Source organism: Ascaphus truei, chromosome 16 (genome assembly GCF_040206685.1).
Source record: "Ascaphus truei isolate aAscTru1 chromosome 16, aAscTru1.hap1, whole genome shotgun sequence".
Classification (NCBI taxonomy): domain Eukaryota; kingdom Metazoa; phylum Chordata; class Amphibia; order Anura; family Ascaphidae; genus Ascaphus; species Ascaphus truei.
The window spans coordinates 24,213,318-24,357,496 of record NC_134498.1 but is presented as its reverse complement, the minus strand read 5'-3'; positions in this window follow the sequence as shown (position 1 = coordinate 24,357,496).

The window sequence follows — 144,179 nt, the reverse complement described above, 5'->3', positions numbered from 1 at the left end:
AGCATCAAAACATGATTGGCTGGTCCTGACAGAAAAAAATTACTTAAATAATCGTTACGATTGTATTCTTCATAATCTAAACCTACTGTATGTGCGGTAATGGCAGAATAGTTTATTTACAGCTATACATCTCATAACACTTTAATTTAACATGTAATTTGTTAGGCAGCTTAAATGTGTACATTAAAAAATATAAACACAGAGTATGCATCATAAACTTGGAATAGATAATCGTGCAATTCCGAGTAAGGAAAAGGTAAAATAAATTATTAAGACTCACAGTTTTTTTGTGTTTAATTAACTAATATAATTGTATTTTTCGTTTCATGTACAGTAATCCCGTGTGCATTTACAATGTTCCGTATGAAAATCAGACTTAATCCTACCGAGTTTGGCTGTTAAGCAATGAATAGAGTACAATTGGCCTTTAAATTAATGTGAGAATAACAGCAGATACATTTCATATTAACAGCTGCTCAATGGGTTTCAGGAGATACGTTTAAAAGTTTTACTTGGAAACTGTAACCAATGACATTTGCAATATTAGAATATTTCCTCCTTTCAGCTTTTCTTAGTTCCGTGTGTGATGCTGATAAATCACATTCAAGTTTCAAAGAAAATAAGGGACAAGGGTTAATGTGTGAAAGCTGTATTTACGTATGTGATGCCCGAACGTACGGGCTGCCCACTTCCCACTACAGCCACTGTTTCAGTGGCATCCCTGGCACATGGATCTTTAAAATGCAACAACACCTGTAACAATTTTTTGCGCGTAACCCTCAAAGTCCATTAACTAAAAAGGGGCCAAATCATTCATCTTATCAGATTTCACAGGTTCTTTATGCTCTAAGATGAAAGTAAGTAAAGATATCTTGTTTTTCCCCTTTTCAAATACACTTCTTTACAGAAGGGATACGATTCAACTGAAACTGGCTAGTGATAAAATATGGCAAGCATTTTGCTTAAGTTTGCGAACCGGGTGAGATGTGCACTTTTTGGTTCACGGAAAATGATTGCAAAATTATCCATGTTTGCAGGGTACTAATCAACCAGATTTGCCCTCATCCAGAAATGTGAAGAGAGCGTGAGAAAGAATGCTAAATATATTCAAATGGAGTAACTCCCAAAAATCTGAGATGTGTTTAAATGCATCTCTGTGTTTCTCTCTCTCCGTTCATCTTTTTCTCCCCCCTCCTCAACACCTTTGCTTTCCTCCACCTCAGTAGTGTATAATCACCTGGGGTAATCATGGAATGCTGGAGTTTGGAGTGCAGATGCAACTGGGAACAGAGAGTTTCCGGGAGGAGTAGTGAAAACAGGTAGTCAGGCCAGCTGGGGTGAAGGTGGACAGCAAGCAGGAGAAACGTTGGATGAACCGGGGTCAGAGCAGACAGCAAACGGAAAAATCATCAGATGGATCAGGGTCAGGGCAACAGCAGGCAGAGGATAATAAGAGGGAGGCCTAGATAAGGGACCAGGGAGTCAAAGTATGGGTAAAGCAAGGGAGGAACATAACCTCAATCCAGCAAGCAAACATGCTGTGAAGCAAGGTGTTTTAGGAAAAATGCTTTCTTATAGGCCATGGAGGTTATGTGTTGCAGACAGCACAGCTAATTGCAAAGAGCTTCTTGGAAGGAAACAGTCCGGGCATGTAGGGTTTGAGATCTCTTCTCCCCCTCCACTGAAAGCCATATACCAGACTCTGGATGGGTGCTCATTTTCGAAAATACATTCTCAAAAACTCCTTAGCCGCAATAGCGATAATTTCACCCAAATGTTTTAGGCTTAAAAGTAATTCTGAAACTTAAAAAAAAAAAATGTTTAAGCTTTTAGAAATGTGAAAACGAATTGTGAATCTTACTTCAGCCGGTTTGTACATATATACTTGTAATGCAAAGGTAAGCAACCCGAAAGCTAGCGTTTGTTACCTTATCTGCCGACACTGCAGTTCCACTATCATTAACCCCCCCTTCGAGCTCCAAGTTGCTGCTGCAGCTACTGTCCATCTATCAACCCTGGATCTTGACCTTTTCTCAGAAGGCATGACCTCTAACTTACAAAGATCACTGTCCATAGGCATGAGGATACCCCATGACTTGGGAAGCCTCCCACTATTGAAAGACATGCTGAAGGTTTGTCACTCCCAGTGTCTTGTCTATTAACACTCAGGCAACATCCTAACTCTAAACTCCTTTAAAGATTCCACAACCCTGCAGATGGTTCACCAGGGATTGAGCCACCTGTGCTAAAGCAGGGACTGATTGTGCCACCTGTACTGAAGCAGGGCATGACAGCCACCTGTGCTGAAGCTGGAATATCCTGAAAACCTTACCTGCTGAAGGTAATTGAGGATTGGGGTTGAGAACCCAGGTGTACTGTATTCTGATGTGAAAGTACTGTACCATTTATGGCAACATTGTTTCTCCTGTATGGTGTTAAGAACTATTTAATTGCCTTTAAAATATATAACTAAATAAACCATTATACTGTATTTTATTTATTTCCTTTGAACGTGCTTGGATATCTCTTTATGGGAACAGTTTCCTTGAGTGAGTGAGGTCCTGGACGTATAGTATATATTTTTTTATTATTTACTTAAAATCCTTTTTATAGAACTCTGAGTTGGGCATCGTTTCTTTTCACTGCTGACACAGATCTCTTCCCCACTTTCATGGAATTTAATATTTATTTCCCTGTACAGTATATATTATATTGACCTGGATACTTTCCCCACGACAGGTACATTTACTTAAAGGACAGAGAGGATCACATAATAATGTCTCAGTCAGGACGTGCCATTTTATCATTGTAATGGTAGGAAGTGCTGTCAAAATACTTTAATGTTTATAGGAAATTAAATGATCTACTTTGTCTTCACATAACTAAGTATCACACATTTATTGCAAAGTATGCCAATAAAACAAAAGGTTGTACATAAATTGATACAGGACAAAGTAGTATAGTGTGTGATTTTTATCCTTAATTTTCTAGCTGATATTACACCACACCAACAGAATCTTTGCTTTTCCTGTGGAACCTTGTTGCCTTGGCAGTGTTATACAGATCTTTGGGGAGACTTTAGGAAGAGGTACGAGTGCTGATACAGTATGGCATAGCTGTCTAACTCATCAGAGTAAATGAGTTTCTTTGTTTTAGAACTAATCATAAATGAACCGCCAGATGTCGGCATCTTTTGTATGAAAAAAAAAAGCCGACTCAAGTGTAGATTAAATAATTTCCCTTCCTTTGGGGAGTCATTTAGATTTTGCAAAAGGGTAAATTATGCTTTTGAAAAGCTAATTTTGTATTTGTGAACACTGTGGAGGGTGTTAGTTCTACACACATTTTAAGATAATGTATAGAAAATGGCAAAAAGTTTTTTATTTAAGTGACTATAAATTCCAGTATAAGGCATTAGACAAATTCATATTTTCAGCTGGAGAAAAACACAGAGTAATTGTCAGCATTTGTCACTTCTTGAAAGCGAACATCAAAGGATATTCATATATTTAATTGATTTTGAAAGGCAATGACTTCAAGTACATATGATAGAATATTGTGTTGTGTTCATTTTTATTAAATAAAGCCCAGTTTTGAATGTCTACAATAATCATACTTTACCTCTGCATGTTAACTTTCCGAAATTGAAGGGATGACACTGAAAAATGTGGGTTATACTTATCTGTTTTATGCAACTGTGACTCCTTTACAGGAGAAGACAAGTGTTTTTTTAAACCCTTTTTTGGATAAGGAACCCTATAATTATATTGTGAACTTCTGAGAAACCCCAACCCTCAGTAATAGCGTGTCTGTGATCAGATGCATTGTAAGGAACCCCAACCCTCACTAATAGCAAATCTGATGTCAGATGCATTGTAAGGCACTTCAACCCTCTCTAATAGCGCATCTGAGATCAGATCCATTGTAAATTCCTTCTGTATTTGGTAGAATTTTCAAATTACCTGAAAATTGCAGGGAACCCTTAAGGGATTTCCAAGGACCCCTGTTAAAAAACACTGCAGTAGACACAAGTCTTTTAACTGAGGCTAGTGAATCACAAAATCCTAAACAAAGACTATAACAGGTATATCCCATGATAGACATTGTTCCATTGCTATAGCAATCCATTTGAAACTACAGTACTTAGGGTTACAATCAAAAAAGTATGCAAAACACTGTGGGTGACCCTACTACAATTAGTGGAGGCTCTAACTATGTCTTCACAGTCGCAGAATTACAAAAAACTCAAGGACTTCTCTGGGATGACCCCATCCCTGTGGGGGAAGAAGGGGTCACAGTCTGGCAGGAACACACTCTAAAGGTCCTGGGAGAATGGTTCTGCTTGGTGACGTTGAGATGGCAGCGGATAATGGAATGCCTGCGACCTCCCGCCTACACCATCGTGAGTATGCATCAGGAGGAAAACCCTGAGGTAACGGCACAGATGCTGGTGGACTTTCCACATGAGGCCTATGGCGTAGAAGACAATGAGAGTTAGCTCTGGGCCAAATATTATGACCTCCACCAGAAGGAAGGTGAGGAGCTATCAGCCTTCATACATCACCTACAACTAGTATTATGGCCGCTACTTACCCATAAACTCATCCCCGCCTCTGATGTGTAGGACGAGGTCTGACGGAAACCATTTCTGCGAGGGTCCAGCCCAAGCCACCCTATTGCAAACATGCTTCGGAGTTACCTCATGGAAGGGGATCCACCTACCTTCATGGGACTACTGAATCAGATGAAGGTACACAAAGTCCACACTTGCTTGCATACTCCCAAGTAGGCCAAAAAGTCCCTTAAGGCTAAATCCAAGGGGGCGTCAGCTCATAAGGTCAAAGAGTCCTCCCAAGTCACCTATAGTCAAGGCCCAAACGTCTGGAGAACATCCCCTAACTACAGGACCCAAGGGGCATCATCTTCTTTAGCTGTGGCCTGAAGGGTCACTTCTAGCTAGACTTTCCGGAAAAAAAACCTCAAACTAAAATGTTCCGTCCCAAGTCTAAGATTTGCAAAGTTCAGACAGCATAAACAACCTCCCTGCTCTCAGAGAGCTCACCAGCGACAAGCCCTGATGAAGCATCTCCATCGGACGCTTACCATCGCTTAGGTCCACCAACATCATCCTGTAACACTTGTGCTCACCACGAACAAAGTGGGACCACGGTACTGAGGTGGGAAAGTATAGAACTGCGCACCCACAGCAGCGGAGGCACGTCTAGAGGTGGATAGTCAAGATTGACCCGGGCGCCAGAGGCTACCGGCGGCTCCCCTTGCAGGGTGCCGCCATCTTGGCTGTGATCACGCATGCGTGAGATGCCGTGCATGTGCAATGTAGGCGTGTGAGGCGGCCATAGTAGTGAAGGGCTCCACGGGAACTACAAGCCCCATCATGTATAGGGGCTACAGCAGCACATGAGCAGGCTTAGCAATAAGGGTTGTCAGAATCCCCTTCAACTATATTGTTATATTTGGCGCACTGGGACAGCTACGCCAGTGGGATCTGGGACAAGGATAGGTTAGGTTGTGTGCGCAGAGTGTCTGTGAACCCTGCACTAGGCCAGAGACTCCCTTAGGCCACAGCTAGGCCCCGATTCCCTTCAGCTTGTGGTCGTTGAAGGGACAGGCCCAGTAGTTAGGGACACTGCCCAGAAGCAGCAGTGTGAGGGACACAGCCAGGACGTGGCGGCAAACTGGTGATCCGGTGATCTGGGATCAGATCACTCTACAGATCAGAGACCATCTTCAATGGTGATACTAACCACGCGGGAGGTCACCCCAAGTGGAGGCGGACGTCGTCGCTGACAATAATCATCGCTGGATGAGTGGATCCTATCCTTCCATTGTGGAGCTACCGGGTGCTGGAGTACTTGGCAGGTATCAACAAGTGCACCAACTTTACACACGTTAGTTGTGGCAGCGCTGTATCACATATTAGTTGGGTTGCTTCTTGTGGACACCAGGGTGGTTGGGTACCCAAGGGCCCCTCAGTATTTTTGGGAGATATCCCATCAGGTGTGGACATTGGTTGGAGGATGCTGTGGGGTTCCGGCCCTGCGAGGCCTAGTTGGTGGGTACGTGGTCGTATTGTCCGTTTTCTTATGCTTACAGTAAACTGTTATTCTTATCAGTGTGTGTATTATTGTATTGTGTATTACTTTTATATGGGTCCTGTGGTGGGGTTATCCAACATAGTAGAATCCCGCGCAGGTGGAGGCGCTGTCACCAGACGGATCAGACGCACCCCAGGCTCCCAGCAGCGGAGGCTCAGCCCTGCTGTGAGCCACAGGTAACGCACCACACACACCGTAACCGCCATATCTCCCATGGGGTGGGGGAAGTGCGCTACATGTGATTACAATTAAAATGTGCAAAGGCACCCGACAGCATGTCTATGTTTTGGCTGTATGGGCGAAATATTTGCAAATGTTACGGGATTATAGATGCACAGTACTATAAATGGACAAACATGATTGCCATCAAATTGAACATTTAGAAATGTTAACCCTTGAATTCTTATCTTGCTGGAAAAGCTGTCAGGTTGGGCAATTTTCAAATTAACAGTCACTGGTAGAGACGAAAATGTCAGTGTTATTTATGTCAAATTGAATGACTGTATTCTGCTTGAAATGCAGCAGATAAAAAATGGTTTGAAAAAGAGGCAGTGGATTTGAATGACTTGTGTAATGAGGAACCTCTGGGCACACACTTGTGCTTATGTAAGGCCTAGATCTGTGACTCAACTTTGCCTACAGAGCAACATCACAAAGGTTCTTTGTAGCTATTAAATTTGCATGTATCTGGCATTGTTTGGATGTCGCTTCTAGATTTGCATGTCTGGCACAAGCTCAACTCTAGGGATAGCTGTTGGTTCTGTGTCTGCAAATGAGTTTATTTTGTTTCAAATAAACATGCTAATTACAAAAGAATTTGAATCCACAGAAACAGAAATCTAGATACATACACCAGCAGTTTATGAATGTACACATACCTAAAACCTATAGTTAGTAACGTATTAATTGAATTATTGTAGCTACAATGGTTGTCTAGAGCAAAATGTGACATAATTCCTAATTTGCTGACATTATTTTCCTCATTGAGCAGCAGGAACCCAATACATTGCATAATTTATAACATAAAACAGGAGTTGAAACAAACAGGCTTCTGCCAATTCTTGGGTTGTCTACAAATAATGTAACCAACAGGGGCAACCTTCTTCCCAGAATATATAAGAAAATGGAATTTGTGTTTTAACACCTTGTTGGGCTGCACTTTAGTGCTGGTGTCGGTCGACAGTGATGCAACGTCGCGTCAAAACAAATGTATTTACCCCGTTGCTGGCGCTTATAGTAGGCACGACGCAACGAAGCGACTACGCGCCGGCTTAGTCGCGATCGCTGGAAGTTGTCAATTTGATTTTTTCAGCGACCGCAGTGTGACGTCACTGTCGGCACTATAAGCGCAGCCTAAAACTTCAAGGACATTTTTATAGATACAGTATCACTCTACTTATTGCACTACAAAAATATAATGTAATCATTTTTGAGATGTGAATCTCCCTTTAATGGATTTCAATTGAAAATATGAATTAAGCAGAAATAGCCATGCTAGTCCTGTTGTGATAGTGCATAGTAAATGAGTACTTCTTTATTAGTGATACCTTTTTAATTTGGACTAACAATAGATATTTTAAGACAAGCTTTCAAGAGTTCTCCTCTCTTCCTCAGGTCAGCACTACTGATTTACAGAGATTCAAGGAGTTTAACACAGCCGAAAAAAAATATGTACAACCATTCCCACTTGGTGAGATCTGGAATCAAGGAACTGTGAATAAACCACAACATCACCATCAAACCAGCAGATAAAGAGGTGCAGTGGTGGTTATGGGCACACAATTCACCAACCAGGAAAACCCGGCAGACCAATTATAACAGGTATGGATACACTCATACGGATCTACTCCTTCCTGCTGCTGGGGATCTCCCCTAAGCCTGAAGCCAGACATACACACCTGATTTCACCCAAGCCTCCCTGCCTTCTCTTCCCCTGTAAAGTGTGTTAACCTTAAGTTATTTGACTAACCTTAAAACTTGCCCCACAAATCAAGCATCCCAATAGTCTGCACTCATGGTTACTGTCCCACTCTCAGTCACGCCTACCACTCATTGTGACCAAGCACTGCCATCTACAGAACTTATTCCCTCACCTGCTGTCTCTGTAAGTTCCCCATCAAAATGCTTAGATTGTAAGCTCTTCGGGCAGGGATTTCCTTTCTTATTGTCTGATTTTGCTGCACTTGTATTATTATAATTCCCTGTACTGTATTATTTTTGAAGCGCTGAGTACACTTTTGGCGCTATATAAATAAAGACATACAATACAATACTCAATGAACACATTGCGTGGCTTAGTTGAAAATATTCTAAAATCACTAGTCACAAACACCAATAGCTGCATACAAAATACCAGACATTCTCAATAAACTACCCAACATCAAACAACTAGTTACCATATATGTACAGTAGAATCCTGCAAAGTAACATCCCCACAAGGATGCACCAAAGCATGTTTGCAATTCCTTGCAACATCTCAGCTGGATCAGAATTACAGCGCTGAAGTAATTATCAAAATGATAGAACACATCTTCACACACAACTACTTCCGCTTCAACTAGGAAATGTATCTATCTGTAAAAATTTAGGAGTCCTTGAATTCATTCCACCCATCAAATAAGCTCAAAATCAATTATTCAGCAATCTTAGTGAACTCTCTACAGTAGATACCACAGTACCACTGAAGAATGGCAAACTACACACATCTGTATACAAGAAACCCACAAACAGATGTAGTTACCTCCATAACTCCAGCTTCCCTCCCAGTCATCCAAAACGAGCCATCATACACAGCCAGGCTATAAGATATCACTTAAGTTGGATGGTAGTTGTTTGCTGTTGTTTAGTTTATTGATAAAGTGTGGTATCTTGTATGAAGATGTTGGTTTGTGACTAGTGGATTTAGGATATTTTCAGATTTGAGGAAATTTTACTCTGTACTATCCTACTGAAAAATCAGAGGTTACAGGGCAATCAGACATTGGCAGGGCTAAATGTATGTGTTCTCATGCATATTTTCATATAAAGTGGTTCACATGTACATTTTTTTTTCCTGCTACCTCCTTTGTGAACATCTTTTGGTATCCCAAGGGTATTTTACATATGTTAAGAAAGCTCCCCCCCCACCCCCTCCACCCACCAAAAAAGAGTCGAATAGAAGTAGAAAAAAGATGCCAAATTAAAATTAATCTTAATTATAAAGATGTTCTCCGTCTTTTTAATTTTGGAAAAAGAAGTATACAGGCATACCCCACATTAACGTACGCAATGGGACCAGAGCATGTATGTAAAGCGAAAATGTACTTAAAGTGAAGCACTACCTTTTTCCCACTTATCGATGCATGTACTGTACTGCAATCGTCATATACGTGCATAACTGATGGAAATAATGTATTTGTAACAGGCTCTATAGTCTCCCCGCTTGCGCACAGCTCTGGTACAGGTAGGGAGCCGGTATTGCTGTTCAGGATGTGCTGACAGGCGCATGCGTGAGCTGCTGTTTGCCTATTGAGCGAGATGTACTTACTCGAGAGTGTACTTAAAGTGAGTGTACTTAAACCGGGGTATGCCTGTACTTGGATAGCTAGGACGAATCATAACATTATTACTTTTAGTGTTAATTGAACATGGCTTATTAGAGGGAAAGAGTTTTTACATGTGAGCTAAGGAGACATCTGAGGTCTGATAGGTGAAGAAAACCCTTCACTTGTACAAATCCCAGAGCAGTCTCCTCTGGTAGAGATAAGTCTCGTCGAGCACTGAAACCAACACCAGGAATATGTGTAAGGCAGTGGTTTCCAACCTTTTTTTGGTTAAGGAACCCTATGTGAAATTATGCGGAATCCCAACCCTCTCTAATAGCGTTTCTGAGATCAGAAGCATTGTAAGGAAACCCAACCCTTTCTAATAGCGCGTCTTAGATCAGATGCATTGTACGGAGCCCCAACCTTCTCTAATAGTTTCTGAGATCAGAAGCATTGTAAGGAATCCCAAACCTCTATAATAGCGCGTCTAAGATCAGATGCATTGTAAATTCTTCTGTATTTGGTACAATTTTCTAATGACCTGAAAATTGCATGGAACCCTTTAAGAATGCCCATGGAGCCAGGGGTTCCTAGGAACCGCGGTTGAAAAACACTGTAGTAAGGGGATACATTGGTGTTGATTAAATTGGGAAACCTTCAGCATTTGAGTAATATTTTAATGTAAACCTGAAACTTGGGAGGTCTTTCAATGCCTTCAGCTCCTGTCTTATGTCCTCCTTTTCCACTATTGCCCGTTGGCAGATTTTTTTAGGTACATTTTACTCCTGTATTGCATTAGCCTTTTTATAAGTGCAAAATTCTCACTGCATCCATTAAACATAAACATACAATTTTCGTTTAACACGTCACAAAAAGTCCAAACAGTATTCTGTGGAAAGAAGTCAGTAATTCTATTTGTTCGCCATTAAACTCTTTGTTTTTTAAAGCATGTGTTCAGAGTGACTGTTTTCCGAAGAGCATCAATGTCACAAATGAATGCATCGTTTGTAAGAACAATACGGGATAAAAGAGGCATTCTTCATAGTTTAGGACAATGTTATCTTCATACATGCAGTGCAGAAGCTGAAGGTTCCTTTGCATAAACAAAAGCGAACTGTTTAATACGTTTTACTTTGAACTATTCATTTTGCTCAAGGTTATTTTATAAAACAACAAAGTCTTAAATAAATGGGCATATTGCTGCACTAGATTGATTGCACATCTCAGTCCAAATTCTTGACTTCCAAATGGAGCTCTTAAGGCTTTCACCAAAGCTGGAAAGTGGAAACCATGCGTTACAAATGTGGCAAGTTTTATTTTACCTACAGTACTGATAATACAGAATATCACTTTATAACAGAGAATATCACAGCTTTCATAGGATTGAATGGCAGTGGTAATGCATGATTGATCACAGAATAGCCCACCATAATACACTCGTGGGACCCCTAAATCTTGCTACATCTGCATATAAAGTGTATATTGTTGTACTCCACAGATGTAGTAAGACTGTTGTCAGCACCGGGGCAAGATGCCGTCATGTGACCACGGCAACTCCGGCACTGGAGGGTTAACACTGCGGGGATCTAATCCGGAAGCATCAACCCCCCATAGCGTGATGGCGGCAGGCAGTCTCCGGCGCCGCTAACTTTTGCTTTTTTAGCCACGGCTACGTACAACGTAAGTCTCGCTACATCTGTATGAAGGGTCACAAAGTTACTCTTCCATTTAATGAAAATCTTAATATACACTGAAATTAAAGTTATTCTTATCACTAACATGTACAATATCAGCACTTGAGCCTTTATCCCTATGTTTATGTTTACATGAAAAAAATTCCACTGCAGCCATGGATTCTGGGTAATAACATGCAAATGAGCACACAGTGTCATCTTTTGCTTCTTGTCCATTTTAACATGGACAAGAGAGAGGTAAGCAGGAAGAGATAAACAGAGGTAAGCAGTAAACATATATAAAAAACACTCAAGACACACACACCTGATCTTACCCACGCCTCCCTGCCATCTCTTCCCCTCTAAATGGCGTTAGCCTTTTCATTTAACACTGACTAACCTTAAAACTTGCCCCACAAATCAAGCATCCCAATAGCCTGCACTCATGGCTACTGTCCCACAGTCACTTATACCACCCATTGTGGCCAAGCACACCCATCTACAGCACGTATTCCCTCACCTGCTCTCTCTGTAAGTTTACCCACAAACCTTTTAGATTGTAAGCTCTTCGGGGCAGGGATTTCCTTTCCTATTGTATGATTTTTGCTGCACTTATTGTATAATTATAATTCCCTGTAGTGTATTCTTTGTGAAGCACTGAGTACACTTTTGGCGCTATATAAATAAAGACATACAATACAATACTCAAGTTTCATCAAAGCACTTACACTGGAAAATAGTATCTAAGTCATAGTACAGAAGGATATATATTTTCAAAGGAAGAAATTATTCTCTGAGTCTACATACATTTGAAAATGTAGTGTACTGTACTTCAATTATATAGCTCGAATGAAAAAACTATATATAATACTGTGTTACTGAGTGCTATGAGGGAAACAGTCAATTGCAGAACTTTGTCACACAAGAAATACCTTCAGGCTCTAAACTCACCCTCTGAGTTTACATGACAGTAATTAATGATGTCCATTAACAGATTACACTTTTTAAAATATTAATTGCTCCACTGTGTGTTATAATAAATGTAGGAAACATTGCTCACGATTTGAAAGGCTCACACAGGTTAAGTTCCCATTTTATTCCAAAAACTTGAAATCACCTTGCCTGTCCCTATTTCTTCGTTTACAATAATACAAACAGGAGGAAGATAAAGACCGTGAACCCCCCACCCCCGTGTAGATATGTACTAAGATTTCCTTAGTCAAAAACCGTCAGAGCCCTACTAACTAATCATGTCTTTCATTGGTGAGAAGTGAGAATAGTCAGACTGAACGGCATGATTAGTGAGTACAGGCATACCCCGCATTAACGTACGCAATGGGACCGGAGCATGTATGTAAAGCGAAAATGTACTTAAAGTGAAGCACTACCTTTTCCCCACTTATCGATGCATGTACTGTACTGCAATCTTCATATACGTGCATAACTGATGTAAATAACACATTTGTAATAGGCTCTATAGTCTCCCTGCTTGCGCACAGCTTCGATACAGGTAGGGAGCCAGTATTGCTGTTCAGGCAACCCCCCCCTGACAGGCGCATGCGTGAGCTGCCGTTTTCCTATTGAGTGATATGTACTTACTCGCGAGTGTACTTAAAGTGAGTGTCCTTAAACCGGGGTATGCCTGTACTGTAGGCCAAGCATGTCAAACCAAAGGCTAACACGGGCCAAATATACAAGGTTTAAGTTTATGTGGGCCGCAAAAAAACAAAACCTTCAATTTTCATAGAAACATAGGTTTATTTCGAAAAGTACAGTGTGTGTGTGTGAGTGTGAGTGTGAGTGTGAGTGTGTGTGTGTGTCGGATGACCTCACTAACCGAACCAAACAAAAAAAAGCCAGATGTGAATGACTTCTGAACCCATTAACCAGTGTCAGGATGCCCCCACTTAACAATTTCCAAAGCAGCAATCCCGCCTGGGATCTTACCTGATCCGCAGTCCCTCAAGGTACTGTACTGGAGGGGAGGTGTTCCCTACCTGTCTTCCGATGTCCCCCGTGTGAAACTTGAGTCAGATCTGGAAGAAAGCAGTATAGGTTATTTTGGTGTAGGTATAGGGCAGTTAAGATAAAACAGAGAGAGTGGGTGAGGGTGACAGACAGAGAGAGACAGGGAGAGATGGAGAGAGAGGGTGGGAGAGAGGGTGGGAGAGTGAGAGGGTGGGAGAGTGAGAGGGTGAGAGAGAAAGGGAGAGAGAGGGAGAGAGGGAGAGAGGGAAAGAGGGAGAGAGGGAAAGGGTGGTGGGTGACTGACTCACCCGGCCCGGGATGCCAACCCCGGCAGACCCCCCTGTTGGCGGCCCTGTCCCCCATTCTCTCTACTTCCCCCCCATTTTCTCTCCCCCTCCCCCATTCTCTTCCCCCCATTCTCTCAATCCCCTCTATTCTCTCTCTACTTCCCCCCATTTTCTCTCCCCCTCCCCCATTCTCTCCACACCATTCTCTCAATCCCCTATATTCTCTCTCTACTTCCCCCCCATGTTCTCTCCCCCTCCCCCATTCTCTCTCTCTTCCCTCCCCACCCCATTCTTTCAATCCCCTCTTCTCTCTCTCCCCACCCATCTCCCTCTTCCCACCTCCATTCTCTCTCCCCCCATTCTCTTTCTGACCTGCACAGATGCACACAGCCACTGACCTACAGACACTCACACAGACAGACCAACACAGACACTGACCACGCACAGACTCCCACACAGTCACTGCTGGCTTGCACAGACACACATACACAGCCACTGATACACACACAGCCACTGATACACACACACAGCCACTGATACACACACAGCCACTGATACACACACAAACACACAGCCACTGATACACACACGCACACACACAGCCACTGATACACACACAGACACAGCCACTGATACACACACAGCCACTGATACACAAACACATAGCCACTGATACACACACACACTCAACCACTGATACACACACACACACAGCCACTGATACACACACACACACAGCCATTTATATACACACACAGCCATTGATACACACACACACTCTCCCCCCCCCCAACACACACACTCTCCCCCCCCACACACACATGCCGGGGGGGGGGCAAAGTGAGCACCAGGGGGGGGGGGGCAAAGGAGCGCCAGGGGGGGGGGCAAAGGAGCACCAGGGGGGCAAAGGGAGCACCAGGGGGAGGCAAAGAGAGGCACCGGGGGGGGGGGAAAGGGAGGCGCCAGGGGGGCAACCCCCCCCGACTGGGTCCCTGTGGCTGCCCGCCCAGCTGGGGACACCACGCAGCAGGCAGAGGAGCGGGAAGACAGACACACACACTCACCGTGTGCTCTGCACAAAGCGGAAGCCCCACCCCGGCTTCCTCTGACCTGCCTGCGATCAATCCCCTGTGTCCCGGCCGGCATTCTAAGCCCCACCTCCTTCATTCAAACCCATGCGGCCCTTCATCCAATCCCCCCGGCAGCATACACTCATTCTACGGAACATAGAGAATACTTACCAGCTGCCGCATCCTCCTCACCGCCGCCGTAACCGGGACACATTGGCTGGGCCGCAAAGATATTAGTTATATGAGTTTGACATGCTTGTTGTAGGCTCTGTGACGTTTTGACTATGGAAGTCATTGCACATATCTACACAAGGGGGGTTTAACGTTCTTTGTTCATGATTGCACATGTGTTGGTCACACTCTTTAGTTTCTTTTTGCCCCACAAAACAATGAAATGCCCATTTTATTCTATATAGGAAGAGAGACAAAGGTGGGTATTCACTAAAGATCCCCCTAATCCCAGCCCCCCTCCTACTAACAGCCCTCTCATCCTCCTCACAGATCCTTCTTCCTCACAGGCCCCCATCCTCCTCATAGTCCCTCCTCACAATCACCCCTCCTCCTCCCCCTCCTTCTCACAGCTCCTCCTCCTTCACACACTCCCCTCTTCCTCCCCCTCCTCCTCCTCCTCACAGCCCCCCCTCCTCCTCACAGCCCCCCCTCCTCCTCACAGCCACCCCCCTCCTCCTCACAGCCCCCCCTCTTCCTCACAGCCTTCTCTCCTCCTCACAGCCCCCTCTCTTCTCCTTCTCCTCCTCCTCACAGCCCTGCCTCCTTCTCACAGCCCCCCTCCTCTTCAGCCTCCTCACAGCCATCCCTCCTCCTCACAGCCTTCCCCCACCACCCTTATGTAAGCTAAATAACTGTTTTCTTAAGGGCTTTTTGTGTTCATTCTAATTTACTGTAGGGGCCTATTTACTGAGTGAAGGTCATCAGGATGCAATACTGCAGTACTGTTATTCAAGTACAAAAGAAACAGAATTAACATAGAAAATGAATCCTACTGAAAGCAATTGGATTATTTGCTTAGAAATGCCGGTGATATTTTTGCCACTGGTTTTGACCCACTTTTGCCGCCGAGAGACCTTGGTAAATATGTTTCTCTGTCTCCCTTAATTGCCTTCCACTAGGTCTGTCAAAATATTTTTGGCAAACCGGAGATGCTTGTGCAACAAAAACATTTTCTCATCCCCTAAATACTTCATGCTATCCCATGCTCCTGAATTATTTCCTTTCCCTGTTACAATATACATGGGGGGAACATTTTGTGATATCTTGTTTTTGGCCAGCAATGGCCTAAATAACATAATAATTTGATGTACTGTGTGACAGTTGCCAACATGTAAAGAGTATTTTGTAGGAAATCTAAAAACAAGCAGGCTGTTTTCTGTTTACTGAACACATGTTGTCCTTTAAACATTTCAGTTAGGATTGTATAGAGAAAAGAAATAAATAAATTCTTAGATAACGAATATTTATGATTTCTTTGTGTCTTGCAAAATCTGATCATTTTCTTTGCAACTATCTATTCATAATTAATAAATATTATCAGTATTATTTTTTTTTTTTAATATTATGTATTAATTAAATAATAATTATGCTAATAAATGTAGCCATGCCACCTTTGGCTACTAACCTGCCCTACTCCTGGCTGCCAGTAGTCAACATGGGGTTTTCCCCCTCCTTGGTGCTGCACTAGAGTGACAGTGTGAGGCGGTGACATCAGGCCTGAGAATGTCCAATCATGGGACAGACCTGATACCCTCCATGTAGCGGTACTTAAGGGTAGTGCCACCCCAAATTTAGTAGTGCCTCTTCCCTATTGAGGGAGTAGGGGGATAAGATGATGATGATGGGGGCCAGCCTGTGGAGATGAAATGATGATGATGGGGGTGGGGGTTAAGATGATGATGATGGGGGCGGGGATAAGATTATGATGATGGGGTGGAGGGGGATAAGATGATGATGGGAGCCGGCCTGTGGAGATTAGATGAGATCATGATGATCGGGGGGGATGTAAGAGGATGATGGGAGACAGCCTGGGGAGATGAGATCATGATGATGGGGGCCAGGGGGAGATTAGGTGAGGATGGGGCGAGGTGGGGTATATTTTTTTATGTATTGGGGAGATGGGGGTATATTTTATATGTATTGGGGAGATGGGGGAATATTTTATATGTATTGGGGAGGTGGGGTATATTTTATATGTATTGGGGAAGTGGGGGTATTTTTATATGTATTGGGGAGGTGGGGGTATATTTTATATGTATTCGGGGGGTGTGGGGGTATTTTGTATATGTATTTGGGGGGCGTGGGGGTCGCATCTTTTACCATTGTGTCCAGTATTTTTGGACAAGCTACCTGGCAACCCTATGAGGGAGGCAGGGATAACACAGGATTGCCTGGAGCGGCCTACCCTGTTTCTCTTCTCCTTGGAGGAGAGTGAGTGATACCCTATATCTCTGGTCCTGCTAGAGAGCCATGGAAGAGCCAGGACAGCTGCAGGGGCCCTGACCTGTAGTGGCAGTCCAGGGACCATCCTCAAGATGAAAATCCCAGAGACTGCAGCAGGCAGAGATCTGCCTTGTTCCTGTACTGTCAGACCAAAAGAATAAACCGTTCCTGTTATACTCCCACCTAGTGTGTGATCTTACCGAGGGGAGCAGTGATAGTTCTACTGTAAGAGATCATCTTCACCTTTCTGGAGCCTACAGCAGATGGAGGTACTGCACTTCTAGAGAACCATGTGGGTAATGTACCCCAGAAACATGATCCTGTGTCCCTACTACCACCGGCGGACAGCTCGGCCCTCCTGTTATCAGCAGGTATCATGCACCACACGACCAGTAATGGCAGAATCTCCCAGAGGGTGGGGGAAGCACTGTTACATAAATTTGACAAGAAGAGGGACATTCAGTGTTTGAATCCAATGCTGTTGTCTGGTCTCTGCTACTGTAATAGTTATATAGCATATAACTTCTCTGCCAAAGTGACGGTAGGGGGTAACCAGGCTCTCAAATAAAGGTTATGCCCTTTTGGATACCCCTAATCCGTGTAAAAGGGTCCAAGAGAGTTAGTTCTTGGACCCACTAATATTGTACCATTCTGTTGTACTGTACTGGGTGCAATTAAAGTATTTTTTGTGTTTTGTCCTTTTCCGGGCATGCCAGAAAGCAGGGATTGCTATGGTATGAGTTTCAAGGGTGGTTTTGTGGAGGAACCTTTGGGACAATGTGCCTAGGAGGATGGAGTCCGGAGTTGTCGGTCCCCCCATAAATGTACCCGGGAATCATGCCTGATTCTCAGATACATGTAGTCACATTGTCCCGGCATTATCTCCCCTTGAAAATTCAAGTGTGACCCACCACTAGGATACCTTGCTTCAGCACAGCACAGAAAAGAGAATGGGGCACAGGGATAAAACATCTATTCCTATAGCTGAGGGAATCCCTGGTTAAGAGGGGTAACCCAGCTAGTGCCCAGGTAACCTACAATCAGTATTGGGTTTGTGGGTACCCCAACCATATTTAAGGTTGAGGGGGACTCAGCGTCCAGACTGAGTCCAAAAGATAGTGTGTGGGGAGTAAGGCAGATAGAAATAAAACTACAACATATTTCCCTGTCTGTTCTCTGTTCCCCAAGACTCAGGAGTATAGTAAAAATATACTTTATTAAATGTAATGTGTTCTTTATATTCGGAACTGATGTCCAAACAGGTTGCTCGAGCTAACCTATAGGCGCCGGGAAGTCGGCTGGACATCAAAGTTGAAAGAAGCCAGAGGATGCCAGAGGTAAGAATAGCATTTGGTCATCGGGGAAAGGCAGAGTGCCAGGTCCGGAGATCAATGGCAGTCGTCCGGCTGCCTCTTTCTCTGCCAGACCTGGTGGAGGCTGTTCCAGCAGGTGGCATTAAGATAGCCAGAGAGAAAGGTGGCAAGCGTGCGCATGTCCCTTGGCTATTTCAGATTTCCCGCTGACCCGACATTTCTAGTCGGCTTGTCTCCGATTGGTTGCTTGGGAATTTTTCCACGCGTTGATTGGCTGCTGAGTTTTGTGAATGGAACTCAGAATACTATAAGAATCTGTGAGCCAATCAGATTGTAGTCCTTCAGTAGCAAGAGCGCGGACGGGCTTTTCAAAGTTACTTCATTGCGAATAGCAGAGCAGATTTGATGAAAAGCCAGAAAAGCCTGCCAGGGTCTAAGTCCCGACTTCTGCGCCCAAGTTCTTAGAAACAATCGTTGCGGACGTGGCTGGGATTTTATGTCGATTTGGGTTCAAGGAGATTCCGGGCTTAGTCCGGGTCAGGGTAAAACTCGCCCGAAGAGTTCCCTGCACCTAGAAAACTCTAGTTTTCAACCCCAGTCCCAAAGTAAGTGTGTCTTTTTGTCTGTATTTTGTGTATCATTGTGTGTAAGCAAATTTATGCAAATAAACAACAATTTATTTAATTACCTTGTTTTGCTCAATCTATGATCCAGGTAAAGAGGTGTAAATAGTCTGGTCTCCCGTGACAGCCAATAAGTAATATTTAAGGAAAATATGTGAACTTATTGTACACTGTTTTGGTCATTTCATTATTCTACAAGCAAAATATATATTTGATGGGGTTTTAGTCTGCATCTATATACTGAGATGTACAATTGGAATAATTTGTAACATAATTCATGTATGAATTATAGATTAATATTTAATACCTCTGCACTGTATATGATCAAATAGATAATGTGAAACATGGTAGCACATACAGTAGAGAAAGTTCTTTATGTATTTGTCTTGTCTGACATCTTTATGTAATACCCAATTGACACTGAGAAAGACTGCTATGGGAATTGGTGACAGTAAAAACATACATAAAAAAGACCCATAAGAAATCAAACACTTTTCAGCACTTTAATTATTGTGAAAACTTTCCTTTAAAGCTGCAGACAAAGCAATATCCTACATGTTATGGTGAGTAAATAAAGTGACAAAAACCCTCCACAGGAAAGCAAATATGCAAATATAGCTGTATGCCCATCTGCATGTCTTAGGCAGGTCTGCAACCCCACCTTTCCCCATTATCACCCAGCATACAGCACTTCCACTGCAGCAAGGGATTCTGGGAAATGACATGCAAATGAGCACACAGTGTCACTTTTTGCCTCAATAACCATGGTTATAACCATGGCTGCAGTGGAAGTGCTGTATGCTGGGTGATAATGGGGAAAGGTGGGGTTGCAGACCTGCCTAAGACATGCAGATGAGCATACAGCTATATTTGCATATATATATATATATATATATATTTGTATATATACAGTATATATAAATCAGTTCTGTACTATGAGAAAAAAAAAACAGTGAACGACATTTTTAATGTATTATAATGTAACAAGCATTTTTTTGTTTCTATAGCGACCATTAACAAAGTCACATCCCCTTCCTCTTCTAAAACAGGCTCTGGCACACCCCTTTTTGAGCCCCGCCCTCTCTCTCTAGCAGTGCACCAATTGTATCTAGTGACTGCCTGGTCACATGATCTTCCCCACAGAACTTTGCATCTTTGGTTCCCTTCTGCTGCACTGACAGCCATTTAGTGAACCCCCAAGCCGAATCTTCGCCGATCGATCACAGGAGAATGGAATGATCGACAATTTAGCTAATTACTTATAATTGTGTGGATTGTATTGATGCACATATAAGGGGAAGGGGGGAAGCTGCTTTAAAGGATCAATCCAAGCCAGTATTTTTTATTTTTTTTTCCAAAGTTTTTTTTTTTAAGAGGATTTGGAGCTGAACCCTATTATTTGGGCTTCGGAGACCCCCTGCTTCCAGAGATACTTACCTCCAAAGGGGCTAGCGGTATCTCTCTGCTTTTTAAAATGTGGGCCAATTGGAAACCACACCAATGATGTCACGGCTTCCTTTTGGCCCGCAGAGCACTGGAGCATTCAAAAGCGGCCATTATATGATCCCTGTTAGCGAAGCTGCTACATATCCCTAATGTGGTATAGCGTAAAATGTAAATAACAAGTCTCAGTAGAAGGCATAAAGAAATATGTTTAAAAGGCATCAACACAAGTTTATTTCCCATAACTCAGTCTTTCAACAAAAGTGCCTCTTCCATACAGTAGCTCCTTGCTTTTCCAATAAAGTCTGTTTTAAGGCAATTCTCCTACCAAAGAGAACTATATCCTAAATGTCAATAGCACCAAATGACTGGCCATGTGTTGGCGGTATTGAATACATCATGAAATACTTCTGGGATTTTTCGGTTTATGTTGCATGATGGAATCAATAATTCCTAATTGGAATAAATGTCACAAAATACTTTTTTCTGTCAACCTCACTTTAACACACGACATATAACCTTATAAATTAGTCCGTTTTTCCAGACGTTCTAGAAATCATCTGAGGTGGCGAGGGAAAGGGATCAATACCATTCCCCTCATCAAATGGCCTTCATTTGTTTCAGAAAAACAACTGTGAGTCTATAAAAGGCAAAGTGGAGAAATAAATCTCCAAGAAAGTGAATTTTATGGGCTCGTTTGAAAGCTCAGGAATGTTCCATCCATGTAAATGTTTCCAGGTTACTGTACCCACAGGGCAATGTATGTGAGACATTGGTGCAACCACAGTTTTATAGTTTATAGGTGGGGAGGTGAAACCAGCACAGCTGTCACCACCAAGTGCAATAATGGAGCCTCATTCCCTGTGCAGAAGCGACACCAAATCTTGTAGCAAGTTACCACTCTGTTTTCCTGTTATTCTTTAGGCTGAAAGGGCTAGAAGAGCTTGTCAAAATGCACACAGTTATTTTTACACTCCTATGACTAAAGAAAATAAAATGTATTTGTTAAGGGTACAACTGAACCTTCATTCCAAGGTTGGATGGGACGTAAGGACATTTATTCAAGTTAACAAGGCAGCTTTAACATTGCAGTTCTACTTCACCTTAAGATAATTATAACATTTCATTATAAAAGAAAAAATATTTTCACACACACACACACACACAAACAAACACACACACACACACACACACACACACACACACACACACACACACACACACACACACACACACACACACACACACACACACACACACACTCTAACATCACAAACATTCAGGGACCATTTAACATCTTAAGTCATAAATCGCATACTGCACAGGGGGGCGGTGTTGCAGGGTACATGCAACTACACACGCAGGTTTCTTGACAAGGCTTTTTTATTTAGCCTTAAAAGATATACAACACACAATAACAAAAATAGCTTTTCATCAGCAAACAAAAGAAAAAATGGCTTTTCTTCAGCAGACCAAACAAAACAGTTTCTCTTTAGCAGACAGTCTAAAAATAAGGCAGCTACCCTTTCTATGCAGGGGACAGACAGTTCATAATTTATCTACTTTGCTAACAGACCTTGTTTCAGTAATCTCTTCAGTAGCTTACTCCTCTCTCCTCAACAGCCAGCACCCATGTGTCTACAACCTGGGTTTTAACACACCTTTATTAGGCAGCTAGGATCCAACTAATTGTCCTGAGGTTTCCAGCTGAAGTTAACCTAGTCACTGCTGCACTGCAGACTAGACATAGGTTTTCCAGGCATATAGCTGGTGGCTTTATTTACCCTGTCACATTCCTCCCTTGTTAGTGTATAGCTGGGGCTACGCACGGCTGAAGCCCGACTACCCACCCCTTCTCTAGAAAAGAAGTCATCATTTGCGTTCTCTATTCCCGGCCTGTGCTGAATCTCAAATGAGAAGGGTTGGAGGGCCAAATACCACCTAGTCAATCTAGCATTGGAATCCTTTATACTATTTAATCACTTCAGTGGAGCATGATCCATCACCAAAGTAAAATGGACTCCTGCCAGGTAATGCCTCAAAGCCTCGATTGCCCACTTTACTGCGAGGCACTCTTTCTTAATTACTGAGTAGTTTTTTTTCCCTTGGGAACAATTTCCTACTCAGGAAAAGGATAGGGTGTTCAACTCCCTCAAACTGTTGTGACAATACTGCCCCTAGCCCTATCTCTGATGCATCTGTTTGCACTATAAAAGGGCTGTTGAAGTCCGGGCTTCTAAGGATGGGACCCTCTGATAGACACCTTTTTATGTCCTCAAAGGCTCTCTGACAATCCCTTGACCATACCACTTGTGTAGGGGCACACTTTTTGTTTGGGGGGTCGGAATTTCTTTCAGGGCAACTACCTTGTTGACTAGTGGCCTTACTTTTCCACCTCCCACTGCATACCCTAAGTATTTTGTTTCCGCCTTACCCAGGGCACATTTCTTAGGGTTGGCTGTGAGCCCTGCCTCTCTTATAGATTTGAGAACTGCTTTCAGCCTATTTAGATGGGCCCGCCAGTGTTTACTATAAATGACAATGTCATCTAGGTAGGCTGCGGCATAATTCCTATGGGACCTCAGTACCTTATCCATGAGTCTCTGAAATGTGGCTGGGGCTCCATGCAGTCCAAATGGCATTGTCACAAACTGGTATAAACCCATGGGAGTGGCAAAGGCTGTTTTGCATTTGGACTTTTCCTCTAAGGGTATTTGCCAGTATTCTTCTGTCAAGTCCAGCGTGGATATATATTCCGCGTTACCAAGGGCGTCAATTAATTCATCCACCCTTGGCATCGGATATGCGTCAAACTTGGATACCGCATTGACCTTTCGGAGGTCCACACAAAATCTTACCTTCTCATCGGGTTTAGGGACCATAATTAGTGGACTACACCACTCACTGCATGATTCCTCAATCACTCCTAAGTGTAACATTTCTTGTACCTCCTTCTCTACCAGAGCCCTATGACTTTCAGGCAACCTATAAGGACGGGAACGTACTTTTACCCCAGGTCCTGTCTCGATTGCATGGGAAATTAAGTTAGTTTGTCCTGATAAGTCAGAAAAAACATCATGGAATTGTGTAATTATTGCTAACAAGTCCCCTTTTTGTTCAGAGGACAACTGTTTACCCATTGGGATTTTATCGTCACTCATGATGTTCTTCCGTGGATGCTGAGGACCCAAGTCCGTTTCCTCCTCCACCGGGTGGATGAATAGAGACCGCTGCATCTTCCAGGGTTTCAGCAAGTTCACATGGTAAATTTGTTTACCCTTCCTGGACCCTGGTTGAGCGATCTCGTAATCCCCATCACCCGAACGGCGGAGTACTTCGATTGGGCCCTGCCATTTGGCCAGGAGTTTACTCTCGCAATTGGGTAACAATAACATCACCTGGTCTCCTGGGTTAAACACTCTCATGCGAACATTCTGATTGTAATGTCTCTCCTTACTGTCCTGGGCTGATCTAAGATTCTCCCTGGCAAAATGGCCGACCACATCTAGGCGCTTCCTAAGGTCTAGTACATATTGCAGGGTATTCTTAGAAGGGGACCACTGTTCCTCCCAGGACTCCATTAGGAGGTCTAGGATACCCTGGGGTTGGCGGCCATAGAGCAATACAAATGGAGAGAATCCCGTGGAGGCCTGGGGAACTTCCTGCACTGCAAACAGCAGGAAAAGGGAGAAGTTCATCCCAGGCTCTCTTCTCTGAATCTACAAATTTTCTCAGCATCCCTTTTAGAGTTCGGTTAAATCTTTCCACCAATCCGTCAGTCTGTGGATGGTAGACCGATGTCTGAACAGACTTGACCTCTAGTAACTTGAAGACATCCTGCATCAGTTTAGCCATGAAATTTGTACCTTGGTCTGTCAACATAAACTGGGGAAGTCCAACCCGTGAGAACAGTTCCAACAACTTGTTGGCTACTTGCTTCGCCGTTGCTGTTCTCAGGGGAAAACGCCTCAGGATATCTTGTTGCATAATCAACTATTAATAGGATAAACCTGTGTCCTTTCGCAGAAGTTCTAGAGATCCTACCAAGTCTACCCCAATCCTCTCAAAGGGAACTGACACCAAGGGTAGAGGAACCAAAGGGGCTGGTTTTTGTCCTTTTGGACTAGTTAGCTAGCACTCCGGACATGCCGCACATAGCTTAGCAATATCACCATGCATCCCTGGCCAATAGAATCGGGATGAAATACGGTCCAATGTGTTATCCCTGCCCAGGTGACCACCCCAAGGGACAGTATGGGCTAGAGTGAACACAGATTTAACAAACGCCTTGGGAACCAATATCCGTCTGGTGACCTCCCCTGTTTGTGTCTGCTTATTCACCCTATATAGGATATCATTTGATAGCTCAAAATGGGGGAACACTATCACCCCCTGTGCATCTACAATCTGCTCATCAATTTTCACCACCTTGTCATACTTTCTAGCAAGGACTGGGTCTTCCCTTTACTTCTGGTGAAAGTCAGGGAGGTACAGGTCTGGTAAATCTCCAGGACCCATATTCCCCTCCCTCTGGCCATCCCCAGCCATCACTTGTGACCTCTGACTACTAGAATGGTCACCTTGAGACCCAGATTTCTGCAAACAGTCCTGTTTGTCCGAGCGTCTTTGCTTCCGAGTCTTTTGAACCCGGTGTCTACTGGGAAAAAGGTCTGCCGAGAAGGGGAACAGTTTGCCAGAGTTCTCCTGAGCCCTAGAAAGAGGCTCCTCGTGAAAGACTGGGGCCATTAGGTCTGAAAAGAAAGGCCAGTCCCGACCGAGCACAACGGGGGCAGGGAGCCAAAGAGCAACTCCTACTTCGAGGTAAGCCTCCTGACCTTTTACCTGTAGCCGGATTTTGGCCGTCAGATAGCGTTTTACATCGCCGTGTACACATTCTATGCTCCATGGGGAGTCAAAAGAACACACGTTAGGCGGTAACAGTTCCTGGAGGACCAGATTTTTCCCAGAGCCCGAATTTACAAGGGCCTGGACGTTTTTTCCCCCAATCAGGGCTGGAAGTAGCCAGGGCTTGTAATTTTCCCCAGTAAAGGCCGAGGCGACGGTTCTGCTGAATGAACAATCCATCTGTGGACAGTCCACATACCGGTGGCCTTATTCTCCGCAGGCAGAACATGGAGAGTGTTCCCTCGCAGGAGGGGGCTGTGGATAGCGCTCCGCTGGACCGGTTACTGAAGACCAGGCATCTGGTGGGTCCTGTGGGCAATATCCTCGGAAGTTCCTCTCATTTTGCGATGAGCCGACATCAGGAAAGAGATGAGGATCTCGGCGGGGACCAGCCTTTGGACTCCATCCTTGCTGGAACGACTGCTCTTTCCGTTGGACTTGGCGGTTGCGTATGGACGGGCCGTAGGTTCCCCATTCATCCGCCCTCCCTCTTTGGGCGTCCGCAAGTGCCGGTGGAGTCGGGTGCAGGATACTCGCCTGCTGCTCAGCCCCAAGGAATTTCTCCACGACTCGGACCGCAAAAGCTAGGGTTTCAGCAGCGTGGCATTTTACTCACGAGCGTGTGGAAGGGGGTATTATTTGTAGAAATTGTTCCAAAACCACCTGCTCCAGAATTGCCTCCTTACTGCACTCCTCGGGTTGTATCCAGCGCGTACACAAGTCCAATAATCGCTGAGCGAGGACCCGTGGTCTCATCTTAGCGGTGTACTTCATGTTCCGGAACTGCTGCCGGTAGGTCTCTGGGGTCAGACCTAAGCAATCCAGTATGACGGCTTTTACTTGTCGGTAGTCCATTGCCTGATCTGCTGGGAGACCTGATATGAGGCCTGGGGTTCTCCTATGAGGAGCGGGGCCAAAGCAGTTGCCCAGCGATCTGTAGCCCAGCCCTGAGCTTCGGCAACTCTTTCAAATGTCAGTAAAAAAGCCTCTGGATCTTCGTTCGGCGCCATTTTCCTCAGGAGTATCAGGGGGTCTGTTTGCAAGTTCTGGACTGACAGACCCTTGGAAATGGGTCAGCAGCTTGGCAATCCGCTCATCTTGTGCTGCCTGTAGTCTTTCATCTCTCTCTGCTTGCATCCGGGCCTGCTCCTGCATTAACTGTCCCTGCTGTCTGGTCTGCTCGCACAGAAACTCTTTCAACATTTCTTCCATTCTTGTGTGTGTGTGTGTGGCCCTTTAACTGCAGGAGCCCTTTGAAAATCTCACTTCTGAACACCATATGTTGCAGGGTACATGCAACTACACACGCGGGTTTCTTGACAAGGCTTATTTATTTAGCCTTAAAAGATATACAGCACACAAAAACAAAAATAGCTTTTCATCAGCAAACAAAAGAAAAATGGCTTTTCTTCAGCAGACCAAACAAAACAGTTTCTCTTTAGCAGACAGTCTAAAAATAAGGCAGCTACCCTTTCTATGCAGGGGACAGGCAGTTCATAATTTATCTACTTTGCTAATAGACCTTGTTTCAGTAATCTCTTCAGTAGCTTACTCCTCTCTCCTCAACAGCCAGCACCCATGTGTCTACAACCTGGGGTTTTAACACACCTTGATTAGGCAGCTGGGATCCAACTAATTGTCCTGAGGTTCCCAGCTGAAGTTAACCTAGTCACTGCTGCACTGCAGACTAGACATAGGTTTTCCAGGCATATAGCTGGTGGCTTTTATTTACCCTGTCACACGCGGGTTAGGCCTGGGTTCCGCTGCTTCCGATGGCGCGAGCGGCCGCGTGCGCGTCACTCACCGGACATGAGTTTCTCCCGAGCCGGACACAGTCCCTCCTCCCTGCAGGGTTCGCTACACGCTGTGACGCGTCAGCCGCCAGTGGATGCAAGAGAATTGTAATCCCGAGCGGTTATGCGTCACGTGGTGTGGCTGTGAGCCAATGAGGAGGGGAGGCATCGGGGAGCAGGGAGGAGAGCAGCAATTTATCTTCTGACTGCAGCACCAAGGGAGCCCCCCTGCTCCCTCCCACAGACTCTCTCTCCTGTGTGACACACTCTCCTGACACACACTCCAGCACAGTGTGATGGTCTCGCCCCCCACCCCCATCCCCCCCCCACAGACTCTCTCCTCAGGCTTCAGGGAGTGGGGAAAGCAGCTGCAGCTGCAGCACCAAGGGAGCCCCCCTGCTCCTTCCCACAGACTCTCTCCTCAAGCTTCGGGTAGCGGGGATAGCAGCTGCAGCTGCAGCACCAAGGGAGCCCCCCTTCTCCTTCCCACAGACTCTCTCCTCAAGCTTCGGGTAGCGGGGATAGCAGCTGCAGCTGCAGCACCAAGGGAGCCCCCCTGCTCCTTCCCACAGACTCTCTCCACAGGCTTCGGGGAGCGGAGAGTGGGGAGCGGGTAGGCGGGGGAGGGAACCCCCTGACACACAGTGTGATGGCCCCGCCTCCCCGACGTCATTGCCGTGCCCCCCCCCCAACCCGTTTTGGCCACGCCCCCCAGCTCCAGCTCCTGCTCCCTACAGACCGCAGATAGCGGTCAAGTGCCTCTCCACGTGCCACCTGTCTGCAGTGCGGGCGCGTGGTCTGAGGTAGCGGGGCCTTAGGCTTCACCCACAAAGATAACATTCCTAGCTGTCCTGTTTGAAAGTACATTTTTTGGCTTAAACAATTGAAACACCGCCCGAAGAAGAGATCAGTGTATCTCGAAAGCTCGCACAAATAAAAGCATTTAGTTAGCCACAGAACGGTATTGACCATTTGTGTATGTGTATATACATACATACATACATACATACATATACACATACACACCTCAGCATGATTCATATAGGGCATGTGCATGTATCATACAAAATAAAATATAAAGAAATATTTCACCAAAGCCCTGTATGATGTACAGCAATACAGGAAATGTGATCAAAATAGATGTAGGGCCTCATGCAGAGAGCAGCGCTAACAGGGAAAGCGGCATGTATTGGCGAAATCTGCCTTTAGAAAGGCAGAAAATGGGGAGTTTTTAAAAAAGCGCCATTTTTTTTTTTCTCAGAATCTCGCCGCGCGGCTGGAGAGAACAGAAATCTCTCCAATCTTGAAAACGGCCGTATGCAGAGAGCAGCGAACGCCATCTAGTGGCTGTTCGCGGCAAAAAAATGGCGCGATTTTCAAAATTTTTCCTCTCCACCAAGCAGCTGGCGCTCCGCGGCCGGTGGAGGAGAAAAAAAAAAAATTGATTTCTTTCCCACTAGTTTCAACAGCGCTCATAGCGCTGTTTGAAACTCTCCATATGCAGAAAGGATTGTAAATGCAGTTTTATGCCCTTTCTGCATATGGAGAAAAAAACTCTCCAATAAAGCTAAATTTTTTCCCCCTCTCCAATTCTAAATAGCGCTGCTCTCTGCATGAGGCCCATAGTGTATAAAAACAACGTTTTGGTTCACTATGGGACCTTCATCAGGACTTAACCGAAACGTTGGTTTTGTTTAATACACAGTATATCTATTTTGGTCCCATTTCTTGCGGGGCTGTGTATTCTTCATTGTACCTGGCTTTGGGTCAAGTATTTCTATGCACACACATGCAAAATGATTTAAGGGACATATTTACAAAGCAGTCTCCTGCCACAAGACACCTTCCCGGCACTTGATAGCATCTTGCAGCCCACTGGCTTGAATGGAATGTAAGTTGCCTTTAATCACTGGCATGTATCCTGTGACAGAAGAATGCTTGTGAATGTGGTATTAAATCTCTTGCCTACAGTATGACTGTGTTTGTTAAAGTACTGTATATACAGTATAATGGAGTATGGAGAAAATAAAGAGTAACCAGGATAATCTGAAGGGAAAGGCCAACACAGAAGCACAGGCATAGTCCAAATAAATTTTTTTCAATTTGTGTACTATATAGTGATCTAGTCAAAGTGGAATAGATCCTACACATAGGTAAATTCCTATTTGGCTCACTTTGTGGGATAGCAAGCAACATATGGGAAGTTAGCAGACTCAATTGACCATATGTGCCTTCTGGCTTCGATTCAGAAAGCTATAGAAAACAAAGTATAGCTCCTTTAAAAACATGTGTTTTACCATCAAGAACTCCGCAATGGGAGTGTAGCTCCTACTGACAAGCCAAGCTACATGCTCCAGCAGCAATTCTACTCATACAGTAACAACATCATCATTCCCCTTGGATTATGACCAAGCTCCAGTAACTAAAAAGCACAGCCACTGCATGCTTGCCTCAGAGATAATAAAAAAACACATCATGTGCTGATGGTTAAATGTTCCATACTGTATGCCGAGAACTACATCCAACTTGTTTTGGACAGAATCTCAACTTGAATGAAAAAATGACATACTAGACACTCCAGAAACTTTAGTTTTAGAAACTGTTCAAAATCATCTTGGAAACATTTTCTTGTATGCAAATCACATGAATTACTTTCCCTGTGCTGCTCTAAACCTGTTCATATCTGTCCGGCATAAAACTTACTTTGGACAGCAGTACTTGGTGAAAGAAACAGAATGGTGCATCTAATGGGATTGGTCTTCTTTCAATAACAATCTGTTAGACGTGTGTAACGGCTGGACCCCCCTTGTCTGACCCACCCAATCTCACATTGGCCCGTGTGGTCCCCATTACAAGGTCGTGTGTGGTGGTGCACCTGCAAGTAACAGGACTCCTGAGTCTCCCGCTTGATGGTATTAGGGGATGTCATCAGGACAGGTAGCTGAGGTAGTGGGTGCGAGTCCAACTTACTTCATGTGCAGCGCCTCCACCTCATCAGGATCTGTGCTTCCGCAGGGAGATGGTCCTGGCGAGGAACTCCTTCTTGGTGGTGCCATCCACTGCTGAGTAACTTCACACTCACACAGTGGAGGTATATTCGAACAGGGCATCTTTATTGATGGTGGTATGGGCAAGCTGCCCCTCACAGATGACAGCTCAGCCGCTCATCTCTTTGCAGCACTTCATTAGGAAGGTCCCTTTTCACTAATAGAGCTGCTTTCCACCTTTACTCTCAAAGAGATTCCCCAGCTTCTCTGGCTGCTGTAATCTCCTCTCCTGAGCTGCTTTGTCTCTCTCAGCTCCTCTCTTGAGCTGCTCTGTCTGTCAGCTCCTCTAACTCTGTTCACTGTCTGCGTATGCTCACTGACTCACAGCTAGCAGGAGACACTGCAACATTGTTGCAGACCTTCACGTGCCTCTCAGTGAACAGAGCAGCACAACAACAGGAAACTGAACTTCTAACTTTAGGCAGTGCTGTGTCTTATATCACCCCCCAGAGAACAAACCTGCTCTGTACCACTAAGTGTGGGCACAATGCATGTTGTCACTTCCTTTGGGGACATATGACACCTCACCAGGGTTTGAGGGCAAACCTCCATTGATTGTTGCTGGCAATCCTGCATACTTACCAGGTTTACTGCCAGCATGAGAAAAAGATATGTACACCAATCTTACACATGGCTACACATGATTTAACTACAATTTCTAAATCCCTTACTAACCGTGGGAAAAGTTTACTTGTTTTGTTACTGAATTAACTTATTTTTTCTGGTTGTATATTGTCAGTATTCTCCAAGACAGGGGAGTGCAAAATGGTATCGAGCCTAAAAGAGAATTGGCACACAATAGTGTAATATGTACCCAAAAGAAATAAAGGGTGTGGCCATGCTTCTCCCATATTCCCAGCTTTATGAAGCCCATATTCCAAATCATGGTCAAATCTTCAACAGTGGTCCATTCAAAAACCTCAGGGACACAGAGATAAAAGAGATAAAAGACGAGAGGAGACTGTCTTAATGATCTTGTTATAATTCAAATAAAACAATAAAATTTGCACACACAGTTTGAGCATTCTTTAAAACATTTAGGGGCCTATTCTATAAGCCATAAAAAAAAAAATCACTGGGCCATTTACGTCGCCAGTTTTTTTAGCGTTGCTATCACGGTATTCAGAAAGCCTCGATTACCTGTGATAGCAAAAGTCCCAAAATGGGTGAGTAGCCAGCGGCGTGATGATCGCGCCTCTCAAAAGGGCTTACCCGGAGATTTGTTCCAGCTGCTGAGAGAGCTGCACAGAGAGAGCTGCCTTTCCCTGCGCATATCTCATCAGCGATCAAAATATTTTAATATACATTTTAATACTAGTGTAGATGAGCAGGGGGTCTCCGGAGAAGAACCGTGTTGATTTTAGGTCCGGGGATCCCCTGCTTCCTGAGATACAGGCCCTGTTCCTGCCAAGGGAGGTATGTCACATCCATAAAACCAAGTCTCATATCACATGGTATTACAGCCAATGGGATTGAAGACAATCCCATTGGTTCCTGTACCATGTGATGTTACATTAGTTTAAGGGATGTGACATCACTTTAAGGGATGATGTCACATCCTTTAAACTAATTTAACATATCACATGGTACATGAACCAATGAGATTGTCTTCAATCCCATTGACTGTAATACTATGTGATATGAGACATGTGGTTTTAAGGATGTGACGTTCCTCCTTTAGAGATGTCACATCCTTAAAAAAAGGAATAGGCGGGTACATGATACAGCATCCAATCGGATTGAGCCATTGTAAGGAATCCGCTCCGCGGTTTACTGGTTGCCTTACCTTGCAGACGTGTGCAGTCCTGGAGCACCTCTCCTGATGTTTGCTGCAGCCTGGATTCACTCACCAAAGCAATACACACTCCCTCTGGTATCTATTGCAGCTGTGCAGCCTATCACTGCAACCTAGACTTGCATTCACTCATTGGAGCAGTACCTTCACACCCCCGCTGGGGATTGGCCCGCTGGCCTTTAAGTATTGCTTTCCCATAATGCTCCTTGCCGAGCATAGTCCTTCCTGGATGTCACTATCTGTTCTGCCACAAGCCCTCGCTTGTTCCTGTCTCTCATGCTGAAGCAGAGTATTCTCCTTGTTGTCTGCAGCTCCAGGTTTCCTAAGGCCGGCTGCTATATTCACGCAGCGGTCTGCTCCAGTCTCCTGTGTTGTAGCTGAGTACTCTTCTTGTTTACTTCAGCTCCTTGTTTCCTGTGACCGGCTGCTATATTCACGCAGCGGTCCACTCCTGTTCTCCTGTGCTGAAGCAGAGGTTTCGTCCCTGCGTCCTTCAGCCTCCTGGATTCCTGCACTGAAGCGGAGGTTTCATCCCTGTGTCCTTCAGTCTCCTGGATTCCTGCACTGAAGCGGAGGTTTCCCTGTGTATCTTCAGCTTCCTGGTTCCTGGGGCCTACTCTTTCCCTAATCTAGAGAGGCCGTGTCCTGGTTCCTGCGCTGAGACAGAGGATTCCCTAGCCCGCTCAGGACTCTTGCGCTGTAGCACTGGTGCACCCGTGCAGCAAAGCGGTGTGCTACTCTGGTCTGCCTACCATCTCCTGTGACCAGTACCATGGGCCATGGTCGCCGCTCGCGCAGAGGCCAACCCCGCGCTCCTAAGCTGAAGCGGGGCTCTCCTGACTACCTGTTGCCGAACTCTTGCCTGAACAATGTTTATCCTGATGTCTCCTGTCCTGACCCTGGCTTCTACAACGACGACGCTGTCTTCTCCAATCCTGATCCTGCGACATATGACTACGAACTGCGCAATCCGGATCAGCCTGCGTGGTCTCAGGTCGGTGCTTTTACAACCCCACCTCAGCCTCGCGGTCCGACCCTGGTTTGTGGCGAGCAGAACCCTGACAGTATGCTCGGCCGCACAAACTCGGACCGCCCTGTGGTGAGGGTTGGTAAGTTTCTGTCTGAAAGCCTGTCCCAGCCTGTAAACCAGTCCCAGTGTGAATACCAGTTTCTATGTGAGATAATACCCCTGATTGAAGATCTGATTGTGTTTGTATGTTTAACCCCTTTGCAAAACAAATGCCGCAATGATCTCATGATGAAGGTTTACTGCCTCCGGGACTTAAAACAATCGCTGGCCGCTTGTATTTGCTTTCCTGGTTACCCTTTAACTTGGGAAAATGTGTACCCTTTAGAATTGGACGACGCCCAAAAAGAACTCTCTTCCCTGGCCTTGTCTTTAGACATTTATATAGCAAAAGAGGACCCTCTCCTCATGTTGGCTGATGCCCAAAATACACTCCATATCCTTTCCATGACATTGGACATTTGCATAAAGGAACAGGATCCTCCCCTCGCCAGCTTCGCTGCCGCTTGGCTGTATCCCTGGTCTACCACGGATCCTTGCCCTGAGTGTATGGCCGGGTTCCCTGACACCAATGATATGTTTTCGTTAACCCCTGCCGATCAGTCCTGTGAGGTCCCCCTGGAGAATACATATGTTGCTCTACCCAGCACTAATGTTCTTGTATCAGAGAATAAGTTCATTAGTTCTCCTATTTCTAGCTCAGAAGTCCTTTCTCTAGGTCTTGAGGGTTTTCCAGCTTTAACCCCTGCCGAGCAGTCCTGTGAGGTTCCCCTGGAGAATACATATGTTTCACTAGCCAACACTAAGGTTCTACTATCAGAGAATAAGTCCCTTTGTTCCCCTATTTCTAACTCCGAATCTGTCACTCCAGCTCTTGAGGGTTTTCCAGCTTTAAACTCTGCTAGGCAGTCCTGTGCGCTTTCCCCGTCAGAGAAAGAATCCCTAAGTTCTGTTCCCAGGGTTATTTCTGTATTAACCCCTGTGGGGCAGCTCTCTGAGTTTCCTTTGGTAAATCCCTGTTCTCTGTCAGCCATGGTCACGCCCCTAGCTTCAGAGAGAAGATTACCTATGTTTTACTCTCAGGCATTGTCTACATTAACCCCTGTAAATTCTTGCTGCCTCCAAGTTAATGCCTTCGTTTTAGCCTCAGAGAATGAGTCCACAAGTCAGACAGCAGAGGTTGCATTGAGGGATTCCCATAACCGTACGGAGTCTCTAGATATTCTTTGCTATAAATCCCCTGCTTCAGCTCAAGTTTCCGCAGTTTCGTCTCCGGAGACTTCGGCTAAAGTTCTGGTTCCTGATAAATGTATTCAGGAGTCAGGTTTTTCCCTAAGCTTGCTCGCAGAGTTCCTTCTCCCGGGTGTTTCGCTGAACCAGCCTGTCGCCCACATAGCGGTGATCCCTGCTTCAGCGCATAGTTCCCACATTATGGAGTCTGCAGTAATTTCTGGTTTCCCAGACATTCCTTACCAAATACCTACTTTAGAGACCAGTACGGTTATGATTCACTCCCGTGTACTGTCTGAGTTCTCCTCCTCTTTAAGCTTAGGGTTAAAAGCATACAGTAGTCTGTATGTTCCTCCTGGGGTTCATATTATGTTCCCAGGAATGTTTGTTGACGCACGGTTTTCTCCCAAAAGTGACGCTTTTTCATATAGATTAGTAAAAAGCTTGCACACTGTTTCCCTTTTCGCTGAATTGTGTCTTACTAGTTTTGAGACTCTGAGAGGTAATGATTCTCCTTCTGATTCTGAAGCTCTTCCTACAAGGAGTATACTGATTGGGGGTTCCCCTGTTTTCTCTGTCCAGGCTAATTCTCCAGGGATCAGCATATCTGTGGTCACTCCCTTAGTACTGTCTGAGGTCACCATGCATATATTACAAGTCCTGGGGTTTAAATCTGAGCTGTTTAGCTGTCCTGCCTTTGCTGAAACCCAGTCCCTCAGTACTGTGTCTAAATATGCCCCAGCAAACATGGGGTTACTCTGGGAAGAAATTAAAACTCCTGTCTTAAAGGGTATTTTTTCTCACATGTCCAGCAAATCTAGAACCTCAGTAATTGTTTCTAAGTCACTTACTGCACCGACACACTTTATTCGAGCAAATACCCGGTATGTACCTGGCAGATACCTGGAATGTGCCGCTCCTCACCTCTGACAAGCCCCGTTGCATTTGCCTTCCCAGCCTGGGTTCATGTCTGGCTGATGGGCGGCTGATCTGTTAAATGATAATGATTAGGATTTAATAGGCTGCAATGCTTGGCGTGTCTACCAGATGGCATAAATTCATGAATTGTAATGCAGTATATATATATATATACTGTGCAGTATTGCAGCCAGAGGGAATAAAATGCTTCAATCCCTGCCTGGAAAATAACTCAATGCACTCGGGCAGAAAACAGTCACAAACCTCAATACACCCGGGTATACCCGAATTCGTGGGACTAGCCGAGCTCGAATAAAGTGTGTCGCCAGTGTATCAATACATCTGATTTTTTCTCTAATCAAACCCAGACACCCTCACTATCGGTTAGGAGTCCTGTGATCAGAGATTTTGCACTAGAAAACACACCAATTCATGTTTTTGTCAGGATAGGTACCCCTGTGGTTAGGGCCATTGCAGTTTCGGAAAAGACTCCTTGTACTCCTAAGGTGCCTGTCATTAAGAGTTTTCATAGTTCATACTTGCTGCTTGTTGATTCTCAGGGCCCTGTCACTGAGGTACAGACTTCAGCTTCTGATGTTAGCTTCCCTCCCACCACTACCCTGGCTCTGCCTTTTTCTCAAACTACTGATTTGAAGATCCCAAGGACTATTCCTGATTCACTGACAATATTAGCTCCCAATGAAGATTTCCCAGTATTGGAGTGCTCTACTGTTTGCTTCTCTGCTCCTGCTAAACCATGGTTTTGTCCCTCGGAATTTTCGGTTGCCCCTGTTATTTCCTCTCAGTTGGAAATACTCTGTACGTATCCCAAGATTTCGGTCCCTATGCCTGGTTTACTGCTTGCCTTGTCGCCTTCCATACCAATACCGGGAGATGCTTCCAACCAGCCTATACCCTTACTAACCATTACCTGGGAGCCTTCTAGAGGAAAAATTCCTCGCAAATTCCAACATGCAGTGGTCAGCCAAGACTTTTTCTGTTACAATGTTCCTCCTGGTGTATTCGATCAACTATCAGGGCCGCTGATCCTAGATTCAGGTTCCTTTATTAAAGACTGGGCTTTCAGTGGGGGTTCTTCTACCGTTTCTGCTCTGGAACTCTCTGGTTCTTCACAGTCCTGGATTTCCAAGTCATTTTGCGGGGCGAGCCATGTACCAAGGATGTTTCTTCTACCACTCTCATTTCCTAGAACTGTACTCACCAAGGAACTGCTCGTTTATGGATCCCCTTTCCACCTAAAGAACTTTAGGAACAACTCGATGTCCCCGAGACCCATGGATGGTCCTGTCTGGCCGCAGTTTTCATCGTGGGGTGGGGGTACACTAAGGAGTAACCACGAGTCTCTGGACCACGACTCTACCCCCAATCCTAGACGGTTCAGCAACAATTCCCGGTCCCCCAACTCTATGTGTGCTCATGTTCGCCCGGAGGTCTCGCGTGAAGGGGGGGGGGGTACTGTAAGGAATCCGCTCCGCAGTTTACTGGTTGCCTTACCTTGCAGACGTGTGCAGTCCTGGAGCACCTCTCCTGATGTTTGCTGCAGCCTGGATTCACTCACCAAAGCAATACACACTCCCTCTGGTATCTATTGCAGCTGTGCAGCCTATCACTGCAACCTAGACTTGCATTCACTCATTGGAGCAGTACCTTCACACCCCCGCTGGGGATTGGCCCGCTGGCCTTTAAGTATTGCTTTCCCATAATGCTCCTTGCCGAGCATAGTCCTTCCTGGATGTCACTATCTGTTCTGCCACAAGCCCTCGCTTGTTCCTGTCTCTCATGCTGAAGCGGAGTATTCTCCTTGTTGTCTGCAGCTCCAGGTTTCCTAAGGCCGGCTGCTATATTCACGCAGCGGTCTGCTCCAGTCTCCTGTGTTGTAGCTGAGTACTCTTCTTGTTCACTTCAGCTCCTTGTTTCCTGTGACCGGCTGCTATATTCACGCAGCGGTCCACTCCTGTTCTCCTGTGCTGAAGCAGAGGTTTCGTCCCTGCGTCCTTCAGCCTCCTGGATTCCTGCACTGAAGCGGAGGTTTCGTCCCTGTGTCCTTCAGTCTCCTGGATTCCTGCACTGAAGCGGAGGTTTCCCTGTGTATCTTCAGCTTCCTGGTTCCTGGGGCCTACTCTTTCCCTAATCTAGAGAGGCCGTGTCCTGGTTCCTGCGCTGAGACAGAGGATTCCCTAGCCCGCTCAGGACTCTTGCGCTGTAGCACTGGTGCACCCGTGCAGCAAAGCGGTGTGCTACTCTGGTCTGCCTACCATCTCCTTTGACCAGTACCATGGGCCATGGTCGCCGCTCGCGCAGAGGCCAAACCCGCGCTCCTAAGCTGAAGCGGGGCTCTCCTGACTACCTGTTGCCGAACTCTTGCCTGAACAATGTTTATCCTGATGTCTCCTGTCCTGACCCTGGCTTCTACAACGACGACGCTGTCTTCTCCAATCCTGATCCTGCGACATATGACTACGAACTGCGCAATCCGGATCAGCCTGCGCGGTCTCAGGTCGGTGCTTTTACAACCCCACCTCAGCCTCGCGGTCCGACCCTGGTTTGTGGCGAGCAGAACCCTGACAGCCATCTGGCCCTAAAATGTGACATCACAGGCCCTATATAAGGTCTGTTCCATCTAATTTTAGCTCAAGAAGATGATGAGACAATTCCGATGTTGATTTACCATTGGGCTCTATTGGATTGAAAGAAAGAAGATAGAAGATTAAAGAAAAGTATAACAGATGAAGATAGACGAAGATGGAAGAAAGAAGATTTTTGTACCTGATGCTGTTCTTCAAGGAGGATGGAGTCGGATTGCAGTGGATGATGTCGTGGGTCGAGAGCTTCCGGAAACGCCGAGATTCGGTGGGTGCAGACTTCTAAAGGTATGAAAAATATTGAATGTATGTAAATGTCTTTTTATTGTATTTATTTATTTTTATGTTTTTCAGTGCCCATTGAATGCCAATGCATTAATCTGTGCCCCTTTAGGGTAAGGAAAAGTACAGTGGCAGGCAATGCTTTTTTTGGCAAATGCTTGTTGTATTGTATTGATTGGTATGGTTTCTATTTCTGTTTATTGGTTAGATAAAAATGTTTGGAATTTAGCTGACTTGTTTTTAGTACATTTTAAGATTGGTTAGCGTTTTCATTTAGTTAATTGTTTTGTTAGCAAATGCTTTTATTTATTTAATTGGTTGGTTGGCTAGTGGTTTTTTTATTTAATTGATTTGTTGGCTAGTGCTTTTATTTCTTGAAATGGTTGGATAGGTGTTTATTACATTTTATTCTTATGTTTTGAAATAATATAATTGTTATTCTTTTCCGGTTTTGGTGATAGATAAATGTTATTCATGTGTACTATTAGGCTTTTTAATTCTTTAATTTTTGGGGTGTTTAGGTGCTTGTGTATTTCTTTTATTATTGTGTATTTTTGACCTTATTTTTATTAGGTTGACCATTGATGCTATTGTGGCTTATCATGCCGGTATTATATAGGTATGATGAACCACTGTGCCAATCAATGGGTAGAGGGTGGGTATAGTGGGTCCGGGGTGAGTGGTTAGGGCTCCGGGGTGGGAAGTGGGGGACGAGGGTTAGCCTCTTAATTACTATAGCGGTTATTAATCGATACAGTGATTAAGGGATTAGGGGCCATTAGATTGTATTTTTTATGTACTCTTGCTGGCTAAGGAGGAGATGGACCTGCAGTATGCTGATAAGGACGCCCTTCATGATGGCAGGGGTAAATAGAACGTTTTTTATTTACTTTATTTATGCTGGTTGGCTAATGTTTGATTTTGAATGGGCAAATGAGCTATTATTCATATCTGGATAATAGTAATTTTGCCCATTACTGTACTGTATGTGTTGGGGGTGGAGAGGTTGTTTGGATTAGAAGAGGTGGGTAGTAGTGTTGTTGTGTTTTTTAATGTTTATTGTGGGTAGCGGGGGTGGGTGAAGTCTGCATTTGGCCCTTGTTGGGTGTTTATACCTACCAGGTGGGTAACGTGAGGGGTTAACCCCCTTCATTACCTTAGTTGTATTAACTACTAAGGTAATTAAAGGGTTAACTCCACTGCAACCCCTCTGCAAGGCCTAAACACCCAAGGGCCAAATACCACCTTCACCCACCCCCGCTACCCACAATATACATGGCACTGGTGGTTAACCCCTTCATTGCCTTAGCAGTTAGCTGCTAAGGTAATGAAGTTGCCTGTAAATGCATTTTTATTGCATGTGATCCATACCCGGGGCCTCCGGTGCTGATATTAATGGGTATCAGCTCCGGAGACTTCCGGCATCAATTTGATGCAGGAAAAATGCATTTTGTTTCTAAGTCACCTCTCGCTGCCTTCTCTGCAGGTTCTTCCCAGCCTCACGCCTTTCCTGGCATGAGGATTTTGGGAGCAACTCGCCATTCAGAGCCGTGATTAGCCTTGATAAACTATTCGAGGCTACTAGAATTGCACGAGTTTCAGAACATGCCGAAAAGTGGCTTTTCGCCGCTCACCCAGCTATTTGTTTTTGACGGCTGCAAAAATGGGCGATTTATGGCTTTATCGCCCACTTATCGAGGCTTACATAATAGCTGTAGGCATTTTGCGCAAAAAGGCCTCGATAAGTGGGTTATGAAAGCTTATTGAATAGGCCCCATAGTCTCAAAGTCGGGATCTCCCAAGCTGCTCTGACCGCTCCGGCTTCTGTCGGCGTCCCACGTGACACGTCTCGTTGACGCATCCGATAACCGGATGGAGGGTGGAAAAACGTGTCTCACTCAATTCCCAGACTCAACTCCACGTGTTTCACCTTCAAGGCTTCCTCAGGTGTCAACCGATTGTTTAAATTGACATATAACAAATGCAGACAGCACCCCCTATGTGAGAAATCTTATAAAGGATATAATGTATCAAAAGGATTAAGCAATGGTGCTAGGGAGACAGGGAATTCCCACACAAGTGTTAGATAAACCAAAGTGTATCCCGCACTCATAAAAAAGGTGCACAAATGTCATAATGCTTATAAAAAACAAAGAACAATTCCTGCGCTCCTACCAATTGGGCTAAAATATACTAGTGACATGTTTACATTTAGAACACAAATCTATGTGACAAAGGAGTCTTTTGGTTGCATCTTTTGATCAAAACATGATTCAACCCTGCCAACCTCGTCAAGGTAACCTCCGTTTAGCAGATATCTACACTGCATATATGTGATTTCTTATTGTCCTATGGACTAAACTTTGTGAAATGTGAAAGTACCCTGAAGGGGTTAAATAAAACATATGCTTTTGTGATTTAGTGCAATTAAAAGCTGGACAAAGCCAGTATCAGAATTCCCTTATTATAAAGGTGAACTGTGGATGAACATATACCCATGAGTGAAATATCAAAACTTACACATATGTCTTTGTTCTGTCAGCCTTAGGCTGCGTCCAGGGTTGCAGCAGCCATACGGAGGCACGCTGAAGCTGAGGGAAAGCGGGTGCTTTCCCTGGCCTTGGTCCGTGCGCCATTCGGGGGCGTGTCGGGGGGGGGGTGGGGCTGTGAAGTCACGGAGCTGGCTCGCCCCCATTGGGCGTCCCTGCGCTCCCTTGAGCACTTGAATTAAAAATTTTGCTAAGACTTACACTTACGCACGCTTGCGTAAGCGTAAGCGAGCCCCTGCTGAAGCCGCTCTCATTGCGGCTGCAGGGGATCACTGGTAAGCACCAGCGCACCTTAGCACGGGTCAGCGCCTTAGCGCTGACCATGCCCGAGGCCTTAGGCTACGGCCCCAGTGAGCACGCACTTGCGAGCACTTGTGGCCTTCACCCGAGCGATCTGAGCACTTTAGATCACTCGCGTTGGGGAGGCGTGGTGGGGGCATGGCCATGACGTCACGCGACCATCACGCTTTGTGCATTCGGGTGCACGGACTGACTGCGTCCGGCCCCATAGAGGGCCATCTCTTGTTTGCGCTGCGCACGGTCTCGATCACTGGGACCGAGGCCTTAGATACTCTCCGTCTCTTCAGTGGAGGGTGATGTGTAGACAGACAATGTATACCTTTTGCTAATTGGAGAATTTGTAAGGAGCACTATCCTGAAGGAAGGAGTCACACACCTCCAAGGAACAGTTTAGTAAAACAGAAACCAGGCGAGCCAAAACCTATCCAAATGGCGCTATAAATTAACACTAATTAAATTCCCTTATGGAATATGCAGTAAGGAAAAGAATTGGCCTAACATTTATGGAAAACCAATATTTGTTTTGTTAAAAGTTAGATAAACCAAAGTCTACCCCGCACTTATAAAAAGTACACAAATGTCATAATGCTTAGTACACATACCACATTCTGGTTTATGATAGATACAACATTGAAACTAAATACACAGAGTTAAATATACATCCAAAAAAACGTAAAAATCAATAAGATAAGGGGGCTTATTTGATTGATTTTGACTTTTTTGGATGTATATCCCCCCCCCCCCATATTTGCGTGCACTTCCCTGTTTCTCTCCCCTTTTGTTGGATAAGGTGTGCCTGCCCCATCTCTTATCTCTGATCTCAGCACTTTACAGCTGGGGTTGAGACACACCTATATCTATTAGTGTCATTTTTGTACTATGTGAGGTTACTCTTTTTATCTATCAGTAAACATACTGTACCACAATCTGGTTTATAAGCATTATGCCATTTGCATACTTTTTATGAGTGCAGGGTAGACTTTGGTTTAGCTAACAATGGTTTAAATTGGTCATAATGATTTGAGACTATTTCACTGTATATTTGATTTCAATACATATATATTTTTATATTTGGGAGTAGCGATTAGGAAAATGTTTGTGTTTTTGCCTATATATTGTCAGGCCTGCTCTCAGTGAGCTAAACCAGCTGCCATGGTACACTTTAATCTCTACCTACTTACTGCTCACACCTGTTGCCACTCAGTCTCATGGACACCCGCTGTCATCCTTTATAAGCAGAACACAGCTCCTGGTTGCCAGATCAAGGTCGTTTTCCAATTGCATCCAGACTTGTTCTCTGAGACCATCTAATTAATCTGACCGGCTTCCTGCCTTTACATCTCTTGGCCTGACTGGCTATGCTCTTGACCCCAGCCTACCTGACTAATTTCTGTCCACCCTGATCCCAGCCTGTTTAAACCTTTATCCTGCCGACCGCTTTCCTTGACCTCTCAGCCTGTCTGTCCTTCATTTCTACCTTGTCCATTGTACTATGTTTGCCTGTCGATTCTGCACAACACCTGCCCTTCACCAACTCTGTGACACACGGTCCAGCCCCTACAGCCAAGCTCTGGGCAGCTCATGCCTGTTCCCATTATCAGGAACCACTCCCTGTCATTGAACCCACCATCATCTGTGCCTTAAATACTATAAGACCGCTATGGAAACGGATTGTAGGGATGACTCACCCAACATGACTGGATCTCAACACGGCCAAGGAAAACACATCTTCCTAGGATATAATGCCTACAACAGTCACATGGGATAACCTAGAATTCTCAAAGTCATGCTACATACATCATGATAGACAACCTCATTTATGTATGCACCTTATAGTCTACATCAGGGGTGGCCAACTCAAGGACTACCATCAGGTCAAGTTTTCAGGATATCCCTGCTTCAGGACAGGTGGCTCAATCAGTGGCTAAGGCCGCGCTTATAGTGCCGGCGACAGCAACGCGATGTCGCGTCCGAACAAATGCAATGCCGCTGTCGCATGCGCTTACAGTAAGCACGATGCGACGGTGCAATGGAGCGACGGGTTGGTCGCGATCACTGGAAGTCATCTCAATTTGATTTTTCCAGCGACCGCAGCCTGACGTCACCGTCGCCGGCACTATAAGCGTAGCCTTAGTCTTTGACTAAACCACTGGATTGAGCCATCTGTCCTGAAGCAGGGATATCCTGAAAACCTGACCTGTTGGTGGCCCTTGAGAACTGGAGATGGCCATTTCTGCTCTACATCCTGTTCTGGAAGGTTTAAATATTTCCATGTGTATTATTCATTTCTCAAAGAAATATATATATTTTCTGTTCAATAAACACTGTTCCATGCTGAAATAATGCTCAGCAGACTCCAATGGGTAAAGAACTTTTCAAGTAGGCAACAGACATATTGATTTTCAGTTGAATTGCCTGAATGGAGATTACAGCCGCACAAAAAAAGAATATAATGGGAAAAAGATTTCCCAAGAATATTTTTTTTCCTGCTGGCATTTTCAATTGTTGACCCAGAACATGACAGGAATATGGTGTATTTTCCATAAAATAAGAGAACTAATCAATTACTTTCAAACTACAAACACAAATATTATTATATCATATTGTGCTGTACTTGGATGGATACAGCTTTTATTAAATCAAATGCAACCTTTGTATGCATTATATTTGTCATGACATATTATATTCAATATTTGTAATACCCTCGCTAACCAACTGCAATGCCAATCTAAAAAAATTAATAAAACAGTTTTCTGCACATATTAATCTTGTAAGCAAAACCCCCCACATTGGTAAAAAAAAAAAACACGAGACATTAAATGGAAAATTATATTGTTTCTTCCAATGTACAGTACTGTACGTAGTTATCACAAAGATACAAAATGCTATTAGGTACTGAATATGAGTATACAGTATAAAGAATGTCTAATAATTCATTATTTTTCCCCCTCCAAGGCACAGCTTGCCCCCAGTTATGCTAATCTATGCTAGGGAGTATGTGATAAGTTATCAATAGATGTCACTTGTGTCTAGAATTAGTAGCATTTTATTAAGTATGAAAAGACCATTAGCCTATCAGTGATTGATAGACAAATTTGTGTTTATTTCTTTAGCCTCTGTAGGTACACTTTCTAATGCAGACACTATTAATATATTTTCTTCATTTAAATATGTCTGTGACACTTGGAGAAGTAAAGCACTGCATCATTCATAATTATACTTACTTAGACTAGAATATTTGAACATGAAGGACCATAGCCCAAGTTTAGCCAGTTATCGAGCGGGTATTCTAACTGGACATTATCATTTTGGTATTCCATATTTCTTACTGGGAGAAAAAAATATGGTGTTGCATTTATACTTAGGGACATTTTGTAAGCACGCAACCGAAAGTTTTATTGCACTCGTTTCTGCCTTATTTCTCTTTATAACGTTCTCCTTTCCTATCTGACCTTTTGATATAAGCCCTTACTAAATATGTTGCGACAAACCCCATTCAAATGAATGGGACTCATTAGGGCCATGCAAGAGGTATCTAGAAATGAGATTATTTTATCACTTTGCTGGAGCAAACAAGATTATCGGTGGTGTTCGGAGACCTCGTTTAACTCAAAACAAAAACAGTGTCCTACTGTACACTCCTATACTTGTCTGAAGGTAACAAACTTCATCTATTACTGCAAACCAATTACAAAATGGGACTGTACAGTGAAAATATCAACTGAAAATAACAAATATTAATTGTGTCTATAAAAACTTTAAAATAATGTTGTCATTATATCTCTGCCATGTATCTTAGTGAAAAAGCTTAATGTAAAAGTGAAGGCTATTTCATAACCAGATATTGTTCTTCCACTGTGCTATTAAACCTTTTATGGTTTCTTTTCACTAACTTCAGTTGATCTTTGCAACAAACCTTTCCTGCGTCACCTAGAATAAGATATCAGGTGTGATAAGCAGCCATTTAGCAAATGTACAGTGAAAATGAAAATATTAACAGCTAAAGTCGAATGAACTGAAACAGCGACATTTCCCCTGCACCCTGCTGGAACGGAACTTGTGCGTTTCAAGGTTACAGCCGTGATGTTAAAATAAATTGAACACCTGGGAAGACCTTTGTCATAAGTCCTGTTATATTACACAAGATATATACAGTATAAAACAATACTTTGTAAATAAGTAAAAAGACATTAACATTTTAAAGCATAGAAGACTTGGAAAATTGTTATATCTTCTCTCGCTGGACCTTTTCCGTGCAGTCCCAGGTAAGACTGACTTGAGGTAATGACTGCAAGAGGTATACAAGTTTAAAGTTAAGTAACACATTTGTACACTATTTAACCTCGATGACATTCTCAGTCAGGGCTAAAAGGCACGTTTGCTTGTTTATTGGGAAGATAAAGTAGCAATAACAGCTGTAAAGTTACTAGGAACTGGAGCTAACGTAAGCAGAATAGAAGACTTCCTCTTCTAAATACACACACACAACTCCACTTTAAAAAAAACAAAAACTAAAATGTGATTGACGTTTCATTTTACATAAATCAGAAAGGGAGGAAGGAAAAGTAAAATACTGTAAAATAAGAAACCCTTAGCATCCAAAACATTTACACTTCTTATAAACAGTTTAACAGCTGCCAGATCCACATTGGTGGCTTTTTGGAAGAAACCTGGTGCTCCTCCCCTAAATTATTTATTTATTTATAAAAATGTTTTACCAGGAAGTAATACATTGAGAGTCACCTCCCGTTTTCTTGTATGTCCTGGGCACAGAGTTAAGATGACAAATAATACATGGTTACAATACATAGTTACATAAGTGAGCAGGGTAAACATTATTTACAAGACATTGCATGCACAGTTAGATTTAATATATGTTATAGGCGTATGTCGCCATTATAGACCAGATTAAAATGTGAGACAGCTTTAGTTTTGAATAAACTTAGACTGGTGGCGACTGTGAGAGTCTCTGGTAGATTGTTTCAATTTTGGGGTGCACGTAAGAGAGGAGAAGTGGCCGGATACTTTGCTGAACCTTGGGACCATGAGCAGTCTTTTGGAGTCTGATCTCAGATGAAAAGTGATGATGATAAGATGATAAGTGCTGCATGTGGTAGGGGGGAGGAGCTTGTTTAGGTAGACGGGTAGCTTGCCCAAAAAGTATTTGATGTCAAGACAGGAGAGGACTTTGCGCCTAGAGTCGAGTGATGACCTATCTAGTTCTTTGAGCATTTCGCAGTGATGTGTGTTGTAGTTGCATTGGAGAACAAAACAACATATTGAATTCTAGAGGGTATCATGTTTGCTAAGGTGGGTTTGAGGTGCCGAGCCGTATACTATGACCCCATAGTCGATAATTGGCATAAGCATCTGCTGAGCGGTACGCTTTCTGACCAGCAGGCTTAGGGAGGATTTGTTCCTGTAAGGTACACCTAGTTTGGCATAGGTTTTGGTTGTCAGGGCTTCAATGTGTATCCCAAATGTTAAATAGGAGTCAAACCATATGCCCAAGTATTTAAAACTAGTAACAGGATTTAGGGGGGTGTTAGCATTGGTGCTCATCTGGAGCTCAGTCATTGGAAACTTACTAAATGTAGCTTTGGTCCCAAATACCATTGTTAGTCTTATCAGTGTTTAAAAACAGTTTGTTTTGTGAAATCCAATTTTTACGTCGCAAAAAGTCAGATTGAAGTATGTGTTCAATGTCGGAGAGGCTATGGCTGTGTGCATATAAGATTGTGTAATCTACATGAATGTGTATTGAAGCTTCCTTACAAGCTGCAGGAAGATCATTGATGAACACTAAGAAGAGTAGGGGCCCCAGAACAGAGCCTTGTGGGACACCACAGGTGATATCAAAGTGGTTGGCGTTGGAGCCCAAGATAGGCATATGTTGGGGTCTACCTGATAGGTAGGACAGAAACCAGTTTAAAGCATGCTTCCGTATTCCAGAGCACTGGAGTTTGTTAAGCAAGATAACATGATCAACAGTATCAAAAGCCTTTGCAAAATCTAGGAATATTGCACCAGTAAGTTGTCCAAATTCCATTCCAAACTGGATTTCATTGCAAACTTTTAGCAGGGTATTTGCCGTGGAGTGTACACTAGGCGCACCAGGGATAAGTGTGTTAGCTCACAAATGGAGTATGATCATAAAATCCAATATGTAAAAACATGGAAGTTTAAAACAGTTTATTTAAGAGGTCAAATGACCACATATAGAACAACAAACCACTAGGTAGGTATAGCAGCCTCTCTACCAAGTAGAGACTCCCTCCCAGTGATAAACCAAATACAACACAGTATAACACAAATATCAAGTGTACCCATGCACAGACATGACAGTCACAATTAGTCAGTCCCACAAAAAAGCACCTAGGTACAATGCAATGTAGCGACTTGACATAAAACTTCACTGAGGGGAACAGACAGAAATCAGGTAGAACAGGTTTTGAAGATTGGGACAACTCTAGAGTTGACTATGGAAGCAATTGGTTTGGCAAAGGCTGGGGCACAAAGTCTTAGGTCCACATTGGCTGCTTAGTTTTAATTTGAGGAGCGCTTAAGTAATCTTTTCTTAGGATACTGGGAGAAATTGAAAATTGTAAGCAGTGTTGGGAGAGGGTGGGGCTATATGGGTAGGATGACCAGTTGTCCCGGTTTAGCCGGGACAGTCCCATTTTTTTAATACCTGTCCCGGCTGCCCCGCATTCTTTAAAATGTCCCTTTTTTGTGGCTGTTCCGGTTTTGGCCATCAGAGCAGGGGAGGCAGCAGATAGCAGAGAATGCAGGAACAGAGCAGAGGCCGGTCTGACAGTAGCTGCAGAGGGTGGGGGCAGGGTTAGAGGCAGAGGAGTCTGCTGCCAGGGCTCAAGATGGTTTCCCCCCCAATGTTCCACAGAGGCAGGTAGGGACCAGAACGGACACAGATGCGACATGGGGGGGGGAGAGAGAGACATGGGGGGGGAGAGAGAGACATGGGGGGGAGAGAGAGAGACATGGGGAGAGAGAGACATGGGGAGGGGGGGAGAGACATGGGGGGGAGAGAGAGACATGGGGGGGGAGAGAGAGACATGGGGGGGGAGAGAGAGACATGGGGGGAGAGAGAGACATGGGGGGGAGAGAGAGACATGGGGGGGAGAGAGAGACATGGGGGGGAGAGAGAGACATGGGGGGAGAGAGGCAGCATGAGAGGGGGAGAGAGGCAGCATGAGAGGGGGAGAGAGAGGCAGACATGGGGGGCGAGAGAGACATGGGGGGGGAGAGAGAGGCAGTATGAGAGCGGGAGAGAGAGAGAGACATGGGGGGAGGGAGAGAGATGGGGGAGAGAGAGACATGGGGGGAGAAAGAGACATGGGGGGAGAGAGGCAGCATGAGAGGGGGAGAGAGAGGCAGCATGGGGGGGAGAGAGAGGCAGCATGGGGGGGGAGAGAGAGGCAGCATGGGGGGGAGAGAGAGGCAACATGGGGGGAGGAGAGAGGCAGCATGTGGGGGAGAAAGGCATGGGGGGAGGGAGAGAGGCAGCATGGGGGGGAGAGAGAGGCACCATGGGGGGAGGAGAGAGGCAGCATGGGGGGGAGATAGAGAGGCAGCATGGGGGGGAGAGAGAGGCAGCATGGGGGGAGGAGAGAGGCATGGGGGGGGAGGAGAGAGGCAACATGGGGGGGAGAGAGAGGCAGCATGGGGGGAGAAGAGAGGCAGCATGGGGGGAGAAGAGAGGCAGCATGGGGGGAGGAGAGAGGCAGCATGGGGGGAGGAGAGAGGCAGCATGGGGGGAAGGAGAGAGGCAGCATTGGGGGAGAAGAGAGGCAGCATGGGGGGAGGATAGAGGCAGCATGGGGGGGAGAAGAGAGGCAGCACACAGAGAATGGGGGAGAGAGATGCACACACACAGAATGGGGGAGAGAGAGACACACACACAGAATGGGGGAGGGAGACACAAACACACAGAATGGGGGAGAGAGAGACACACAGAATGGGGGAGAGAGAGACACACACACACAGAGAATGGGGGAGAGAGAGAGACACACACACACACAGAAGGGGGAGAAACACACAGAGAATGGGGGAGAGAGACTCACACACAGAGAATGGGGGAGAGAGACGCACACACAGAATGGGGGAGAGAGAGACACAGAGAATGGGGTAGAGAGACACACATACAGAAGGGGGGGAGACACACAGAGAATGTGGAAGAGAGACACACACAGAGAATGGGGGAGAGAGACGCACACACAGAATGGGGGAGAGACGCACACACAGAGAATGGGGGAGAGAGACGCACACACAGAATGGGGGAGAGACGCACACACAGAGAATGGGGGAGAGAGACATACACAGAGAATGGGGGAGAGAGAGAGACTCACACACAGAATGGGGGAGTGAGAAAGACACACACAGAATGGGGGGGGGAGAGACACACAGAATGGGGGGGGAAGACGTACACACAGAGAATGGGGAGAGAGACACAGAGAATGGGGGGAGAGAGGGAGACAGAGAATGGGGGAGAGAGAGACACAAACACACACACAGAATGGAGGAGAGAGATGCACACACAGAGAATGGGGAAGAGCGAGACACCGAGAATGGGGGAGAGAGACACACAGAGAATGGGAGAGAGACACAGAGAATGGGGGAGAGACACAGAGAATGGGGGAGAGAGATGCACACACAGAGAATGGGGGAGAGAGAGACACACACAGAATGGGGGAGAGAGAGACACTGACTTCAGTCTCTGGTGCAAGGTGATGCCACAGCAAACAGATTCCCAGATAACCTTAGGGTAGGAAGACACTGGACATAGCGTAGACTGTAGGGCATTTAATAAAAGAGGTAGACAAAATCCAATCTACTCACATATTGATAGGTTAAAAACAGCATTTAGATCACAATGATCTCAGCAGTTCACGCTCTGTTGTTTCCACCGGATGGGGCCTCTCTCTCAGGTCTCCCTCCTTCCTTTCTGTGCGGGTCACGGATGCGTTCCGGCGACCGGAAGTGACGTCATCCGTATCCGAAGGTTCCGGTGGGTAGAGGCAACGTCACTCTACTGACGTTGCCTCTACCCACCGGAACCTTCGGATACGGATGACGTCACTTCCGGTCGCCGGAACGCATCCGTGACCCGCACAGAAAGGAAGGAGGGAGACCTGAGAGAGAGGCCCCATCCGGTGGAAACAACAGAGCGTGAACTGCTGAGATCATTGTGATCTAAATGCTGTTTTTAACCTATCAATATGTGAGTAGATTGGATTTTGTCTACCTCTTTTATTAAATGCCCTACAGTCTACGCTATGTCCAGTGTCTTCCTACCCTAAGGTTATCTGGGAATCTGTTTGCTGTGGCATCACCTTGCACCAGAGACTGAAGTCAGTCCATAAAGATACCTTTATGTGCCTATACTCCACCTCACGTTTGTGAGTATCCTGTGTATACATTCTGTGCTAGCAACTTTCCACAACACTGTTTGCACAATATTGCACAAAAAGCACTTTTTCTTTTTTATTTTCCCACATGGTATGCGCTTCCTGATGATCCATTCTCCATGTTCAATGAGGATTGAGAAAGCAATCCTACACCAGGTTACAGCTGCAATCGACCATTGTGTTTGTATAAGTATCATTTTATCACTATTGTATTGATTATATCACTGTCATTATAAATGTATATGAGCGCCACTTTTGGTTAGTCACTTCACATATATAGCTATATGTAAGTCCCCGCGGCGCTCGTGCCCGGGCACACACGCTCACCCGTGCTCGGCGCTTAAGTAAACAAAAAAACTATACTTACCCGCGTACTCAACTACCCGCAATGCCCCCTCCTCCCCCACGCGTGCATACATGTAGGACACCTGGCGCTCTCCAAGCATGAGCGCCCTCAGCGCCAGCGGGGACTCAGCATAAGAAGGGGGGACAGAGAGCGGCGGAGAGACATAAAGGAGTCATGCAGCGCAGTTGGTGATGTCATTTGTTTTATAAATATATATTTTTAATGTGTCCCGGTTTTTACTTTTGTAAATCTGGTCACCCTATATATGGGTAGTCTCAGAATGGAGGTTCACGTTTGTGGTTTGGGTTCCGTTTTGCAATTAAGTTAGTAGCACACCCCACAATGTAATCATTGAATGCATTTGCAATGCCAGTGGGATTTGTCAGAGTAATCCCCTCCTTAGTGATATTGCTTAGTTGTTGATGGCTAGAAGGCTGGAATATATTGTTGAAATCTTCCAGAAGTTATCTGGGTTTGATGTATTCTGGTGAAGATTGTCAGGGTAATATTGTGCTTTTGTGTGTCTTGTTTGCCTTGTGCACACGTTCCGCAGGCATCTGTAGTTATTAAGATCCTTGGTAATGCCAGTTACTTTGTAGCTTTTCCACAAGGCATCCCTGAAATGGTAGAGTGCTATAAGGTCAGTTGTAACACACGGAAGGTGGGTCCCCTGTATTCTTATTCTGCGTAGTGGAGCATGGGTATCACAGTGTCGTGGAACAGGATTTTACATTTCTCTGTTTCCCTTTGCAGCTCATAGGTTTCATGTCTCCCTAGTTTAGCTGCCTGCTATTTTTGCTGTCCCAGCAACTAGCTGCATGTGAAAAGGCAACATTATTGCCCTAGTCAGTGTTGGTTGCCTGCAATCTCCTATTCTCCTAGCTGAGAGTGGGCTATTCCTACCCCCCCGTCCTTGCTGACAGTTAGTATAGTCTTACTTCACTTCTAGTGTGACCCTTGCCCCTCACTTCCTTTTCACCCTGGACTCTGAGTGAGTACCTGCCTGCTATTTGCCCCAGCAAGGCCTTTCTGTTTTTACACTGCCTTATCTTGATACACTGCACTTCAGAGAGAGAAGCACTCTCTACCCACACTACATCTGCAAGTACCTTTCTTCCTGTGATTTTCCCTCAATAAAACTAAGAAAGACAAAAGGACTTGTCGTGCTTTGGAAGAGGGAAGGCATGAGTTAAGCTAACTGGAATTATTCATACATCATTCGTGACCCTGGTTCCAGGATACACAGAGTTTTATGAACTCAGATTGAAAATATTCGAGCACAGAATCAGGGTCGGGAATTAAGTTGATCCTGTACAAAGGGCAGTTGGTAAGGTCAGCCAGAAACTGTTGTGGGTTGAAGTTTCTAAACGTTCTAGTGAGGAGAACTTTAGGGCTTGATTGGGGTGGTTTAATGTTCCTTACACAGTACACTATTGCATGGTCACTGAAAATGTCAGGAAGGATGTCAGAAGATTGTATTCTGCTAGGATGTGAGGAGAGGATCCAGTCTAGCAAGGAATGGTTGTGAGATTTTAGGTTTGTCCGTGTGGGTTGGGAAATGAGTTGCGTTAGATTAAGGGACTTGAGTTGTATCTGTATTTTGTGGTTTTTAGGGTCGAGCCAATTGTAGTTGAAATCCCCAAGAACTACCAGCTCACTCTTCTCATTCAGAGAGGAAATGGAGCGAATAAACTGGGTGATATGAGTCAGGATTGTAGAGGGGCTTTAGGGGGGCAGTAGATGCCAGCAATCAAGATGGGCTAAAAAAAAGGGGAGGCAGATTTTGCCAAGGATTTCAAAAGAGGGTGGGTTTGGGGGGCAATTTAACAGTGTAAATTGTAAGGTGTCTGCAAGATAAAATAACACCCCTCCTCCTCTCTTGGAACTATCTTTCCTAGAAATTGAGTATCCCTGAATGGCGATTTTTGCATCGAGGGATTTAGGGGTTAGCCATGTTTCTGTTTGAACGATGGCTTTGGGTTTATGCATAAGGCACCATTCCCTTAGTTCATCCTGTTTGGCAGCAGGCTCCGGATATTTTTATGGGTGACAGATAGACCTTTTTGGAATTTGAAGGGGGTATTCTCAGGGCTATGGGACAGAGTTGAAAAGGGAGGGCCTGGGTTAAGTTCAATATCACCTGCTAAAGAGAGTAATAGTATGAGTAGAAATTTGAGTAGTTTTTTGCAAGTTGTAAATTTGTGATGTTTGCCATAAGAGTGAGCGGTGGTTGGTGTTCTGGATTTCACAGTTCTCCACCAACATTCAGTAGATAGTGCAAGGCTTTTGTATAATCCAAGGTGTATGGTGATGTTGGGTGTGGGCCAGGAGGGTGGAGTTTGTAGTGGATAAAGAGAGTAACATTTCCATGAAGCCACAAGAAAGAACAAAGTTGAGATACATTGCAGGTTCATTATCACAGAGGAAGGTAATGTTGCATGAAGCTGTTGTGAGCCAAGTGAGTGTGTGCAGACTAAACAGCAGAAGTGTGCCTTTTCCTTGTCAAAATGTTTTGCTGCATTGCAATACTAGGGTCTATTCAGGGTTTGCAGAGGGAGTTGGTTGAGGGGTGGGGTGGGGCAGTTGTGTGCAGTCTCCTTGAGAAAGGGCTGCTGTAGCCTGAAACGCGTAGGAGGTGTTTTTTTTGTATTTGTTTGTCACTTTTTTTCGTTTTTATGTAGTCCAATAAATAGTTTTTATTTTTTCCTACCCTGGTGAGCTGCGGTTGCTTTATTCTGGGACGCGGCAGTCTCATACCCATCATCTTTGCCTGTATGTTGGGAGAGGGAGCAGTAAATAAGGTGTACAGGGGGGGGGGGGGTTAAAAGTACAAGCTGACAAGCATGGGATCATATTGTGGACAGATAAGCTCACTGTTTGCTGTCTTGTTTGGACGAGTTTGCAGTAGATCCAGTCCCCCCTCTAGTCAAACTATAGTCTAACTATATATTTTCACTTAAAGATGATCACTTAAGGTGCAGCACTCTTAAGATGCCAATGCTACCCTGCTAATGCTTTCCCTTAAACTGGTGTTACATTTATACATCTAAGCAGTCACATGACCCTCCCCCCAATAAATCTCCCTGTTACAAGTTGGACGATTAGCAGCACACCATTTAAAAAAAAAAAAACACTTTTGCTATTCTAAACATAACAGAGATCAATGATAAAGACAGGTGGTGTATTTCTTTTAAAACAGGGGGTTGCAGATCAATCAGTGGGTTAAAACATACCAGAGATCAATAATAAAGGCTATGGATATGGGACCTGATGGAAAAGATAACACATTCAATTAATAATTCAATGGGATAACATATTCTAATCTGGACACCCTGGATCGATTTTCAGAAAACTAAACACACTTCTTTGCTATAAAAGATAAATTAATGTTTACTCTTTTGCTTGGGCTCTGGCCCCTCTGGAACAAGGTAAGGTTTTGCTAAGTTTGTCATTTTTCGGTTTATTTTTGTATTTCTGTTTCTTTTTCTCTTCTCTCCAAAGGTATTTCTCCAGGTGACTACTCTATATGTATTCTATTCTGCTTATGTATTCAATGCATCTGAGTGCTCTGCCTCGATCTTATCACATAATAACGTGTGTTTGGAAAAGTTTCATTTTTTTTCCCATTGAAAATCAATAAAAACATTTTTTCAGAACAAAATAACAAAACAGAAGAAGAACAATCATGGCATAATAAATGTATATATGGAAGATCCAAATAAAATCCACTCATAAAGAGTTAATACCACTTGCCCATGGGGTAGCCAACTCCAGTCCTCAAGGGCTAACAACAGCGCAGGTTTAAAGGATATCCCTTCGTCACAGGAGGTCCAATCGAAGACAGGAGTTGGCTACCCCATGCACTAGCCTAACTGCCGAACTAGGAGGCAAGTATCATATTGCTCGCAAATGTCTTACTAACCGCTATAGAAAACAGATGCTTCACCCTCCCCTCCCTTCCCTCTATGCAAATACATTTACCAATCCCAACCTATATATTCGCCTGCCAATGTGGAAAATGACTTAGTAGCAACCAAACTTCAACACGTTGTGCATTATTAAAATAAATAAAGCCACCTTTAGCTCTTAAAAAGCTTCTGCAAAGCTACACGAGGAACATCATTAAGATTGTATGCAAATTGTACCACTAAGATGTGTCAAGGATGAAGGGTTGATGTAGAGTATTCTAGTGTTCAGTGTTGTAGTCATGAAAAAAAGATTAGGTAACCAACGGTTGATAACAAATATATGTTAATTTCTTTGAAATGTACTCTCGTCATATGATGCATGTTGCCTTTACCTAGGCCTATTGCATGATTGGTTAGTGTGATCAGCTATTACGGCTGCATTAATGGTGTCTATTATTTCTTAGGAATATTCTTTTCCTGTTGAATTAATCTTTCAGTAAAATAGTACGAGAACTATTTCAGTACATCACTGCCACTTTTACATTAGTGCTGCTGCTATGAGCACTTACGCCAATTTGGTACAAGTGCAAAAGTTATTACTGGTAGCTTCTGAGCTGAGAATAAAACCTCGTAAAGTCAGCTAACTGTGTAGAATATTTTACAATATCACTGTCTCTGAATTTTAAAGACCATAGCCCCTCTGTGCTTTGATTATCTTGAGAAACAGGGAAGTATTTTATTTACATAATGCCTGAAATAAAAAAGTAGTTATGGTGTACACCTACGGTGCACTTAAGCTCTTCAATCACAATGCACACCATTTTTTTTCATAGATGGCTGCTTTCCTTGTGCACAGCAGGTGAGATACATTATATACAACACATGTTCTCAATGACAAAAGGGACATATTATGGTCCTGGGAAAAATGTGAGACATCTGTAATGCTTTAAAGCCAAAATGATGAGGGCAACAGAGGAGAATATGTAGCAGAGTGGTAATGTTTTATAAACCAAGCCAAAAGTGACCTTTTCATGGAAGTGAGGTGTCTTGGACATAAATATGTGCCGATTTGGTTGCTCTATCTTAATTCCAGAAATAGATCTTACATTGCATATAAGTGCCCTATAAGACCCATTGCTAATCAACTAAAAAGTCACTTCCCATAGAAAGGGGCTACGTAATGGTGAACCTGGGAGGTGAAATCTTAGTATTGGTCAATAGTCATGATATATGCAGAAGTGTAGGAAGTCTTTGGGCCATTATTATCTAATTAGAAGAGAATGTAGATTGTATGTTGCACTACACTACAGTATGTAATAATTTACTGTTTTAAATGTTACTTTTCAGAAGAGTTGCAAACTTTTACCCCAAACCAGCGATGCTCCTTTACTAACTGTCGCTGTGTATTATTGGGATTCAGTGGTGATGGGCTACAATTGCGTTTAGCAGCCGGACCTTTTCAGCTTACTCACACGCAGTTGTTTAGACAGCAAACCCATTTAATGAGGAGAATTATTTCAATCCAAAACATATCAGACAAATCAAAACAGGATATGATAGTCGCGATAAAGCTTATTGTGAACACATTTTTCCAGGGTGAATGAGTGGTGTCCAAATCACTAGATACACTTGGAATTTGATACCTCCCATCCTTAGGATTGCAGGGTATGAATCAACTGGACCACGATTTACATGCATCCTTTGCTGGACCATAATGGGACGTATTCACAAGTCAGCACTAGATACACGGAGTTAACCCTTTCACTTCAATGCATCAACACAATTTCCACTGTGTTATCGTTATAAATGATACTATTTGAAGTATGGGAGGAGAAAGAGAGAGATCTGTTCCCCAATCACTAAATCTCAGTAGTGTGCCGCGCACTAAAAGAATTGAAGTGATTGATGCTACAGAGAAGTGCGACCACGGCTGACTGAATGATGCCTTAAGTCCATTTCCAGTTAACATAGCAAGCTGAACAAAAATGTGTGTATACCATGCAACGTCTTTATTTGTTGCATTTATGTTGTGTTTCCAATATATAAACACGTATATATTTCTTAGCATGTCTGCTCACAGAGATTACACACTGCAATGCAGGCGTTACATGTATTTGATGATATTTGTTACTAATCTTACTTATCAATGACATTGTTATCAAGTGAGTTCAAATGTACATGTCAATTGTACAGAGAATCAAGTAGCATGAATTTGGAAGGGTCATGACGAAGAGTGGGAACAAAAAGATCATGTAAGGTACTTACAGATCTAACATATGTTATTGCATTGTGTTAACACAGGGGTGGACAACTCCAGTCCTCAAGGGACACAAACAGGTCAGGTTTTAAGGCTACCCCTGATTCAGCACAGGTGGCTCAGTCAAAGACTTGTTGGTGGTCCTTGGGTCTGAGGATCTCTGCTGTTACCATATGATTAGCATATGAGTAAGAAAGACGTCCGTTAAAATGTATCAATCCACTACTTTTCTGGTGAAAGTGAAGACATCGTATTGCTAAGCCCCTTTGGGAAAATGCGATTCCGGATATCGATACATCAAGTGGAGATAACATTACGCTAAAAATGTTACGCACTTTTGTGGATTTACCACATTCTTTCCCCTTTCCTAGTATAATCCCTCGTTATTTTACCCAGACTGATTGTAGCTATGCTAGGGCAGATGTCCAAGTCTTTCTCCCCTGTGCACATGATATGCGAGGCCGCTAGCAGAGAGATTGGCGGAGGTCAGACAATGTGACAGAACACGTATCTTTGAATAACATGGGCTGAGGAACAGATAACAGACAACACAGTATATACACGATACACAACATGTGAGTCGGTGTGCGTTAGTCTCTCAATGTTTCTCCTTAAGTCCCAACGATCTCATGTCAATAACGGGCCGCTTGTGGGTGCAGGAATAGCCATGAAGCTCTTAGGCAGTTTGGGTTAAATGTTGTAGGCCTGTTTCTCCGCAAAGACTTTTAGAACAGGGGTGTGCAAATTTTTCTCCCTGCACCCCCCTGCCGGATCTTCCCTCCCCCCTCCTTGCTCGGCTCTGGGTTGTCATGGTGACGCGTCGCTGGAAGCCAAGGTAAGTGAAGTTACAGAGGCCTCGCGCTCTCCCTGGAATTTAATTAAATGCCTTCTGAGAAGTGCAGGGCCTCTGCAATTACCGCACCACCCCCCCAAATCTCATGCCTCCAGCCCCCCAGTTTGCGCACCCTTGTTATAGAGAAACCGGTATGTGTAATTAGCGGTACTGTGGGGGTTACAAGTGGGATACCCTTGGGGGTTAATTGTGACTCCAGGAACATGAGCAGCTGTGGCATGGGTTGACCACTCCGTCTCAGCAGAACTGGAGTAGTTCTGCTCACGCTCTGATCTTAGTCTCCAACCTCACAAAGATAGGGATGCGATTCTTCTCTTGCTCTGCTGATGACTCTTACACTCTCTCCTCAAAGTCCCTCCCCTACAGGTAACCAATCATATGAAACATCCCTTGGATTCTCAGTCATTGGCTCAAGAGCCTGCCTATCAAAATCAGGTATCCTTTCAATTAGGTTACACTAGTTTGGCTGATGTCTGCACAATAATTTATAGAAAAACACTCAGAAAAATTGTGCGGATTTACCATTTTCCTGTGCATTCAGTCTTATAACAAAAGGGATTTGATAAAAATCATAACATTTCTCCAAAGCATTTGGCTACGATGGAAACCATGAAATAAAATATTGACCTAATTATTGATAAATAATTAACAGTACTTATGTGATTTAAGCCAAATCATATACAACAAACCTATTAAACATGACACTGCCATTAGTTCCCTTTTGTTCTAGCAGGGCCTGCTTCTATAAAACTTAAATGAAGTAGAAAGGGAATTCTTTTCAAACCACATATTATCCAGTTAACGATTTTTCTTCTAATAATCTTCAACTCTCAATTTCCCAAAACAACCTTACAGAGAATTTCCCTTCATTATCTTTAACTTATTGTTCTTGAGTTTGAAAAGCCATATAGTACCTTAAAGCTGCTGTTTGTGGCTTCCCACAAAACTCTTGCAATGAATCTAAAGCTAATTGTACTGCAGTCAAAAGCAATCTGTATGACTGTCTCGTGAAACCACTGGGCAGCTAATTATACCCATTGAATGATTTTCCTTAAGCTTTAAAGCAGAAGCCCATGTTAAAGAATTTATGCATGTCCATATCGGGTAAATACACTTATTAGAAAAGGTTGCCTATCATAATCTTATTATATATGATAATATAAGTTAAAAAAATAATTAGCGATGTACACGTTATAACTAAATAAATAAAAGAAAGCCCAGTTGTGGGCACTCTGCCTCTCTGCTGGATGGTAATTGATATTAGTTATAAAAAAAACTTGATTGCCAATATAATCAACAACATAGAGATGGTATCTGGGCTACAATAAAGCCCTGATGCTCTCAAGCAAGTGTGCAAGACATTAAGGTGTTGTCCCTAAATGAATATAAAGGGAAATTGGGGAAGAATAGTAGCTACAGCTGCAGCGGCCGTTATTCAAACCCTTCACGCGTTGTGTACATCGGAATACCAATGCCATGACGCGGGATGTCTTCCAACCGTACCGCCTTAAGACGCGAGTGCGGCACGTGCAGAAAATGGCATTTTAGTGTTCTGGTTTTAAAACACCTTAAATTGACACAGTAGCACAGTACTGTGCACATTGCAATTCATTCATTTCATTGCACACAAAGAAACAGATTCCATGAAATTCAACAAAGCAACCGCGATAAACACGTGTGCCTGGGGCGATTGGCCGCGTTCATGCTGCGTGGAGTACAGCAGCGCACACGAAAACGGCACCGTGATTTTATTGAATACATGCTGCTGCAGCTGTATATGCAAGTGCACCTTGATGTAAATGACCTTCTAGAGTAATGAGAAATACCTGAGAGTCACAATATTGTTCTCCCTCTCCGCTATCTAGGGAGAACAATGTTGTGACTCTGAGGTATTTCTCATTACCCTAGAAGGTTATTTACATCAAGGAGCACTTGCATATAGCTACTAATCTTAACCCCTAATTTATTTAGTTATTTATAAGATGTTTTATCAGGAAGTAATACATTGAGAGTTACCTCTCGTTTTCAAGTATTTCCTGGGCATAGGTTAAGATGACAAATAATACATGGTTACAAATACAGTTACATAAGTGAACAGGGTATACATTATATACAAGACATTGCATGCACAGTTAGAGATAATATATATTATAGGCGTATGTAACAGTTACAGACCAGATTAAAATGTGAGACAGCCTTAGTTTTGAAAGAACTTAGACTGGTGGTGGCTGTGAGAGTCTCTGGTAGATTGTTCCAGTTTTGGGGTGCACGGTAAGAGGAGGAGGAGGAGCGGCCGAATACTTTGCTAGTAATGCTAGCCCCATACCTTAAAAAGCTTAACCCCTTACCCTAAAATCTCTTACCCTAAAAATCTGTTTTCTTAACCCCTAATAGTAATGCTAGACTCTACCCTAAGAACCTTAAACCCTTACCCTAAAACTCCTTACCTTAAGCTATGACCCTAAAACCTCTTGCCCTAAAAACCTAACCCCTATCCTTAACCCCCTACCCTAACAGCTAAAACCTTTAAATGAACTTACCTTATTAGAGACGGGTCATTGTCAGCGTGTCCAGAGGCAGAGTGGCGGTGGTGTAGGGTCCTTCAGTGGTAAAACGCCAGCGGAGGCTTTGTCACGCCGAGACTTTTGTGACCAAATGTAGGATTCTGCCTGCATTCATATTTGGGGGCTTTATTGCTGGGAAAACTTTTACGTTGGTGAATGAAATACACAAACTTTTGCATAAAGTACAAAACGGTTTGCATACTGTGCATTTAAAAAAAATGTCCCGTCTATATTCATTTTTTTCGAAATCCAAAACCAGTCGAGACCCAGCAAAACAAAAAATGTTTAGAAAGTCCAAACCAAAACACCAGTGAAGGTCACCGTTATCAATTTGTGGTACTGTCTCACTACTTTAAATGCTTTCCTTTCTGCTGAAAAGGATTGGTTGTTATTATGCTAAATGTGTTATCACGGCATGTTTAAATCCCCATTCACAAATACGGTATCAGCACATAGAAAGGAGAAGGGGAAAATACAGACTTCCCTATTTTTATTGTGCGACTCTGCAGGAGGGCCAACTGCAATCAATTTCTTTCATCGATGCTGAATATTTGAGAATTAGAAGCACATATAGGGAGAAAATACAATTTAACAGATGCAGAAAAAAGGCAAAAAGAAAATAGATGTTTTAATCAGATTAGGTAAAAGCAAGAGCACGGTTAGACCTCACATTTGGGTTTACACAAAGGCATTCGGGGATGGAAGAGAGCACATTAAATTGAGCTCATGTGTGCCCCCTGAGTAGGAATGAAATGCTGGTGCAGGGATGGTCAACTCCAGTCTTCAAAAGTCACCAACAGGACAGTTATTTGGGATATCTCAGCTTCAGCAAAGGTGGCTCAATCTCTCAAGTCTCCAACTGAGCCACCTGTGCTGAAGCAGGAATATCCTTCACACCTGACCTGTTGGTGGCCATTGAGGACTGGAGTTGGCCACCCCTGCACTGGTAAGTACACCCAGTTATATAATTGATCATAAGATGGAGTGCCCTCTTCAATCCTTATCCTTATATGTATTGGATGCCCACCTTACTGCCAGGAAAAGCTACTGTACTGTGATTTGTCGCTGTATTCTCAGGATTAAATGGCACGTGTTTCGACAGACAGACCAGTAGTGAATACATGGTACAAGTAGAACAGTTGTTTGGTGGTACTGTACATCATGAGATAAGAAGTGACGTCTATAAAGTTCTGGCATTTGCTATTATTTTCTCTCAATATCCAAGCTTTTATATGAATGAATACTTACTCTTTTCATGTACTTTTTGTTTGGATTTATTATTACTGTGGGGAGATAAACATTGTTATTGGACTACACTTAAAATAAACTCTTATAAAATTTCTAAAAAATAAATAAATAAGATTGAGAAAAATAAACCAATACATGCATGTTTTACCGAAATCGGACATTGTGTTTGTGGCCAATTTACTGGGACGGTGTCAGATCCAACATTTGGTGGCCGAGTGACCCTCCACTGCAACCGCTCCGCCGCTGGACAATCAGCCGCCCGCCGCTTTCGCCAATAACGTAAGTTAATTTTAAGGGGCTTTAGCAGTTAGGTAGGGGTTAAGGATAGGTGTTTTAGGGTATGGTGTTGGGTTTTTGGGGTAGGGGATTAGGGTAGAGGGTTATTGTTTTTAGGTTAGGGGTAGTGTTTGTATTAGGGGTTATGATTATGGATTTTTAGGGTAAAGTGTAAGATTAGGGGTTTAACTTTGGCGGCGAAGTGGCCCGGTGGAGAAATGTCCTGGTGGCCTGGCGAGTGGTGGTTAAAGGCCTGAGACAATTTGGGCGCAGCAGCAAAAACGACCATGACCAAATGTCCCAGTCAGTGTTATACAGCATGTCCAAACCAAATGATGTCATGAAAAAGGAACACGTAATATATGACTAGCCATGAACATTGTAATTATACCATGAATGTCACATACTGGTTTCAAGTTTCTGCTCTTATGCCAAATGCATCCTGTGTAGACGCAGGTTATTGCTTTGACCAATATTTGATCACGGAACCCCATGCCTGTCACTGGGATCTGCAAGGACAGAGGAAAACTGGTTTCTTGGCCATAAGCCACTAAAATAAAACAGTTAAACAGAAAAGCACCTAACTATTTTTTTAATGCAAATGTAATGGGATTGGAGCGTTCTATAAGAAAGGTCAGCACACTTTACCTTGGCTTTTTTTTGTCATTCCAACATACCATGTAATAAGTTTATGTCAACAAAATAAGAAAGATAGCACATTAACTTCTACAGCCTTCTCGTATCGAATGTTAAGGAGAAAAATGCCTGTGCCTTGAGATATATCATTATTTTACTGAATGGAATATAATTGTACTCTCCCCTTATCCTTAAAGGAGCAAATCAAGTGGACCTTTTTGTTTTTATTTATTTTACATTTGATTACATAGGATTGAAGCAGGGGGTCTCCTGAACTGAACCCTCTTAATTTCAGCTCTGGGGACCCCATACTTTCCGAGACTGTTGCAGGGTACATGCAACCACACGTGGGTTTCTTGCAAAGGCTTGTTTATTGAGCCTTAAAAAAATACAGCACACAAAAACAAAACAGCTTCTTTTCAGCATAAAAACAGAAATTAAGTCCTGAGCAGGGCTTGCCCTTTTCCAACAAGGGCTGTTAGAATCCAGCGTAACAGTACACAAACAGTTCATCAAAATTGTATTTTGAAGACAGACCTTATAGCAGTAATCTTACTTCAGCATTTCAGTACTCTCTCTGGTTCAGACAGCCGGCATGTGTGTACAGCCTGGGGGTTTTAAAGCTCCTTGATGAGGCAGCTGGGATCAGACTGATTAACCAGACCTCTCAGCTGAAAGTTAACCTCGTCATTGCTGCACTGCAGACCTTACACATAGGTCTGCCAGACATAGGGCTGGTGACGTTTATTCACCCTGTCACAGAGACACTTACCTCTGAAGGGACTGCTGGTATCTTGTCAAAGTTTAAAGTTCCCATGTCACGTGGGCCAATAGGAAGCCGACGCACCGGATGATGTCATGGCTTTCTACTGCGGGAGTTTTGAAAAGCGGCCATTACATGAACCCTGTGAAAATAGTGATATCAAAAAAGGAGAGTGTATGTCTGCAGGCGCCTGACACAAGGCTTTATCTAGGCTGTTTAACACAGTATACCAGTGGGAGGACATCTACATCTTTGGTTCCCTATTGTAGGGGCAACACTGTGTATATATATGTGCATGTTATATGGCAATTTTGGATCATCATGTGTGAATACCTACCTAGGTACACTCCTGTCATCAGCCAGGGACTCTAACAGTTTGGATAATTATCTTGTATAGTAGATCATCCCCCTGTACCTTACCTGTTTGCTAGCTGCTACTAAGGTACATTCTCTACTCCCCTGGCCAGTTAAGTCTCTTATCAGTCAGAACTTCCAGCGTCATATATACTGGAAATACACATGTACCTCCAGTACACCTGATATATGAGACTTAGTTTCTACCCTGGTCATTTACCCACCTCAGGTTTTAACGCACTTTTCTTTACCCATTTACCCTACACCCCCGGATGTTCCTTTCCCTTGTATATATATATTTAATAAATCTTTTTTGTTTTTGCGTTGCGTAGCTTAGGGCTATTGGCCCGGGACATATTGTGTGTTCCCTTCTATACTCTCTCTCGTGAGTGCAGCCCTGGGTTTCTTGCTCCACTGGGGGCTTAAAAACCCCCCTCTGGATTTATGTATATCAAAAAAGGCGCAATTTAAACCAAGTGAAAATTTCTTAAATAAGAAAAATCAGCGAAGTGAATAATTCAATTAGTGTAATATATAAGCCAATGACTTCGCGATTCAGATGAAAAAAATTAAAAAATAACGTTATCGTAAATTTCAGCTCAAACCCTTTTAGTGATTACTTTTTTTCAATCCAGTAGTAGTCGTAGTCCAAGTTATGGGGAGCGCAAATATACAGAAAAAATATTGAAAACATAAAAAAAGTGCAATATGTCCATCAAATGTGTAACTCAACTTCTGAGAATCCTACAGAGTGTACTCACATACTCCTAATTCTTTTAAGCATATCCAATACAGTGGCAAAAGTAGTATCATCAGGCGTCTTGGGGTGTGGGAACCTTTATAGTAAAATTAAAACCACATAGCATAGAATGATAAAATAATTTTATCGATAGATAGGGAAAAATATTGAACATATATGATGCTAATAAATAACAAGCATAGAACAGATACAAGAAAAATGTGGGCATCAGTTGGGATGTTTAGTGTGCGCACCGCTCCTCACCACAGCTACACTGCGTCTCCTGTCTCCCCTCTGTGGCTGGCTCCTGCACTTCCTGGCTTGGAGTACCCGGATGATTCATCGGTTCAGCAGAGATCTCAGCAGCACCGCAGTCAGCGTCTCGCACGGCGGCAGCAGAAGTCACTTAGCGCGTTTCACCGGATCCCCGGTTTCCTCAGAAGTTTACTCCTGAGGAAGAAAGAGCCCTCCTTCGAAACGCGTAAGGTGATGGAGAAACGAATACGGTGTGGCACCCAAGACCCGGAAGTGACGTCGGACGCCGGCTGGAACGGCGTGGAGAATCTTGGTAACCGGGGGGGAAGAAGCACACACGGACTGTATCTCTTTTTAGCTACAGTATGTATACTCTGTATACTTGTGAGAATATACCTTTCTAAAAGTGATATTTTAAGAAGGAGCTCCATTTGCCAGTCAGTTTTCCTGTCTATTGCTGTAGAGGAGAAGTGAGAAGGAGCAAAGATACCTTTAAATGCCTGAACACAGGCACTTGCTTGTAAGTGCATATCTCACCCATGGCATTTGCTTGGAAGCTTTTTTGAACGTGCTTCACTATTTTTCTTTTCTTCTTTTTTTCTTTTTTCCTTTGTCTTGTTTACTTGAGGTGAGCTGAATCTTTTTCCTGACTACAATTACATGAACCCTGCAAGCAGAGCGGCTGCCAGCATCACCTATGGAGGTAAGTATCTCCGAAAGCAGGGGTCCCCTTAGCTGATATGTACAGAGTTTAGCTCCAGAGACAGCCACTTCAATCCAAGGTAAAATTTAAAAAAAACTCTTGAATTGCTCCTGTAATATCTTTTAAAGTAATATTATAGTCAAAAAACAGATTTGCACTTTTTTTTATGTTAACTGACATAATATTTTCGTCATAGACACATGAATTGAAAATGCAAAGAAAAAGTAGCTGTAAAATAGGAAAAAAAAACAAAAATGTAAGCCTTGCGTTACCAAATGAAATGGAGCTTGCAGAATACACAAGAAATATGAAAGTGGTGAGATAACTCCACAATGTCTATCATAATAGTTCTAACTGTATTCAAAAGGAGAGAAGAACTACTTAGTAGAAAATTGCATTATTAAAACGGCTTATCTTGCATCAGAATGGAGACACAGTAATAGCCTAATTGTTCAACAGACTCACCAGGTTTAATGCAGCCAGTCAGAACATTATTTTGATTTTGAAAGACATCTTTATGTCTGTCTGCACATGTAAGTGATCCAATAACATCAGAGATATATTGCAACTTATGCAGATCACATTTAGAGATGGTGTAATCAACAGAACATTATTTCCAGAGGAGACAGTCATTTTTGGAATATGGTGGGAAAGAGAAAATAAAACATAAGGTTTGATAAGGCAGTCAGGCTTAGAAATATTGATGTAGTAGAATGATGTAAAGGCCCTGAGCCATGTTATTATTGCCCTTTATTAGGAGGTGCCCACATGTACCACAGCTCAGTACAATGAGCGACATTCAGCAACATAGGAAATATTGCAACATTAACATATACTGTTGCAATGGGTAAAGGGAAACCTGCTCTAAGAAGTTCACAGGCTGAAGTACAAACACAAATGGTGGGGTGGAGAGCTTATTGTCCTACTAAAGCAAGGGTGGCCAACTATTTTCCTCAAGGGCCAACAGGTAAGATTGTAAGGATATCCCTGCATCAGCACAGGTGACAATCAGTGACTCAGTCGCTGACTGCACCTGTGCTGAACCAGGGATATCCTTAACACCGGACCTGGTGGTGGCCCTTGAGGACTGCAGTGTGCCACCACTACTGTTCGTTAGAATTCTCACATCTAGTCGAGTCAAGGGTTAATCAAGTACAGCAACAAATGGACCGCATTCATTTCCATTGGCAGCTGCCTTGTGTCAAAAGAGATGTTAAAACATTGAGAGAATCTGTGGATGAGAGCAGTGAAGGTAGCTTTTGAAAATACACACTCAAACCCCTATGTATCAAGGCAAAATAAGTTCAATTCCAGGGCAAAGTTTTCAAAGTATATCAAATAAAAAAATCCTCTTGCCCTTGCTAGTTTTATGTCCTTTGATACATGGCGACAGATTATGTATTGGATGTTAATCAGCTCAAGACTAATTCGGTAAAGAATGTTTCAGCAGTTGCATAGTTGTAGTGGACAATTGCAGATGTAGCCAGATTCCCCATCCTTGGAGCCATGGCATTTTCCCTTTTGTGCCACAGCTCTTGGAAAGGTGAAAGCCACGGCTGGTGACAGGATGTTCATGCCTCTGGATTGGACTCCAACTACTGGGCGGTTCTGCAGTCTTGTTCCTACATCTCAAATCTGCCGCAGGAAATATACAGATTCCGCAATCTGCCGCCGGATTTTAAGAAACCAATCCATCGATGTCAACAATCCACGTGTTAAAATCCACAAGTGGATTGTATCCAATGGCGGTTTTGGATTAATCATCGCGGTTTGACACTAACGATCCGTCGGCGGATTTTACAAGGCGGAAAAGATTTTGAATGGCAAATCCGCAAAAATCCAGGAAAAGTATTCACACATCTCTATCTCCATATCCTGGGAAGGAAGACGATAGCACGCCAGTTGTCTTGGTAAAAAATGTTTTAGTAGTGTAAAAGTACAAGGATTAATATTTTCGTCCTAGTCCTCATCATCACACACTAGGACCGAAACATTGATCCTTGTACATTAGCACTACTGAAAATTAATGGAGCGCCATCTTCTTCCTTCCCAGGATCTGCTATACCCCAACACGCTGGGGCTTTCTGAGCGCCCGTGGCACCCTTCCCCATAATTGTGAGTGCACCTACCTTCTCTTTTACATCGGTATATAACAGGCCATTTGAAATTAAAATCTATCATGATACAACATTGACATCAAAATATCCTTTTCTAAGGACATGATGCGACTGTCCAGGATTCTGACTGTATTTTTATTATGACGCGGATCTTGCAATTTGGTCAAAAAAGGAAGTGAAAGTGGCAAAAATGCAGTTATAGTTACATAGTAGATGAGGTTGAAAAAAGACTTACGTCCATCAAGTTCAACCTATTTGTTTGGATTGTTTAATTCAGGTGTGGCAGACTCCCATCAAATAGGGCCACCAATAGGTCAGGTGATCTGGATATCCCTGCTTCAGCACAGGTGGCTCAATCAGTGGCTCAGTCGAAAGTCTGGAATTAGCCACCCCTGTTTTAGTTAATGAGTAAGAGCGAGGCTGAAGAATTAGTTCTATATAAGGAAGTTTAAGGTCATAGAGAGTAACTGAGCAGAATACATAAAAAGAATACAAATGAAATAGATTAACCTTTAAGCCATGATGAGCAGGGAAATGATACGAGCATTGATTAGACTGATCATTACAGAAGCAGAATACCAAATATTTTAATTACTTAGGTGGCAATTGAAATAAACAAATACATCAAATGACTACCTTGTGAAGCGCGTGCTTGTTATGTTTTGTATGATTTCTTTGATAGCTGTAGATAATTATACTTGGTGGATAAGTTTAAGATTTCTTAATCTTATCAGTGCTGAATATTAATATATGCAATTTTGGAATATTTAGTGATACAGTAGGTCCAATTTTTCTTTGTAGATTCTGTAGTCACTATGGTAAATTATATAAACGTAGACATGAAGACTAAACATGTAACTCTTTATATGCTATTATTTCTAGTGAGATCTCTGATTGGTCCATTAAAGGTAAAACAAGCTATAATGAATGGTAATCATGGCATATTTATCCATTCCAAAATGCCATTCATAAGAGTACATGAATTAAATATATTTCACCTAATTCAAAACTACTAAGGGAATGAAACTCTGATTTCATATCCAATGTATAATGAAGGACGTCTACTTCTGATGTCTTTATTTTCCCCCCTTCTGCTTTCTGACCATTACCTCAATGTATTCACCAAAACTCATTCCTATCACGTTCCTGTTTTCGTTGCTCTTCTGGATGCCCTTGCTCCATTGAGCCGTCTACTCTGGCACCTACTTTGAACTTTAACCTTTATTTTCTTTCTTCTTCTTAACCTGACTCATCTTTTCAAGTATTACAACTCTCTGTTCCTCTTCACTAAATCTTCATGCCCCTTCTAGGCTCTGTCACACTTCTGTCACACTCTGCCCCTTCTAACCCTACCTGCGGCCTTTGAGAAATGTACCTATATTCATATAAAATCCACCCCATACAGTACCTACCACCTGCGATCCAGTCACAAGTCTCTGATTACCTTGTGGCTTTGAATCACAAAAGTGTAGGCACTCACTGGTTCTGTAATGTAGAAATATATCAATCCTTTAATGTAATAAATTGATATTTTTCTGCATTACAAGACCCTGTGAGTGCCTACACTTTTGTGATTCATGTTCAATATGGATTAGATACAGATGCCCCCTGGATTTCGTTGGTCAACGTATACCTTTGTACTGTAGTACCAGGAGTGCTCCTACCAAAAGACATTATACCCCTTGGCTTTATCATCGTAGATGTGGCTCCACCACCTCAAATTGTTATTAATAAATCTATACTCCTAATATTTCCTCCTAAACCTTGTCCAATATCCTGTTTTTCCAGCGCAGTAACAGAGCCAGCAGCCATCATTCACATGCAGGATTTTAGCCTCATTAATTTCAACGGAGCTAAAGACTTCTCTACCATGGAGAAGACCTCTTCAAAATATATTAAAGTTGAATACAGCATATACTGTGTGTGTGTGTGTGTGTGTGTGTGTGTGTGTGTGTGTGTGTGTGTGTGTGTGTGTGTGTGTGTGTGTGTGTGTGTGTGTGTGTGTGTGTGTATGTATATATATATATATATATATATATCAAATTATTATCACATTAAGAGAGAGAGAAAAAAGGGACATACATAGTAGAGGACCCATCTATTTATATACCTACAAATAGTCATTTATATTCCATACTGTACCTGTAAAGAAAAAATGCTTTCATCTGCGGATTTCAGTGGATCAATGTGAAAAGGGGCGATCTGCATTTTGCAGATTTTTTATTATTATTACCAATACTCTCCGTGGATTCCGCAACCCGTGGATAGATTTGTAGAATCCAATCCCGGATTCCGCCAACGGATTGCTGAATCCACGGATGAGACAAAATATACACATCTTAACTACACTCTAAAAGGAGATGTTCAAATGACTTGAAATAGGGTTTGAGATATTGTTTCCACACATTTCTTTTAAATTTCGCGTTTTCACAACCTTTTTTGTGAAAGATTGCATTGCTCAAAGATTTTGCTCAAATGTTGCAGTTTTTGCAGAATTCTGCACAAATTATAATATTTAAAGGCTCATGGTACTGAATTTAGGGTCATGTCACTGGCACAAGGATTTTTCATACTTGGCGAAAATGTTTTTGTTTTTTAAATCTTTTTCTTGAAATATTCGCAAAAAACTGTTGGCTGTTTCGCAAACTTTAGTAAAAATGTCATACGTTTCTAACTCAGTATATCGTGATCCTGTATAAGCACACCAATTTACAGATCATTCTTATCGTTTATTTCTGAAGCACCAAAATATTCTGCTGCGTGGTACAATGGGGGGACAGAGTTATGTATATTACAAAAACAGTAACATACAGACGAGGATAAACATGCACAAACAGATACACAGAGATAATGAGGGACCTGCTCGTGAGAGCTTACTATCTAGAGGGAATGAGGGACAATGTTGAAACAAGAAGGTAAGGTGGCTGCTGATTGTAGGACAAGGTGAACTTAGGTTAGAGTATGGCCCAGTCTGACAGCTTAAGGTTTTTTTTTTTTGGGGGGGGTGTTATAGGGTGGAGATTGGTTTAGCCACAAAGCTGATTCCAATTGAGTTGAAGGGGGAGGGGAGTTGGATGTTAGAGGTATGATGAGAAAAGTTCCTGTAAAAGGTGTGTTTTCAGGGAGTGTTGACACATCTGAAAGTTGGGGGAGAGTCTGATGGTGCATGGTAGGGAATTCCAAAGAGAGGGGGCAGTACGGGAGAAGTCTTGCAGGCGGGAGTGAGAGGAGGTAAGGTTGGAGGAGAGGCAGATGTTGTGGGCAGAACGTAGGTGGTGTGTAGGTATGTATTTGTGAATAAGGGCTGAGATATAAGGGGGGAGCCGTGTTGTTGAGACCTCTGTAAGTCATTACTAGGGTTTTAAATGTAATTCTAGAGGCTATGGGAAGTCAGTGTAGGGAAATGCGCAGTTGAGCAGTAGAAGGGGAGCAGTGAGTGAGATACAGATGCAGCAGCCATAATCTTAAGAAATCACAGCGCCATTTTCATGTGCGCTGCTGTATTCCACGCAGCATGAACGTGGCCAATCGCCCCAAGCACACGTGTTTAACGCGGTTGCTTTGTTTGAATTTCATGGATTATATGCAATGAAATTAATGAATTTTAATGTGTACAGTACTGTGCTACTGTGTCAATTTCAGGTGTTTAAAAGCCAGAACAGTAAAATGCCATTTTATGCACTCACGTCTTAAGGCGGTACGGTTGGAAGCAATCCCGCACCATTTCATGGGTATTCTGAGGTATACACCACGTGATTTGTAAAAATAATGGCCGCTGCATCTGTAGATGAGTCTGGTAGCAGCATTTTGGATGGATTGGAGTTGAAATATGTGGACAAGGGGAATGTCAACTAAGAAGAGGTTGCAGTAATTGAGGCGGGACATGATGAGTGAGTGAATAATGATTTTTGTCACATTTGTGATATATGACATTGTTTCCACAGATAATACAACATATCCTAGTACGTGGTAGAAAAGAAACAAAAGCGCAAAACCACCCATAGCGTAACACAGTTTTAAGAATGTAAAATATGAAAGAGGTAAACAACTCATAAAAGTGTTTGCTAAAAATCAGCATTCACACTTTTATGGTAACTGTGGATTCTCAAATATACGCCTCATAGAGCTAGTTTGACCTCACCCAGCTGATCGGACCAAGTTGTCGCCTCGATGACATCACTGCTTGTGCGCACTCTCAGCAGGTCCGGGAGACAGTGAAAGGCATCCTCCGCTCATCTGGCTTTCACAGGTTTTCCCAGAAATCTCTACGCATTTCGTGAGTGGTCTCACTTCCTCAGGGGCATCTAGTAAAACTGCACAGTTTTAATAGAATTCAATAGCCCTGTCTCCTACAATATATCCCAATACCAGGGAAAACAATGCTTCCTGCCACATCTTTATATAGTATTAATGACTTTTAGGCAGAGTTAAAGAACAATAGAGTTTTGCTTCAAATAATAACTGCTCCTTTAAATATCAAATTTGCAGAAAGACTGGAAGTCACAATCAGTTCATGTAATCCACGGAGCGCATTTACTTGCTGCTTTGCAAAATTAATCATGATACGTTTTAGTATTATTCAAATTAAAAAACCCACAAAGCAAGATGGAGAAGCTCAGGCTACCACAGGGGTCAGCTGAATGGTAACGCACTAAAGCATAATTAGCCAGCTTTCTTTATTTTAATGTGCTGAAAGTCAGAATGATCTTTTTATTATATTCCTTCTAATCGGCTGATTGATCATAAGATCAGGTTTTATGCACAATTTGCTCTAGTTCTTTGTATAGCACCTTATGTATAAAATAATGGGATCAAGTTATTGGTTGATAGAACCATTCTGATTTATACTATAATCATTCAAGAAGGGTAATACAAAGTGACAGAATGCAACGAGTTCAGGTTATAAAACCCAGGCCTTCATTACAACCTCCATTAGTCCACAATGCTATGGCTAGTATATCCTCATTTAGTAAGGAAATTGCCTACAAGAGTCTCTAATGAGTGATGCAATTGCAGAATGCTACAAGCATCAATGTCTGATTAGTTTCAAAAGGGAAATGAAAAGTTGTCCCAAGCAGAGTATAATGTCTTGAAAGGCGCAGTGACTTTGCCACTCTTATAATAAAGCCTAGAATAATGAATAAAGGGACAAAGCCATTCACATTTGACCCTGGATTATCAAAAACATGGCTTTCCACGACAAGGAAAAAATACATCAGAGACTTGATAATGTGTGAAGGAACAGGGGACTGCAGAGAGGCAAACTAGGTCATAAATAACTTCACATTCTCCTGCAGGGTGACCGTGGGTAACAATGCTTCTAAAGGATTAGCACATTGTTAATGTGAAAACAAAGGCTGACATATAATGGTGCAAACTTGCCTGTCTTTTGAATCTAAGGCCCTAGATACATTGATAAATCTTAAAAGATTCCCCATTGTAAATTATTCTATAAACATCGTTTGAAGCACGGTCATTCAGAAAATCTCTGAATTCAATATTGTGCTGTTGTCTTAATATAATTAAACTAATGCTATATTCTAGTTTGAACAAAAAGAGGAATTCATGCACCAGTAAACTTCAGAAATAGAGTTGAATCAGACATTGAGAAGCACAACGGCAGGAGACGGCCTTGTATTATAGCACTCCCAATGGAAATATGGATATTATTTAAGCACTTCGGTATTAGGTGAAAACTTTTTTATTTGGACTAACAATTAATATTATAAGATAAGCTTTCGAGATATATAAAAAAGTGTATAAATATGGAAGGTTTGCAGAGTTGTTTGGTCAATAAAACTGGACATGGATGGTGTAAAAATAGTAAGAGATGCAGCAAATTATTGGTACACAGACAAAAAAATAAAAGCCATATGTTATGATTTTTTTTTTTTTGGCTAATCATGGCATGATCAGCCGCTTTCGACAATGTAGAATTGCCCCCTTGAGGTGCCCTATGAATAATGGCAATACATCTATGTGGCTATATGCATTTTCGCTCAAATATGCATCTTGTTGTATTCAATACACCCTTATCACATGTTCAAACCCTGCAATAAGGGCCTTTTTGGGAACAATTCCACGGAAATAAGTCAAACTCACCAAATTAAATGTTTCCGACCTATTCAATAAGCTGCAATATGGCAGAACCTCAGGCTTTTTTCTAGAAATATCACCACTTTTAAGTCCATTAATAGTCAGCCCATGTCTAGCTAGCCACTTGGGCAAGGAAAGACTTAAAAGTTGCACATATGCAGATGTAGCCAGCCTTAGATATGTTTCTTCCCCAGAGGAAGCCACCAGATCCCTGCAGAGGGGAACCCTCGCTGTGGGTGATCCCATTAGGTTGTTAGAACTACCGCAATGACACTGGGGGAAGCTTGCCACTCTCCCAAAAGCCGTGGCTTCAGCAAAGGTGAAGCTGGCTAGATCTCTAGATGTCATGCTTTTTGTGTTTTATTTGTAGGATGGTTATGTTGTGTCACCCCTTTTGTGCTTGAATCAGTAGCCTCGGGCATCAAAGAGCTTAAATAATTTTCTGCCGTAGCGTTTACGGCCTATTATATAACACTATGGTAGAAAAGTGATATCTCCAGCCCCCTCTACCTGCCTCTCCCCCACACCGACAATTGCATCTGTACAGGTCAATAACATGACTGACCTCTTTTTTTGGTGCATGCACATGAGATTTAATACTGCAACTAGAGATGGGCACGTTTTGGGGACGGATTTGGATCTACTGAGGATCGGCCGGTTCCTTTGGTCTGCGGATTTCCGCTTATCAGGCTCAAAAAAGGCCGATTCCTCTTTTCCGGATTGTTTTTTTTTTTTTAAAACACTGACAATCCAATCCGTGGATTCCACAATCCACTTGTGGATTTTAACAATCCAATCCGAAATCCGCGGATCCACCAGCGGATTGTATCCGAAGGCGGTTTTGGATTAATTCGCACAGATTGAAACTGGAACAATCCGTTGACGGATTTTACACTGCAGATTTTGATTTTATTTTACATTTATTTATAAAAATGTTTTACCAGGATGTAATACATTGAGAGTTACCTATTGTTTTCATGTATTTCCTGGGCACAGAGTCATGATGACAAATAATACATGGTTGCAAAGACATAGTTGCAAAAGTGAACAAGGTTATACATTATATACAAGACATTGCATGCACAGTAAGAGATAGTATATGTTATAGGCGTATGCAACAGTTACAGACCAGATTAAAATGTGAGACAGCTTTATATTTCGAAAGAATTTAGACAGGTGGCGGCTGTCAGAGTCTCCGGTAGATTGTTCCAGTTTTGGGGTACACGGTAAGAGAAGGAGGAGCGGCCGGATACTTTGCTGAACCTTGGGACCATGAAAAATATTTTGGAGTCTCAGATGATAAGTGCTGCATGTGGCAGGGGTGAGGAGCTTGCTCAGATAGACAGGTAGCTTGCCCAGAAAGTATTTGAAGCCAAGACAGGAAAGATGAACTTTGCGCCTAGACTCAAGTGATGACCAATGTAGTTCTTTGAGCATTTCGCAGTGATGTGTGTTGAATTGAAGGCCCGGGAAATTCCGTGAAATGGATTTTGACAGTTTCGCCCATCTCTAATTGCAACCCATTTATGAATAGAGATGGGTGAAATGTACGCCGTAATTGGAAACCTTATGCCTGTGTATGTGCACAGGGAGGCCTGGAGTATGCAGCGCTTAATCTTTGGCATGCTAACTCTCACTGGTCTCTCTAACATGAGTTGGTTGTTATAAATTAGGTGGGATTCACACAAAAAAATAATGCATAGCGTTTTACGTCCAGTATTTCTTTTCTGTGAGTGTTCACAGTTAAGTGTGATATACTCAGTAATGTATCAGAGACAAATATCATTTGAGAAACCCTGAATGTCATCCTGAAAGAAAGTCTGCCACAAAACCAGCTGTTTCTGCTACCCTGTACGCCCTGAATGCCTCTTTTTTTACTGCTGTTACTATCATAACCGTAATGGCTGCTCAAGGGGAAACTGCTGCTTTAGTTCATCTGCTGATCTTTGTTACATTTTAGGAGAAAGTAATTTTGATGATCCCTAAATAGAGAAAATATACTGCTTTATAATTGTGAGGATTCGGGGATTGCGTCCCTTGCGGCGCGGTTCCTCCTCTTTACATAAAAGTACTGCAGCGGCTGCTGCCTCCGATCTGCCCCCCGCTGGTGCGCGCACCCCCGCTCTGTTTACAGAGTGCGTGCGCACCCGCTCCTCTTCTTCCAGGTCACAGACCTTAGCTCCGCCCCCTCAGTCACACGCACCTCCGCTGCGCGCGGCGTGCACGCGTGACGTCGCGCAACGAGCCCCAGCTGCGAGTCAAGATTGCTGTGAGCCCTTGTCTCCTGCAGCCTATCCTTTGCATCTGCAGAGGCTCCGCCTCCACTCCGCCCCCTCTCCTACTGGTTCCTGTCTCCTATAAGAAGCTTCCTCTTCCTGTCATACCTTGCTGAACATAACCTTGTGTAGCCTTTGCGTGTGCCTGTCTTGTCCAGCCCAGTCTTGTCTTGTTCTCTGCAGTTAACCTCTCATGTACCGACCTGGCTTTGCATTTGGATTCTCTCTGGCTCTGGACCCCTGGCTTACGGATAACGACGACGAATACCTCTCCAACCCCAGACCACAGGCTTACGGACTCCAACTACGTGTACCTCTCCAACCCACGGACCCCGGCAAGTATTGGATTAACCCTTTCTACATACCCAGACCCAGCAACGCTACAAAACACCTTCTGGGCTCGCCCCCGCTACTGTGGGTGTGTGGCACAGTCCTTCCCACCTCAGTGCCGGGGTCAGGTCTTGTTTGTGGGCTCGCGCAAGCGTTACAGTATGTTCAGCCCAACAAACATTGACCCCCCTGAGGTGGGCCAAACCACAACTGTTGCTACTCTAGTGGGAAACATACCCCAGTAACCACGTCTTCCGTCACCCAATCAGTATGCGGGTGAACCCCTAGGATGCCGAGGCTTTCTAAACCAATGTGATGTCCACTTTGAATTAACCCCTTCTCGCTTCTCTACTGATAGGTCTAAAGTGGCTTATATCTATTCATTGTTAACCGGAGATGCACTGGCCTGGGCAAATCCTATCTGGGAGTTAATGCCTGAACTCACGCAGAACTTTATTTCTTTCAAAAAAAGGTTTCAGCTGGTTTTTGACACTCCTGGCCGCAAGGCGACTGCGGCCTCTTCTCTTTTTCATATCACCCAGGGCCACTGGACCGTCGCGAAGTATGCTCTTGAATTTCGGATTATTGCAGCGGAAACCGATTGGAAAAACGAGGCTTTAACTGCAGCCTTCTGGCATGGCCTCTCTGACTCCGTGAAAGATCAATTGGCTGCATGTGAAAGACCCACTGCCCTGGAGGATCTGATCTCTACATGTATACGGGTGGATCAACGCCTCCAAGAGAGACGAAGTGAACGCCGGATTACACGTATGCCGGTACCTATACCTATCTCTCCTACTCTCTCTCCTTCTTTTGTTCCAGTTCCTGAAGCACCAGACCCCATGCCGCTGGGTACTCACCATTTGTCCTTTACAGAAAAACAGCGCAGGAGAAGCGAGGGGCTATGTCTTTATTGTGGCCTAGCTGGTCATTTGGCGTACCGCTGTCCTACTCGTCCAGGGGAACACCAGCGGCCTATAAGGTATGATGGAGTTGCTTTGGATACCATATCTTCTTGTTCCTCTTCCAAGGAAAGTATGCCAAAAAGGATCCTTCTACCTATCATAATGTAGGGTACGGACTTTCATATTTCTGCACTTGCCTTCATCGACTCTGGGTCTGGAGGAAATTTCGTGGACCAGAATTTTGCAATAAAACACCGGATCCCACTGCTTAGGAAGTCCACTCCCATAGGACTCGAAGCGATAGACGGTCGTCCACTCCAGCCTGCCTTTATCACCCCGGAGACCGTGATCTTCACCCTTTCCACCAAGGACGGACACAAGGAACAAATCTCGTTGGACATCATTCATTCACCATCTGTACAGGTAATCTTGAGCCTCCCCTGGTTACAACTGCACAATCCCGTGATTGACTGGACTGATAAACAACCCATACGTTGGTCTACCCCATGTGCCATTCCTTGTGCTCTCACTTCACTCTCTCTTGCCGACTTAGAGACTGCGGATCCTTCCAAGGGGTCCCTTCCAGAAGTCTACCATGAATTTATTGATGTTTTCGACAAGGTCCGTTCAGAGACTCTTCCTCCACATCGTCCCTTCGATTGTCCCATTGATCTGATTCCTGGTGCCGTTCTGCCTAAAGGCAAGTCCTACCCCCTGTCCCTTCCTGAGTCCCGAGCCATGTCCGAGTATATCCAGGAGAACTTAAAAAAAGGTTTTATTAAGAACTCCACCTCTCCTGCTGGGGCAGGGTTCTTCTTTGTAAAGAAAAAGGACGGATCTCTTCGCCCCTGCATAGATTATAGAGGCTTGAATAAGATAACACAGAAGAACCGTTACCCATTACCACTCATATCTGAATTGTTTGTCCGTCTACAAGGTGCCTCCATTTTCTCCAAACTTGATCTCCGGGGTGCCTACAACCTGATACGCATAAGGGAGGGAGACGAATGGAAAACGGCTTTTAACACCCGCGACGGCCATTATGAGTACCTAGTAATGCCGTTTGGACTCTGTAACGCCCCTGCGGTTTTTCAGGAGTTTGTTAATGAGGTTTTCCGTGATGTTCTAATTTATTCGTCATTGTATACCTTGATGATATACTATTTTTTTCTAAATCCTTGCCTGAACATATCCAGCATACCAAGCTAGTACTCTCTCGGCTTCGTCAGAATCGTCTGTATGCCAAGATGGAGAAGTGTATGTTTCACCAAAATTCTACTTCCTTCCTGGGTTATATAATCTCCGAGAAGGGATTTTCTATGGATCCTGAGAAACTAAAGGCGGTATTACACTGGCGACACATTTAATTGCACTGCGGCCAGATCCGCAAGCCGGGAGATTTCCCGGCTTGCTAGTGGCCGCCCCTCGGCGTGCCGCGCGTCATAGACGCGCGGTCACGCGTCTTCGGGAGCGTGCGCCCCCTGCACGCACGTCCAGGGGCTCCCCGAGGGTGCCCTGGTGTCCCGCGATCGCGGGACAGCGGCAGGGGGTTCCGGGGGACCCGGCGGACCCGGCAGCGGTAGGGAGAGCGCCCCGATCGGAGGGCGCTCTTCCGCTGCTTCGGCGCGCGCCCGTCACACTCGGGCGCGCGCCAGGCTACTGCTGCGGCACAGAACGGGCAAATGCTCGAATAAACTGTGCCGCAGCAGTAGATTGGCCCTAGCCCACGTCGCTTAAAGCCATCCAGCGATTCCTTGGATTTGCCAATTATTATCGTAGGTTCATCCACAAATTCTCCACACTGGTTGCTCCTATTACCGCTTTGACCAAGAAAGATGCTGATCCTTCCTCCTGGCCACCGGAGGCTGATCTTGCTTTCAAGTCTTTAAAGAAGGCCTTCACCACCGCTCCCATTTTGCATCACCCCGACCCCTCCCTTCCCTTCACGTTGGAGGTCGATGCTTCGGATATTGGAGCCGGGGCAGTGCTCTCCCAAAGACGTTCTCCTCAAGATCACCTGCATCCATGCGGCTACTTTTCCAAGAAATTCTCCCCCGCGTAGATCAACTATGATGTAGGTAATAGAGAACTTTTGGCTATCAAACTTGCACTCCAAGAGTGGAGACACCTTCTTGAAGGTACCGAGAAACCGATCCTTATTCTTACTGACCACAAGAATTTATTGTATATTGAAGGTGCTCGACGCCTTGGTTCCCGTCAAGCTCGCTGGGCTCTTTTTTTCTCAAGATTCAACTATGTAATCTCTTACATTCCTTGTACAAAGAATTTGAAGGCCGATGCTTTATCCCGTCAATTCATTTCCGGAGACCGATCCGATGACCTTCCTGAGACTATTCTTCCTTCAAGATTGATCATTGCAGCAAATTCCTTCGATATTTTGGACAAGATTCTGGACTCTCAAACCCGGATTCCAGAGGGCCTGGAGGTACCTGAGGGCTACCTATATGCGGCAACCAAATTCCGTCAAAAAATTCTGGAGTGGGGTCATGCTTCCAGGTCGGCAGGTCACCCTGGGATCAGAAGAACCACTGATTTAATCAGACGTACTTTCTGGTGGCCAGAGATGTTGAACGACATTAAGGAATTTGTTTCATCTTGTTCCATCTGTGCTCGTAATAAGTCCGTCCGAAAAAAGCCTTCTGGTCTGCTACGCCCGCTCCCCATTCCTGAACGTCCCTGGTCCCATTTATCAATGGATTTTATTGTGGAGCTGCCCATTTCCAATGGCATGAATACCATCTTGGTCATTGTGGATAGGTTCTCCAAGCAGGCCCATTTCATACCCCTCAAGGGCATCCCTAACTCTGCAACTCTAGCTGATATCTACGTCAAAGAAGTCTTTCGTATACATGGGGTTCCTGTTTCAATTGTGTCCGACCGTGGATCCCAATTTGTATCCAAATTTTGGCGAGCTTTTTCTCAAAGACTCAATATCTTGCTCCTTTTTTCTTCCGGGTATCACCCGCAAACCAATGGACAGACTGAAAGGGTAAATAAATCATTAGAACAATATCTAAGATGTTTTGTTTCAGATACACAAGATAATTGGGCTGATCTCTTACCGTGGGCTGAGTTTGCACATAACTCCCTTAGAAACGAATCCACCCAAGAGTCGCCCTTCTTCGTCAATTACGGCTACCACCCTAACTCTCTTCCCATGTCTTCTATTACCTCGGGAGTCCCTGCTGCTGATGCCAGAATCAATGCTCTTCAAGAGTCATGGAATAAGATTCGGAGAAATCTCCAGGAATCCGTTCGGAGACAAAAGACCCAGGCAGATCGATTTCGTCTAGAGGCGCCCAGGTTTAAGACAGGAGACAAGGTATGGCTCTCATCAAGGAACATCAGATTAAAGACACCTACCTTAAAATTGGCTCCCAGATTCTTGGGACCATTCAAGATCCTGGAACAGGTTAATCCTGTGGCGTGCCGCCTGGACTTACCTCCCTTTATGAAGATACCATCGGTATTCCATGTCTCTCTTCTGAAACCTGTCAAACAGAGTTCCAGGTATCCTGATGTTGTTTGCCCTCCTCCTCCTGTGTTGGTGCATGGTCAAGAGGAATTTGAAATCCGCTCTGTCATTGACTCAAGAATCTCCAGAGGGAAGGTGCAGTTCCTTGTACACTGGAAGGGTTTCGGTCCTGAAGAACGTTCTTGGGTCTCCTGTGACCAGATTCACGCTCCCGGCTTGCTCAGACACTTTCACGCCAGGTACCCAGACAAGCCATTTATGGATCGTCCGGAGTTCGATCCTCAAGGGGGGGGTACTGTGAGGATTCGGGGATTGCGTCCCTTGCGGCGCAGTTCCTCCTCTTTACATAAAAGTACTGCAGAGGCTGCTGCCTCCGATCTGCCCCCGCTGGTGCGCGCACCCCCGCTCTGTTTACAGAGTGCGTGCGCACCTGCTCCTCTTCTACCAGGTCACAGACCTTAGCTCCGCCCCCTCAGTCACACCGCACCTCCGCTGCACGCGGCGTGCACGCGTGACGTCGCGCAACTTGCCCCAGCTGCGAGTCAAGATTGCTGTGAGCCCTTGTCTCCTGCAGCCTATCCTTTGCATCTGCAGAGGCTCCGCCTCCACTCCGCCCCCTCTCCTACTGGTTCCTGTCTCCTATATAAAACTTCCTCTTCCTGTCATACCTTGCTGAACATAACCTTGTGTAGCCTTTGCGTGTGCCTGTCTTGTCCAGCCCAGTCTTGTCTTGTTCTCTGCAGTTAACCTCTCGTGTACCGACCTGGCTTTGCATTTGGATTCTCTCTGGCTCTGGACCCCTGGCTTACGGATAACGACGACGAATACCTCTCCAACCCCAGACCACAGGCTTACGGACTCCAACTACGTGTACCTCTCCAACCCACGGACCCCGGCAAGTATTGGATTAACCCTTTCTACATACCCAGACCCAGCAACGCTACAAAACACCTTCTGGGCTCGCCCCCGCTACTGTGGGTGTGTGACACAGTCCTTCCCACCTCAGTGCCGGGGTCAGGTCTTGTTTGTGGGCTCGCGCAAGCGTTACAATAATACAAATTTAATAGTGAGGGCTGCTTAATAAGGGAAAGAATGCTTAAAATGTATCATGCAAATAAGCATGCAGCACTGTTAACAACATGTCATGTGTCTTTGGTATCCTATCATAGAAAACTTAGACTAACTAAACTCCATTAATTGCGTTAATATCGCATCGGGTAAAAAAGAAGATAGGAAGGAAAGCACATTTTATCCAAATATTGCTTTTTATTCACTAATGCTAACTTCATTAAATGCACGTAATCGTTAAATATTGTAAAAAATAAGATGGTACATGTAACACTTTAGTTAAAAGCGAGATCAAATCTTGGTTGAGTGGCACAGATGTAGCAGATGTTATTACCCCCATTAACATGGAATAACGAAAGAAATAAGTTGATTAATAGTGCATGCGTTAAGGAGGAAATGTACCTTCCAATATTTCTGTTTCTTCAAGTCCTCTATGGCAGCCAAATACTAATGGTATAATCAAGCTTGTAGAACAAGTACTTCTTGTGATCACTATATGAGGGGACGTTAACCACCCTGGGGTCAGTTAACTGGTGCCAAAAGCTCTTAAAATGAAGCACAAAACATTAACATACCAAATAGAAGGAAACTAAAAAGAGAGGGACGTGCGTGGCCAGAGAGGGACTTGAAGAAACAGAAATATTAGAAGGTACGTTTTTTCTTTTCTTCTATGTCCTGTTTGACAGCCAAATACTAATGGGATGTAACAGAGCAATCCCTAGACTGTTGGGTGGGAGAACTTCTTTCTGCAGTTGGAACAACTGCTTGAAGCCCGTTCTATCAAATATCCCATCCACTGATGAGTGAACCTACAGAAAGTAATACTTAGCAAGTTTGTGCAAGGACCAGACTGCTGCATTATAGGAAAGAAAGAGAAAGAGAAAGAGAGAGAGAGAGACAGGGAGAGAGAGAGAGAGAGAGAGAGAGAGAGAGAGAGAGAGAGACAGAGAGAGAGAGACACAGAGAGAGAGAGAGAGACAGAGAGAGAGAGACAGAGAGAGAGAGAGACAGAGAGAGAGAGAGACAGAGAGAGAGAGAGAGAGAGAGAGAGAGACAGAGAGAACGAAAGCTGTCTGACCCTTTCTGGGTCCATCATAAAGGATATAGTCACAGCTGATTTCAGTGTCATACCGGTAACCAAGTATTGTTTGCAGAAAGCACTCTCCATTCTTTAATCCATACGATGTTTGAAGGATGATTCATCCTGTAATGCGATTTTCGTTTTTCTTACTATCTTGGTGGCCGCTGGGTCGACACTTGGCAGTATTACCCTAGTACTGTAGTCCTCTTTACTGAAAAGGTACATACTGTATTCACAAACTTTCTAGTCACTGTTGGCTTTTATCCAGTGATGACCATTCCATCTTCACAATGTCCTTAATAGAGCTGGTAACAGGAAAGTTTCTAGTCAATTTCTTAGAGTCATAAAAGGCCTGGTTCAGGACTCACAGTTCTTCTCTGGTGTCCTCAATATTCAGTGTCAATCTCATATTCTTAACGAGCTGGTCTGTAGCATCCATTTTAAAGGACCCTGCGAGCACTTGGGCCTCAACCTCCTCAGTCGAGGAACCATCTCCAAGCTCTCAAACACTTGCCTGTTCTGAAAAGTCAATGAAACTGTCACACTGTAAATCCAGTGAAGACTGTGGCCTCTTTAGAGACCCCTGAGACTGTGCTTTGTCAACAGACTGCAGGAGCAAAGTTTTCATCCAATCAATTAAATTAGTTAACTGAGCAGAATTTTCCTCCTCAGACATTTTCTTAATGCAATCTGTGCAATATCTTTTGAGGTAGGGAGCAGAAAGTTTAACATTACATTCTGCATAAATTTTTGCCCTAGAATGAGCTTTTCTGGGCTTGACAACTTGAGCTTCCTGCTGAGTCTGCTTAGTTTTCTGGTCCACTGAAACTGCAGAAGGAAAAGACACGCTGCTGACGTCCTAACAATAAGGGAAAAAATACGCCGGAAAATGCATTCTTTTTAAGTACCTGCCATTCAGAACCAGCTTCCTCCCTGATGGGAAACCCCCGGAAGTGTAGTGGAGTGTAAAACAGACCTTTTGGTGCCAAAACATGCTCTCTGTCTATGACGTCATCTGCAGACGAAGCCGTGTTGTGTAGTCTCTGCACTTTTGCTCCACAAAGAAGAGGCTCCTGCGTCCTCAGGGGGAATATGCCTTGCAAGGCTGTATGCAACAAGAGACAGGGGTGCCCATGCTACATCCCTTTGACAAAACATATATGGTAAAAAGTATAAAGTAAAATACTTCAATAATAATAATAAATACTTGGTTATTTAGTTAACCCTTTGGCCAAAGCGTCATAAGACTGCATACCAACGCCAAGGTATAACCAAATTAATGCAGGTCCTACACTACACTGTGAACACTTCCCTCTACCTCCGTAAGAGGGGAAGAACCATCATAGGTCCTGTTCCTGAAGCAAATGAAAAGACCTCCCAAGTAAAAAAGTGAAGGAGGAGTGAGCTCTGGGGGGAGGTGCCACCAGCCTCCGAGGAAGCCGATTCAATGAACAGGCGAAACGCGTAGAGCTGTACCATCTGCAACGTGACGCTGCTGGGGAAGAGGACTCCTGGGTACTCCACGCATACACCTATGATCCGCTGTGACGCCGCGACCGGAAGTGACGACATCGTTCTGCGACCGGAAGCGAAGCAGCGCCGCCCGCAAACGGAGGTGGTGATCAGATCGGAGCTCCAGACGGAGATGATGTGGTGAGAGACGGTGTTTGCCTTCATCCAAGCCGCGTCATTTAGCTTTTATAGCTGCAAATGCTGTTTTAACCTTGGGACACTGTAAGTGTGCATTTTATAAGTTTTTTGATAAAGGGTCATTATCGACAGAAATGTACTATGTGTGTTCTTTTCCCTCTCTCGCTGAGGTACATCCCATGAAGCACGGAAGACAGTGTTACACATCCATCAGTATATTGATCTCTATTGCCTGAAAACTACTATCTTCTTGTGAGTAGGAATAACACAGGAGCCAAGCTTTATAGGGATATTCCCAGCACTGTTTATACATCTGCACTTAGAGCTTTTTTTTATGTTTTTTTCCCTATGCTCCCCCTGGATCATATGATACAAGGAACTAGGTAGGGAACATAGAACTGGGTATTGTGTGTATAATAGTGGATGTTGGGGGAAAACAGAACCGAAATGTGTGTAGAAGGGTTAGGGACTTTATTACCGGTAGTACTGTATTGTACCCACGAATTGTGCATGGTTTGTGGGTACGCGTCTGTGTACAGTATAAAGATGGTGTATTCTATTAGTACTTTTCCCAAAGTAATGTATTGCCCAGCCAACAAGTTCTACAACCAAGTTTTAAAACCCAATGCAAGAGCATGTTTTAAAACCAAGTTTTCAAGCCCAAATTGTAGAAACCAAGTTTTAGAAATGTATTTTCCTGTAAAATAGAATGTGTAATCCATCTCTATGGAGGCAGCCGCGGTAATAAGATTAACCAAGGTGCCAGCATGGCGATGGTGGATGAAAGGGAAGGATGGACTAGGTGTCGGGCCATCTGGCAGGCGGGGAAGGGCAGGGGAACAGGTCTGCAGATTGGCTCTCAGCGGGTGGAGACCATTTGTTGTATCCAGGCTCTGTGGAGCCTACCCAGCGGGCGGTAATGGGCTTGCCAGGGAAACCTGATGCCGAGACAGAAATCGTGTCTACGAGCTCCGTTGGCCAGTTCATATTTCCTTCCTTGTCGACAACCCAAGTCTAAGCACGCCCCCTCCTTTGATTGTTACAGCCAAACAAGCCGCTGGCTTGTGATTTGCTGCTGTGTGTAAACCCATGCTCTGATTGGTCGCCAGTCCCTCTTCCATGTTAAACATAGGACACCAAGGTAAACAGTATATAAGGGGACTGCCCGATCAGAAAACCAGACATTCTTGTGACTTGGTCCAGTGAAAAACTGGCAGGCCTTTCAAAAGTGCTTTGCTCTGCATTGCGGTGCTGGAGAAGCCTGGCCTAGCTGAGGACAAGTTCTGAGAACAGGGCAAAGTTTTGAGGACGCGGACAAGTTCTGAGGAACGATCCTTCTTGCTCCAGGCTTAGTCCAGTGACGCAACCGGCGGGTGCTCGGAAGTGAGGTGCCGGAGCAGCCTGTCCAAGTGGAGGATAAGCACAGGGAGCAAGTTCTCGTGGGCAAGTTCTCAGAATTGGCTGGAGCTCCAACTAGCGGGGAGAGCACGGCGGCTCTCCCGAAAAGAGTGCCATGTGTTTCCTGGATGTGGAGCGGACAGGGTAAACCTACTGAAGCAGGCGCCCTGCACCTAGTTGAGGCTAGTGTCTCCCCCCAGACCTCTAGTTGGTATTTATTTCCCTGTGTTTGTGCATTTTTGTATGTCTGCTGGCCTTGCCAGAATAAACCCATTTATTCAACTTATTTGTCCCGTCTGGTGTAAATGATCCCTGAAGGTAAAGGTTCTAGTCTCCCATGGTAAAGGGTTTTAGGTTAAGGGGTTAAGGTTTTTAGGGTAGGGGTAGTGTTATTATTACGGGTTAATATAAGGTTAATATAATATAATTTTAGGACATTTAGGGTAAGGCGTAAGGTTAGGGACTTACCGTTGCGGCACGACGGGTGATGGAAAGATGTCCCTGCAGCGAGGTGAGTGGCGGAAAAACGCTGGCAGCGATTTGGTCGCGTGCAATACGGTCGTGACAGATATCCTATACCACCTCATTAGCTCTCCGGTAAATGATAAAATTGTAAGTACTGTTTGCACCTGGTGAGCTTAGCATAATACACGGCACAGAGCAGGAGGACTAACTACCTAACTAGTTTGTATTGTTTTAATTATAGCTCATATGCAAAATGATGTCCCTTAACTATACATCTAGGTTCACCTAAAACCAAAAACACATCTTATATTTAATAAATATTGGAGACATCAACAATAACATTACTAATGTAATTAGTATTCCACAAAGGTTTCATTATTTCCCAAACACATAGGGAGGATTCCAGTAGCTCTTTGTAATATTGATTCACTTGATAAACAATGCCACTGAAACAATTATATAGCGTTATCAGTTCGTTTTTATAGCTTTCATTATAATGCCTATGGCTTTAGTATCTCTCTGTTCTAGTCACATGTTTTAATGGTGAAGGAAACTCTTCAGAAGACGTTGCAATATATTTGGTTCTGCCTTTTCCAGATGCTGTACTTTTCATTGTAGGTGCAGAATGTTGTGGCAAACATGTATAATTAATTTGAAAAAGTAGCAGTTATGGAATTTAAAGTAAGTATTGTTTATGATTTATTCTAGTGCACAATGAAGCATACAACATAAACATTTGAAAAGCACATGGCTGCCTTCCTTTAGGAAGACCCGAGCTTTCACTTGAATAATACTATACTGTAAACTATTTGTCCATCTAATAAACATTGTCACATGAACCACATTTTTCTTTTACTTTTCTTTCTTTCACAGTTGAGCTTGATCATAGTTAGAGATAAAAATAATCACATAATCACACATTTCAGTTTAAAAAAAAAATATCATGTACTGAAGTGTGGATTTAATTCCATCTTTTTAAAATAAACCAATCTAGCTAAGAATGAGCTTTCTGAATTCAACTTGAGATAAAAGGCTCATTGGTCTCTAATTTATTAACCTGTGTAATACAAAGCTAATTACAAGATACTGTACGTAAGATGAAAAAGATGCACATCTATCATTTAGATCTAAAAGTTAATGAAATGATAGGTTTGGATCATTACCTGTGTAATATCAAGAAAACATTTTTTAAATTTTAACTTTCATTTAATTGTACTGTATATTGTCACAAGTGAAACCAGATATAATTATAAAATTAGAATGTACAATATATTACACATTGCAGATAATATACAAATATATATATAGTGACGAGAGAGAGAGAGAGAGAGAGAGAGAGAGAGAGAGAGAGAGAGAGAGAGAGAGAGAGAGAGAGAGAGAGAGAGAGAGAGTTAAGGACTCGCTGACTCGCTGCTCGCTCTTGCGCTCTCACTATCCTCACTGTCTGACCCCTGGGACTCACAGTCCGACCCCGTCCCGTTTTTGCAGGGATGGGGGAGGGCATGCCAGCAGGGGGAGGGTGGCTGGGGGCTGGAGGGGCCGTTTTTTCAGGGACCGGGGGGGGCGTTTTTGCAGGGATGGGGGGGGGGGCATGCCAGCAGGGGGAGCGGGGACTGGAGCTGCAGGGTGGTGGCTAAAGTCCTCTCCCATGAGGGGGGGTGGAACAGCCCTCCCTTCCCCGCTCTGCTGCGAGCAGGCACGGGAGTGAGGCTGGGGGGCGGAGCCAGCCTGCCGGTCTGATTCCCTTCCTCTCCGGCTGGGAGAGGAGCTGTGAGGGGGCTGGGAGCGGGGCTGAGGGGGCTGGGAGCGGGGCTGAGGGGGCTGGGAGCGGGGCTGAGGGGGCAGGGAGCGGGGCTGAGGGGGCTGGGAGCGGGGCTGAGGGGGCTGGGAGCGGGGCTGGGAGCGGGGCTGAGGGGGCTGGGAGCGAGGCTGGGCCGCCTGCTTCCCTCTCCGGATGGGAGAGGAGCTGTGAGGGGGCTGTGAGCGGGGCTGAGAACGAGGCTGGGCCGTCTGCTTCCCTCTCCGGATGGGAGAGGGCTGCAGCTCTTCCTGCTCTGGCCACTGCTTCCGTGGGGCCGCCGGGCGCTGTGTCCGGCGATCAGCTGCCTGAGCCTGGATGCGCCTCGTGCTGCGGGGATCCATGCTGCTATCACCACGCTCACAGGGACCTGCAGGGAAAAAAGAAAACAGAGTCAGTGAGTAGCTTTTGCGAGCGCAGGGTTTAAATAGCCCGCCCCATTAGCCCCTCCCCTTGTTGATTCGCGCTCAAATCCACCAAGCCTCGTGGTGGGGGGAAGGAAAGGAAGGCACGTTAAGTACCCCCTGGAGGCACGGGCCATTATGGGCGCGACGGCCCCATTTTGGGACCTCTGCTTCTTCTAAGTCCTTGCAGCAGACGCCAGTTTTTCTGCCATTTAACGTTATTTAAAATGAACTGCTGAATAAAAATATGAATGGAGTTTTAAACAGAGCGTTGCAAGTAATCATTGATGACATCGGGTTCCACAATAACACTGCATATAATTTCTTGTTAATCTGCAGAATTTTTTTTCCTGGACTCCGTTTTTATGTGTTCCCCTTCAAAAATAGCCCTGCTTGTAACATCTGTGCGGAATAAACACAGAGGGGAAGAAAGAGAAATTGGCCAGTAGTAGGAAAACTAAGGGGCAGTAATTTAGGGAATGATGAGTTGATTTATTAGTTTAATCTATAAAAAAATAACTACTTCAACCTTTCCTGATTATTCTCCATGTTCTGTTCACCTCTTTACTCTCTGCTGTGTATTCAGCTGATGTCTAAAATCTATGTTCTAAGCCAGGGGTGCACAAACGTCTTGAGTCGTGCCCCCCTTCCCGGCAGCTGCAGCGTTCGTGCCCCCCCTTTCAAAGGACTTGGCGTCAAATGACGTTGCTGGTCATGTGATGTCACGTGACCCCGCCATGTGATTTGACATGCGTTGCCATGGCAATGCATCGCAAAAGACCCGGCACAGAGCAGGTAAGAGAGTTTTGAGGCCTCACGCCTCCCCCGGCACTTAATTTAAATGGCGTGGGTATGAGTGTGGGGCCTCTGTAACTGCTGCACCCCCCATAGAAACTATAGCGCCCCTCTGGGGGTTGTGCCCTTCCAGTTTGCGCACCCCTGTTCTAGGCTACGGTATTTGTCACATCCCATCAATGTTTAGGAATATATTGGATCTTTTATCTACCTTTATCGCTAAAGTATTTCATTTGCCAATGATCTACCAGTCTCCTTGGTTGGAGATATCCTTGTAAAGCTCATTATAACCTTATTATACAACTCACGGATTATTTGCATTTGACCCATTTGCTGCCTATACTGTATGTTCCTAGAGACAATGAATGAGAATTGGTGAGGCACTTGCTCCCCTAACTGTGAACATGAAGGTGGCAGGTATCAGCGATATGCAGAACGCAAGCAACGTGGGAGCGCACATTGCATTGTAATATCAGGAAGAGGTTCTTTCCTCCAAGGCCCGCCCCAGCAACGGACATCCATTCCAGGAGTGTGAGACAGCGTCGGAGTGCTTTCAGCATCAGCCCGACGCCACTGGAGGACAAGCTGTTACCTCCCATTGACTACAATTCATTGCGCATATACTCTCAACATCTTCTGAGTAGGATTCCGGCTTTAAACCGACCGGACCAGTTGCTTGTTAATTGTTCTCATTTGTTATTTTATTTTATATATTGTTGTATTAAATTAGCTCTTTATATTTCAGCCTTGCTTTTGTTTTGTCAATTGTTGTGTATCTGTTGTTCGTGTAGTGTTTGTGTTGCATGTTTGTCTGAGTAGCAGTTTGCACAACGATTTGTTTTTTTTCTTGATTTCCACATATCACGTGGCATCTGGCTGCGGAATCACCCACATCCCTGGAAGTACAAGAGTTGAAGCATCTTTGCACTTCTTTCCAATTGGACATACAGTATACAGACTGTATTTGGACATTTTAGGCGCTGCTTTGTATTGTTTTTATTGTGTTTTCTCTGACTGTATTTTGGGTCAGTGTTGCCTGGCAGCCTTGCCTTATTTGTATAAGGTTCTCTCAAGTGTATTCTCAATTGTCTGCATTATATATTTTACTGTTTAGCTTTTAGCGCTATTTGCACCACTTTTTTTTTTTTTTTTCCATTTGAGCTATAAGCTACAGTATGGTGAGGGCACAATGATACAATCTCTTGAACACACGCTGTTAAACCAACAGATCCGAGTGATCTTTGACAAGTCTCTTCATCTCTTCGTGCATCAGACTCCACAATTAGATTGTAATCTCTTTGGTGCAGTTGCTCATTATACCTGGAAAATGTACAACACCGTGAGCACTAAGAAAAAAAGTATTATTATAATGACTATGTCCATTACATAAAAATTATTCGGCAACACACCACCCATCAAAACCTACTGATATTACATATAACATGGATGATTTACCACTGATGCAATAGAAAAGATGCTTAAATATTCGGAAACCCATTCATCACTGTATTTCTCAGTCACTAGGCTATGAAAACAGCTTGTTATGCAAAAGTCATGTAACGGCCTGGTTCTCCGCTCGCCCGAGACACATTTGATCTTTATATTTTTAGTTATTCCTGCCTGCTCTGCCTGTTCTTGCATGCTTCCCCCGTTTCTTGTTTTGGAATTCTTGTGAAGTACTATGCGTGCGCTCTTTAAAACGACGCTACACTTCCACACCAATCTATATCAGAATCAAAGGAAAGTGAATTATTTTAAGGACTTGACGAAGGATACTTGCCACCTGTTCTTCCTCTGATTGCCATATTGCAGAAAACGTATTGTACACCTTGAGTCATGTTGAGCCATAACAAGAGAAATAATTCTTCCTTGAATAACTCAGTTTTAAAACATAATAAACCTTTGAAAAAGAATGAAAAAAAAGCCTGACGCATTTTACTGTACTTTCCAGTCTCCAAATCTTTACTCTAAAAGTGAGAAATAATGAGAAAGTTGATACACTCCTTTGAAGGCACACGTAAGCTTTTAAATGGCAGTGACAAGATGTATTTTTCTTGAAGCAATAAGTAATTAGAATAACATGCAATTACCATCATTGTGTGATAAGTTCATTAAAGCAAATACTGTATGTTGGCAGAAACCAAAGTCATACAGAATTTGTTTTTTGCTAAATATTCATATGATGTACTGTATTTCTCCACTCACAAAATAGATTTTGCATTTAAAAAAGCTCAGTCATACTGTAGCTTACGTGGAGCACTGATAATTATAAGGGATTGATAGTGTTGGGCATCAATTAATAACACGCAGTAATTTCAACAAAACCTCCATGCTGCCTTACGCTTTAGGAGAATTCCCAGTAAAGTGACAGAAATGTAGACCATACTTGAAGTCTGTGACTTACTATACCAGATGTGGCCAACTCCAGTCCTCAAGGGCCAGCAGCAGGTCAGGGTTTTAGGATATCTCTGCCTCAGCACAGGTAGCTTAGTCGTTTACTGAGCGACAGAACGTTACCTTTCCTGAAGCTGGGGTATCCTTAAAACTTGACCTGTTGGGAGATCTTGAGTACTGGAGTTGATAATTAAGTCACGTATAGTTCACATCTTAAGTACAGTACATAATGATATAAGATACAGTACTTAGAGAGTCCCTTTCAACATCAATGTTCTCACTTTAAAGCCTACACTCTTCTACCTCTTCTTACACCTCTGCCCTAATCTCTCGTTATACACCATGCTGACTCTTGCTTTCTACTGATGTATTCTGTCTACCCCTTTTGTATCTAAGCCCCCTCCCGCCTTAAACCTTTCTCACTCACTGTCCAAAACCTCTGGAATGCCCTACCCCTCAATATCCGACTGGCACCCTCTCTATCCACCTTTAGGACTTTTCTTAAAACACATCTCTGTAACGAATAATATTTGTATTATGTATTCTTAGAAATATTTATTATCAATGAATATTCATTGACATGTATTTTGCACCATTTATTTCTAATGACATTTCCTCTCTTCCTCTTTTTATTCCATTTTTCTCCCATGCTCCCTCATGCATCCTGAGTAATTTTAAGTCCCAACTCAGCCATATTTAAGTTTTTAGATAGTGTCTCAATGTATAGAATGTATTATGTCTTTCCTTTGATATATATATATTTTCCTATATATTTATGTAATTATATTTGCCTCTGGAGTTAAATAGTTGATCTAATTTTTTAGCAATGTTTATGATAAGCTATCAGTTCTTTGGTGGATTTGGGATGTTCCCTTATCTATAAATGCTTATTGGTATATCCACCCATTAGCCAATGAGAACGCTGGTGTAGGTATAAATAGCAAGTCTAGTCAACGAGTTGCCGTGACACCTGCTGAAGCTTTACTAGCGAAATGTGTAGTGTCGTTTGCTGGTTGCTGTGACATATTCAGAGGACTCTGATCCTGCCCCCATCAAAGCAAGCCTGCCATATCGATCCTGCTTCATCCGGGAATCCCCGAGATTCAAGACGCGTCACAGATGCGCTGGGTCTGAAAGGTCAGACACAGTGGCAAAGGAGGCAGCAGAGAGCACAAGAGCTGAATGCACACCAACTCTTTATGTGTACTATTTTGCCTGACAATATGTAAGTGTTGCTTTTATGTTTAACAAATATAATCACTGCACTTCTCCGTATTAGGAGCATGCAGCTAGTGAAGGAATTGGCCATACAAATGTGCAAAACAGAAAGTGAATCCCTGCGCTTTTCCCTTAGGGATAGCAATCAATGGGGAATATATATATATATATATATATATATATATATATATATATGGTGTAAATACCTATAAGAAAAAAGGAGACTTTTGGTATACATCCTTTGATCAAATAATGCCAAGCCTGCTAACCACGTCAAGGTAAGTCTCAATAGCAGGTCCCTACGCTAAATGCATACTAGTGTTGTGAAATAAGCCCAGAAGGGGTTAAAATATCAAAGCATATGCTTGTATAACCTAGTGCAATTAAAAACTGGTATATACCAGTACAGATACTCACATGTAAGTGAAGTGGAATAAGGGGACCTTGCTTTGGGATTATATACTTAGAAGGGGAGGGGCTGGCCTGCCACAAACTGCTCAATAAGCAGCTGCAGGTGATTGGCTAAATATATTAAATTAACCATAGTAGTGTTGCCCTCTAGGAGCGTGCTGCTAAGGATTAAAATCGGCCCAACAAATAATGTAAAACAAATATAATCACTGCACTTCTCCGTATTAGGAGCATGCAGCTAGTGAAGGAATTGGCCATACAAATGTGCAAAACAGAAAGTGAATCCCTGCGCTTTTCCCTTAGGGATAGCAATCAATGGGGAATATATATATATATGATGATGGGGAAAGGCGGGGTTGCAGACCTGCCTAAGACATGCAGATGAGCATACAGTTGTATTTGCATATTTGCTTTCCTGTGGAGGGTTTTTGTCACTTTTTTTACTCACCATAACTTAACTCAGTATTATGGTATAGCCTATCCCATAGCCTCTCATGCATACCCAGTTAAAATCAACCCCACACTGGTGAGACCCATCAAGGTCGAAACAGCTGTCTGTGGGTGGTTTTCTGGGTATGCACCTTAACCCTGGCTGTGCTCAAAGCTGTGACCATGCAGCAAGCTTAAGCCTATAGGGAACCATGTTAAAAATGGTTTTTGAGGCAAAAAGTGACACTGTGTGCTCATTTGCATGTCATTTCCCAGAATCCCTTGCTGCAGTGGAAGTGCTGTATGCTGGGTGATGATGGGGATAGGCGGGGTTGCAGACCTGCCTAAGACATGCAGATGAGCATACAGTTGTATTTGCATATATACATATATATATATATATATATATACATATATATATATATATATATATATATATATATATATATATATATATATATATATATATATATATATATATGTTTATAAAGATAGTAATATATATTTTACGGAATTACACTATTGTTGACTTTCTTGCTTATATCTACACCCACACTGCTATGGATGGTGCCATCTAAGTGAGGTTACTACATTCAAGTGGAAAAATCAACTCATGCACATAAACCCAAGCAGAGTCCAGTGTTCACCACAGCTTTAGAGATGCCTTTTTATTTCTAACATCACGTGAGTCTCCATTTGTGAGAAACCTCTTCAAACCTTTCCAAACACTTGGTTTATAAACGTTATTTGCACTATGTTGTTTTTCATTATTTTTCATATACAACACAATCTGAGAACGAATTCTTGGGGAGCCCTAGTAGGCTGTCCATCTTTGGGGCAATGCAGATGTACAATGGGGTGGCTGAGATTCATGCAGCTGTGAACACAAAGTTCTTTGTCTTCTTGGCACATTAACATTCCAGTGGGTGGGGTTGACTTTCCACAAAGTACAAGCACATGTTAACCCTTAGCACGCTGGTTCTGTGCAGAGGGAAGCAGCTCTTGGGGAGCCCCATCAGGCTGTCCGGCTTTGGGGCAACACAGATGTACACTTGCAGACACTTACATGTACACTTTGCAGACAAACTTACTATAACACCCTCTTACTGTCTCTGTAACTTCCACCTACTTACCACTTAGATTGTGAGCTCTTCGGGCAGGGACTCCCTTTCTTATTGTTACGCTCATGTCTGAAATGCTTATTTCCATTATGTGCTATATTATTATGTCATGAGTTGGGAAGCGCTATGTACATAAATGGTGCTATATAAATAAAGTTATACATATATAATTATAGCCTGGCCTTCGGCAGCTATAGCTAATTCTGGGCCTTTCCTCTGTCAGTCCTGTTAGAACAGGCAGTGGAAAGGTTAATTCCTTCAGTTGGCCTGTTTGTGAGTTTCAGCTCTGAAGTATTGTAGCAATAATCAGAGGCGGGCCTAAGCAACCTTTGAATGTGTTAATCCAAAGGGTGGATATGGGTTGGAACACCCCCTAATGTGTGTGTGAGCCAATCGGTATCCAGCTTTGAGTTGTAATGATTCAAAGCTAGAAACACTCCCTGAGGATATTCAAATTGAGACATATTCCCAAATTCAGTTAGTGATGAGTTAGTCTTCAGAGAGATCTGAGAGAGATAGCAAGCCAAGAAGAGTTCTCTCCCTCCTGCCCCACCTGGGTGAGGAGGGAGGGGAAGTTAAGCTGCCATGAGCAGAAATGCAGAGAGCAAGATCAGGCCTATGATGTTCTGCTGTATGCTGTGTATGCTGCTCTGAATAAAGAACCACAGAAAGAAGCTGCTGTGTGTGTATCACTGTTCCTGGTGTGAGGAGAAGGGAGTGTCAGTGGGGGTCTCTCCTCTGGAGACCCCAGGGGATCCCTACTGGCTGGAGGCACTGCACCACCCAGAGAGAGCAAGGTACCCTGTCCCACACCACCTCCTGTCCCTGTCCTGGTTCTCCCCACAACACCGCGGAGCCCTCAGCCCTCCTGTTTACCAGCAGGTCACAGCACCCAGACCACTCAGAGTGACCAGAAGAAGTGTACCCCCCAATCTCATGTCGGGTGGGGTACCATAGAAGGGTTACAATTGGAGGCGCTGCTGAGAGATATGAGGACTGCTCCCCAGGGCAGGACAGGTTTTTCAACGGGACAGGTTTTCAATGACAGAGGACCATGCAGCAGTTTCAAAGACTTTGTATGCAGCACAGAACAGTAGCCATAGACTCTGCCGTGAGGGAACCCCTCCTTGAAGCTCCCCCAGGGAGGGGGTTACCCTAATGAAGAAGACCTTGCTGTGGGACTATTCCTGGTGGCAATGCACCAGGGAGCGTACGTCTTTACATGCACTTCAAGGGGACAGAGGCTGCTCTATGATTGCATAGGGACCTTTGTGCACCCATCTACATTACCAAGAAGAAAATAGGGGCCGGTTCCTGAGGCTTCACCAGGGAGCTGGCTGCCTATTAATGGCACTGCAGCAGGGGCGACTAACCTGAGGCGTCCCCAGGGAAGTGTGGCCACCCTCCTGTACCCACAGCGGAGAGTGAGGGGGACAGGGAACTCTGGGGATTACGCCTATGACCCCTGTGCACCCCATCTAAGAAGAAAAGGGAGGCAGGTCCCTGAGGCTTCACCAGGGAGCTGGCGGTCCCTTAATGGCACTGCAGTTGGGGCGACTAACCTGAGGCGTCCCCAGGGAAGTGTGGCCACCCTTCTGCACCCCACGACGCAGAGAGAAGAGGGGGCAGGGACTACATGGAGAATGTCTGTAGGTCCCTGTGCACCCAGCAGTAAGAGTTACTGCCGTCCCTGTGCGAGGCGTTCCCTGATGCTACTCCAGGGTGCGTGATACTCAAAGATTTCAGGGACAGAAATGTATTTGTGGCTCCTGAATGCAAACGGAGACCCCACTGTGCTGGACTATGTTCAATCTGGCGTTTCCTGCTCCTACAGGGATGTCATGTATTTTGTGCTCTCAAAATGGTGGCTCCAGCTCCTCTGGGGGCCGCATGGACTCTCTTTGTGCTCAAAATGGCGTTTCCCGCCTTACCAGGGAAGCCATGTGCTGTTCTGCAAGGATTTCTGCATTTTGCAAGCTTGTGCTGCTCTTCAGCTTGCAATAAAGTGCGGGAACTGTTTAAACACCTCCCCCTTTGCTTGTTCTGGATTGGACTATCCTATCTACCAGGGGGAGGAGCTAAGTGTGTTCCACGGAGCAACAGGAAGTGAGGGGCCAGATGCACTTCCACTTCAAACACTGGTGGCTGTGTCTGCCAGGCTGCCTTGCTTGCTCCTCTATGAGAGACTGGGCCTGTGTGCTGAGAAGCCTGTCAGCAGCACAGAGGCTGATAACATCACCGAGGTCTCTACCATTACCTCCACCGTACCCGAGTATGCTATGGAGCTGTCAGTTCCAGTAACTGTTGCTGGTGCCTTCCATCTGATCCACGCTGCCAGCGTGGGTGCTACACCACAGAGGTATCGGCCGATGCCTCCCACGTACCCGATGCGGCTGGGAACTGCCCTGCTACTCATGGCGGTGAGCTGTGTATCCTGTCTACAGATCCCGCTGGGATCAAGCCCAGAAAGCTGCGGAGCTGTATCTGCGGCGTAAGCAGGAGAAGTGCCGGCCGGCACCAGCCCTGATGACTGCATCGACTACCATTGCTACTCCACCACTGGGAGCTAACATGGCCGCTGAGTCGCCCGGCCGGGTGAGCTCCAGAGAGATCCAGGCCGCTCCGGTGAGTATTACCCTTCCGGTTGATCCTTTCCTCCTGACATGCAGGGAGCGGAAGAAGTCCCGGGAGGCCCTTCAGGCCCAGGCGCTGGCTGAAGCCCGCTGCTGTAAGAGCATAGGGAGGGGCAAATTGAACTTGACCCAGGACTGTGCCATTGCTCCTCCCGGGGAGAGTGCCCTGAACGTGCCCCTAGAGACTTTGGTGCTGGCCCCTTGTCACCGGAGGCCCCAGTTCCTGAGTCACCTGCCCCTTCTGCCCCGCATTCCCCATCCAACACCAGTCCCAAGGTGCGACCCTTGACCCCCAGGCCCTCTTCACCTGGAAGCCCCGTGGCTCCCTATGGACAATATAATGTTATGTCTGTTATGCAATTGGAAGGGTCTGTGCATTGGGGGGGGATTGTGAAAAGATGGGCTATGAGTTCCCATATCTACCTATTGATACTGGGAGAATGATCAGGAAGCCTGCTCATTACTATTAATGTGTTCTATTACTGCTGTAGTAGAAATGGTTCTGTTTAGTTAGTCACTGTATTGCCATGTATCTGTGACATGCAGTAGTGAGTATGTCAGTTCTGTCAAGCTGGAGTGCATAGGAGTTATTGCATTTCAGATCATGTAATTTACAGGTGTTGCTCAGCAAGGTAAGGGTTATACCTGCTGCAGTCCAAGCCGGGACGGTTGGAGTTTTACCAGAGGGAGTATATAGCCTGGCCTTCGGCAGCTATTGCTAATTCTGGGCCTTTCCTCTGTCAGTCCTGTTAGAACAGGCAGTGGAAAGGTTAATTCCTTCAGTTGGCCTGTTTGTGAGTTTCAGCTCTGAAGTATTGTAGCAATATTCAGAGGCGGGCCTAAGCAACCTTTGAATGTGTTAATCCAAAGGGTGGATATGGGTTGGAACACCCCCTAATGTGTGTGTGAGCCAATCGGTATCCAGCTTTGAGTTGTAATGATTCAAAGCTAGAAACACTCCCTGAGGATATTCAAATTGAGACATATTCCCAAATTCAGTTAGTGATGAGTTAGTCTTCAGAGAGATCTGAGAGAGATAGCAAGCCAAGAAGAGTTCTCTCCCTCCTGCCCCACCTGGGTGAGGAGGGAGGGGAAGTTAAGCTGCCATGAGCAGAAATGCAGAGAGCAAGATCAGGCCTATGATGTTCTGCTGTATGCTGTGTATGCTGCTCTGAATAAAGAACCACAGAAAGAAGCTGCTGTGTGTGTATCACTGTTCCTGGTGTGAGGAGAAGGGAGTGTCAGTGGGGGTCTCTCCTCTGGAGACCCCAGGGGATCCCTACTGGCTGGAGGCACTGCACCACCCAGAGAGAGCAAGGTACCCTGTCCCACACCACCTCCTGTCCCTGTCCTGGTTCTCCCCACAACACCGCGGAGCCCTCAGCCCTCCTGTTTACCAGCAGGTCACAGCACCCAGACCACTCAGAGTGACCAGAAGAAGTGTACCCCCCAATCTCATGTCGGGTGGGGTACCATAGAAGGGTTACATAATGTTCTCTTTTCATTTACTGTAAAATAATATATAGATACTATGAATATATGAAGCAGAATAAAACAACATTCGGACTGAAGCAGTGGCCCAGTGAGTAAAGGCACTAACTCTATCAAACACACTATCTGTGAAAGAAGGTAGCCTGGTCCTAACCCCTGTTTCAGCCACGTGTGACCTTGGGAAAGTCATTCCTAGTGTTTCTATGGGAACAGGGACCCATTGTGCCAACAAAATTCTATGTATGGCAGTGCATACACTATCACTCCTATATAAGAGAAACATTACTATTATAAAACAAGTGCACTCACTTTAAACTACATATTGCATAACAACAACAAATATGTATTTGTAAGTTGAAAATTAATTCCAAATGTGTTGACCTTGTGTTTCAAGATTTCATCTCCAGTAACAATTCCCAGTGCAAAGACACCGCACAATGCTTGAAATGACAGTAATATCAAACAATTACATAAAAATAGAAGCATTTGGATAAGTATGTGTGCATCACATTTATGTGATACTATACTTTTTTCCATTTAAAATTGCTATATTACTGTACATGTTAAATTATTCAACAGCAAAAACAGATGATGAAGTTTACAGGAAATGGCATCACTAATTAATAGTGTTCGTTAACCCCCTAACTTCTGGGGAGGTGTGACTATTGGTAAATGGATTTCAGCGTTATTGGGATACTTGGCATAAAACGTGGTTAATAGTTGATCATTATTTACAATTTTGTCTCTCAAGTGTTTTAATTCCGAAGAGTACTGATAAAAGGAGGCTGAAACCTTTCTATCATTGGGATCGCTCTGCAATCTTTAGCTGAACCCCTCGGAATAAATAATTGAATATGAAATCTTTATCTATGTTATTTTCAAGACATTACATTCCAGTAGTAATTCTATAATCCTGTTGCCAAACCAGGCCTTCTTTGTTCTATGGATGTCAGCTGCTAGTACTTTTTTTTTTAACTAAGCCCTGAGAGCTAATATAAATGATTTATTATTGATTTATGGGATGAATTTAAACTATTACACAAATGTTTCACACCATTCTTTGTGGTTAAAGACTCTTCAATTCAAAGATATTTTATATGGTCTGAACTTTAACCTTTTAAAATAGGCCGTCTGTATGATAAAAAAAAGCAGCACAAGATGCTGCTATAGGACATTATTAAATGACAATGCAGGAAAATTGCTTCCCTGTGCTGGAGAATGTTTAAGTCCCATTCATTTGAATGGAATTGATTTGTTCTGTAGCACAGGAAAGCGGAAGTTTTCAAATGAGCAAATGGTAATGCCAGCAATAATCATTGCAATGTAGTATAAGGCCCAATTACACTGGTCACACCTGCACTTCTTTTGATTTTGTGAAACCACTGTAAAACCCAAATAAACAAACGACCAGCACATTATTTCTATATGTTACAGATGGGCAAACTTTATCAAATTCAGCTTGCATTTTTTATTGTTTTGCTTTTAACAAAAAAAAAAAAAAACGAAAGTTTTAAACAAAAAACCTAAACATACATTCTGTGATGAAATTGACCAATTTAGCCAGAAAATCTATGGTATATTCAACAACTAGTGGATAAATGAAACTTTTATTTTTTTACGTTTTTTGCAATTAAAAAAAAGTAAAGAAATGAACGGAGAATTTTTTTTTCGGAACTTCTGTGATTTTGCAGAAGTACGAAAAGGTAAAAAGAAAACGCCGTTTTCCCCGTGACTACAAACTTTTGGGAAAGATTTGCCCATCTCTACTAGAGGCGATATTAAAAAATCTGAGCAGATTATATTACGTTAATAGGGAAGCTGTGCTCTGGGGAACTGATAATATTGTAGCTAAACTAATTGAGCACAAAAAGACAGCTCACAGAGAGACCACCCAGATGAAAAAAGGCCCACATGTACAGAACAACAACTTGGTCACATTTCCAATACTCCTGCCTACCAAGCAAATGTCCCAAGCCATTGGCCAGCTATTGTCCCAGTTGAACTATTATCATTTTATAGACAATGTTCATTTTATAGTTCCTGACTTCTGTGCAAATCTCTCAGCATTCCCAATCTCTAAGGCTATACTTATACACACAGTATTTTCTCTTCCCCCACTTTAGCCCTAAGACAAATATAAAAGAATGTACAGTAGATGAATGATTACACCAAGGCAATTTTTGGAGCATGGATGACTGCCATAGCATATGTCGGGCTATGTGTATGATGGTTGATAATCAGGAAAGCAAAGTGCTTGAGGAGGAATAAGTGGAAATGTAGTTTCTGATATTTACTAGCACCAGACTGAGAATCATTATCACTTTTGATTGCTATAAACTTATTTTAAATCATTCTTTGAAGCTTACCATACATAGGGCTAATGGAAAAATGTAGAGATTGCTATTCTATGATTTTCCTCAACAAAAGATCCCCTGAATAACTAGTGTAGGTCAAGGATAAACTCAATATATTGTACACACCATGTAACATGTTTTCGTGGCCTTGTGAAAACTGCAAAACTAATTTAAAAAATACCTTATGTTTGTAAACACATTTTAAAGCAAAGCACATCACCTGATTTATTGACATTTTTATACTGGACAGTAGAGCACAAGTTCAACAAGTGAATTGAGTTAAAAAGTACCACAAAAAGACAATAAACAACTACTTGTCATATGGATTGCAGCTCTCCAGGTATTCACAGAGAAGACTGTAAACTATTGCTGGAGTGTTGTTCTCAATGCCAACTTTCATAAAATAAAGTTGATGCTTTGCGCCATGAATGGGACCACAGTGACACATTTGCACATTTCACTGCAATGCTAAGAAAGTAATTCAGATGATATAAAGTTTTGACAGTTTGACATTCCGGCTGTTCGCTTTCGACATTTGACATTTTGAGCATGATAAAAATAAATGATGGATAATTGGAAGAGCGATTACCTTGCCAACTAGAGATTCAGAAATCACCATTGTGTAGTGTGAACAAAATTAAACTTGATTTGGTACGGGCTTTAGTTATCATATCTTTCAAAGCATCAATATCAGTCTCTTTCCAGTAGAGGTGGGTTACTCCAGTCCTCAAGGGCGACCAACAGGTAAGGTTCTTAGGATATCCCTGCTTTAGCTCAGGTGGTGCAGTCTTCGACTGAGACACTGATTTAGCTCCTGTGCTAAAGCAGATATATCCCTAAAACCTGACCAGTTGGTGGCCCTTGAAGACTGGAGTTGCCCACCCCTGCTTTGCAGTGTTAAAAGAGTATTTGTCAAGTCCACCACCAGGATGTATTTATGATAATTTAGAAATGTCAGTACCGGCACAATATATTTACAATGGCAGTCTTTCCACAGCATTTTAACTTTCTGTGTACCATTTGATTATGCATGTGTGTGTTCAACATGGGTGTACTTGGCCTCGGTACGTGAAATGTTGAGGGGATCTTTAAGACTGTATATGTTAGAAGCAAATTGCTCTTTTGAAGCAAAATACTGTATCTTCTCTAACTGTTAGCACACACATAGATAATGCTTAAGTGTGTGCGTGTCCGGGTTTATTTTACTTGCTTAAACATTAAATACAATGATATAATTTAAGCACTTGAAAAGTAGAAAGCAATCTAAAATACTGATTTAATTTTGCATGGGATGCTCATCAATATGAAATAAATAAAGACGTACAATATTTTATCATAGAATAGTATCTTGAAAAGAGTTTGACAAAAGTTGACATTCGCGTTGATAACTCCTAGAATTTAATCCTCTGTACAATGACAATATATCACAAACAGGGTTAAACATGCCATTAACATAGCATTTAAATAGTATTAAGTAATATAAAGTTGGCCGTAGCCAAAAGCTCAATCTGCTCTACTATTCGAGAAAATGCTTTCAAAGTTATGACTCGGTGGAACAACACACCTGAAAATATTGCTATTCCCCCATTTGTCCCAAAGATTGCAGTGGCCCTTTCCTACATGTGGTGGTCTTGCCGCCGGGTGCAGTACATCTAGAGGGGGGCGAGACCCTGGATCCACCAAATCCTGGGCTCAGATGTCCCCCTAGATCCTTGGTTGTTTCTATTGAACAAACCACTCCTAGACTAAACAAGGCCGGAAAAAAAGCTAATAACTCATTATCACTGCAGCACGGTGCGCCTTAGTAAGTCTATGAAAACAGGATAAATTACCATCAATCGTGAGGCGTGAGGTTTACAGAGGCCCAACGCGCTTCCCGAAGGCACTTAAATGAAGTGCCGGGGGAGCTGCAGGGCCTCTGTAAACCAAACTTAACTAGGCTCCGGCAGCTTCTCACACGCGTCGCCATGGCAACGCGGAGTCATCATGTGACGTCATGACGCCGGAGCGGGGGTGAGAGGGGGCACGGGGTGAGGGGACAGCAGGCAGGGGGGCGCAGGGAAAAAAGTTTGCTCCCCTTGTTTATATGTACGATGGAAAAACTTACTAGTTTCCTGAACGACACATATGATAATTTTCAGAAAGTATGGCTGCCCTGGATATCACACACAGGTAGACAAAGTGTAGTATTGGGCTCTGTCAGTATCTTATAGTATCCCAGAACCAACCCTACGTCATGAGTTGTCAATGTTATTTGTTCCACTTAACACTGCCTGAGTCCTCAAGTGTTACTGTCCGTCGTTTTTTTCCAACTGTATTGGACAGAATAAAGCTGTTTTTGAACCATATGATGCATTCTTCTTACAATGTCACTCATCGGGGAGCCTGGCAGGTAACGTAGGGTAGTGATTTACTTTCTGACAACCAGTACAACCGGCATGGTGGCACTGGTCAGCCAAGCTCAGCTTTGTCTCTCAGTCAGGCTCTCACTCAGCTCCTGACATGGTCTTCCAGCATCAGTTCTCTTGCTTCAACCAAGCTCTCACCCTCTTTGCTGGAAAATACCTGGTAGGGTATATGTTTCAAACATGCTGTTCCACAAATGTACCAAGACTTTGTTGAATTAGTGGGTGACAGCAGTAGGGTCTAGTGAAAGAAACTGCATGAGAAGCAATAGCCCAAGGCTTACAAGCTAAGATGCTGCCACTAGCGTCATCACTATCAGCCCCCACTAATGTACACCACCACTGTTATCATCATTGTCATTGAGGTTTAAAGGATATATTTGCTGCAGCACAGGTGGCTCAACCAATGGCTCAGTCAATGACTGAGCCACTGGTTGAGCCACCTGTGCTGAAGCAGGGATGTCCTTAAAACTTGACCTGTTAGTGGACCTTAAGGACTGGAGTTGGCCACCCCTGGTCTAGCAATCATAGTTCAAAAAAAAACCTGAAGCACAGAGCCAAAAAAAGCAAGCCATTGCTGTCAACAACATCATAATACATTTGATCTTCTTCCCATCTTATTCTTTCCAAAGGTATTAACAGAAGTTGGAGGATCAATGTGAGCTCAACAGGGGAAACCTGTAGCAGGTTTTCCCCGACCCCTTGGGAGATTTCACTGCTACCTAGTGTTCTTGTGCTGCTCACCTGGTGTACAGGATACTGAGGTTCCGCTAGTGGTAGTGGTGACAAACGGGACAGGCTTTAGGGTTCTTCTCAATTCTTTACTTGGTGCAGCGCCTCCATTCACTGCAGGCCCCAGCAGAACTGGGTGCAGTGCCTGCAGCAAAACCCTCTGGTACTCCCCCTGATGAACTGAACTCTCTGGCAGAAGTATAAAACAGGAATAGGTTTTTATTATTAATCAGCATGCAACAGGTACACTTCTTCCATGGGTTCCTAGAATCAACACAGGGAGCTTGAGGCCCCAAGAGTCTATCCTTAGCTCCCTTATTCCTTGGCGGAATAAGGGGTAGTACCCCACTCCCCTAAGGGAGAGGGTCTCTCCAACACTCAGAACTCTTCAGGAACACTACGAGACCACTGAATGTAGGCTCTACAGCTCCTTTTGTGCCCGGGGGAAGATCTTAGGTCTGAACCCCGGCAGCACACAGGCCCCAGACCCAGACCCCCACCCAGTCACTCAAGGGAGCTGCTTACTGCAGGGGAAAACCCAGATTAACCCTAACACTGCCTGCACTGGTACCAGGGCTTATGTGTTAGGCAGAAGAGATTAGTAGCCTTGAGGATACATGGCTACACATAAAATAAACTTTAAGCAGTCAATAGAGGGTTTGATGACCTTATGTCTGCCAGTCATCACTGCTAGGGCAGCTCTACACTCCAAGGGGAATAAAGGCTAGTACCGAGAGCAAGGTTGGTGCAGGAGAGACCTGCAAGAAGGTTATCCTAATTTACAATCACTGCACACCTGCATTCAGCCAATTTGACTGCAGTACAGTGTATTTCAAAGCCCTGCAAATCTCTGACAGCCCCCCCCAAGGATGGAATAATTATATTCGTAAACCAATATCATGCAATATTTTGTGTACATAAAAATGAAATATAATTACTTTAAAAATGTAGTTTTCTTTCAATGTTCTTACATTGCACTGCCATGTTTGATTAAGTCCAATTCATCATTTTTCCACGCAGCTATTGTAATTGTCTTATGATTTTGAATCTTCAAAACAACAGAAGAGTTTCAAACAAAATTGAGGGAAAACCTTCACTAATTTTGATACTCAGTGAAAAAGTAACCTTCAGAATCAGGAAAGTGTTTGATCTCACAATTTGTACACACACACACACACACACACACACATATATATATATACATATATATATACATATATATATGTATATATATATATATATATATATATATATATATAGAAAGATATAAGAAAAAAAGCGCCAAATCCTAGTGCATTACTGTGCAAAAATCGATATATTTAATTCCCAAAATCTCAATAAAAATGAACTCACAAACATAAAACATTTAAAAGCATTGTATGAGTAATACTCATGCTCCTAGGACCAGGAAACGCTGCTTTGCTGCTGTAGTCCCTCCGTGACTCCACTGGAACAGAATGCTGCCTCCGTTGTTCACTGCCTGCAGGAACTGATGTATCAGGCGCTCCACGATGGTCTCTCACCCGGTATACACCACCAGTTGATCTTTAGTTCCCACCGGGGACAGTAGATGCCGCGGACCAGCGGATGACGTCACGGGAATCGTCCAAGATACCGGACCGGTACAGATTCTCAGCAGTTCAATAGCAAGCGTTGGAAAGTCCACTGCACACCTTCCCTACGCGTTTCATCAGATAAACTGACTTCTTCAGGGGCTGGACTCTGGGTGTGTGGTGTCTCATATTATATACCCCCCGAGTCCAATTAGCTTAATTAGTTGATAGGCAAAAAACAGTGTGTTGGCAATCTAAATTGTAAGTAGAACAAATTATGTACACACGTGAACAACCAATATTGCATCTACATTATTAAATACTTGCCAGCACACCGTGATATATATAAAAAAATTTGAATGACAGTTATACTATAAAATTATTAAAACCAACTTGTAGTTGATGTCCTTGTCTATTTTTTCGTTATTGTGCGGTCTACAAGGGTATATCTAAAGATATCAAAAGGATATACTGTAATTGCCAACACATTAATATAAATGATATTAGCAACAGTTATACTTATCTATTGTTAAAACCAAATTTTAGTCAATGTCCTTATCTGTTTTAGTTACACATACTATAAGGGTATATCTAAAGATATCCTAAATACTCCAATGATTCTATTGGTAAACAGAAGAGATAGGTATTATTTAACACAAAATAGGTGTGGCTTGAGGAGGGTGGATCAATTTATGAATAGGAAGAGTATAATGTTCTCTAGACAGTTGAATAACTTATATCTGAGTGTATTATTTCTATTTTTCTTTAATATTATTATGGATAAAGATTGAAACCATAATCCCTTATGGATGGTTCTACTCTTATTATTGTAGAACTATTTGAGAGATTTGTATATATGACTATGAATATTAATTGGTATCCAATAAACTGGAGGTGAAAGTATCTTTTAGTATGGTTACAATTTGAACTATAAAATAGAACCAGCGTGGAAGAGAGCAGCATTAAGATAATAGAATTAAGAAATATATTTGGAAGTTTAGACCGGACATGTATCCTAGGTCACTTGAATAGTCAGCCCAGCAAATTTGCATGGTTCAGCTTGTCTCCCAACACTCCTCGGTGTGATGGAATGAGGACAACAAAACACAGAGAGAATTCATTTTAAATGCTATCCTGTTCATTCTGGAACATAATTATTTTTTATTTGGAGAGGATTACTATCTTCAGATCTGTGGAACGGCTATGGGCACCCGCTTTGCCCCCAGCTATGCAAACCTATACATGGGCCTATGGGAGGACACTCATGTGTGGGGTAATGCTAGGCTGGGGGCGGGCTTGGTGTACTATGGCCGTTTCATAGACGACCTGATTTTCATCTGGGACGGTGAACAGGAGGCATTGAGTGAGATTCTAACAGCATTTAATGATAATCAGATGGATTTGAGGTTTACTTTTGATATAAATAAATACAATATTAATTTTTTGGATTTGGAATTAATGGTGAACAACAAGAATGAAATTGTAACAAAAACATTTTTCAAAAAAGTGTCCACAAATGCATACCTACATTTTAATAGCAACCACTACCATAAATGGTTGGAGAACGTCCCCAGGGGCCAATTTCTCAGAATCAGGAGGAATTGTTCTCTTGATTCGGACTACTTGGCCCAGGGGGACGCTCTTGTAAAAAAGTTTGTGGACAAAGGTTACAATCACCATAAGGTCCTAGAAACTTTTAAACAAGTGGGCCAACTGGATAGACAAGAACTCTTAGACCAGTCAAAAGGCAATATAATATCCAGAAATAGAAAGAGGCAGATAAGGGACAAGAAAGAGATCTGTATCCCTCAATTTATAACACAATTCAACTGTGCTTCACAAAAAATTAAAAATATATTAAACAAACACTGGGGAATTTTGCTCAATGACCCAATCATAGGCAAAAATCTACCACCCAAAATACCGGTGATATTTCAGAAAGCCAGAAATATAAAATCAATCGTGGCACCCAGTAGACTGAAAAAATTCAGAAATGCAGTACAAACAAATAAGAACGTAAAAAATGGTAATTTCCTGTGCAATCGCTCAAGATGCCTTACATGCAAACATTTAAAGAAGACTGAGAGCACGAATTGAAGCACAATAAAGATCCGTCCTCATTAGTAATCATGGGGGTTGAGGCTATCAATTCTACGCTTTTCAGTGGAGATAGGCATAAAATGCTTAATCTTAGAGAAACATACTGGATCTACGAATTGAATACACTGAGTCCAGAAGGCCTGAATGATTGTATTGATGTTAGCACAGTCATCTAAATCTACTTCTGTCTATATTTTAAGATGGATCTTTCTCCTGTTTTCTTTTTGCTCCTTGTCACTATAAGATAGGTAATGTTACATGTCTGGTGACCACGGAGGTCTGGGTTGAACATGTTCACATGTTCCCTTCGTGATCGCCGGACATAGGTTATTATTAATATTAATTCACCCATTTTGGTGAAAAAAAAAATTATAAATTTTTTTTTTTTTTTTTTATGATAGCACTCAACCATTTAGTTGAGAGTTCATATCAATGGTAGCACATATCAAATAAACTAACACATCAAATAAATCAATTACACACATAAATAGCACAGTACCGTACTAGGGAACATTTATTACAGTTTGATATTTTAGCATAATTGGATTATCTATTCACATCTATATTCATATTTAATCATTTATCACGTATACACAGATTTCTTTTTTCTTTTTTCACCTTCACAATTTCATACCCTCTTTCCCCCCCCCCCCCTCTTCCCCCTTCCTCATTCCATCACACTGAGGAGTGTTGGGAGACAAGCTGAACCATGCAAATTTGCTGGGCTGACTATTCAAGTGACCTAGGATACATGTCCGGTCTAAACTTCCAAATATATTTCTTAATTCTATTATCTTAATGCTGCTCTCTTCCACGCTGGTTCTATTTTATAGTTCAAATTGTAACCATACTAAAAGATACTTTCACCTCCAGTTTATTGGATACCAATTAATATTCATAGTCATATATACAAATCTCTCAAATAGTTCTACAATAATAAGAGTAGAACCATCCATAAGGGATTATGGTTTCAATCTTTATCCATAATAATATTAAAGAAAAATAGAAATAATACACTCAGATATAAGTTATTCAACTGTCTAGAGAACATTATACTCTTCCTATTCATAAATTGATCCACCCTCCTCAAGCCACACCTATTTTGTGTTAAATAATACCTATCTCTTCTGTTTACCAATAGAATCATTGGAGTATTTAGGATATCTTTAGATATACCCTTATAGTATGTGTAACTAAAACAGATAAGGACATTGACTAAAATTTGGTTTTAACAATAGATAAGTATAACTGTTGCTAATATCATTTATATTAATGTGTTGGCAATTACAGTATATCCTTTTGATATCTTTAGATATACCCTTGTAGACCGCACAATAACGAAAAAATAGACAAGGACATCAACTACAAGTTGGTTTTAATAATTTTATAGTATAACTGTCATTCAAATTTTTTTATATATATCACGGTGTGCTGGCAAGTATTTAATAATGTAGATGCAATATTGGTTGTTCACGTGTGTACATAATTTGTTCTACTTACAATTTAGATTGCCAACACACTGTTTTTTGCCTATCAACTAATTAAGCTAATTGGACTCGGGGGGTATATAATATGAGACACCACACACCCAGAGTCCAGCCCCTGAAGAAGTCAGTTTATCTGATGAAACGCGTAGGGAAGGTGTGCAGTGGACTTTCCAACGCTTGCTATTGAACTGCTGAGAATCTGTACCGGTCCGGTATCTTGGACGATTCCCGTGACGTCATCCGCTGGTCAGCGGCATCTACTGTCCCCGGTGGGAACTAAAGATCAACTGGTGGTGTATACCGGGTGAGAGACCATCGTGGAGCGCCTGATACGTCAGTTCCTGCAGGCAGTGAACAACGGAGGCAGCATTCTGTTCCAGTGGAGTCACGGAGGGACTACAGCAGCAAAGCAGCGTTTCCTGGTCCTAGGAGCATGAGTATTACTCATACAATGCTTTTAAATGTTTTATGTTTGTGAGTTCATTTTTATTGAGATTTTGGGAATTAAATATATCGATTTTTGCACAGTAATGCACTAGGATTTGGCGCTTTTTTTCTTATATCTTTCTATGCAGGTGGAGAGGGAAGTCGTTGTGCCCTTTTAAAGAAGCTGCCTGTTGGTCCTAATAGTGCTACTGTCACTCCCCAATCATTGGACTTAATTGTTGGACTCTAGAGGACTATTTGCATTGTGCAGATTAAGGAAAGTTCACAGCACCACACAATTTTTTGTTTAAATTGTATTTTTTAGTTGCTTTTATTAGACATCTATTATGCACTATTGGTATATTAATTAATCTCATTATTTAAGGATATATTGTATTATTTATCATCATATCAATTCATTAATATTGTGTTTATATATTTATAATCTACCAGCAGTCTATTTATAGATATCCTATATTTCTGGCTATTCATACACGAGCGCAGACCTTCATTGTATATATTGTTAATATATATATATATATATATATATATATATATATATATATATATATATATATATATATATATATATATATAAAGAAAAAGAACCCTAGGCACTCCGTCTGAATGACTTAAAAAGTGGGTGCAAATCCTGTACAGAAAGATAGGCAATACGATACCGCACGTGGACGAATATCAGAGGCAGCACTCCAGATGGTTAACAAAATTAATGTATTTATTCAACGAGACATCATTCCAACGTTTCGGTCCACAAACGCGACCTTTGTCAAGGTGATGATTAACAGAGTGAACTACGAACACAAAAATATACCCCCAGAAACCCACAAAATATACAGGTGCACCATATAAACTACTTAAAGCAAAAAATCTCAACCATAATGTTAAACCCCTGTGACCTGCCAGTGTATCTGCGTTGTCTGCAGCTCTTGTAAGCTTCCGGGTATATGAAATGCATGAAATGCCCATGCGCGGGTCAAAGGTGACCTCCGGCGGTCATAGCAACAAAAATGATCATGCGTGTCAATAGTGGAACGTAAATTAAGCACTGCGCATGTGCAGTCATGAATAAAATATCACAAGCAATAACGTGCTACCAGTCTGCTGTGGGAACTATCCTCCATTATCTCAGCGCTGTCTGTAACTGCCAAAAGCCTCCGCGTGCACAGAACATATGCAATGCGCATGCGCGGGTCACAGGCAGGTAGAAAAGACCTCCGGCGGTCATGGCTATTGGAATGGTGATGCGTCTCAACAATGGAACACAAAGCTACCCATAGAGAATAGCACTGCGCATGCGCAAGCACTGGAAGAGTGCCATAAATACCAACACGCTGTCAGTTTGTTATAGGAGCTAAATACACACATACTAGGTTTATCTAATCTTAAAAAAAGACACCTACAGTGTAATAAAACAAGTTAACGAGCTAAGAAGAGCAACACACATGGTTGAAACGCGAGGTGATATCAGAAAAATAAATGCATGTGATACTACACATTGTTGGTTCATCTATGCATGTGTCATCATTCAGAGTGCATTTTTAGCCAAGATATTTAACTGTAAAAAAACAAGCAGGCTACACTAACCATTAAAAGAGGTAAAGATATCAAAATAGTAAATGTCTATATCAGAGTTTAAATGAATAAGAATATGCAGCACCAGAATCGGAACACCCAATATAAAAGTGAAAAACATACTCATAAATGTGAACATAAACGATGATGCAGACTGGCAAAAATAATGAATAAATGCAGTGACGCAAATCTTTGCTGCAACATGTTATAACCATCAATGTAAATCAAACATTAGCCTATAATATCTATTATAGGATATACATAGCATATCAATAACCCTAGTCACATAGAACTTATAATGCATCAAACAGTAATAGCATTAACATTCCATACGCCATAATGGCAGCTACCAACCTATACTAAATCCACGTAAGTAAGGTAAGTATATAACACTAGTTATAAGAAATATTAACTCTAAGTATAAAGAAGCATCTCAGGTCTATCTGGTGGAGCTAAATGTTCTTATTAAAGCAAGAACAAGTGACCGCTCACATCCAATGGGAGCGAGGGACTAGCCCCACCTCCCGCTCCGCCTCCTGACACGCCTCCGCTCTGCCCCGCCTCTGCCCCGCCTCCGCCCCACCCCCAGAGCGCACTCACTGCCTCGCCTGCAAGGACAGGAAAAAGCTCAATTTTGAGCAGGTGAGGCAGAGTAGGAGCGCGGCTTAGCGTGGCTTAACCTGCTATGTCCCAGGCCTTACTCGGTCTCCGTCTGTGTCGCTTCCTTGCTTCGATGACATCACCCTACGTGTTTCCCCTTTGCGGCTTCTTCTGGGGGCTATGAATGTTAAGAGACTATCAAGAGACTTTGGAACCCCCTCCAATTGCAATTTGTGCGATTTAAGACTGTGTTATTCAAGGTTCCATTCAGTGTGTTATACCTAGCTTGCTCCTTTTTATTCTCACTAATTAGTGAGTTTTTTTATTATACCTATTATAGGTGTTTTCTTATATTATATGGTACTATAATATCAATCTTTGTCTACTAATCTAATTGGAAGATCTATTGAGTCTGGGAAGTTTTTTTTTAAAGTTCCAGCACTTTAAGGATCCAGATCAACCCATGGAGGATTCAGAAGCAGGATATTGGGCTTATAAAGACCCTTAAGAATATAATTCTTGAGAGCATTCTTGATCCTAAGTATTGGATAAATGTCCTAATACCTTCATCTTTGTGTAAGTGTATTTCTAAGCACCATATTCTCAATTGCACAGACATACAACTCTATGTGTGTTCCCCCCTCTCCCTTTTTCTCTTTTCTTGTGCGCCTAGGTCATTTTCTACTATATTTATACTGTATATATATATATATATATACACACACACACACACACACACACACACACACACACACACACACACACACACACACACACACACACACACACACACACACACACACACACATATATATACACAAGAGAAGAAAGCGCACAACCCATAGCGTAAAAGCGTCCAAATAATTTAATAAAAATGGTGAGAGAGAAACAAGCTCACTCACAAACAAAAAAGATAAACAGGCATGTAAGTATTGAATATCACCACCACAGGATCAGCACGGCAAGATCTCCTGCAGCAAAAGATGTATCAGATGCCGCCCACTCGTGTCCCAAAGTCTCAGACCTCATGGATGGTGTTGAAACTCGTGGTATCAGGAGTCCTGAGTAGTCAGTCTCTCCACACCAGACGGCTAGCATCCCCAGAATTGGCGCAGTTGCTAGCCGGTCTGGTGTGGAGAGACTGACTACTCAGGACTCCTGATACCATGAGTTTCAACACCATCCATGAGGTCTGAGACTTTGGGACACAAGCGGGCGGCATCTAATACATCTTAGGCCTCGGCCATGTTTACCGCTTGCTTGCTGAAGCTTGCTGACGCGCGCTCCCGCTCAGCACTGAGCCCCTATAGCCGCAATTAGAGCGGCTTTAGTAGGGGCTCGCCTACGCTTCCGCAAGCGCGCGTAAGTGTAGGTTTTAGGGAATTTTCAAATTCCCCCGCTTGCCGGTGCGACAGGCCGGTCACGTGAACAGTTCGCCCAATGAGGGCGAACCAGCTCCGTGACGCCACTGGCCCGCCCCCGGCCCGCCCCCGGCACTCCCCCTGACGGCCGCTTTCCCTGAGCCTCAGCACGCCAGCGGTAAGCCTGGACGAGGCCTTATGCTGCAGGAGATCTTGCGGTGCTGATCCCGTGGTGGTGATATTCAATACTTACATGCCTGTTTATCTTTTTTGTTTGTGAGTGAGCTTGTTTCCCTCTCACCATTTTTATTAAATTATTTGTACGTTTTTACGCTATGGGTTGTGCGCTTTCTTCTCTTGTATATTAGATTTTTGTGGAACTGGTTCTTTTGCTGAAAGCTGCCCCAGACCCATTCAAGCGACAACATTTGACTGGACAATCTGATGAGTGGATTGGTATCACCTTTTTATTTTAGATTTTATTGCTTTACCTGTTCTATTTTACATTGATATTATTATTTGTTTTTATTATACATTTATTACTTATCACCTGGCGCTACTAGTCTTTTGAGATATATATATATATATATATATATATATATATATATATATATATGACACAAACAAAGAGTAGCGCTAAAATGTGTGAATTCAACAAAGGCGTTGATAAAAACAATGTGCGTTGATAAATAATTATAGTAAATATATACATATACACCTCCACCGCATAGCATATAGCAAATAAAAATATCACTTGTGCGCACACTCACATGTCTGCACCCTGCCTTTCACCATTATCACCTAGCATACAGTGGTTCCTTTACAGCAAGGAATTCTGGGTAATGACATGCAAATAAGCACACCATGTCAACGTTTGCCTGAAATTCATTTTTATATGGAACCCTTATAAGCCAATGCTCGCTCAGTCAAAGACTGAGCCACTGATTGAACCACCTGTACTGAAGCTGGGATATCCTTAAACCATCTGTTGTTTGAAGAGGTGCGCAAGAAGGAGATGCATTGCATGCACATACCAGTCAGGCCAGTGTCCATGTTGCCGAATCCCGGACCAGTGTCAGCCTGTCATGGTTCGCTACCATGAATCTTTGAATTAGTGTCAATGGATCTTGATTCAGCAGCACAACTTGAATCTGCCACGGCCAGCGCCTCTACTGCTGCTCTTTCTGCTCAAGCTAGGGCAGGGAAAGCATCATCAGGTGGGCATGTGGAAGTTCACAAGGAGAGACTGCAGGCAGGAGGAGTGGGAAGGGTAGACAGGAATGCTTCCAGTAGTGAGGAGATCGTGACTGCGGTAAGCTCACCTGGGTCAGGAGGTGCGTCAGTCTAGGTTGGAGAGAGTGAGGTTGACATTGGTGGCTCTTCTGATGAGCTTACGAGGTGAGGTGGAGGAATGTGGATGTGCCTCTCAAAGACATCACAGTGGTATTCCCAGGTTGACATTCAAGGTGTTCCTTCCTTCTCCCATAGCTCGCAGGCATCACAGGGACCCAATTGTCCACCCTCCATGATGTGGGAATTCTTCAAATATGCCCCCCATAGTTCGGTGTGTGACTCTATGGTGGTACACTACAACCATTGTGGTACAACGGTGCATAGGGACAGGAGCGGATGTCGCCTGGAGATGACTGTTTTGCAACATATGCAAAACAATCATTGTAAACTCAAAGAAACACCATCAACAAACCTTTGCATCCTCATGTGTCTCCAGCCACGATGATTCTGCTCTGGGTAATCGTAGAAGAGCCACCACCACTCCCCGAAGGAAGCAGTCACCTATCCCTTCTCCCCAATGGCACCCCAGGACCAGGAGGACTCCATGGTCTGCCCCTTCTGTGAGAAGCATCTCTGTTGCTTCTCCACCCATCTCGCAGCCTGAGAAAACTACTCCTCCCCCACATCCACCACTACCACCCAGACAATGGGGCCAGGAAGTAACAGCTTGACGTAGGAGGCTTCAGAGTGAGACAGATAGCACACGGCATCCCTTTGCGTGACATTCTATGAGAGTGCAATGCTTGTGCTTTGGGCACTTTGTTAGTAGGGGTTAGGTAGTTGATAAGACACCCAACCGGCACGCATTTAACTATTGAATATATTGTATGAAGATTCCCGAATTCCACATAAAAAGACAGTTTGAAAAAAGAAACATCTTGTTCTATCCTAGCATAATGAAATATGCAGGTATCCCAGCTGTTGCTGCAAAGAAATGTCCTATCATTTACATTGTTTTATTAGTATATTTTTATAATGACAAAAGTTTTCAACACAATAAATTTTAATACTGAGTTGGACAGCAGTGTTTCCATGTCTTCCTGATTTTTCCATGAACTGTTTTACATCATTGCTTTCCCATAGAAGACAGTTTGTTTCAACAAATGGCTGTCCTGTTTATAATAGACAGATTTGTCTCTAAAGACCCAAGGTTCCTTCCTGACTGCATCTTACTGCTGATCTTTGTGGTGCCACAGAGGATATTATCCATCCACACGATGATTATTTTCATATGCACAATGACAGCACATCATTATAACTTCCTATTACACAGACAGAGATATTATCAGCAGAGACTCGTTACATTGCAGACAATAGGATTTAAATTATTACATATGTTGTGAGGACAGCAAAAAGCAGATCTTAAGCAATGATACCATCTTCACATTAACAAATGCACATCATCGAAGTACAGTGTTATATATCTTTCCTACAGAAGAAAATGTCCATAGAGATTAATCATGACTCCCTATGATTTATTCAGTGTTATCAAAGTAATGTCTGTGTTTACGTTGAGGTATATTGTCTCCAGTTTTATATACAGATTATTTTTGGGACTATTTTATTCTTAAATTTTGCAGACACTGTATGCATTATGCACATAGCACAATACCCGGACCTAAGCATTCAATGTACAGACATGAGCCGTAGGCAAAATGCAAACAATCAAATAAAGAACTACTTTGTTTCATTACATTGTTATTACATATCTGGAAAGAAATCAGCTATTCTTTACATTATATTGACCCCGATAAATGCAAATGCCTTAAACATGCCATATATTGTTTTGACGATTTCTTTTACATTTAGTTTCTTCACAAAATTTTGGTGACAAAGGCACATTACTCAGAAGTGTGCCAATTTCACCACAATGTTGCCACTCTTTGCCAGAAATACAAAAACAAAGGTAATACCTATGGAGACATATTTACTAAGCGAGTTTATGCCATAAGACACCTTCAAGTGCTGGAAGATAACTTATAACCCATGGGCAGTCAGGTGTCTTTTGGTGTCGGAATGCGCCTTACAGCATAGCACTGCTTAGTAAACCTGGCCTGAAATGTATGTGGCAATAAAATAGAAAAAAAAACAGCAGATACACATAACATATGATATAAAATGCTCTTTCTCGTGGCCGGATTTAATTTACGGTGTGTAGAGGATACTTCCTTGTATGCTGCTAACTACAAAATACTGTATAAAACATGAAGAATCCCTAAAACACTTCACCTTATCCATCAGTTTCTGCATGTGCTCTTCTAGGTACGAAAAATGTAAACAAGCCGCGTGGACAGAACATTTCTTGTAGGAATAAACATTTTTTTAACATGAGACACAAACTTTTAGGGGGTAATTCTATTTTTGTCCAATGGGCAATATGGGCTGTGATTTGTCAAAAATCCCAACAGAATGTATTGGGGATTTGTGGAAGAAAATGGACCCCATGGCGGATTCGGCAGAAATTGAACAAGGACCTTCAAGGTATAAATGTGCTTCTTGGTACAGAGTTTATTTTCCCTTGACGTTTCTTCCTGGGGCTTTGTCAAATGTAAAAAACTTAATCATTTACACAGGGCATGATAAATAATAAAAATAACATGTTTTTGTATAGCACTGCAAGTTTTAAGTAACACTTTACAGAGACATTTTGCAGGCAGGTCCCTGCCCCGTGGAGCTTAAAATCTATGTTTTTGGTGCCTGGGGCACAGGGAGATAAAGTGACTTGCCCAAGGTCACAAGGAGCCGACACCGGGAATTGAACCAGGCTCCCCTATTCCCAGAGTAGTGTCTTTACTCACTGAGCCACTCCTTCTCAGTGATCCAGGAATCTGATCCTGACAAAGTCTTGGCAAAGGGTTTTAAAGCAGAGGATGGGAAACAAGGACACTGATAAAGACAATTATAATATCTGTTTCTGTCCTAGTTACTGCTATTGGCACTATCTAAGAAAGAAGATGACACACTAAGTGCAAAATGTTAGTTTTGAAACTAAAAGGATAACCATTGTGTTTGCCAAAATGTACTTCATGCACAGCAGGGGCGGCTAACTCCAGTTCTCAAAGGCCCCCAACAAGTCAGGTTTTCAGGACATCCCTGCTTCAGCACAGGTGGCTCAAATGAAGACTGAGTTCCTGATTGAGCCACTTGTGCTGAAGCAGGGATATCCTTAAAACCTGACCTCTTGGTGGCCCTTTAGGAAGTTGGCCACCCCTGATAGACCCTTTCATACATATCACACTGAGTCAGATCTCAGACCCGGACAACTAATAATCTAACATTATCATGAACACTAGTTCTGCAGTGCTTAGAGAAGAGAGGATCAGCCAAATTCACACAGTGCCACATGTGTACTTTTAGTTATGTTTATGCCGAGCATCTATTCCCCAGTCTTTCCAACAGAACAATATGTTTAAAAATTATCCCATCATACAGTCAACATCATAACATTTCTAATGCCCTTACAATATATTTGACCTGGCAATTTAGGCTCTGATCCATGCATTTCCTCAACAAAAGTTGCAGTCACTTCCTTTAGCTTTTACAAAAAGCTTAAACTAATCCACAGTTCTATACCTAATGTTGTTACATGGGCTAAAGCCTGGTGATCATATTACTACAGTCTTATCAGATTAACATTGGTTTCCTATCATTCACAGAAAAGATTATACGATTCAAGCTTTCGCTTATGGAATTTTTCAAGGCAAGATGCTGAATTCACATTTGATTCAATACACAGCTGTGTCACTACCTGCTCTCCATGTGTTATTTAGTTGTATAATTTCCACCCGCAGATGTGGGAACGCTCTGCAGAACTTTGTGGTGAACAAGAAAAACTATTTTACAATGTATAACCTTTACACCTATTTAAATGCAAGTTTATTAATTGTTATAGTTTTATTTAGTTATTCATAGTTTTATCAGTTATGTTATGTATAGTTGCATAATTTAGTATATAATTAATTGTATATATATATATATATATATATATATATATATATATTTATTCTGCACTATATATATATATACACACACACATATACTGTACACATATACACATACATACGAAAAAAGAAAAAAGCGTCCAAACCTAGTGCATTACTGTTAAAAAAACAAATACAATTTAATCCAAAAAGCTCACAAATGGAAACTCACAAACAAAGTAAAAATAAAGGCATGTTATGAGATATACTCATGCTCCGATCAGGTAATACCAGTTGTAATCATCTTTTTATTTTATGTATTGTTTATTTGATATAATACCATAAGGCCATAGTATTATTTGGGTCCATGATGATAGTGATCTATTTTAGAGTATTATACTCAATTTTAATATTAATATAAAAATAATATATCTTTATCCTCCAAAACAAGCCAGTTTTGAGTTAACTAATAATAATCGAATGAAAGTCTTTAATCCAATATATTATTCATTAATTGTATAACACTGGATATGTGAGTTGGATGCACTGTATATGTTTAAAATTGTTTTTGTCTTTTTATGACATTTGTATAATATGTGTTTGTTCATTGGTTTACATATTAAGTTGTGTTTTATGATTTTTTATGTGCACATTATGTAATATATACAACTTTTAGGTAGGTTAATTGCAAGTATTCATTAATGCATATCTAACACACATGAATTCTAGCTAGGTTTTCCCAATTAAGCTGGTTTCTGGGTACATATAGCAGCAACCAGTATATCCAGACCATCCCCTGATGAAATCAGTATAGCTGAAGAAACGCGTACGGTCCCACATAACATATGATGCTGATGTTTTGCAACACTCCAACACTTGATTTGCGACACTCCAACACTATTGTATTAAGTATACCCGCTGCAACATCGATCCCATCCCCTGCCCGGAACGAAGGCATTGGTGGTCTGTTTCCGGAGGAAGAATCTGATGGTGACTGACAACACAAGTTCCTGCTGGATGCAGGCTTGTGGCAGTCTACACATTTGTTGGAGTGGGGGAGGAGAAGAGCAGAGTGCCATACACTGATCGGACCATGAGTATATCTCATAAAATGCCTTTATTTTTAATTTGTTTGTGAGTTTCCATTTGTGAGCTTTTTGGATTAAATTGTATTTGTTTTTTTAACAATAATGCACTATGTTTGGGCGCTTTTTTCTTTTTTGATACAGATCCAATAGGGAGGTCGTACCCATTCAAGAAAGCTGCCTGTTTCCTGTTATATGGTTGGACTTACAATTCATTTTTTGATTATTATTTATACATTCACATTTGTTGCAATCATTTCTTAGGTTCTTTCAATACACTTTTTTTTTTATGTATACACAATATTCACTTCATTTGTGGATATAGTCATCCATAGTAAAAACCATTTTTTTCATCATTTTTTAATTCATTTTATACATTTGGATTATATTTATCATATATTTTTTCACAAACAAGGTTACAATTGACATCAGCATCACATGATTATATTAATATCAGCTGCTTCACATCTATTGCCATTAGTGATTATTTTAGTTATTTTTACATTCAAGCAACCCAGGTTTTAGGATTTGTACTTATATACTATTGGTTCATTATATTATTGCAAGACTTATTAGCGCAGTCCCTTTCTTTCTATTGAGATATATATATATATATATATATATATATATATATATATATATATAACAAAAGGAGTAGCGCAGTGATTATATGATTAATGTACTATGGTGTGAACATATAAAATATAATATATTGTATCTAAACTCGTGAACAAATGAAGTGATAACCACCAAAAAATGTGAGTGTATAAATATAAACAACTGATAATAACACAATGACCAAATGAACAACTAGTGAAAGAAAAAATAGAACAAAAATGCAACAATATTGTATATATATAAAAAATATAAGAAGTATAGAACCAGTCCCAATAAGAAGTCCAGAGGATACATGTAGTTAAATCAATACAAGGGGAACTTCAGGCTGCTCTCAAATGGATGAACCACATCCAGTGGAACCTGTAGAAAAGAAAAGAGGAGAGAGCACACGCCCTATAGCGTAAAAAAGTAACAATTTATTGGATTGGGGATGGGAGAAGGGGAGGGATAAGAATCGCACTCACAAGATGTCAAATACAAATGTAAAGTGTTATGTGTTCATCATATTAAATAGCTAGATCTGTGTATATTCATATTCACATTGGTTATATTACCGGGAAATATGTTTACATCTATGTATGTTTCCGGGTCTCTTTAACCCTGTCTGCCATTATAGATTATGATTATGCCAAAGATTTAATCATGAATTTGATATATTTCGACATATGTATACCTTTTTATGTATTTTTTATTCATTTTTATTTAAAAAAATCAATATTACATATATTATTTTCATTTATATGATTTTATCTATATAATTAAAAAAAATTTTTTATGAGTTTTAAATAGGTATAATTGTTTAATTTTTGAGCTTAATAACTTCATCCACTGCGTATGAGTTGTTTTTATATAGCTTCTTGTTTTCTGTGTCTATTTCATGTAACTTTCTATTTTGGATTTAGATTGTTGTTTACATTGTAACCTTAGATTATATTTAATATTGTAATTCCATTGGCCATAAGGTAACTCTAATGATTACACCAATGATGATTGAACTTAATGATTGCACCTATGAGGATTGAATTTAATGGTTGCTAAGCAACAATAGGGTTTATATATTCCTCCATGTGAACTCTCGACCCATTCCCCCTTTGAGAAAGTCGCTGTTGCGACGAAGCGCGTCAGGGACGTTACTACGCAATTACGTCACGACACTGCGTCACTACGGAAGTGCGCGATCTGGTCGGGTCGCGCTGGATGTTTATACAGACCGTTTGTTCTTCTGAGCCGGGTGAGATACCTAGCTGAGCAGCTAAACACCTACGAAAAGGCTACACCTGGTGGTTTACAATCTTTATTGACTGCAAGCACGGAGTATCATCTTCCCTGTGGATTTCGTCCTTGGATTGCGGTGATATTGCAGCTTGGCGGTGATATGATATTTCACAATTGTGCACTTGTATTTGACATCTTGTGAGTGTGATTCTTATCCCTCCCCTTCTCCCATCCCCAATCCAATAAATTGTTACTTTTTTACGCTATGGGGCGTGCGCTCTCTCCTCTTTTCTTTCTCTTCTCTCATATATATATATATATATATATATATATATATATATATATATATATATATATATATCAATATAGCAAGCACTCCAATGTGTAGATAGCCAAATAGACCTGGTGCTAGTCCCATAAATAATGTAAAGAGTATGTTACCATCCAGCAGGGCAGCAGAACAGCAAAGAGAGACAGCACTCAGAGTTAAGTCAACAAAACAATGCATTGAAATAGACACAAAAATCCGACGCTTCGATCCCTCTGGGATATCTTTCTTACTGTGTTTTCTGCTTTTGTACATCACTTATATAGTGATTTTCCTACCCCTCATACTGTATATTGAGTGCACTCCTTTATTTGTTTTTCTTGTACTGTATATTACACCTTGTTCAGATTTGACAAATACAAGGTATCTTAGCTGCACAAACCAATCATCAATCATTATTTTATGGCCACTAAGTTCTTGCACACCTCTGAAGAAAATGGATGTAAACTATTAATGTGGGACTATAGATCTGCCACCATCATGAATGATTCGCAGAGCAGCACAATCATTCTTTACTAATGTCGGCTTTCTATTAATTGCTAAAGAATCCTCGCTCAGTTACCCTCCAATTTACATAGTACTTTTCTCTGTCCTTAAGGATTGTGGCTTTCTGACCCAATTTCAATCAAACATATTTAACACTGAGGGAAAAATAGTTTTACTGTGTGGTTTCTGTATGCCAATGCAACTGTACATCAATGCTACTGTACGCCAAAGCTACTTTACGCGAACGCTACTGCACGCCAACGCTACTGTATGCCAACGCTACTGTACGCCAACGCTACTATACGCCAACACTACTGTACGCCAACGCTACTGTACGCCAACGCTACTGTACGCCAACCCTACCTACTTAAACTGTTGGGAATGCTTTGCGATTTTGGAAAGATTTTGAATGTCAGAACTGCTTTGTGCTGAGACCACGAGTCTCAATATGCAATTATAATCAAAATAAATATATAAAAGGTTTCAAAAGGTCTTCAAAAGATTTCTACATGTACAGTACAAGGAGAAAGGCAGTCTAATTATATGGACTGGAAATAATTAAGCACTCAATTGATTATTAACAAGTACTGTATACGTTTTTCTCGAATCTGGTTAATAGTTGTAGAATAATAGATTTTTTTCACAAACTAATATTAAAAGGGAATATATGATTTCATTAACAACAATCCAAATAAAACACATTCTATCAGGGCTATGCACTAAGCTCCGTGGTTTTGCGTCTGGCTGAAAAAAAAAGCACGTCCGATAAAAAGTGAATCCGGAGACGCGATTCACTAGGGCCTTGAGCCCATTTTCGATCCGACGGGCCAAAAACTGGCTTATCGTACGTGCAAGGTTTTCCCCCTCACAGCGTTCTTAAACTTTACGTACGCTAGCTGATAGAAAAAAAAGCCGCTTGGAACATTTGCATGGAGATTTGGCATCTCCATGCAAGGCTGTGACAGGCGATCGTACACTAAATAAAATGATTTTAATAATAGTGTACATGAGCAGGGGGTCTCCGGAGCTGAACCGCATTGGTTTCAGGTCCGGGGACCCCCTACTTCCGGAGATGCAGGCCCCGTTATGGGGTGCCGGTATCCCCTGCACTTTCAAGCTTCCGCGTCCCGTGACCGAGACATTTACATTCTGCAGGGGATATCGGCACCCCATAATGGCGCCTGTATATCCAGAAGTAGGAGGTCCCCGGACCTGAAACCAATGCGGTTCAGCTCAGGAGACCCCCTGCACATCTACACTACTGTCAAAACACACGTATCAATAAACAATAATTCATTACCGTAGCGGCTATCTGCTATGGTAATGAAGCTGCATTAATGTACATTTTAAGAATAGTGTGCGGGAGCAGGGGGTCCCCTGAGGTGAACCGCATTGATTTCTGCCTCAGAGACCCCCTGCTTCCCGAGTTACAGGTTCCAGTATGGGGCATCAGAGGCCAATGTCGTCGCCATCTTTATAGCGTCCAAGACACGACGTGGGCTCTATAAAGATGGTAGCGACACTGGCTCCGATGCCCCAAACTGGGGCCTGTAACTCGGGAAGCAGGGGGTTTCTGAGGCAGAAATCAATGCGGTTCAGCTCAGGAGACCCCCTGCTCCCGCACACTATTAATAAAAATATATTAAAGCAGCTTCATTACCTTAGCGGCTATCCGCTAAGGCAATGAAGGGGTTAAGGCACAATAGCATGTTTATTGGGGACAATTGCCCCCAATAAACATAGCAATATACAACACACATCCCCCCCGCCCGCTAACACATACAATACTCTAATGGGCAAAATTACTATTATCCACATATGGATAATAATGCATTTGCCATTTAAAATACATATAAATCACAATAAATACATATTACCCTTACCTTTTCCAGGCACCCACGATGAAGTCCGCCTTCATCCTCATCTTCATCCTGCCCATGTCCCTCCGGTGCTTCAAAACATACACAACAATCAAAATAGCCAATGTAATGTCCCCTAACCCCTTAATCACCTTAGCGGTCATTAACCGGTACAGTTATTAAGGGGTTAACCCACCCTGCCCCATTCATTTGTACAGTGGGATATATATATATATATATATATATATATATATATATATATATATATATATATATATAAATATATATATATATATATATATATATATATATATATATACATATATATATATATATATATATATATACATAAATAACACCAATAAACAAATAAATGGTTAAGGATTACATAAGCATGTATAAATAAAAACATGAAATCAGAATCTCCACATCAGCACATTGTAATAAAATTAAACCAGCAGCACATTTCATCTTCACATTAAAACACCAGCACTTTTAAAAATAAATGATAGCTCCTCTCCCAACACACCAGCACCTAGACAAATATATATCAAATCTCAAACAATTGCATTTGAGTGTGTACATGATGCAATTAATCTGTGCATCATATAACACTATGCAAAATCAATTTCAATATAAAATACACTATGAACAATGTCCCCTAACCACCAATGCCATCCACAAAATCAAATAGAAACTAAGCAACATAAATACATTTACCATCAATAAATTTCCTAAACCAATTACAATACAATCTATATCAATTATTCAATTCACTATTCAATTCCTAAAGCCAAACCATTGCCAAAAAAAGCCTAATTCAAAGTAACCATCATTAAAATCTAACTACCAGAAAGAGACCATTAAAAATTACATGTAACTAAATAAAAATTACATTACACACACCAATGTATAAATAAAGCTGCTAAATACATTTGAAATACATGAAAAGAACATAAACATTAGCAACACAATCATTTATTAACCCTGTATGTCTATCCATCTAGCTATACATAACATACAGAGGCAATAAAAGAGCATAAAAAACCAATGCATTTATATCCACAAATCACATACAATACACCCATTCAGTGTCCCTGAATGTATGTATATCCATAGGGACATAGATCAATTCAGGGGCATTAAATTAAAAAAATTCACTTAAAAAAAAAATCAAAAAACCTGTAAACGTTAAAATAATTGACATTTCTTTTGTTTACTTACAATTAGATGGCCCACGCACCGAAATCCAGTGGAACCGGAAGATCTCGAACCAATCCACAGGTAACCATAAAAAAAAAACCATTACAATCCACGTCTGTGTCTTCTTTCTTCTATATATATATAGAATCCCTTGCTGCAGTGGAAGTGCTGTATGCTGGGTGATAATTGGGAAAGGCGGGGTTGCAGACCTGCCTAAGACATGCAGATGAGCATACAGTTATATTTGCATATATATATATATATATATCAACAACAATTTAACAATTCATTATATACTAAATTATGCAACTATACAGTACATAACATAACTGATAAAACTATGAATAACTAAATGAAACTATAACAATTAATAAACTGCCCTTAACAACAGACAGCTGATTTCACTACGTCACCTCCATCGTGTGCTTCCGCTATTGGCAGAAATCCTTGGGAGGCAGCGCCGGTACTTATCTGTTTTAGCATATATATCTGCACTCCTCCACTAACCACTGATCACTCCGGGATGAAGCCCACCTTAAGGGCGAAACGCGTGGAGTGTCCTTATGTTGCTAGTGATTATTTTGTTGGTGTATTTCCTGGACATTTGACTCCTCATTGAGGAAATTTGACTCCTCTAGATGGAATTACTCCTCCCCTGGGCTCTATAAGGACTGAAACATGGATGTCTAAGCTGAGTATTCTTTTATCAATTAACAGGACTTTTCAACAGCACAGGCTTTTTCATATGCTTTTTAGCACCAACATAGATGCTGAGCTGGGTAGCAGACTTACTCATACCTGTCTCCCTTATTGCTCCTTGCCATAGTGTTTGTTGACACCTCAGCATGCTTTAGTGTTTTATTTTTTGGACTATTTCATACAGGGTTTGAGTGTTATATTTATTTTCCTTTTTCCTCCCCTGTTACCCACCTGGGTTGTTATTTTTTATGTGTGCTGTTTTTCTAGTACTCATAAGTTTATTTCAATTTATTTATCTCTCCTTAGTTGCCTGATTACATTTTGATATAATTTATAGAGATCTTATTTTCTCGTCTCTTTTCATGCAGCTAGGGTTTGGTGGGGATGTTTTGCACTTTCTAACTTTTTGTATTACTACTCATACAGTATATGGATTGTTAGTTATAGTTCATTTCAGTATAGTGCATTTAGTCCTTACATTGTTTTTTTCTTATGTTATGCTTTCTTTATATTTTCTATATTAAGAAAAGGGTTAAATCCACTCGCCCGGGGCGAGCAAATGTATAGGTTTGTTGAACACTGTATATATATATAAATATATCCCACGGTACAAATGAATGGAGGCAGGGTGGGTTAACTCCTTAATGACTGTAGCGGTTAATGACTGCTAAGGTGATTAAGGGGTTAGGGGACATTACATTGGCTATTTTGATTGTTGTGTATGTTTTGCAGCACCGGAGGGACATGGGCAGGATGAAGATGAGGATGAAGATGGCCTTCATCGTGGGTGCCTGGAAAAGGTAAGTGTCATATGTATATAGTGTATTTACTGTATTTATTGTAATTTATATGTATTTTAAATGGGCAAATGATTATTATCCATATGTGGATAATAGTAATTTTGCCCATTACTGTATTGTATGTGTTAGGGGTCGGGTTGAGGGGGGAGAGGGGTGTATTTAATTAGAAATATTGTTTATTTTCTTGGAGGCACAACAATGGTACCGCAGGCCCGCGGGGACCCCCACTTGGTGAGCAGGAGACCCTGCAGGGTCAGCCGGGGACACCCGCGCAACCCATGGCCTCCCTCGGGGACACCCGCCGGCCTGTTGCATGGGTGTTGCGCACGCAAAAATGTAAACAAAGAAATTTTTCAAAGTCCAGCTTTTTTATCACCTGCCTTTAGCTGGCAAGCTTTTTTGAACGCAACTTTCGCGTACGATAACTTTGCGTAGCTTAGTGAATCCCAAAGAAGGGCAGATTTGAATGCAAACAGGCTATCATACGAGCAAAGTTGGACTTTGAAAAATTTCCTGAAAAAAGCCAGTTTTAGAACGCAAAGTGCCTGTTTGCGTGGCTTAGTGAATCGTGTTCGGCGGAACATCATGTTCTAAGAGCACTTTGCGCTCTTAAAACGACTTATCGGAGCTTAGTGCATAGCCCCCTATGTACTATATACAGTATTTGTTGTTTCTTGCTGAACACAAAAAAAACTCAGAATAAAATAGTTCATGGCAAATGTTATCTTAGGTCAAGATCCAACATAAAAAAGAGATATCACAATGCCTAAGGCTGAGCATCATGGAGAGGGATTTCTTCTTAACCTGTACAGTGCCTTTATTATGTACCTGTTCCAGCATGCCAGAGGCCTCTACGATGTACCAATTACATCACAGGCAACTGTACATTTTCTATGTGGTGACTGGGATGACAGCTTGGATGGCATGGCCAACCCAATGAATATGGAATTTCCATTTCCAGTCCTGGCTGTGTCATGTGATTGCTCCTGGATCCTACAATGCCGAAGAACCCCCAGCACTCTAAAGGTTAAGGATTATTACGTCAATTTGGAGTCGATAGCTGCTGTACACTTAGTTGGTGCAGTATTACAATGTGTCATTGTATAGTTTAATAAAATTATTACCATTGTTTGTTTGTTTTCCTAATGAACATCTTAGGTCTCCATTCAATATGCTTCAGCCACTTCTCCATGTCAGGGAATACGCTCCCCTCAATTGCAATCTATGGACCTTAGGGCCACTATTCAATATGATTTGAAGGGTAATCAATTTTTGGGTAATGGGGTAAGGTTTGTAATGTAGGGTGTTAGTATTAGGGGTGAAGATTAGGGGGTTAAAGGGTAAGGAGTAAGATTAAGGGCTTACCATGTGTAAATAAATATCCTCTACTGGATAAGTAGGGACCTTCTCCGTACTCGGATCACACCTCCGGAGGCCTTTCCCACTGTTACAGCCCTGGAAAAGTACGAGCAGCTCGAAGGAGAAATAATTGAGTCTGACACCAATGTGCATCAAAAATCTCTCCTGTTTATTAGGCGATTTCAGTCAGGTTATATAGCCAAGCGAAAACAAAGGTGATAATATGCCAATTTCCATTTTCCTTATTTTGTGCTTATGTTAGACATAACAAGATACTAAATCATTTATTTGGAAACTCCCGTACATCACATGATTCAAGATTAAATTGCTGAGACCGTACATAATTTCCCGTTTGTTCCTTATTTGGTCAATATTTCCGCTTTTAATTCAGAAGTTCAGCCAACATTAGATTCATAAAAAGGGTAATTGAAAAAGATTAGTTAATTTTATACTATTAAGCAGAATGGCAGTGTTAGCATAAAAATGGTTATACAGCAGACAAAATGGAGTCACCCCTGATATACACATTATCACCATGTCAATAAAGGGTCTGGTGGCGAGATGTCCCCGCGGAGAGGTGAGTGGCGGCTAAACGCCCACAACTTGGTCACTGCAAAATGGCCATGACCACATGTTCTAGACCGTTAACTAAGGGCCCCCGGCCTTAAGTTGCAAAGCTCTAATACCAGGATTCACAGCACTACCCAGCTTGATCTGTATTTGACGTGATATGCAGGTACAGTATCTTGAGATCGCTATGCAACCACCCGTATCGGAGCTTAGCGAATTTACACATTTGTGAGCAATTTATTAATGTTATAATAACTGCTTCTGCGCCATCTATTTTCTAATGTATAAAAATAGGCTACATTCATTCATAAATCCATTTTCATTCTGCTCTGAGCTTGTTACTTATGAAAACAGTGGAATGGAATATTTGGTGCGGTCATCCTTCCGTGACCAACTCCCCACCGGTGTTTAGCTGCAGGTGGACCGCACACCGCAGCCGGGTGTTTCGACAAGAAAGGAAGTATATGAGTAGCTCTATGAGAGATAGTTGTACATTGCATACATAAACCTTGGCCCCTTGCAGACACACTTATTAGAAAGCCCTCCTACTGTCTCTATACGTCCTTCCTACCAACCAATTAGATTGTGAGCTCTTCGGAGCAGGGACTCATTTTCCTAAATGTGACTTTTATGTCTGAAGCACTTCTTCCCATTATGTGTTATTTATATTTGTTATTTATATGATTGTCACGTTTATTACTGCTGTGAAGCGCTATGTACATTAATGGCGCTATATAAATAAAGATTATATATTGAATATACATACACACATTTTAGGGTAGGAGGTTAGTTTTAGTTTTAGGGTAGGGGTTTAGGTTTATGTTAGGGTGTAAACTGTAGGGGGTTAGAGTTAAGGTTTAAGGGTTTCAGTGTAAGGGGTTAGTTTGAGTTTTATGGTAGGGGGCTAGTTTGAGATTTAGAGTAGGGGTAGTTTGAGATTTTGGGTAGGGGGTAAACTATAGGGGTTTTGGTGGTTAGGGTAGGGGTTAGTGTAAAGGGTTAAGGGTTTTTGGGGTGAGGGATTAAGGTTTGTAGGTTAGGGAGTAGCATTAGTTTTAGGGGTTACCATTAAGGAGTTTCAGGGTAAGGTTAGTCAGTTACCTTAGTGGGGAAGCGGCCGGCGATGTCCCAGCGGCAGGGTGAGTCATGGTCCAGCACAGGCGGTCATTTGGTCGCAGCGAAATGGCCTCGACCAAATGTTCTACATTGTGAAGCAGAAATGAATAAGCAGGCATAGGATTGCTACGGAATATCAAATAGAAACATTTGTACAACGTCAATCATTTCACTCATACTAGAGGTTCAACAATGAATTGCTTCGACACCAAACACCTTAAAAGCATACAAATCGCTGTTGATATCGCTTTTTCCTGCTCGCAAACACAGTGAGCTCAGTGACGCAAGGTAAGGATGGAGAGCCGTCCTAAACTGACTAATTCCCAAGACTTCTTTCCTCTGCAGTACTGTCACAAGCATACAACATCACACCCAGGCAGGCCTTAAAATACAAATTCAATGTGCCTCCAAATTGCAGGAGTAAAATAGTGCTGTCATTTGGATGGAAAGTGGTGTTAAAAAATAGCCTGCTAAAAAAGTCTTTCAAACATGTCCCTTGATTTTGTAGCTTGGTTTGCTTTTCTCCTCCAGTCAGTTTTATTGCTAACTTGTTATTAAGTTAAAACACTGTTATTTGTCTGATGTGTCAATGGGTAAATACATTTGTGTGTAAGATGGTGGGTTGTGCATTTTACTTATTTCAACAATATTCTAGCATTGGATTGAGGAAAATGTGACCTCCTGCAGTCTCTGGCAATGCAAAGTCAATTCTTGGTGTATTAGATTTTTTCTCCCTAAAACGAAGGGTACATACGAGCATTTTGCTTGGATTTTGTAATAATTTGCAAAGAACTAAAGATTGGGTTAATTCATATAAGCCATGATTTACAAATTGGTCACAACACTAATTTAAATTGGGATAAAAGAAAGCATATGAGGGTTGCCAAATGGCATTCTTCATATCACTCTTTTTAGCATATTCTGCAACTAATGTGCCTTAAACAGAAGTCTCTTTGGGTTCCTTGCACAGCCATCAATGTACTAATGTAAGGCTGTTTATTTTGTTTATGTCTAGTTACATATAGTTACATAGTAGATGAGGTTGAAAAAAGACGTACGTCCATCAAACCTATGCTAAATTTAGAAAAAAGATATGTTATCCTATATCTATATATACTTATTGATCCAGAGGAAGGCAAACAAAAAACCCCACTGTTCTATCATCCAATAAATTCCTTCCTGACTCCTAGAATTGGCAATCAGATTAATCCCTGGATCAACATCCTTCCCATGTATACTTATTTTGTATATCCCAGTATACCTTTCCTATCTAAAAAGATTTACAACATTTTTTTGAACAAATTTATTATATCTGTCATCACAGTCTCCATGGGTAATGAATTCCACATTTTAACTGCCCTTACTGTAAAGAACCCTTTCCTTTGTTGCTGGTGAAATCTCCTTTCCTCCAACCAAAAAGGATACCCCCGAGTCCTTTGTACTGCCCATGAGATGAATAGTTCATTTGAAAGCTCCATGTACTGTCCCCGAATATATTTGTACTGTATATAGTTATCATATCCCCTCTTAGACACCTCTTTTCTAATGTAAAACAATCTAATTTAGCTAGCCTCTCCTCATAAATTAGATTGTCCATCCCCTTTATTAATTTGGTAGCTCTTCTCTGTGCTCTCTCTAGTTCCAGAATGTCTTTTCTAAGGAGTGGTGCCCAAAATTGTACTCCATATTAAAGGTGTGGTCTTACTAAAGCTTTGTAAAGGGGCATAATTATGTTTACTTCCCTTCCATCCATTGTCCATTTAATGCATAAGATAAGATCTTGTTTGCCTTTGCAGCTGCTGCATGACTTAGGGCACTAATAATGGAGTCCCCTACTACCACAATCTTTCTTGGTATCTGAGCATCCTCAGTCCCCTCTGTGCTGGAGGAACTATTCCCCTAGCTGCTAGAAGAATTAGTCTCCCCCAGACTTGCCATTTTTCCCTGACACTTCAATATCTTCAGTCAATATGGCAAATCTATTGGGATGGGTCAGCTCAGAAAGGACCTGCCTCTCCCTATTGCCCCTGCTTCCCCTTCTGTTACCCAGGTACCTACCTGCTCCTCAATAACAGCCCTACCATCTGCACCACTAGTAATGTGGGTCAGGAAATGCCACACCCTCTTCTCCCAGGTAAAGTCTTGCAATAAGTTTTTCCTGCTCTAAGCAGAAGTACGTTATCACAATTTCTTGCCCTGTAGAAAATGGTCTCACACCCTTTTGTGTTAGGGTATTGTGAGAATATTATTAAGAGAGGTCACTCAGAGATTGTATAAGATAAGGTTGTTGTTTATTGTAATACAACACAATAACAAGAAACAAAATAAGCAAAATGCTAACAATCCGATATCTGTATATATCTATCTATTCAGAGATTTAGTTATTCATTGTATACTGTCATACTCACGACCACAAAGGTATTATGATATGTCATGCCAGTCTCGGTAGGTCTCGTCTCATGTGGCTCACCACTCGGTTCTGATCTAACCTGGCATTATGCTAGCCTTTTTATCGCCCGTGTCATACGTCATTATCTGTGTGGAAATAACCCCCCCCAAAAAACTTGCAGAGTCTGCTAAGTTTGTCTACTGGCATGTCAAATTAATCACAGGATGTCTGCAGTCAAGCAACTTCTCCTTTACTGTAAGATCATGCTTTCAGCGACATATGTTATAAAAACACCCTGGCTAATATTTCCTGGCATATCAAGGAAATTCAATTTGCAAACTTCTGATAACTGGTATTATTTCCAAAGCAAGAAAAAGTAGTTAATATGCGACAGTATGCTCTAAGCTGTACTAAGATATATTTATGTACCTGTGCTATCTGTAATCCATAACACTAGTCAAAACAATGGCCTGCTCAGTGAGCACTAAAACCCTTTCAAAATTGCCAATGTCCCTCAATATTGCAAGTTGCCTCTTCAGATCAGCAATCTCTGACTCTAAAGAGACCACCCACTCACACTACTCACAGCGATATGCTCCTTGGAACAGCTGCTCCAAGTGCATATACATGTGGCAAGATGTGTATTGAGTGGCATTTTCAATCATGCTCATTATAGCACTATGAAGTTTATAAGTATTAACAATAAACTGTACTTCAATATATTATACCTTGTTTAACCGCTTCCTTGTTCAAACTGCTTCTAGATCTAACTGCACACTTCAAACAACCAGCACTTGCAATCAACCACACAGATCAGTATACGCAAGCTCAGAATTAGTTAGAAGCTTCTGTTTAAAAAGGGACACCCAATGGGTGTGTTAGGTTAGCAATTAACTAACCACACCCACGCAGGCAGGAGAAAAGGGGAAAAAAAGTTACAGGCTTCAATTACCACACACACTTTAAAAATAAATTAACCCACTTGTAGGTGGACGCTCACAGAGGTATGCAAGGGAGACTGATTATAGTGAAATTAAATAAGACTTTTATTGTGCCTGTTTCCTTAACATCAGGAAACCATCCAAACAAGGGGTAAACAAAGATTCTATTCACTTGGGAGTATTTCTAGTGAAATACTATGCAGTTCACAACTCCCTTAGATAAGCATGTCTCCCAGCCCCAAACATATAGCATGAATTAAGCAGATATAAGAAGTCTCATAAATGAAAGTCTTATCTGTTCCTTGTGGTTTGGAGGGGAAATCTTCTCTGTCCCTGGTTCAGCTCCCTTTTCCTCAGGGTGTGTCAGCATTCAGGTTTAGAAGTTTCCCCTGTGTCTTGAAAGCAGCTCTGCTGTTTCTTCTGGCAGGGCTCAAGACTGTTTGTCTCCAAGTTCAGCTCAGGTGTGAGCTAAGGAGTCTCACTTCCTGTCTCAAAAGACAGGCTTTTCTAAGCCATCTAATCAGGCAGGTGGTGTTTGTTAATTGACTACCAGCAGATAACCACAACACTGCTGGATTAGAAGTACATTACCTGAACAGGGATAATTCCCCTGTTACACCACTACACACTCCCCAAATTCAGCCACCCCTGCTAGTATACACTAGTAAACGCATATTAGTTCTAGTACTAATTCTTATAGGATCTACCTTGATATGGTTGCAGGCTTCAAATGTTTTGAAATCAATGACCCATACATGAGAAGAAATTAACTAAATAATTTGTCATGTTGGATGTGCATTCAGGCTTTTTTGTTTATTGTTCAAAACACAAATGGCGGTGTACTTATCTGTTAAAATGGGGGCCTGCCCGAGAGTCCAGTCTCCCTCCTAACCTCCAAATACCTCCAACAACCCTCTCAAGGCTCCACTTGTCCCCCATGGGTTCTTACTTGCAGTCTGCCAGTCCACAACCTCCTCCGCTTGTCCTGCAGTGAGGACGAGGGATGTGGAAGGTGCTCAACGGCGGTGGACACTGGAGGCTGGGGAACACTATTGTCTCCCCCAACCCCCCATCTCTCCTCACCGCCAACGTAGCACAGGTCTCGCCCTGCTCTGCTCGCAGAGAGGGGGAATGGCGCGCAGTGGCAGAGAAAAGAAGTGAACCACTCAGGTTGGCCCACAAGATGCTGTTCTCTCTCCCACAGCCTCCAGCAAACAGCTGATTGCCTCCCTGCTCCCCTACCTCCCTATTACCAGACATCAGTGTTCAATCCCCTCCATGGAAAACAAAATGAGTGTTTAAATATCTAGCAGTACGTGGGGAAAAAGGAAGTGGCAGCCATTCTGGAAATAATTACCACGTATCATATGTTTTTATTACTAACATTAATTATATATGTTACTGTAGATACAGCTAAATATTGTAAACATATGTGAAATTGTTTTTTGTACACAAGAAAACACAGTGTTTTATTAGCCATTTATTATTTGTCATTATTAATCAACATTGTACTTATAAATTAAAGACTATGGGGCCGATTCACAAAGCAGTGATAAAATCAGTAAATTTGTGCCTAACTATGGAGCCGATGCACTAAGCTCCGATAATAAAAAAAATCGCCAGGGTGTTTAAATATGCAAAAGAGTAGCCACTCGTAGCTCACAAAGGTAACTGATTGTATTTAGAACTAATAGAAAGTTCAACAATTCGTAAAGGCAGGAAGTGAATGTGTTTTCAGCAGCGTTGAAGTGCAGGAATACACAGTGTCTGTGTGGAACAGCTGATGCACTGAAATCAATGTGGTACAGCTCAGGAGACCCCCTTCTCCCGCACACTAATAATAGAAATTACATTAAAGCAGATTCATTACCTTAGCGGATAGCCACTGTAAATGAAGAGGTTAAGGCACAATAGCAGGTTTATTGGGGGCAATTGCCCTCAATAAACATTGCAAAATGTACTAAACATCAATACACAGCCCGCCCACCCACTGTGCCCCCACATAAAACCAGATTTTATATTTTTATGCACAGGATTGATAGAAGAGGCCGGGTGGTCCCCGCGAGTGTCTGTGGGCCTCCAGGTGGTCCACATAGGTGTCCTTGTGGTCCCCACAAGTATATGGGGGTCCTCGGGTGGTCCCTAGGAGTGTCCGTTTCCCTCCAGCTGGTCCCCTTGAGTCTGTGGGCCTTTGGGTGGTCCACAAGGGTGTCTAGGGGCCCTCGGGTGGTCCCTGCGGGTGTTCCAGTGGGTGTTTCGGGGTCCTCAGGTGGTCCCCGTGGGTGTCCTTGGGTTCTTGTGTGGTCCCCATGGTTGTCTGGGGGCCCTCAGTGATCCTGCTGGTCTGCGGTACCAATCCTGTATCAAAATATAACATTTGGAATACATAGCAAAAAATACACTTCCTCCCCCCCCCCCTCACCCCCAACACATACAGTACAGTAATTGGCAAAATAACTCTTATCCAGATATGGATAATAGCTCATTTGCCCATTATTAAATTAAACATTAGCCAGGCAGCAGAAATCCTCAATACGATGTGAGTCACTTTAAAGGATGATGTCACATCCTTTTGAATTAAAGTAACCTATCACATGGTACAGCAAACCAGCTCTAATACCATGTGATATGTCCATGTGGTTTGAAGGATGTGGCGTACCTCCCTGTAGATGATATCACCTCCTTCCCACACAAAAAAAAAAAGACGAGCCCATGATTGTCAGATTGGAGCTGTAAAATGTGACTTCACAGGCTATATTTAAGGCCTTGATGCCTCATTTTACATCAAGAAGCCGACGTGACAACATTGTGTTGTGGATTTAACATGGGGCTTTGTGGATTAACAGATGAAGATAGAAGATTATAGAAAATAAAGAAATAATCACAGATGAAGAAAGAAGAAGGTGATAGAAGATCAAAGAAAGAAGAATTTTGTTACCTGTTCTGGATCTTCAAGGTGAATTGCATTGGATTGAGTTTAATGACGTTGCGGTACGAGAGCTTATTGATTCCACAGGATTCGGAGGGCCAACACTTCTAAAGGTAAGTAAAATATTGAACGTACAGTATGTTATTTTTTTTTTTGCAGGTTTTTTAATTGCATTTAATTCTTTTAAGTTTTTTCATTGCCCATTGACTGCTAATGTATTAATCAGTGTCTGTTTAGGGTACAGATAAATACAGTGATAGCAATGCATTTTTTGGCAAATGCTTGTTTTCTAATTAGTATTATTTTTTCTATTTGTCTTGATTGTTTGGATTAAATAGTTTGTACGCCTTGTATTTATGTACTTTTTCAATTGATTAGCGTTTTTAATTAATTAATTTTTTGTTGACTCTGTTTTAATAGATGTGTTGGCTAGTGGTTTTATTAATTAATTGCTTTGTTGGTCACTAGTTAAAATTATTTAATTGTTTTGTTGTTTAGTGCTTTTATTAATTAATTTTATTGGCTCGTGCTTATATTTATTGGATTGTGGTGTTTAGGTGCTTGTGTAGGTTTTATTATTGTGTATTTTGGGACATCATGTATTTTTATTAGGGTGACCATTGACTGCTATAGTGGCTTATCATGCCCATATTATATGGGTATGATGTACCACTATGCCAATCAATGGGTACAGGGTGGGTATAGTGGGTGCGGGGTGGGTGGTTAGGCCTCCAGGGTGGGCAGTGGAGGAGGCTGGTTTAACCCCTTAATTACTATAGCGGTTAATAACAGCTAAGGTGTTTAAGGGGTTAGTAGCCATTAGCTTGTATTTTGCATGTATTCTTTCTGGCAACAGAGGACATGACCCTGCAGTATGCTGACCAGGATGCCCTTCATGGTGGCAGGGGTAGGTAGAAAGGTTTATTTACTTTCTTTATGCTGGCTAGCTAATGTTTGATTTAATAATGGGCATATGAGCTATTATACATATCTGGATAATAGTTATTTTGCCCATTACTGTACGGTATGTGTTGGAGGAGGTGTATTTATTGCTGTGTATTCCAAATTATTTTTTTTATACCGGGTTGGAACCGCAGACCAGCTGGGACCCATGGGGAACACCCGAGGACCCCAGATACCTGCAAGGACAACCCGAGGGCCCCCAGACACCCGTGGGGACCTCCTGGAGGCCCACAGACACCCATGGGGACCACCCGAGGACTTCCAGACAACCACGAGGATGACTCTGGGACCCCGGACACCCGCAGGGACCATGGACACCCGTGGGGACCACCGAGGACCTTTATCACCCTTTAAACCACTTATCACTGCTTTGTGAATCGGCACCTACTGTATGTCAAACAACATTATAAACTTATTTTACATTTCCGGCATCAGTATTTCTATTTTATATACATTTTTTCTTCGTATTGGCACATAGCAGAAAGAATTGTATTGAACTCATTATATATCTATCTTCCCTGCATGTGGGGCCATCACACAGATGAGCCTCAGCTTCCTAAGAGGACAACAGCTCAGATCATGAGACCTTCATGTCTGTAGTGGGAGAGAAATCATGTCAGAAGTAATTCTAATAGCTCCAACGTTGTCTTTGACAAACTGCACGGTTTGACATGTTCAGAAGTAGCGGAATGAAATGTGATACAAAACCCTATTCTCTATTGCAAACCGCTTCTTCTAAACCATGTCTAAAAAAAAATGACAAACCGCTCGGTTTAACAGCCAAAACACCTGGATTGCACTTACTTTAGAAGCGGAATGACCTGAGGTGGTGCTAACTCCATCCCCAGTATGACTTATGGATTTTGCTCTCTCAGCTAAACCCCTTCTTCAGGCTCTGGATGTAACTCGCAATACCAATCTCACCGCCCTAGGGGTGGCGTGAAAAAAAATGTGAGTTTTTAGAAGTGTTTGCATAACGGAGCTACGAGAATAGCAGGGACAACACATGCGAGTTGGAGGTTTTTTTTAACAAACCAATCGGATTGTCAGAGTCAGAGTGAAACCGCTTCTAAAAAAGCTGTTTGGACGTGGTTTGGACTTGTGAGAAGGGCTTATAGAATAGAAAAGCATGCCAATCCGCATCTAAAGGGCACTTTAGAAGCGGTTTGTCACACTTCAGAGCTAACAGCATAGGCCCCAATGACCTCAACAGCCCCTGTTTCACCAGCTTCATCTGCTTACCTTTCTGCTCCAGATCTGTGACAGTGGCCGACCAAGGGCCTCATGCACTAAGCGCCGAAAAAATGCATTCGCCAAGTGCTCCCTATCGGCATGATTTTGCCGATTTGCCCTCGCAGTATTCAGTAAAGGCCGAATTCATGCCGAATCCCTGCCGAATCTCTGCGAAAGCAAAATGCTGATGAGCCGGTGATAAAAAAGCCTGGCTCTCGATAGCCTGACGATAGGCCGTTTCTGCCGATATGTGTTTGCAGCAGAGAGAGATCTGCCCCCTGATCTGGTCCACCACCTCTGCTTGCCCCGCTCCTGTGCTGGCCCCCTCCCGTACTGGCCCCCTCGTGTGCTGCCCCCCCGTGCGCTGCCCCCTCCCGTGCTGTCCCCCTCGTGAGCTGCTCCCTCCTGTGCTGCCCCCTCCCATGCTGCCCCCTCCCATGCGCTGCCCCCTCCCGTGCGCAGCCCCCTCCCGTGCTGCCCCCTCCCGTGCTGGCTCGCTCCCGTGCTTGGCCCCCTCCCGTGCTGGCTCGCTCCCGTGCTTGGCCCCCTCCCGTGCTGGCTCGCTCCCGTGCTTGGCCCCCTCCCGTGCTGGCTCGCTCCCGTGCGCTGCCCCCTCCCGTGCTGGCTCGCTCCCATGCTGCCCCCTCCCATGCGCTGCCCTCTCCCGTGCGCAGCCCCCTCTCGTGCTGCCCCCTCCTGTGCTGGCTCGCTCCCGTGCTTGGCCCCCTCCCGTGCTGGCTCGCTCCCGTGCTTGGCCCCCTCCCGTGCTTGGCCCCCTCCCGTGCTGGCTCGCTCCCGTGCGCTGCCCCCTCCCGTGTTGGCTCGCTCCCGTGCTTGGCCCCCTCCCGTGCTGGCTCGCTCCCGTGCTTGAAAGAGAGAGAGAGAGAGAGAGAGAGAGAGAGAGAGAGAGAGAGAGAGAGTGTGGAGAGTGAGAGTGTAGGGGGAGAGAGAGAGAATGTGTGTGTGTGTGTGTGTGTGTAGGGGGGGAGAGAGAGAGACCACAAGTAGTCAGTCACCTACCCAGTCAGTCAGTCACCTACCCACCCAGTCAGTCAGTCACCTACACACCCAGTCAGTCACCCACCCACCCAGTCAGTCATCCACCCACCCAGTCAGTCACCTAACCACCCAGTCAGTCAGTCACCTACCCACCCAGTCAGTCACTACCCACCAAGTCATGCAGTCACCTACCCACCCAGTCAGTCACCTACCCACCCGGTCAGTAACCCACCCAGTCAGTCAGTCACCCACCAAGTCAGTCACCCACCCAGTCAGTCACCCACCCAGTCAGTCACCCACCCACTCAGTCAGTCAGTCAAACCAGTCAGTCACCCACCCAGTCAGTCAGTCAGTCACCCACCCATCCAGTCAGTCAGTCACCCACCCAGTTAGTCAGTCACCCACCCACCCAGTCAGTCACCACCCAGTCAGTCACCCACCGACCCAGTCAGTCAGTCAGTCACCCACCCAGTCAGTCAGTCAGTCAGTCACCCAGTCAGTCAGTCACCCACCCAGTCAGTTAGTCACCCACCCAGTCAGTTACCCACCCACCCACTCAGTCAGTCAGTCACCCACCCAGTCACCCACCCAGTCAGTCACCCAGTCAGTCAGTCACACAGTCAGTCAGTTAGACACCCAGTTAGTCAGTCAGTCACCCAGTCAGTCAGTCACCCAGTCAGTCACCCAGTCAGTCACCCAGTCAGTCAGTCACCCACCCAGTCAGTCAGTCACCCACCCAGTCAGTCAGTCACCCACCCAGTCACCCACCCAGTCAGTCAGTCAGTCAGTCACCCACCCAGTCAGTCACCCACCCAGTCAGTCACCCACCCAGTCAGTCACCCACCCAGTCAGTCAGTCACCCACCCACCCAGTCAGTCAGTCAGTCACCCAGTCACTCAGTCACATACCCAGTCACTCAGTCACATACCCAGTCAGTCACCCCCCCACCCAGTCACCAACCCCTTCTCTCTCTGTGTGTATCATCCACCCTCTGTGTGTGTGTGTCACCCACCCTCTCTCCAATCTGTGTCTCTCCCCTCTGTGTCTCCCCCCTCTGTGTCCCCCCACTCTCTCTCTCTCTCTCTCTCTCTCCCACACACTCTCTCTCCCACTCTCTCTCTCTCCCACACTCTCTCTCCCACACTCTCTCTCCCACACTCTCTCTCTCTCCCACACTCTCTCTCTCTCCCACACTCTCTCTCTCTCCCACACTCTCTCTCTCTCCCACACTCTCTCTCTCCCACACTCTCTCTCTCCCACACTCTCCCTCTCTCTCCTCTCTCTCCCACACTCTCCCTCTCTCTCCCACACTCTCCCTCTCTCTCCCTCTCTCTCCCACACTCTCCCTCTCTCTCCCACACTCTCCCTCTCTCTCCACACTCTCCCTCTCTCTCCCACTCTCTCTCCCATACTCTCTCTCTCTCCGACACTCTCTCTCTCTCCAACTCTCTCTCTCACTCTCTCACACTCTCTCTCTCTCCCACTCTCTCTCTCTCCCACACTCTCTCTCTCTCTCCCATACTCTCTCTCCCACACTCTCTCTCTCTCGCACACTCTCTCTCCCACACTCTCCCTCTCTCTCCCTCACTCTCCCTCTCTCTCCCCTCTCTCCCATACTCTCCCTCTCTCTCCCTCTCTCTCCCACACACTCCCTCTCTCTCCCACACTCTCCCTCTCTCTCCCACACTCTCCCTCTCTCTCCCACACTCTCCCTCTCTCTCCCACTCTCTCCCTCTCTCTCCCACACTCTCCCTCTCTCTCCCTCTCTCTCTCTCTCTCTCTCTCTCTCTCTCTCTCTCTCTCTCTCTCTCTCTCTCCCACACTCTCTCTCCCACACTCTCTCTCCCACACTCTCTCTCTCCCACTCTCTCTCTCCCACTCTCTCTCTCTCTCTCTCTCTCTCTCTCTCTCTCTCTCTCTCTCTCCCACACTCTCTCTCTCTCCCTCCCACACTCTCTCTCTCCTCCCACACTCTCTCTCTCTCCTCCCACACTCTCTCCCTCCCACACTCTTTCTCTCTCTCCCCCACTCTCTCTCTATCTATCTCTCTTCCCCACTCTCTCTCTCTCTCCCACACTCTGGATCTGGATATCTTATTTACCTTAAATATCTTAACTGCCCTATACTTAACCGAAATAACCTATACTGCTTTCTTCCAGATATGACTCAAGCTTCACACGGAAGTCATCGGAATCCCCCTAACCAGAAGACAGGTAGGGAACACCTCCCCTCCAATGTATAAGATTGTGGGAATGAGGGTACCTGGACATTGAGGGACTGCGGATCAGGTAAGATCCCAGGCGGATTGCTGCTTTAGATAGATATTGTGAAGCGGGGATGTCCAGACACTGTTAAGAGGTCAGGAAATTCACACCTGGCTTTTATTTCTAGATCCGACATTTACACACACACACACACACACACACACACACACACACACACACACACACACACACACACACACACACACACACACACACACGTAACAAGGACTAGTTGTAGTATAATGTAATACAATAAATACATTTATGTCAAAACAAATGTTGTTCTGACTAGGAATTTATTAAATGTATTTTATTTATATATTTTATTTTAAAGCGGGGTTGGGGGCGGGACTAGGTTGGGGCGGGGTTGGGGGTGGGGTTGGGTGCGGGACTAGGTGGCGAGTAGATTTTTTGGTTGGGCGAGTAGATTTTTGGGTGATTTGTCAAACACTGTATGTGTGTATATATATAGTTGCATGATGAAGCACTGTCAAATTGAATCGGTGAAAGGTGGGTATCGGTCCAGTGTGGCTTAACCCCTTAATTACCTTTGCGGTTATTATCCGATAAGGTGATAAGGGGTTAATTGATATCTGAATGTAATTGCAATGTATTGGCTATGTATTGGCTATGTATTTTTGTAGGCAACGAAAGACAAGGATATTGCTGGCGACGGGGATTCTTATTGATGAGGACAGTAGTACTTTATTTATTTTAATATGCTAGTTAATGTGTTTAATAATGGCAAATAATCTATTATCCCTATCTGGATAATAGTTATTTTGCACATTATTGTAGTGTAGGTGTTGTGGGGGGGGGGGGGGGGATTTATGTATTTAATGTATAGGTCAGGCTTATTTGTTTTACATTCAGGGTTTGTTCCTTTTGGTTCTGCGTGAGACCTCTGGAGACCACCTGCAGTATCCTCAGGTATCTCACGGGTATCAGGCTGCGTGGGTCCACGGGGAGCACCTGCGGGAAGAACAAGTGGCCCCACATCTGTGGGGCACCGCGGACCCATAGTGCCCACCTGTGGGTCCCCAGACCCCCGTGGGAACCACTCAAGGCCCCGCAGACACCTGTGGGTCTGACCAGGGGCTCCCAGACATCCGCGGGCCTACCATGGGACCCAATTGTGGCCCACGGTGACCCGCGGAGACCACCTGGTGGGCCATGGTGCCTGGCAGGACCCACCAACAGGCCTCCAGAACCTGTATGAAACAATTTGCTGGTAACCTGTAGGTCTGTTAGGTCCACCGGGTACTCGCGTGGTCCTGGGGTATGAACCCTTTATGTAAAAGGATAAATCATGTATTTATGGGGGGGCACAGGAGGTGGGTAATGTATTTAATAAATAGAATGATGTTTATTGTGGGGCTGTGTATTGTTTTTATTGTGGGTACTGGGGGTGGGGGGAGGGGGTATTGGCCCCAAGGGTATGTGGGTAGGCCTCCCGGCTGGGTAGTGGGTGAGGGTGGTTAGGACTCCGGGGTGGGAAGTTAGTGGGGAGGGTATGTAGGCCTCCGAGTGGTGGGTGAGGGTGGGTTAACCCCTTAATAACTGTAGTGGTTAATAACCGCTATGGTGATTAAGGGTTAGGGGACATTACCTTGGATGTTTTATTCTTGTGTATATTTTGCAGCAGCGGAGGGGCATGGGCAGGATGAAGATGAGGATGGCCTTCATCGTGGCAGATGGACATGGTGAGTGCAATATGTATTTAATGTATTTATTGTTCTTTATGTATTTAAAATGGGCACATTCACTATTATCCATTTGTGGATAACAGTAATTGTGCCCATACTATACTGTATGTGTTAGGGGGGGGGGGGGTATTTCTTTATAAGTATGTATGTGTTTTGACATTAATTGGGGGGGGGGAACAGAATTGGTACTTCAGGCCCCCGCCGGCCTCTAGAATCATTGATGTGCATATAAGTGTATGTTGGGGGTATAGGGGTTGTTGGGTTATATATATATATATATATATATATATATATATATATATATATATATATATATATATATATATATATATATATATATTTATTTATTTAGTGTGGGGCTGTTGTGTGTGTATTTTTTTTATTGTGGGTAGCAGGGGTGGGTGAAGGGGGTATTTGGCCCCAACGGTGCTTTGTTTAGGGCTTGCGGGTGGTAGCGGGAGGGCTTAACCCCTTCATGACCGTAGCGGTATTAACCGCTATGGTCGTGAAGGGGTTAAGTGCACCCGCAACCACCCGCAAGCCCTAAACAAGCAACAAGGGCCAAAAATCCCCTTCACCCACCCCTGCTACCCACAATAAACCTGGCACGGCTGGTTAACCCCTTCATTGCCTTAGCGGTTAGCCGTTAAGGTAATGAAGTGGCCTTTAAATGCATTTTTCCTGCCTCGGATGCATGCCGGGGAGCTCCGGTGCTGGTATTAGCGGGTATCAGCTCCGGAAACCCCGGCATCAATCACAGACAGGAAAAA